The sequence below is a fragment of the Myodes glareolus genome, chromosome 9 (genome assembly GCF_982192425.1).
Source record: "Myodes glareolus chromosome 9, mMyoGla1.1, whole genome shotgun sequence".
Lineage (NCBI taxonomy): Eukaryota > Metazoa > Chordata > Mammalia > Rodentia > Cricetidae > Myodes > Myodes glareolus.
The window spans coordinates 1,823,615-1,964,356 of NC_142034.1; the positions used below are offsets into that span (position 1 = coordinate 1,823,615).

Consider the following 140,742-nt stretch of genomic DNA (forward strand, 5'->3'; position numbering starts at 1 on the left):
TCTGGGTCTGTGGCCTGGGAGCTGAGGACAAATGGAGATGCCTTCTTGTGCCCAGACCTGTGGATGCTGGGGACACAGTGCTGAGCTCCCAGGCAGGAGCTCTGCCACCATGTTAATGACAGTCCCGGGAAGGCAGCAGCCAAATAAACCCGCAATAAATACATAATTGCAGACTGGGGTGAGTGTTCCATGCTGTTGGAAGGCCTGACCCAGCAGAGACATCAAACTATAGGAGATTGTGGCCTCAGGGACTTAAAGGGTCCCTCAGGGCTACAGGGTCTCTTAAAGGGCATCCTGGCAGAACGGGGTTGGGGGTCTTGTGCCAGAGAATTGCAGAGTGGAGTCATGGACAGGGGAAGGGGGAGGGGTTTTGTGACTGGAAAGCCCTGAGATGCAGTGTGTCTATCGTTAGAAAGTCAGGTTCTTGTCTTGTCTGCTGCTCTCAAATGTGGCTTCCTTCTCATATTAAAAAGGATGCTAACATGCGCCTTCCATCTACACTCCAACCAGCAGGAAGAGAGAAAAGGCACAGCTCCGTGTTTAAGGTGCTTGCCATTACATGTTAACCATCTTGGTCAAAACTCAACTTCACACGGGGCATGGTGGTGCATGCCTTTAATCCCAGCACTCAAGAGGCAGAGGCAGGCGGATCTCTGAGATTTCGAGGCCAGCCTGGTCTTCAGAGCGAGTTCCAGGACAGCCAGGGCTCTGTTACAGAGTAACCCTGGCTCAGAAAAACAAAACAAAACAAAACAAAACAAAACAAAAAAACCCACTTGGTTTAACAGCTCCACATAGCTGCAGAGGAAGCTGGGAGATAAAGTTTTTACTCCGGAGGAAAAGGGGAGGGTGGTTTTGGGGCTCTTCCTGGTTAAAACTGCTGACGTTGAAAGCAGGAGATGGACAGCTGTTGCTGACTCTATAGCCACATGCAGGACTCAGCCATGTCTGCGTTGAGGCCGTCTGGCCAATACCAGCCCTATCACAGACAAGAAAGCTAACTCCCAGGGAACTGATCAGTATGCCCAATCCAGTTGGGGACAGCCTGAAGAGAGGCAGGCTAAGAAAGCTCTGGAACTATTGACCACGAGGGGCTCCCTCCCTCTCTCTGTCTAACTGTGGAATGTTTCGCGAATGTGTACATCATCCGTGTGCAGGGTCATGTTCATCTCTGTATCATTCCAGTGTCAGTGTCTGTGCCACCGAGGTGAGCACAGGACCCGTCTCCTTCCTCACATTCTCCTCCTCTTTGGTGCCCTTGAGGAGTCGGTGAGACTTTGGTTGTTGTTGTTTGTGGATTTGAGACAAGGTTCCACTATGTAACTATGGCTGTCCTGGAACTCGCTCTGTAGACCAGGCTGGCCTCAAACTCACAGAGATCCTCCTGCCTCTGCCCCCTGAGTGCTGGGACTAAAGGTGTGAGCCACCATGCCTGTGTTGTCCTCTTTTTAAGTGAGTAGCTAGGAAGTTGCACGCAGGCATCTTTTTTCTCCCTTCCTTTTCCTCTTTCTTTCTTTGTTGCCCTCCTCTCTCTCTTCCCTTCCCCACACCCCTCCTCCTCCTCCTTTATTTATTTATTAGTTAGTTAAAAAGAAAAAAAATTTTTTAAATTCCTACCACCAGGTGTGGTAGTGTACACCTGTGTTGGTGGTGGTGTTGTTTTTCTTTTCTTTTTTTATGTTTATTTATTTATTTATTATGTATACAATATTCTGTCTGTGTATGTCTGCAGGCCAGAAGACGGCACCAGACCTCATTACAGATGGTTGTGAGCCACCATGTGGTTGCCGGGAATTGAACTCAGAACCTTTGGAAGAGCAGGCAGTGCTCTTAACTGCTGAGCCATCTCTCCAGCCCCTAAAAAGAAAAATTTTAAGACAGGGTTTCTTTATGTAGTCCTGGCTGTGCTGGAACTCGCTCTGTAGACCAGGTTAGGTTTGAACTCACAGAGATCCACCTGCCTCCGCCTCCCGAGTGGTGGGATTAAAGGCGTGCGCCACCACTGCCTTGCTATACTTTTTCCCCCCTTTGAGACAGGGTTTTACAGTTGCCTTGGTTTGGAACTTGTTTTGTATCAGACTGGTGTAACTTACTACCTGCCTCTGCTTCTCAAGTGCTGGCAGTATTAATGTTGCATCCCACCATGCCGGCCTGAGCCTTAATCTTGGCCACGGTTATGACTGACAGTTACCATGGCCACCCCTGGTCCAAAGCAAGAAGTGCTCTTCTTTCTTGGTGCTGGGGCCTCACAAGGATGCTCTGTTTAATCTGAAGCTGCTTCAGGATATGAAAGAAAATGCATGTGGCCCCAGCCAAGAAACTACAAGTCAAGGTGCCCTCCTTTCTTGAGATGCCCCCATTCTGAGTTTCCACATTGTTCCTGGGCAGAGCTGCAGATGGGAGGGCCATGCCCTGGCGGAAGGACCAATCCTTTCCCCTGGGGTCAGCTCCTGAACCCTGTCCTGTCAAAGTTGCAGAGGTCTCTCATCACATGGACATCACAGAGGAACAGTTTTGAGGTTCCCTGTCCATAGCAGGCCAGTGTGCTACCCACATCCTATCCTCCATCTCCCTGGGGCCATGGTTGAGGGACCTTGTCCAGGGGCCACCTGGTGTTTTGCTGTAGATGGCAAGGCTCTGACACAGATTGGAGCCTAAGCCCGGGACACTGGTGTGGCCAACTTGCCGCAGGGTTTTTTGTACCACCAGTCCCCAGATCACGACAGGAGGCTTAATATTCGTTATGAATGCCTGACATTAGCCTAGCTCTCATAACTTAACCCATTTCTATTTATCTTTGTGCTATTGTGAAGCTTGTGGTTTTTACCTTTCCTTCTGTGTGTCCTGCTTCCTCTTTGTCTGACTGGAGACTCCGCCTTTCTTCTTCCCCAAGACTTCTCTGTCCCCCTGAAGTCCTGCCTAATCTCCTCTTGCCTAGCTATTGGTCATTCAGTCCTTATTTAAGCCAATCACAGTGACACATTTTCACAAGGTGTAAAGTGTTCCACAACACCAACTCCTGTCCCTAACCCTGCCTCTGGTCAGGTCCCACGCCAGGCCACCAGGGCCCTGGGTACCCAGGTAGTGGTGAGGACGGGCCACGACTAAGCTCCTTGTGGAATTATTCTCACACTCTGTTGCTGTGGGGATAGATGGGGGAGCTCTACAGAGAGCCGTGGTCTGTGCAGTTCAGATAGTGTCCACTAAGGCAAGAACAGATTTATTGTCTGCGGGCCATGATGGAAGGGCCCACAGAAGCCGGGGCACTGCCAAGCAGTGTGGAATTACATTTGGAATCAGAAGTGTGAAGATTTTGTTTTAATTTTTTTTTCTTTTGTAGGCCAAGCTACCCTCACACTCTCTCTGCGGCCAAGCTACTCTTGAATCCCAATCCTCCTGTCTCTACCTCCCAAGTCCTGGGATTACAGGCATATAGCTACCAAGCTGTGTTCTTTTCATGTGCCGGTGGGAATCCAGGGCCACTGTGCACATCGCAGAGACTCGTGATGAGGTAGTCTGTGCCAGGGCCACTGTGCACATCGCAGAGACTCGTGATGAGGTAGTCTGTGTCCACAAGCCTATCAAGCAAGCTTGGGCTGGCTGGGAGGTCACATGCCCTGTTCATGTCCCCATGTGTGCCTTCGGTGATGTGCAGTCAGGCACAGGCCAACAAGTCTTCTGCTTTCTATGCCACAAACCTCCTTGAGCCTCAGACGCAGAGACAGCTGCCCCATGCTTCTTGTCAACCCTTGGAGGTTTGCTTTGTTTCGCTTTTGTGTGTTTTCCTTCAGAGAATGCTATTCGGGCTCAGTTGTCTACTTGAGGCTGGGCTGCCACCCTACAAGGAACTGTTTGCAAAGCTGGCTGCCACACTTTCGGCTAGCAGGCCTTCTCACTTGGGGTGAGGGAGGCCCAGCACAACCCCTTTTGTTTACATCCTTTCTACCCTGTGCTGGACAGCTGGGAGCACCTGTTTATGGCAAAGGGGGGGGGCATACCCAGTTTGAATTGGACAGCTGGATTTCACAGTTGCTAGACTTAACCAACAAAATACAAATTATTAGGTTAAATTCAAACTTCAGACAAAGAGTGAGTCATTTTTAGCATAAGTATATACCAAATATTTCATGCAACATTTATGCTACAAAAAATTTCCTCCTTCTCTAAATTCAAATTAAATCCAAAGTTCTGAAATTTATTCAGCAGCTTATCATACAGTCTGGTTTCTGCTAGAGTGACCACTGAGGGTTTATAAGGTCCCTTGATGACCATTCCCAAGAAGCACTAAGCTTGTTCTCTAGGAGAAAGCTCTGATTGGCTCGTCCTGGGTCAGATGCTCACCCTAAAGCCAATCACCATGATTGTGGGAGGTGGAAGTGCTGAGTCACGTGACTAGAGAGGCACATGTCAGTCTGCAGAACCAACTGAGAACAGGGGAGACTTCCCTGGAGTCTGTAGACACTGAGTAGGCTCCCCATTGTTGCTGGAGAAGTTTGGATCCTGAGCCCTGAGGCTGGGGGGGTTTTAATGGGCTCCAAACTTTGAAGTCCTGTGTGCTAGAAGCTTGATGCCTCCTAGCAGATACCTCAGATCACCATCATCTTTGAGGCACCTTTTCTGCCTCAAAGTGTGTATAGCCTAGCCTCAGGCTGCCCCGTACCCTGGTCCTCGTCCTGTCAGGGTCTCTTCCACACCCACCTCCAGTCCTCTGCATTGGCTCTTTTGTGTGGGTTGTCCAGCTCTAGTCTTGCAGTCACCCCCAAATGGGAGACATTTCAGGCCTTTGGGGTGCCCTAGGCCTAAGTGCTTAGGGTCAGAGAGGGCAGCCGGGGACCTGGAGGGGGAAATGTAATTACCCACAGTGTGGCGTCTCCTCACTTCCCTGTTCACCTCAGCCTGGAGACGGCTTCTCCTAAATGGAGACAGATTTCCTGACAAGGGGCAAGATCATAAACTCCTTTGGAGGCTCCCAAATAAAAATGGCTGTTTTAACTTTCCCTCCTCAGCAAACCAATTGTGAGGAGGATCTCTAGGCCACCCCACAACTGTGGGGGGGGGAGCAGGGGACTGCTTGGAAATTTGGGCAAAGTGAGATCTCATGTGGGCTCCCAATTAACCTAGGGAGGATGGAAAGACAGACAAGACAGCTCAGAAGAAAACAGGCTGTGTTATACAGGTCTGGATCACAGCCCAAGGTAGAGGAGCCTTGTGCTTGGAGCTCCTGTCTGATGGCCCAGGACACCATCACAGGGCTCTTTCTCTCTCTCTCTCTCTCTTCTTTTTTTTTTTTTTTTTTTTTTTTTTTTTTGATTTTCGAAACAGGGTTTCTCTGTAGTTTTTGGAGCCTGTCCTGAAACTAAGTCTTGTAGACCAGGCTGGCCTTGAACTCACAGAGATCTGCTTGCTTCTGCCTCCCGAGTGCTGGGATTAAAGTGTGCACCACCACTACCTCCAGGCCACTTCTGGTTGCCATCGGGGCTGCAAATCCCCTGCTAAGGGACTGAGTTGGAGGAGGGCGGTGGTAAGGTCATCTCTCACATTTACAATCTGGATGTGCGCTGCCCGCCTTGGGGTGCCCCAGTGAGCAGACAGGAAGACAGCGCAGAGGGGACCTGCAGACACTACAGCCGGAATGGCACAATGACACGCGTGGAATATCCCTGCACACTCCCAGGAGGCCACTCACAGTGGGGCACGGAACCCACAGGGCGGCTTCCCACTTCCTGCAAACCCTCCTTGGACTTGGCAGCTGCTCCGCTGCTGGGGTCTGCAGCTTCAGGAGGCCCTCCCGCAAGCCCTCAGGACTCCAGTGGCTGGTATGGAGGTCAAACGTGCCTGGAATGCAAAAATGACACAGTGTCCAGAGGACGATCCTTTAATACTGCCCCAAACACAGCGCTAGGATGGAGGCAAGACCCATTCTCCTGTCTGCACGGGCTGGGTACTCTTAGGATTCCTTTGGGTGGGGCTGGGGGTCAGAGCCCCTGCAGACGGGGTGGGAGTTGCAGAAACCACTGTTCACTCCCAGCGCAAAGCCCCTCCCCCATAGCCCTGTCTGTAGTAGGATGGCTTCCAGCGGCTTGATCCACTTCTCTCTATCTGAATTCCAAGCCGCGAGTCACCAATCTGGCTTTTGTTGTTACCAGAGTTGGTCCCAGGCTCCTGGTGAAGAGGGTGTGGGTTCTCCAGAGCTGTTCAAGGGGCCACAGCACCCCTCCATCCCTTCAGGGGTGTGGCCCTCAGTAAATCTGATGGATACTCTCCTGAGAGTAGGCTTGTGGGGCTAAGGAGATACAGGTTGAATGGCCCGGTTGGGACCCCCTCACTCCTGGACGCCTCTCCTCGCTGTCAACAGCTTCTGCATGCCTCTGCCTCAGCCTGCCCGGCTGTGGGATCCTCTATGCTCCTGCCAAGTTTTTCTATGGGGGCCCCGTACAAGTGCGGAGAGAGGTCTAGCTCAGATCTATCACGGTGGGTAGGGCAGGTGGACACCTTAACATTCAGTACTGCTCTCAGAGATGAGTGAATACGAAGCAACACAGGGTGACACCCCAAGATAACCCACTGCCACCTGGTCCTCAAGGAGCTGCTGGGAAGAGAGAGGCTGGGATCACGTCTCTCGATAGCAGGCAGAAGCCTATTTTGCCTGCATTGTTGTCCAACTGAGGACTTGTTATGTCTCTGTGTCCGAGTCCCACCAGGAGGTGTTGAAACAGTGGACCTGGGAGTGTATTTTTCCTACATGGGAGCTGAGTTCTTGGGGACCCCTGGTTATCCCCGCCCACATGCTGGTTCCAACCCCCCCCCCCTTTTCTTTCTTTTTTGGTTTTTCAAACAGGGTTTCTCTGTAGCTTTGGAGCCTGTTCTGGAACTAGCTATTGTAGTTGGCTGGCCTCGAGTTCAGAGACCCACCTGCCTCTGCCTCCCGAGCGCTGGGATTAAAGGTGTGTGCCACCACCGCCTGGCTCCTGTAACCCTCATCCTATTCTCAGCAGGCTGGGGACAAGGTCTGTGGAAACGGTGCAGATTCTTAGGTGATAGAAGAGTGAAACCAGACAACAGATGCTGCAGGTCCTGGGCTCCCATCTTGCTTGCTGGCCCTTTGCCTTGCCTGTCTCTCCCCAGAGGAGGCTGGAGGGCTGGGTCATGGCCTCTTGGTCCAGCCAGCCGTAGTCTGGTGCTTGGGGGACAGAGGACTGGATGTGTCTGCCTAGAGGGAAGTTCGTCGCTGCTTAGGCTATTTTGAGCAGGTGGCCTGTGGAGACCCAAGGGGTGTGTGACCAGGAGTGGCTCAGAAAGTGTAAGGCTGGGTCTGCAGGAGGTGAGGGGACAGCAAAGAGGAGAGGCTGAGATCCTCCATGGGGTCCTGGTACAGGCGTGGTGGCAGGAGAGTAGTGCTAAGCGCAGGGAACGGCCCAGCCATTCTTCTGGCTGGTTACTTCGGGAGCTTCCTTAGCCCACACGAGAGCCACGGCTGCCCCTCCTTACCTGTCTCTTGCCCCTTGATGCTTCAGACACAGGTCAGGCTGTGACCCCCACAGACCCCGAGCACCTCTCAAAGTTCAGCGCTGGTGAGGGCTCCCCTTTGCCTGGCCTAAGTGGTTTCAATGCCCCACCAGCCCCCGGCAACCTTGCCAGGGCTGAGGCCCAGCAATTAAAGCCCCCTCGTCTCCAATCGGTTCGTAGTATTAAAAACGAATTGCGATCAGCCAGGTTGTCATTTCTACCTGATAAAACATCACTGTTATTGATCTCACCCACCCAGTACCATCATCTATCTTGCTTCAGCATTTCACATAATGGCTCGTTTGTCTTGATCAAAGTGTAGTCTTGCATGTTTAACCCTCGGGGTGCCGCAGCCTGCGTCCTTCCCGTGTCCATCCTGCCCTTGCATTGGGCCCTGTTCTGAGAGCAGCAGGTTCTGGAAGGCCAGGACCACAGTGTCTGAGGCAAGGTTGGAGGAGGGAGGAGGAGGGAGCAGAGGGAACCTTGAGATGTGAAGCCAGACTGGGAGTCTGATCTGGCTCGCCCATGTCCCACCGTGTCGCCCATGTCCTACCGTGTCTCTTAGGGCTCCTAGGGGAGGTCCTGACACTGGGCACTGACTCAGGTATGATGCAGTCAGTAGCAGCCCGCCTGAAGCATGCCCCACGTCGTGGTTTGTGAGCAGCATGCATTAATCCCGCCTTGAGTTCCCCCACACTAGGGCCTTTGTCTTGGTGCAGAATCTCTCTTGGAGCCTGGACCAGCCTGGCCCCTTTAACCCTGACCCAAGGCCACCAAGGGAGACATATCTGTGGACTCCTGGCGCTCTTAGGCTACTTGCTTGCCAGCAGATCATTACAAGTTCCATCCTGCCATCCTCCTGCTCCAGCACCTCACCTTCTGGCCACCATCTTCCTTCCACTTGCTCTGCCCTACTTGGGACCCCCTTCTTCAGGAAGCTGCCTAGATCAACTCAGGGACAACCAGAGGGGCTTGCTTCACGGGCCATGACTATCCACATCGAGAGCCTTGTGCAAGCCCTGGCACTGTTCTGGGCTGGAAAGGAGAGCACCCACCCCGTGGTGCTGTGAGGGAGTTAGCTTGGCCACCTGGCCCCCATACAGTTGCTGGGCAGCTGTTCCCAGTCTCTCCCGCCTGCCTGTCTGGGGTTCTGGAGACACGGTGTCTTGGTGGCTGGCTGCTCAGCTGCTCCCTGCCATGCTTACTGCTTAGCACTGCTGACTGCAGTGGAGCTGGCCAGAGAGAGGCCCAAGGCCTGCTGGCGGGGGCTCTTGCCAGGCTTCATGGCAGATGTCACCGACACCCTCTAGGCTCTGGTCCTACCTATCTTCCTGCATCAGGGCTCCTGAGCAAAGCAAGCCTTTTATGCCCCCGCCCCCCCACTTCTCTGGGGTCTGTGTATGTTACTGGGATTAAACCCAAGGCCTTGCACATACCAGGCAAATATTCTACCACCGAGCTACATTCCCCATAAAACAGGCTTGAATGGGCAGAGGATGACACTGTTAACATTTCTGTCTCAGGGGCTCCGGGAGCCATGCGACACCCAGCCCCCCTGTGCCCAGCAAGAAGCCAAGTTCCTGCAGCTGGACATCTCAAGTCCACAGAGGGTCCCCGAGCCGGGAGCCCAGTGCTCCTGCACCCCCGACTCCAACTTTCCCTTCGTCTCAGACTCCGCGTGGGCGCTAGGCAGTACCCGCTGAGCAGCCGGGAATGACAGGATACCTGTCCCAAAGGTGATGGCCTCGGATAATCTCAGGGCAGTCTACAGCCCCACACACAGCTGACGAGTCTGCCAGCACCCTGGGCACCTAGCTCTATGGCCTGGGTGGGACTTGGAATGGGCTGAAGAATCCAGTGGCAGTCTTTGTAGCAGGTACCTGCTGAAGCACACAGGCAGGAGACCTTATCCTGCTTCCCTGAGAGGAGGGTCTCGAAGCAAAGTAGTTCAGTGGCGGGCAGGGAGGTGATAGCGGAGAGACACGTCAGCCAGGCAGGGCTCTGTGTGTGTGTGTGTGTGTGTGTGTGTGTATGTACAACTAAGCTCTTATACATGGAGGTGCAAAGCTAAGGACCCAGCTCCACTCCCAGAACCAACCTTGCTGTTTCTCATCTGCCTTGCCCTGAAGTCCCATCTCAGAGTACCCATAGTGAGTTACCAACCACGGCCGTGTCGCCTTGCCAGTGTTGGGCTTTCTTTGGGTCTGCAACTCCCTGATTGGGGGTGCCTGGTCCTCGCTTCTCCCACTTAGTCAACTCTCTGCTTAACCACTAGAACTTTTACTCCCTCCCTGCCAAGAGACAGAGTCTTGCTACGTAATCCTGGCTGGCTTGGAACTTGCTATGGAGGACCGAGCGATCTTCAAACTCAGAGGCCCATCTGCCTCTGCCTCTCGAGCACTGAGATTTAAAGGTGTGCACTGTCAGGCCCATCAGAATCACTATTTATTATTCTCTGCACAGCTGTCTGGGAGAGATGTTTTTGTTGAACAAATCCATTCAGACCCTCACTAAGGCAGGGTTCACAGTGTGGAGCTGTGTTTGCGGCCACCCTTCCCCGTTGCCTTGTGTTTGTGGGCTCTAACATGGCTAGCTGATCTGGTTCAAGTTGGACAGGTGACCAACCCATCATTCATACCTGACTAACAAGTCCAGGACTAGGACCGAGGGCCTATGACTTGGGGTGGTGTAGAGCTGTGTCTCTAAGCCTGAGGTCACCTAAACCCATTCTAGGCCCTCAGTCTTCTCCCAGCCCGGACAGGAACGGACCACGTGACACACTTACAGGAGGCAGGCACAGTCACAATCTGGACTATTGAGCACCTGTACAATAGTTCATATATTTATTCTTAAGCAAGTTATCAATAAAAAATTTAATACTAAAATGCCTTTACATAGAGTTTGCTGTTCATAAAACCTTTGTGTTTTTTGTTTGTTTTGTATTTAGTGTTTACATTGAAAAAAAAATCCAACCCGCCTCTTAGTTTACACATTTACAAGAATCGTGCTTCCGCCACGGTTAGCCACGGATGGGGAGGAGGGGGTCACGCCATTAGCGTGTACACACAGAAAGGAAGGGGGGGGTAAAGACAGAGAGGACAGCTCAGCAGAGGGAGAAAGAAACATCCAGAAGGCGGCCCACAGATCAGCCTTTCTGCGTGCTCTGGTGCCCCGGGTATGGGGACTCTGAGCAGCAGCACCTTCCGAGCGCCAGTCCTGGCGCCTGTTTCTTCGCTCACCGTCTTTCTGATTCCTTAACCGTGAGTAGGACCTTGGTGGCCATCTCTTCCGACGACCGCCAGGAATGAAATATTGCACTCATGTGGAGAACAGAAAGCCTCAGGGTGTGGGACAGCCGGGAATGGGGTACCCCGAGAGGGCCCTTGAGCGACGACTGTGAGAAATGAAGTCCCTGGAACTGGGACAGATGCCTGGTAGGCCTGAGCAGAGGAAGGGAGGCTGAAGGGTCCCAGTTAGGGCAGGCGCCTCTCAATACTCCTGGCTTCCTAGGAAACACTGGCCTGGCGGGGCTTTGGGGAGCATGTGTGCCACAAGGCATTTCTGAGGTCTAGCCCGCTCTTCCCATAATGGGATAAGAAGGGCTGCTGGGGCCAGGGTGTGGGCACAAGGGGCCAGAAGGGACTCTTGATATATACTCCATGCATGATCCTGCCATGCCATCTGCCCTGCTGAGTGGCTATAGAAAAAGGTCCAGAAACCATCACGAGGGGTGGGGTGGACAGAGGGGTCGCAGGACCAGGATGTGGGTTAAGAGAAAGGGAACCGGATGGGCCTCTTCCCCTTGGGTGAGCAGCACCTGCCGATCTACTGTTCCTTTTTACGCCAGCACCTCTGGCCCAGCCTCACCATCATCCACACTTGAGGTTAGCCAGAGGTGGGGGGGGGGCAGGGAAAGTCCGATGGGAAAAGGGGAGTCCCGTTGGTGAAGAGGTACTCATGAAAAACTGTGGACCAGTCCCAGGTGGGCCCCAAGTTCGGGCCCAGAAGGGACCTGGCCCAGCTGCACCATTGTGGAAGCCCCTGCTGCTCTTGGGAGGGGGGAGGCAATTGGTGCCCTGAAGGTTAAGGAAGAGGCTGAGAAGTGGTAGGGGTGGAGAGGGGGCGAGGGGCCAACTACACCCTACTTGAGTGAGGCCAGGCTTCTCTCCCTGCAACAAACCGGCTGTGGGAACGGAAACCAGAGATAACTCGGAATATTCAGGAAAGGAAGCCTAAACATCCATGTTTCTTATTGATACTTCAAAATATTTGTTCATTTGTTTTGTTTCAAACAGAGGTAAGATATATATGGCTGCTGCCATACTACTAGGCCGCAGAGTGGGGCAGGCCGATCCTGGCTGTTTCCATCCTGTGGCTGGAACCCCTTTCCTTCCTGGGGACCACTATCACCGCCCCACCCCAATACATCTATGTATGGGATGTATTGAAAGGAAATAACCGGAGTGTAATTTCCTTCACACAGTTGGCCCCCCATGTCGAGAGACTAGAGGATGTGACTGGGTCTCGTGTGACCATCCCATGGCCTTTGGCCTTGCCCCCATTCCAGCAGCCTCTGCAGTCACAGATGCCCCTGTTGGAATTCAACTAGGCTGAGAACAGTGCATTTCCAAAGAAAACCCCAGGACAAAACCCTACACACACACACACACACACACACACACACACACACACACACACACCCTGCACGCACCCTATGCGCACGCACACGCACCCTGCACACACACACACACGTATGTGTGCATGTGCATACATACACACCCTTCTCACGCTCCCCACCCTTGTCACGAAGGTGGGGAAAAAAAGAATCCTTTTCCATTTTTTCCCCAATAAAACTTCCCCACAGAAATACAATATTTACATAGAGAAATAAATAGACAACACACCTGATTTCTGCTTTCCCTGGTGGGAGACAGTCGGAGGTACTAGGGAAATATGGCTTGGATTCTAATCTCTCGAGAACTGCGGTGCAGGGGCAGGGCAGCCAATCCCCGTGGGACCAGCTGGCCCTCCCTCTGGAGCAGCTAGGATGGGACCGGAGTCCAGCCTAGGAACCCTCTCCAGAGAACCGCGAGGAGAAGCCTAACCCCGCCTTGGAGGATTGCATATTTGCTCAGACCAGCTCCTGGCTAGCCGACCTCTTGGCCGCAGCCATGGACGAGGGTGGGCAGAGGCAGAGGCAGCTCAGCACAGGATGGGCACACCGTCGGCTGTCACCAGGCGTCCGGTGGTAGGATCGTAGGTGCCCGCCAAGTAATAGAGGTCCTGCTGGTCCTGGTACTTGCGGCCCCGCATCATCTGCTCATACTGCTCCCGCCCGACCACCTGGCACTTGTGGGAGATGGTCTGAACGTCGTTCTCATCCTCGTGGCAGGACTGGTACAGGGCGTTCTGCCGGGAAAGGGCACAAGGTTGAGAATGGTCCTAGCAGGCATAGCCCCACACCTGGGAAAGACCGTGGGCGTGGGGAGGTCACCAGGACAAGGCGATGCTGGCTGCTGATCTCTCTCCCTGAGGCCCTGTGCAGGGGCTGGGCCCCAGTGCGCCTGCCCGCACCTCACCTTCCCATCACACTGCCGCTTCCCCAGCTTGGTCTCCTCGGGATGGTAGAACCATTTGACCTTCACCACCATGTTGCTGCCCCATGACTCCCACAAGCTCTCGATGCGGCCGATATAGGGCAGGTTGGGTCGTCCGGCCGACAGGAAGACCGCACAGTCCCCGATGCGCAGCGTCTCCTTGCCTCTGACAATGGCCTTGTAGAAGAGTTTCCTGGCCTTCCCCTTCATGCCTCGCCTCTGCAGGGCAGACCAGCAGACACACGGTGGTGAGGAGGGGCCCTTAAGGGAAGGTGGTGGCTGGGGAAACTGAGAGCAAGCAGGAGGGACGGATGGTGGGTCTTTATCTGTGTTGGCAAGGGCAGAAAACGGCCACACAGTGGGTGGAGAAGGGACACTGCCAGAGTCCTTATGAGGTGGGTTACGCTTGGATTCTCTTTGCATATTGGTCATGACAGAAAGACTAACAGACTCCAAAGTCACATGGGATCTGAGGGCAGAGCACATGAGATGCTCACTGTAGTTTGGCTTAGACGGGCAAAACAAACAACAGCAACAGTGACCAAACGACAACAACAAAACAACCCACACACAGCTGAGCAAGATGATGCACGGTATCTTTAACTCTTTAACTCCGGCATTCAGGAGGTAGACGCAGGTGGATCTCTGAGAGTTCAAGGCCAGCCAAGGGGCTACACAGAGAGACTCTGCCACAAACCAACAAAAATAACACAACACAAATAGAAAGCCTACAATCAGCACAGGTCCACCAAAGAAAGCCGTCCGTGTGTCTGGGCAGTGGTGCGTTGCAGCCTTCCAAAGCTGGCTGGCTGAGCAGCAGCAAAGGCTCCTCAGTGGCACAGAGCGCGGGGAGCAAGCATGCGATATGCTCCGGCACCTGTGTCTCTACTGTGCAAATCACGGCACTGGCTAGCAGGTTCATTAGGCTACTGGTGGGTTTTTGTTGTTGCCTGGGGGTTTCCAAATGGTTTGAGATTTTAAAAAATTATGTTTATGTACTGATCCCTCTGTGACTGGAGTTACGGTTACAGTTGTGAGCTGCCCTACGAGGGTGCGGGGAACTGAACCCAGGTCCTCAGCAAGAGCAGTATGTGCTCCCGGCCACTGAGTCATGCCTGGTCCCTGAATGGTTTATCTGAAAGTGAAGGACACCTACAGAAGAAGCGTTTGGGGTCTGAGGGAGCAAGAGGGAGCCACTTTTCTGTTGACATCACACTCTGCCTCAGGGAGACAGCCCACCTACCTGTGTGGGGTTCCCCGACCACTTCCAGAGCTGCCGGGCAGGCAGGAAGGCCGAGATCTTTGGCCGGTTTTCCACGGAGGGCAGCCGTTGCCTCCGAGAAAGCTCTTTGGCTTTGGAGAAGCTCAGGGCCTCCTTGCGCTTAAACTTGGATTTAACACCACTGGGGCCAGCGCCAGCGCCTGCACCAGTCACACCGGCCCTGGACAGGAAGCAGCGCTGGGCGTGGGCATGGGGGCTGCTACCCTTGGAGCGCAGGGCTTCAGGTGGCGCCAGCAGGGCGGGGACAGGGCGGGCGAGACAGGTCTGTAGCAGCAGGGCAGGGTCCTCATCGTCTGAGCTGTAGGAGGAGTCCTCGTTATCCGAGGAGCAGAGGCTGGAGGTGGACACGGAGCCTGAGGAGGAGCACGTGGAGGATCCCGACGAGGAGGAGGACATGGAGAGGCGGGTGAGGAAGCGGGAGGGCACACCAGTGGCCAGCCCCGGCCCATCCTCATCCTCATCCGAGTAGGAGCTGGGGCAGTCACTGTCGCAGGGCAGCGGGTACTTGCGCAGAGCTAGTCCCATCGGTAGTGGGTGCACAGGCGCCCGCCCCTTCTTGTCCTTGCCCATGAGGGCTGGGTGTGCATAACTGGGGCTGGCTAGCGGCCTCCCCAGCTTGGGGCCAAAGTCCTTGTCGCCCATGAGCAGAGCCTTGCAGTTTTTGTTCTTAGGAGAGGTCACACCCTCATGGTCCAGCTTAACCAGGAACTCACTGCCCGTCCGCCGTCTCCCTGCCTTTTCTGCTTCTGACCGCTCAGCCTTCTTGGCCCGAAGCAGCTTGTGGGCTCCCCCTGGCAGGCCTGCCGCAGCCCCTCCGACAAAGGGTGTGTAGGAACTGGCCAGGCTGCTGAAGGAGTCAGCGCGGAAGCTGTTACCAAACACGGGTGTTGCCATACTGTGCACGGGAAACAGCGTCTCCCGGGCACGCAGCTTCTTGGTGCTTCCGTTGAGCTGAAAGAGGTTCTGCAGCACCCCCGGCCCTTTGCCACCTGCCGCTGCAGCGGCCACTGCTTTCCGCTTGGTCTGGGCCACTGCTGACCAGCTCAGCAGAGGGCTGCCCCTGCGGCCCAGGAAGTGGTCTGAGGCCCCCGTGGGGGACTTGGCACCTGAGGTTAGGAGGTCGACTTTGCCTGGGTGGGAAGGGAAAAGTCAGGTAGAGTCAGTGGTACCTCCTGTGCCCACCACCTGCCTCCACTCAGCCCTCCCCGACCCCACATGCCTCCCAGTGAGCAAACCCCCATGATCCCTCCATTCCCAGCTCTACAAATACCGGCTTTGTCTTTGCTGATGGATTTCTTCCCTGGGGTCTTGGAAGTTTCGGGGCCATCCTGCACTTTGGGGGACAGGCTGGGAGAAGGAGCTTCGCTGGGTTGGGGGGCCTCACTTGATGATTTTTTGGTTCTCCGGCAGCTGCTGGACACGAGCAGGGCTGGAGAGGGTTCAGTACCTGTGGAGTGGACAGAGGGGCTCATCACAGGCCTGCTGTGGGTGACTGCCACCCTGGGCAGAACATTGGGAACGTTTCCAACGTTTAGAAGGGGCTTCAGGGAGCTGATGCAGGCGGGGAGAGCCCCGCCCTTGGGCAGATGCTCACACTGGATCTTGAAGTCTGGCGGCAGCAATCTGATGTTAGAGACAGCTATGTGGCCTCTGTCGCCATCGTCAAACTCCACCACCACCGAGTCCAGATCCTCCTCTTCGTCACTAGAAGCACCTGCAATAGCACACACCCTGAGCATGTGGCCAGCCCGTCTAGCCAGAAGGCAGGGGAGGGCAGGGGCCAACAAAGATGTCGGGATGCCTCTGCAACCTGACTACACCGGCCATCTGATAAACCAGCACCATCGCGTTGGCCACCTGGCATCAGAGCCACCGATCCCACCCCTGGGCATACACAGCTTCCCGACACAGACATCTCTCTGTAAGTCCTCCCGGGAGCATCCAGCGGACTCTTACCCATTTGCTCATTTCCCTTTTAGACCATGAGTCTTCCTGCCCTGAGGGCCCTAATGCCCTGTTTTGCCCAGGTGTGATGGGAGATTTGGTGACCCAGGTCCTGGGATCCTGAGCCTGCTGGGCCTGCTCTGATTAGCTGGACGTGGGAGTCCTCCCCCATCCCTTGCCTTCTCACGTTCTCAAGGCTACCGGTAAATTGGTGTCAGTGTGCACTTAGAGCAGACCCACCACTGCCTTGCTCCAACCCCAGGGGAAGCTGGACTGTGGAGGGGGGAGCTCTCAGAGCGGCCCTGGCCCTAGTCCTGGCCTCAACTGTGCTCACCTCGAACCACGTTGCCCGGATACAGGCACCGAGACTTCTGACTCCAGTAGGCACAGACCCGGGTACCAGGCGGAAGGTACCGACTGGACTGTGGCCGGACATCAAGGACCTGCAGGGAGCCGAGGAACAGTAGTCTGTGAACAGTGAGCTCCTGCCACTCACTTTAAGGCCAGGCCAAGGTCCTCCTGGTGGTGGGAAAAGCCACCGGGCTGGATTCCCTAGGCGGGGGCCATCCTTACCGCCTCCTGCAGCAGCTGCTCCAGGGAGTAGATACGCTGCCGGTTGCCTCTCTCACCCTCGATGACAATGCTGTAGCTGCGGGCATCGCAGGGGCACGTGAGACCCCTGCAGGAGTCTCGCTGCCCCAACAGGTCAGACCCAGCATGCATTCCTCCCACCCAGGCCCAGGCCTCACATATCAGGGGGCTGCAGGGTCCTGACGCTGCCCGCGTACAGCAGACTGTCTTCCTTAGGGATCAGTACAGGGAGTCCGTCCTGCAGGTCCTCCTTGTGGATAGTGCAGGACCGTGCTGCATGGGAGGACACCAGTGCTGGAGGTTGGTGTGGGCCCACCCACCACCCCCACCCCTTCCCCAGGCACCCGGCCCCTCGTTAGCCTGCTTACCAAGGGCAGCACTCTGCTCTGCACTTAGCTGGACGCCGGCCTCCTCCTCTTCCTCTTCCTCATCCGAGAAGCTGCTGTCATCATCAAACCCGAAGTCGTCCTCCACAGCGAAGCTCTCCAGCAGTCGGCTCACAGCTCGGCCCTGGCCCTAGGTGGGGCCGCAGGGGTCAGGGGAGGAGGCTAGGAGGGGCTGAGCCCCCACTGCGCCCCCTCCCCCAGGCCTGGGAGGGCTGTTACCTGCTTGCTGACTGTCTCTCTCTTCACCTTCGTCAGCTTCCTGCTCTTTCCCAGGATGGCCTTGGCGTTTCGGGACGACAGGGCAAGGGACAAGGCCCCATTCTTCCGCTGCTCAAGAAGGGCAGGCAGAGGGACGGGGTGAGGACTGGAATGACTTCTCCAGACAGCATGGGCTGGGACTCAGGGTTCAGGGTTGAGTGGGGAAGTGGGGAGGCTACATTCGTGTCCTCTGGATGCCCACTGACCGCCCTGATGCCTACTTGACCCCACAGGCCTACCCTCAGTACTGGCTGCAACATGGCGCTCTTGCGCGTGGCTCTCTTGAGGCGCTCACTGGCAAGTTTGTTGCCTTCCTCACGGCAAGCAAAGGTCCGCGTGGGGCTGAAAAGGGCATCCCTGCCGGTGGCTGCCCCAGGCTCGGCACAAAGGCCACTTTTTGCCTTGCCTTTGGCTTTCTTCTTGCCTGGTGCACCTGGGGGCCGCTCCAGCTTGGGGCCCACCTTGCTTTTCACTGTCCGTCTCTTGATCTTGACCTCACCCTCGGGGCTGGATAGGCGGCAGGCCCCTGTGGGAGGGAGGGAAGTGGTCATTGGGACCCTAGTATACAGGACCCCGTTTCCCATTCTGCTTCCGTTTCTTGGTTACCTAGCAAACCCTGCCTCTCCTTTTTCTTCTTGGCCTTTTGGTTGGCTTCCATCTTGACCACGGAGGAAGGTGAGGGACCCAGCACTGCCACACTGGCCCCTTGGTGCAGCACCAACCCAGGCTCCCTGGAAGCCGCCTCTGTCCCCAGGAGTGCCTGGCAGTCCTCACTGTCATAGCCGCTGCCTGGGGGTCAGCAGAGAGGACTTGGTGACTGGGTGTGGAATTTGGCTATTTGGGGTGGACCTAGGGAATATGGCCAACGAAGACACTATCATCCTCTGGGCTGCTCAGGGGTGGGGACAGGAACCTGGGGTACTGACCCCACCCTGGGAGTGTTTGACAGGGGAAGGGAACAGCCCCACCTTGCAGAACTGGGCTCCCCTCTGGGGAGTCCCTCTCTTTCTGTATCTGCTGGCCCAGCTGGCCCCTTGCTTCCTGCCCCCAAAACGGTAGTACTTCCCTTTGCCCTCCCTCAGTCTCCGACCCTGGAGGAGGAGCTGGGAGGGAGGAAGTGTCTATTTTTCCAGGCTGTTTCTGGACTTGTCTGCTGGGGAAGGAAGAGATACCCCACCAACTCGCCGGATGCTGAGGGCAGAGGTGGGAAGGCTATTTTTAACGTGTTTCCAGGGTGTGTCCAGAGTCTCTTGCTGCCCTGAGCAGAGAACTTCCGAGCCGTGGCCTGGAGACAAAGGCTCCTTCCTTCCCCAGCCTTCCTCAACAAGAAGTGGTCCCTGGACCTAACCATTTCACAGACTTCACTTGGTTCCTGTGGTAGCCATAACCCCTGGGCACCCTGCCTTCAGCCCCGGAGTGACCGTGGCCCAGGCTTCTGTCACTCACAAGCCAACTTGCCTGCCTCCTGCGCCACAGCCACTGATGGCTGGGCTGGGAACTTGGGCATGCCCCTGCCACTGTCCCCATCGGGGTGTGGATGCTGTGCTGCCCCTGACACTTGGACACTCTTGGCTCTAGAGAGCTTCTTCCGGATGCGCCCACCTGGGGCAGCCTCTTTGCGCTGGAAAGCAGCGAGGCCTGCGGGAAGCCCCTTGCTCTTGACTCGTGGCTTCAGCTGGGCCACCCTGTGGGCCACGGAGGACGACAACTCGGCCTGGCCACCACTCCTCTTGCACCGCACCTTCTCCTGTGGAGGGGAGGAGAAAGCTGCACCATCAGGCACGGTCCCAGCCACAGCCCCTGGCCTGTGACTTCCTCTGTTGCTGCAGGGGGGCCCAGAAAATAGCATTCTTGGGGACTTGCCCTGAAAAGGGTCCCGAGGACATCTGGCCTGGGATGTAGGGCCGCCTACTGGTGCAAACACCATACCCATCTACCAACCCTCCCCCATTCAGCTTTGGAGGGTAGAACAGGGGAGGCCGAGAGCTAGAAATTCCTGTCTGTCATGGTATACGCTGTTTGCTTTTGTGAAGAATTCCTTAGGATGTCCTAGGAATGACCAGGCAGCATCCTGCCCGTGCCTACAGCACTTAGGAGGCCAAGATGGGAATATAGTTACAAGTGAGGACAGCCTGATCTACAGAGCAAGTTCTATATAATCAGGTACCGAGACTAAAACCACCATCACCACTACCAAACCAAGCAAGCAAGCAAGCAAACAAAAATAAAACAGCCTTCCAATGTGGGAGGTGACAGACTAGGTAACACTGGGCCTAGGACCTTGGAGAGAGAGAAAAGTAGAAGGACCCAGGATTTCACCTGGTGCTGGAGACATGGTGTTTCGAATCATGGCTGTGGATTTCCATTCTCACTACACTCATATAGAGTTTTCTTCTACTGGAGTTGGGGGTGGTAGCGGTGGTGGTTCAGGGAACCAGTGACAAGCCACACAGGCAAAGTTGTTGCCAGTGTGGTGGGGGCAATAGCTCCTCTGGCCATAGATACGTATCCCTTTAATCAAGGAATCCAAAACTCACCAAAATCTGGCTGGTTCACCTGGGCTCACTGTCTCATGCCCAGTATCTCATGTATGGTGCCCACCGGGGTAAGGGTGGAGGCCGGGACACTCACCGAGGAGGCTGTCTGCAGGCCTGTGTAGGCACTCTTTTCCAGTTTGCTTCGCTTCCTTGTGGGCGCATCGCCTCGTAGCTCAGCACACAGCAGACTCAGGCTAGCACGGACGGCTCTAGGGGGATGGCAGTGGTGGGCACAGGGTGAGCCCAGCAGCAGGACCTGGGCATCAGCATGAGGGGCAGCCCATGTGCAGGACTGGGGTGTCCAGCCAGTACTGATCCTCCTGGCTAGTCCCTTCTGACTGCTGACCACCAACACCAGGAGGTGGGAACAGGACATCTTTCCCATCTCCCACTCATCTCCCTGCTGGGTTGGGATGTCCTTGCTGTGACAATCATAAGCTGGTGACCCAGGGAGAGGGATCTGGGGACTGGCAAAGTCACTGGGTCACTGGGATCTACCCCGGTGCTTGTGAGCCAGGGCTGTGTCACTATCTAACCTCAGTGTTTCAGGTCTGTGGAGTTGGGGCAGGGAATGGCTCAAGTCTGGGTCAGGCCCTTGGGATATGGCTAACTGCTGGTACACACCAATAATCCCGGCACTTAGGAGGATGAAGCGAGATTGTTAGAGGCCAGTCAGGAATACCTTAGGCAGAACTTGTCTTTGAAAAGAGGTGGGGGAGGGAGAAAAGGATGTGGGGACACAAACAGGGTCCACTCCCATCAGGGACAGGGGAAGGACAAGAGTCAGAGGAAGGTGGGCTTCATACTCCTGGACCTCAGCGGACTTTGCTGGGGAGCCAGGTCCCTGATTCAGGACCCTAGGAAGGAAGCTTGCGGTCATCCCATTTTCTAGATGGGACCAGGGGGACCGGCTCGATTTTTGGGGGGGTGTCAGTTAGTGCTAAGCTTTCGAGTCAGTCCCTTCCACCTGCTGAAGTTCCTGGTGGTCCTTGGTGGCCCCCCGACTCATCCAGCTTTAATTTTCCCATGTCCCATGGTGAGCTGTCTCCTCTAGGCTGGTAGGTAGCTCAGGGGCCACTATGGTCACCCAGCTACTGAGGAAAACAGTAAGAGGGATTGATCCCGCCTGCTCCCTCCACACCCCTCTATCCTCATGTCACGTGCGCAGGCTTGTGTCTCCCCCACATCCCAGTGTGCTCAGCATGTGATTTCATTTCCTTCCTAGCACCCCCTTCCTATGAGGAAACCAGCTTGTCTGCCCGTGGCTGGGCAGAGGCTGGGGTCCGGCCTCCCCCACCTGTCAGCCCCTCAGCCCTCACAGGAGAGGGAAACAGAGGGAGAGGGAGGCAGATGGGGACTAAGGGCCTGGCCTGGCCCTGACCTCATATGGCCAGACGCCGCTCTCCACCTTCCTGTCCAGCAAGGAGGTTGGACTTCTGAAGGCAGGGGAGGCCAGGCAGGAAGCCCCTGCAGCTCTGGGAGCCTCCTTGACCCCCAGCTTCCTGCCGCCTTGCTCGGCCTCACACTTCCTCTTCCTGCATGGAGGAGGCCTACCCTGGGGCCCAAGGCCTGCTACCCCACTGGGTTCTGGAACACGGCTTTAGAGTCCAGACAGGAGCTGGAAGTGGGGAGACCACCAGGAAACCCACTCTTTGGAAAGAGAGGGATCTGGCTGCAGATCTTTCTCAGCCTAAGGCTGCTGGATTCTCTGGGTCATAGAACTTGGTTGCAGTGGCCACAGGCTAAACTTACTTGCTGGAACTTGGGACAGAGTCCAGCGCGGGCAATGTAGTCAGAGCGGGTTAGGGCCAGAGAGGACAAGTTTGGGGGTACATCACTGTCCTTTAGCCGTGGACAATGCCCTCCACTGAACCTCAACCTCCAGTGGCCCTATCCTGCCCAACAGTCCCCAGGCTGTAGACTGATTCTCAAAGGAAGGCCCTCCAGGTCCCTGCTGGGTGACACCTGGGTAGGGCAACGGGACATCTCAGCGAGGCCCCCAGCCATATGGTGAAGCCTCTCCAATGCCTGCAGCCCACACAAACTCCCCCGCCCCATAACCTTCTCTGCATTTGCTAATGTTTTGTGACATAAAGCCCTGAGATTAATTTTTTGCCTCTGTCTTAATTGAAGGAACCATTTAGTGCCGATTTAACTATTATTACCAAATCATCAGGATTGATGCAGAGCACACGCGTGCGCGCCAATCGTGTTTGGAGGAGCTCGGAGGATTTATGCAAATGGGCCTGCCGGGAGAGGCAATTTGTAGCCGAGAAGGACAATTATACCCGGCCCGGGAGTACGCCAACGACGGCGCCGGGCGGGTAATGGATAATAACATCGCGCGGCAGCCGTGAGCAGCAGTGCAGCGTGACCAACGACTTCATACAGTGCAGATAAAGAGCCTTTTACGCAACGCCGCCTCGCACGCAAGGGGCCAGGGCTGGCTGGTGGCTTGGTGGGGTGATGCCACAGCCTTAGGTCCCCAAAGTTGGTGCAGCCAAGTCTAGGCTGTGGCTTCCCAGAAGGGGGCGCTGACGCTGGTGGCCATGCCGGGAAGAGGAGGTCTGTGCTGGACGGTGCCAGTGCCCAGCAGAGTTCTCTATCTCTTGGACACTTGTCAAGGCCTCAGGTTTTTGGGGGGACATACTAGGCCTTCAGACATTGAGTACAGGGAACCAGCAATTCCTGAATCGTGACCCTCTTGGTGCCCAGGCTTGCCCCACGTACTCCAGACTCACTTTGCTTTCTTGCCTTCGCTCCTGGCAAGCTGACCCCCAGGACGCAGAGTGGGCAGTGAGCTTGAATGTTTGCGCTTCCTTGGCCGGCCAGGCCCACGTCGTGCAGGACTCCGGGAGTTCTCCTCTCTCCTGGGGTTACAGAGGGTTATGTTAGAGACTTCCAAACACTCTCCCCAGGCCTATTGGAGGGCACTGCCCCGCAGAGGAATGCTGGGGGCGACAGTACTCTCCGAGCGGGTTTACGGCAAGGTTCAACTAGGCCCCTGCTGCTCAGAACCTGCGTAAGTAGACAGCAGGCTCTCCTGCTCTACTCTGGGATCTAACTGCCTGTGCATGTTGGTCAGGAGGTTCTAATTGCCCCTCAGGCAGCTGAGCAAGACTCCAGCTCTGCTCCTGGAGTAGGACCCAGCCTCCCCCCCCCCCCACCCGGGGTTCCTAGTCTTCGGTCACACCCAGTCACTTTACTCCAGCTCTGCTCCTGGAGTAGGACCCAGCCTCCCCCCGCCCGACTCCCCCCCCCCCCCCCGGGGTTCCTAGTCTTCGGTCATACCCAGTCACTTTAGCCACCATGGCCCCTTGCGCTGCCATCTTGTGGTTAGGCCTCTCTATGCTGCCCTCTGCTGAACGACTGGTTCTTCCCCCCACTGCCTGGCTGCTTAGGTCTCACGAGCACCCTGCAGACTACAGTCCCCAGGCTGTCCCAGCTGGGCCGCTGCCCACAAGGTGACCAACGAGGCCAGGACCACCCTGCAGGGACTCGCCACATGCTGCGCTAGGGGTCAAGGGTCCCATCCCCGCCTGAGCGTCTTACTCGTGGTCATGCCTGCGCTGCAGGCGCGCCAGTTCCCGCTGCTTCTCCTTGTAGCGCCGCTGCAGCTCTGCCAGTTGCATGCGCACCTCTACTTCCTGTGTGTCCAGCCGGTCGATGGCAGCCTTCAGGGGGCATACCTGTGTGCAAGCGTTCAGGAACCTGAGCGTGGGAGGCGGCCCAGGCCTGCAGCGGAATTCCCACCTGTCGCGGCACTGGGCAGTGTGTGTCAGCGTGCTCACTTACGGGCTTGGTTTTAGGGGCCCAGGTGTCCTTGCGTTGTAGAATCTGCATTCTAGGGGTGAGCCTGGGGCCTCTGTCTGGGTCAGCAGCTGGGGCCTGCAGTGAAGTGACCGCGCTGTCCAGGCTAGCAGCCTCCACTAGGGACCACACTGTGGCCAGGGTGGCGAGGTGCTGCAGGTTGAAGGCCAGTACATCCTCATCCTCTGCTGAAGGGAGAGGGACGGGTCACACACTGTCCCTCAGAGAGGCTTTGAATGTCCGCTCCCTTCCCGGCACAGTCCAGGCCTGGAGCTGCTCACGTTCCTCAGGATGTGAGGACCAAGCGAGGAGTCAAACCACAGGGAATGGCCTGCCTTCCAGGCAACAGCTGGGGAGATCCACCCTAGGCCACAGCGCAGGGCAAGCAGGTTCACACAGGCCTGGCACAGTGTCTACAAGCCTGCAAGTGTGCCCCATGCCCCATTCTTTGGGACACTAGGCACTGAGCAGACCGAAGATGCAGAGGGTTCTACCATAAACCCAGCACAAAATCAGGCAGACCAAAGGTTCTCGGATCCCATGCAGCTGAGCTGTGTTCTAGAGCCCGAATAGCCGTCACATGCAGCTAAGCTACCCACTACTACAGGTTCACCCTGTAGTGAACCACCCACCTCCCACCAGCATGTACAAAATCTGGGCAGCAGTGGCAGCTAACCACAGAAGGAAAACCTGGGGTGGGACATGAGGGTTGGCTCAGTACTGGGTCAAGGGCTAAGCCAGCAGAGGGTAGCAAGGATTCAGGGTAGACACTTGAGACACAGACACCATGAAGGACTGGGAACGACTGAGCCAATTCTACAAGGACATCTCTGAGGGGTCAGAGAAGCAATCCAGGAGGAGCCCAGCGGGGTCTGAGAAGAAGACGTGGAAACCTAGACACCTCGGAAGAGCAACACCCCAGCCACCTGTTCCGTGGTGGCAGCATCCTGTTACTATGGTGACAACTGAGGCTGGACAACTTCAGGATGACTCTGGAAAGCAGGGAAGTGTTTTGAGAGTGACAGGGGAATGTGGGAAGCACACAGGGCAGGCCCAATGGCTCCACCATCCAAATCAAAGCAATATGGCCGTCAGAATAGTGACTGCAGTTGGCCACTGTAGCTGGGGAGACTTTACACCCGGGAAGGGTACTGAGGTCAGAATATCAATGCAGCGTGGAGGTGTGCAGACAGGAAGAGGCCCTCACGGCTCCACTCCATGGTACTTCTGCACCAAGGTTCCAAACAACTGAGGGGCAGGAGAGAGGGCTGTGAACCATTTACACCAGGGGGAACACGGACGACCAAGGACAATGGGCAGGTGCCCTGAAGAGGTGCACACAGCTTGGTGAGGAGCCCTACCAAAAATACAGTGCTGGAATCTAGTCAGCAGAAAAACTGGTAAAGCCCAGCCGAGGTGCCCCAGAGACTGATGGGTGGGTACCTCTGTCGAGTATGTGAGGTACATGCACCACACAGGGCAGGACCAGAAGACCAAGGAATAGCCTTCCTGAAAGGCTGCTTCTGGCTGGACAGGAGTGGTGCATGCCATTAAGCTCAACACTCAGCCCAAACAACAGAGGCAGGCAGATCTCTGTATGTTCGAGGCTAGCCTGGTCTACAGAGTGAGTTCCAGGACAGCCAGGGCTACATGAACATAAAGGGCGTTTCTGTGGTGCCAGGAGATACCCGGAGGGACATCTGGCAAACGCTCGAATCTTTGGGCATAATTTTCTTTCTGGCCAGGATCTCTACCACAGGATTCCTCCCAGCCTAGAGATGGGCTGCAGGTCCCTAGCAAGAAGAAGGAAAAAGCAGGCCTGGCTTTCTCTTTAGGAAGAGGGCAGATTCCATCACCACCTACACAGCCTAGGTCAGATACGACTCCTATGCTCCTTCCTTTGCTCTGGGTGCCCTTAAGGCCAGGGCTTGGCACAAATGGCTCTGCCAGGCCTGGGCCACCCAAAGGTCTCCCTTTTATCCTGGTGATGGCAGCCTGGCTCAGCACCTGCTTTCCCCATTTGTCTCTTCTCAGACTGTCTGATGGAGGAAGCTGATTTGACTGGTTTCAGCCACAGCAGCTACCACACTCTGTAAGGGCTCCTATCGCAGCGACGACGTAGGATCCGGCCATTATGTGGCCGGGAGAAAGGGAGGGTACGGCGCTCTAGGAGGAGCAGGTGGGCATGGGATCACACCCTGCATGGCATAGCTGGGCAGTTTCTAGGACTCTGTTTCTTGGGATCACACCCCGGGACTACCAGCATGCCTTGGTAGCTACAACACTAGATGTACCCCCCGCCCCCTGCTCTGATGCGTTCTAAAAGTATCTACTCAATGAAAGGGCTCCGGTCTCGTCAGCATTCACAGGCCGTGTGACAAGGCGCCCCATGAGTCCCCCTCATGCTATGGTACAACCTTCATATGGGAGGCCCTGGCAGCTTGGCCCTGACACAGGGCATCATGCATTACTCAAGTGAGGCCTCAGCAGGGGTCGGGTCAGGGTTCCCTCTACACAGTCCAGCAGGAGTTCCTCCAGGGCCTAAACTTCCTGCCACTGCCCATCCCCACTCTTGCTAGGGTAGGTCCAAGTTTAGGCTACCCCGCAGCACCCCTTTCCCACAGTGAGAGCCGGGGCCTTGGGAGGGGATTTATGTATCAGGGAGCCAAGGCTGAACCTGAAGACTATACATTCTGCTGTAAACACCATGTTGCACGATGGCTGGCTAGGGTGCCCCTTAGTGCGGGTTCCCTTGCAGCCCCAAGGCAAGGTGCTGTTTCTCTGGCCCTGAGGAGGGGGTTTCAAGTACAGGGGCGGCTGGGGACTGTGTGATGTCTCTCTGCTGGGGAAAGGCCGTGCAGGCTCCGGGTCTCCTCATCCTATTGGACTTATTTGAGGACCTCTAAGTGATTGGTTGGATAAGCTTAGGAGCCCCTCGTCCCAGCCTAAAGCAGGAAACCCTGCAGCCTCAGTCCTGGGAAGTGCTGAGGTTTAGAAATCCAGCAATCCTAGCCACCTGACAAAGCAGCAGCCCGAGCATCCTGGTTCCGCTCCTGCTCCCAGGCCCCCATCTAAACCTCTGCCTTAGGTCGCAACATCTTCTGCTTGAGCCTGCCAAAGGGGTGGTCCTGGTCCCAGGGGTCCTGCCCAGAGCCAGTTGGCTCCTCCAGGCTAGAATGGATCCTGTGGCGGCCAGGACAGCTACATCTGACTTCCATGAAAGGGGACCCATGGGGGCAGGAAGATCCCCTCTCCCTGGGGTCTTCCTTTCTTCAGGGACGACTGCACCAGGCCAAAGCTCCCAGGGTGTCAGGGAAGGATGCTGTAGCTGGGGCTCACCTTGTATGGCCAGCTCACTCTTCTGTCGCTGGATCTCCAGGTCAGCTAGCTCACTGAGCAGGGCAATCCCATGAATCCCTGAGGTATGGGGCAGAGGGGCCGTGCTAAGGGGCACCGAGGCTGCTGGGGTCTGAGGATCTGGCAGGCTGATGTCAGGCAGGTCCCCTAAGTCCACAGTGGCAGCCACCAAGGCATCCAAGCCTGGTAGTGCTTTGGGTGGGTGGCTGTGGCGGGGAGTCCCCAAGTCCACCTCTGAGTCTCCCCCATTCTCCTCCAGCTGGGTTTCCTCCTCCTGCAGCTGGGTCGCATCAGGGACCATCTGTGAACCTTCTTCCTTGTCCAGGGCAACTGGGCTCCCAGTCATCTGTTCCAGTGCTTGAGGGGGAGCCCCCAAAGGGGGCCGTGGCACCCCCCGATCCACAGTCCCCTCATTTTGCAACCCTCCCTGAGAAGAATTAGTCTGGCCAGTAGCCTCAGTGCCCCCTCCCTCAAGGAGGTCTCCAAATCTCAGTGCTTGCAACCCCTCAAGAGGACTGGGGTCCTCTGCCTTTCCTGGTGGGAGTCCCTGCTCGACAGGGTGGGGTGTGATGACAAGGTCCTGGGTGGCCTCCCTGGCCCTTGAGAGCAGCCCAGGCTCCTCCAGGCTCCTGGGGCTGCAGGGGGGTGGCTCCCCAGGCAGGAACGTCCTTGTGGGCTCAGGCCGAGTTCCTGGGGTAGTGGTTTGCATAGTTTTGGGGTCTGGGAGGTCGGAGGAGTGCATGTCTGCAGGGAGGGAGAAGTCCACAGCAGCTGTGGGGTTCAGTCCCGGAGGCAGGTCTGTAAGAGAAGACTCACGTGAGGGGCCCGTGGGAACGGCAGGAACAGCACGGCCCCATTCCAGGAGGGGCAGGAAGGCTTCCTGGTCTGAAGGACAGGAGACCAACGAACGGGACCGTGCTATTCTGAGAGAGGAACAAGAGATGAGGCTTCAGCACTAACACTAACCAGGGACCCACAGGGACCCACAGGGACCCACAGGGACCCACAGGGACCCACAGGAACCCTCAGGAGCATCTCTGGTTTGGCTGTCCGGAAAAGAGGGCTTTGTTTTGTTTTTGGTTTTTTGAGACAGGGTCTCTCTGTGTAGCCCTGGCTGTCCTGGAACTTGCTCTATAGTACAGGCTGGCCTCAAATTCAGAGATCCACCTGCCTCTGCCTCCCAAGTACTGGGATTAGAGGCGTGCGCCATCACCGCCCAGCTGGAAAAGAGGATTTTTAAGCCATGGTATTTGAACTGGGGTTTTCTCTGAACTAGAACAAGCTGGCGGTATGTGAGAGGCATTATGCCCTATTAATTTAATACAAAACAAAATACTCAAACGCAAAATCCCTGGTGGTTTGGTCTCCCTACTGTAGAATCGGGACAGGCTTTATGTTCATCAGATGGAGTTCTCAGTGCTCAGCCTGATCCAGAGAAAATCACAGGCTACTAGAAAGCTGGGGGGTGGCAGGCACAACACCTCAGTAAAGTCACTTCTCCATGCCTCCGGCAGGGCAGGTTGTATCTCTGGCCCCAGATGGTGACACTGTCCCTTTGCTCAGCTTTAAAAAAAAAACCTGGGTACACTGGCTGGGGACAGGTCCCAAGTCTGATGCCACTACCTGTGGCAAGCCAGACAGGTCACCACTCACAGGCTCCCGGCACTGGCCAGCGAAGGAGTGGATCTCGTCCTTATTTTGCCCCCATCTACCCAGAGTAAGGGGACCTAGATCTGGGCCATGAGACTAAGCCACAGCTCACAGGAGGACCGTCAAGAGGGAAGAGAAAGGAGATGAAGGACTTCATGGTCTCAGTATAGGAATACCTGGGTAGAGAGGGGCAGGTGGGGCAGCCCCACCCACCCAGCAGGGGTAGGACTTGTCAGGCCACAGCGGCTCCTGCCCTCACCTGGTTCCAGTGTGGTGAGGTTGGCTCCAGCCCGCTGGCCCTCCCCACTCTTGTCCTTGGTGCCAGGCACCTTGGAGCCAGGCCCTGGGCTGCCAGTAGGGCAGACAGATAAAGTGCAGGGGGCGCTGGGCCGAGGTGGCGGTGAGGTGGCGCAACCAGCAGGAGTCTTCAGAGTGGGTGAGTGGCAGCAGGGCGAGAGCTTGACCGGGCCTGTAGTGGCAGATGAGGGGGTGCCCTTGGCCATGGGGGTTAAGGCAACTGGCTTGTGGGTGGACTTTGGGGCCTTCTCCTGGGCAGGTTCCTCCAGCTCCATGTGGCGATCCTCAGGCTTGCGCTGTTGAGTGTGGGGGTAAGAGGCTCAGACGGCCACACCCTCAGTAGCCCCGTGGCCCACTGCTTGGTGGGAAACATGCAAGCATGCAAGAGTGTCTGTCCTGGGGCCATCTGCATGGGACCTGGAGGGGTAGAACTGTCTTGGGTCTCAGGCTGGGTGGCTGTTGGGAGCACTGTACCTGGAACTGGGCAGCTCGCTGTAGCTCCAGAGCCTGGGTGGCCCTCTGCTGCTGCTGCTGCTGCTGCTGCTGCTGTTGCTGCTGTTGTTGCTGCTGCTGCTGCTGCTGTTGCTGCTGCTGCTGTTGCTGCTGCTGCAGCGCATACAGCTCTTGCTGCCGAAGCAGCTGGGACCGAGAGTACACGGGGAGCTGGCCAGGGTGTTGCATGTGTGAGGCAGGTCCCCGGGCCCCATACATGGGGGGCCACAGTGAGGCCTGATCCATGACTTCCGCTGCGGCAGAGGACCAGAGAGAGGACTATCAGTAAGCTCCAGCCAGAGGTGAAGGGCCCACCTGGGCAAGTTTCCCCTTTATCCGCCAGCTCATCTCCCTTCAGCCCTTCTCAGTCCATCCCTCCCCTGTCCCTGAGGTGATAAATCAGGTACCTCCTAGTTCTCTCAGATCCACTGCCCACAGCCCCCATGCCGACAGTCGGACTGGAGAAGAGTCCTTACCAAGTGTGTGAGGGGTAGTGTGGGCTGTGGGTTCCGAGGGCAAGATGACCAGCTGAGTGGGAGCATCTTGGGGAAGAGGGAACACTGAGGGCATGGATCCGGGCACCGAAGCTGGGAAGCCAGGGGGTAGGTTCTGGTGCAGGGCAGGGTGTCCGAGGCCTGAGGAACAATAGTATAGCAGTGTTCAGGCCCGAGAGTCCACATGGAACTAACGCTCAGGCTTCCCATTCCCCAATGGCCAGGAGGGATGACCTCGAACCCCAAGGCAGCCTCCCAGTGCTCTCAGAACACTGACCATAAGAATGTCCCCCCATCCACAAGGAGGGACTTCGGGTACGGGGCAGCCAGTGGGGGTGGGTGGGGTGGGGGTGGGGTGCCGGGTCCCCGCCCAGCTGGCCGCCTTGCATCATGAGGTGGGGGGGCAGGTCTCCAGGGCAGCTGCTTGACGGGTGGATCCGGGCAAATTCCACGAGGTCTTTGTTGTCTCTGTAAGATCATTAGAGTCAGCTTGGCGCCCCCCCCCTTGCCCCATCCAATCCCAACCCCTCAACAGACTGTCAACCTGCCAAGGGGAAATGGAGGTGGAGAGCTCCTAGGAGACCCCAGACTCTGGGCCTCGGTTCCCAGCAGTGTTGCGGCTGGCAGAGGGTAAGTGAGCAGAGCCCTCCGGGAATGCTGGAATGCTGTGCATGCCCGGCACATGACAGGCGAGTGCCTGGTGTCGTGGTTGTGACACTTCCCTTCCTCCCACGAGGACTCTGAGAGGGCAAACCCACCAAGGGCCTCCACTCGGCTCTTACTGTAAGAGCAGTTCACGGCCAGGCAGCCCCAGGCGGTCGTCACACATCCTGGTCCTTTCCTCCTCACTCTCCAGGTCCAGCGCGTGGTTAGCACGGGATCCTGCAGCAGCTTGACAGAGAGAAGACGGCAGAAAGATCAGGCTGGGATATCCAGAGAGTCTGAAGCGTGCCTACAGCCAGGGGCTCATGCACTGAGGCGGGGTCCCCTGGCCCTGGGAGCTTTGAAGATCTTCTAGGGGCAGATGTAGGGGGTCCACGGGGTTCACAGGCAGGAAAGGAACACTGTGGATGCTATCCGCCTTGCTTCCCTGACCAAGAACATCCTACCTTTGAAGGTGGGGGCGGCCCTGCCCTGCCGCCCACTGTTGGAACTGTAGGCTGTGTCAGGTCTGCTGACTGTGTCCTTCTGCCGGGCCAAGGCCACCGCAATGCCCACGGGTGGCTGTCGCACTTCCCCATCTCCGTGTGGAGCCTCGTGTTCCCGGCTGCGGGCACAGTCGGGTCTCTCCACTGGGCCTGGGCCCTTAGTGGCTGGGAACTTGGCTTCCTGCTGGACACAGCTGGCTTTGAGGCCACCCAGACCCACAAAGGGAGCCTTCTGGCCCACAACCAAGGCTTGATTGCTGTACTTGAGCAGATTCTTCATGGCCGAGACCTCATCTGGTGGAGTGGGGAGCTCCTGGGACAGGAGGGTTGCCTGCTGCAGGCCACTGCCAAAGGGGTCAAGGTAGGCAGTGCCCTTTCGTTCCTCGCTGACGGCCATGGAGGTGCTGTGGCCTGCCTGAACCCCCCACGGAGGCATATGGGGCCCGCCATAACCCAGAGATGCCAGCTCCATGGACTTGCGTTTGGCCTCAGCTCCACTGCCTCCTGATTCTACCTCAGGAGCCACCAAGTGTTGCTGATGCCGGATCCGGGCCACCTTCTGGGTCCCCGGAGCACCAGTAGGGACCTCTTTGCTGGTCATTTTGTCTAAAGTGCAGCAGGCCTGGGCAGCCTTCCCACTCAGCGAGTCTTGGTGATTGGGCCGGGCACAGTCCTGTGAAGGGGCGGGCAACTCGAAGTAGCCACCTTTGTCCAGACCACCTTTGGGAAGTCCAGGGAAAGGGGCCTCGGGACCTGCACTGAGATACTCCAGGCCCTTTAGCCGGGGGTGGAGGGCTGCCTCAAAACCCCCAGGTCGCCGTTCGCCCTTGCCCTCGGCCTTCAGGTGGGCATAGGAGACTCCGTAGGATGCACCATGGTCGGGGGCCATGGTCCCCTCCAGGTGGCGGTCCTTCCCATCGCCGGCCACGGCACAGGCCTCTGCTACTTGGAAAGGGCGGCTCTTATCAGCCAGGTGTCCCACAGAAGGCACAAAGGTGGGCCCGCTGGCCTTTAGGTCCCGGGAGACTTTGTCCTGCAGGGGGCAGAGCCCATCTGAACCTGCGTGCAGTTGCAGACAGGGGAAAGAGCCTGCAGGGCCCGTGCTGAGGGGAGGGGGCGGCCCAGAAGGCAGGCCAGAGGGCACGGTGTAGGACACGGCGTGGTGCAGCATCTGCCTCCGCTCCAGGCACTCGCTGAAGGCTGGCCCAGGCTCCACAGGGCCCGCCACCTCCTTGGCACAGCGTCCGGGCGCCGCAACGCCAGTGCCCGACCGGCCTAGCATGCCCCCTGCACAACTGGCCAGCGAGGCCTTGCCCATGTCACCGTTGAGTACCTTGGTGTTGAGCAGGCAGGAGGTGAGATGTTTAGGGCGGCCCTCACAGGGCCCTCGGGGTGCCGGACCCCCCTCCTTGCATGGCCCCTCGGTGGGCATGGGTGGCACCAGCTTTTGTCGGTCTTTGCTGCTATCTTCCTCGGCCACCGGGCGTTCTCTGCCCTCTGCTACCTTGCTGGCTTTCTCTTTGCCCAGTTCTTTACCCATGAGGAAGCGGTCAAACTCCTTAGGACCCTTCTGCAGCGGGGCAGCCTCAATGCGGTCCCGGCTGCAGGATCCAATGGGATGGGCAGGAGTGGCTCGGGGCACCCCGGGGAAATTGTGGTTGGCAGGTAGGATTGTGGGCTGCGGGGGCAGGTTTCGCAGGTAGAAGTTATCTGTGAGCCAAAGAAAGCCAAGATCAGCAGGAAGTGGAGAGCAGCCAGCCACGAACCTGGACTAGTGTCCCCAACTCTAGCAAGGCTGTTGTTTTGTCTTGTTTGTATTTTTGTTTGTTTGTTTTAAAATCAAAGAGGGGGCCGGCGAGATGGCTCAGCAGTTAAGAGTGCTCCGTGGTTAAGCGGTCAGCAGCACTTGCTGTTCTTGCAGAGGACCCAGGTTCAGCTCCCAGCACCCACAAGATGACTCACAGTCATCTCTCCAGCTTCAGGAGCACCAACACCCTCTTCTGACCTGTGTGGGAACCAGGTACACACCCGGTGCATGCACATACACGCAGGCAAAACACTCAGGCACGTAACATGAAATTTTAAAAAAAAATTCTAAAAAGTATTTTTGAAATCATAGACACATACAACGCCACATAAAACAACCATATTCCGCTGTTCAGTTCGGGGCACCGAGCACATCAACAGTGTGGTTTGAGCATCACCGACATCCACCGCCAGGATTTGATCAACTTTCCAAACAAGCTTCCCTTTCTAAATACTGGCCAACTCCTTCTCCCCTCCTCGGTTTCAGCCGTAGGAATCTAGCCTGGCAGAGCCCTGACCCTATCTTTTCCTATAGCCAGTTCGGCGTCTCAGATTTTCAGTGTGGAGGTGGAGAGAGACAGCTCTACAAACTCTGGCGATGTGCAGCCTAGACCGGGTGCTGTGGGCAGCCAATTGCCTAGCGGTGCAGGGGGCAGGGATGCCTGCAGCTCCTACCCCTCTCCTACACCAAGCGCTGTGGCTGCCATGAAGGTGGGCCAGTGTGGGAGACCTACCTCTGGGACACTCTGAGGAGCCCCTCCCCTACTGAAACATCTTATCTAACGATCTCTGATTAACAGAATTGGGCGGGGGGGGGGGGGGACCAAAGTAGGGAGGAGGAGAAGCTATCTCTCTCTCTCTCTCTCTCTCTCTCACACACACACACACACACACACACACACACACCCGCAGTTCTGGGTCACCCAGCTTGTGGATAGTAGCTCCTCCCCCTGTAGTCCAGCCATGATCTGGGGCAAACCCTTCCTGCCCAGGTTGGGTCAGCTCCAGGTTGTCATCAGTAAGCCCTGGGATACCCACTCTTGGCCCGCCAAGCTAGAGCCACATCCAGTCTCCGGAAGACCCAAGGAGCAGCCCTGCCTTTCCCTGGTCGGGAGGGTGGGCAGCAGGGCCAGGGCCCTAGCTAAGGGAGAGCATGAAGCAGGGGAAACAAAAGAAAAAGCGTTTGCAACTTGTAAAACTGTCTTCAGTCATGTAAATTCCTTGTCAATTTCCTCTAATTAGAAACAAGGGGGAAGGGGAGAAGGGAAGGGGTAGCCCAGGAGAAACCTAATTAGCTCAATTTCCAAAACCAAATAATGTTCTTGGATGAAGCTCCACCACAATATTGTGAAAGCGGAGAGGCCTGGCCGGCAGCCGCCAAGACACCAGTCGGCCCCACCGCCCAGAGGGAGTCCCTGGGCCCAGGTTCACCAGTCTGGTTTCTAGGGCTTAGCCTAGCCACCTGCCCACCCTTGACAGATGCTGTCAAAACAGCTGCAGGCATGGGGGTGGTGTGTGTGACTAAGGGCTTGGTGGATCCAGCCCACAAGCCTGGTTCCCGGGAGCATGTGACAGGGCTGTCTAGGATGAAATCAGACCCCCAAGTGGGGCTTGGGGTAGGCTTCCTGGCCACACCCCAGGCAGGGCAGCCTGTGCCGCCATTCACAGCTAAGCACGGTCTCAGCAAGACCAAGGCTATTCTGAGCTTCAGAGACTCTTAAGACTCCTCCGTGTTCAAATGTGCAAAACCACCCAAGGATCCAGATATGCCAGACGCTCTGAGGTCATTAGTTCACCTTCCTGGTCCAGGAGGGCCGCCCAAAGGCACCCTGCACTCTGCTGGTATCTCAGTTCCTAATGGCTACTGGCAAAGAGAGGGCACTGTCTTCCACCCCAAGTGGGGTTCCCTAGGGATGTGTGGAAACCGCCCGGCCTCTCTCTCTCCACCTTCTGCACTCCAGCGCCTTGTTACATGGGGACTACCTACATGCAGCACCCCCGGAAGGACCCTAGCCCCCATTCTAAGCTGGGCTTACCTACCCAAGCTGTACTTACTCAAGGGGTCCCCCCCTAGCCTGGGCAGCAAACTAAGCTCATCAGGAATATACGCCTCGTCTCCTAGCATCACTAACTCTAGCCTTACAGGACTCTATGTCTGGGTTTGCGTCTTCTCTCACCTTGGGGCCACCTGAAACGGAAGTGTGGCCACTAACCCAATGCCAGCCCTGGGTTTAGCCACATCGTAGAAAAATGTCCCAAAATACAAACATCCCCTCAAAACCAAAACACCTCCATTTAGGGACAGGGACTGAAAGCTCTGGTGTTCCCCACCCCCACACAGCACCTCTAGCCAGGTGGGCGTTAAATCACTGCTCCAACAATGTCTGCCTGAGGAATCATGGGACAGGGCTAGAGCAGGGGCTCCTGGCAGTCTAGAACTGGCTCAGGCCTGAGAGTAAAGTCAGGACTCCCCCCAAGAACACTCCTGCCCTGATCCTCGGTCCTAAGTGCAAGTGATGTGAGCTTGTCCCCCACTGAGCGCCTCACCTGGCAGTGGTGCCAGGCCATCCTCCTCTGGGCCCCACTGAGCCCGGGGAGGAGGGCTCACCCAGTCTGCTGCTTTCGCTGGTACCCCTTAAGCTCACCCTCAGCATGCACTGCACCCCACAGCACTTGCCTTTTTGGGTTCCATAGAAACGATGTTGCCCATAGAGAACATTGCTGTTTCCATGGTGATCCAAGTGGCTCACGGGTAGGAAGGTAGATGCCAGACTCCCCGAAAATCTGGGGTACGCAGGAGCTAGGGAAGCAAAGCAGTGGTTGCAGGGACAACTCTCAGCTCCCTGGCCCTCGCCACCCTGACCCTAAGGAGGCAAGAGGCAGGCAGGCAGCCCAGGAGCAACACCCCACAGAGTCTGCTCACAGCCCGCCGGTGGGAAATCAACCCATCAATACAGCATATTAACTCTGACTCGACTAATACCATCCCTCCGGTGCAGCACAAATTGAATTGCTGATGGGCTAGGGGCTGGAGAAAGGGGAGGCTGCCTTTGATTCCCTCCCAGCAGTACTTGGTGTGGCAGGAGCTTGCAGGCCAGGCAACAAAGGGGCAATATGGACTCTCCGTGAGTTCTCAGACAAGGAAGAGCCAAACCAGACAGGGCCTCCAGCCTGCACCCTCCGCAGGCACCCAGGGAAGCAGATGGTCTCGGAAGAGCTGCGCTCTGCCACAGCTGGTCTGGGTGACTCACACTCTTAGGTAGCTGAAGCTAGGATGTGGCTAGTTCCCACTTGTTGGAAGCCACGGATTTCTCCCCCCAACTGGCCTCTCTATGGGAACCCAGCATCTTATGCTCCCGTCTGCAAAGCCCCTGGCATGCTACATGGTGTACAAGGCCTTAGCCCCAACTCCTACCTGGCAAGTACTAAGTACAAGTACTAAGTACGCCCCTTGTCTGTACCTCAGAGGCAGCCTAAGTTCTGAAGGGCTGTACCTACCTGGCATAGTCAAGCTAACCACAGCCTAGAGCCAATCCCAGCCTGCTGACCTTGGGCCTACAGAAGCCCTTGTCACCTGGAACAGTGTTCCTTTTCCCTGACCCATGAGGTCCTAGCTTGCAAGAAAGATGTCTGGGCCCTGACAGCAAGCCTTGGGAAGGACCTCAAAAGCTACATCACTGGGAGCTGGAGAGATGTCTCAGTGTTAAGGACACTGGTTCTTCTTGCAGAGGACCTGGGTTCAAGTCCCAGAATCCACAGAGTGGTTCACAACCTCCCATAACTCCATGACCAGGGAACCGGATATCTGATCTCAGTGGGTACCAGTCAAACATATGGCACAGATATACATGCAAGCAAAATACTCACACATGTAAAATAAGGTAAATCAGCACATCTAAAACATTTTTAAAAAGGAAAAGAGCTGCTGCATTGCACAGGCTCCTCTTAGGGGTTCAGAACTGGAGACTCAGTGCCACCAAGCCCCGAGGATTACAGCTTCTTGGCTGATCCCTCCCATCAAGCCTGGCAGGAGCCTGGGGACCTGGACCGCCATCAAACCCACCAAAAGAGTCTTGGCTGCTAGCAGCTACTGACCCTACCCACTGCTGTCACCAAGACAGCTGCTAAGATGTGGGGAGGGGAACTTACCGTCTCCCCCAGCCTGGCTGCTGGCTCAGGCAGCTGGCCTTCTCTGTTAAACGGGGTGACTGGATCAGACTGAAGCTATCCCTACAAGGGACTGCACGAACTCAGCGCCAAGGCCGCTGGTCGACTCGGGATGAATCTAAAGGCCAGCTGTGGGTACACGGGGTTGGGGCGCCCTGGGGTCTGTTGTGAGCATTAGGCAGAGGCCACCCAGGGTGAACTGGGAGACTTGGAGGGTCAACTCAGAGATGCTTTGCCGGGTAGGCAGGCATTTCTCCAAACTACAGAAGAAACTGCAACAGAAGCAGCCAGGTGTGTGCTGCTCTGGAGGTGTCCGTGTGGCCAGGCACCAGGACTCTCAGAATCACAGCGAGGTCACAGCAAGAGTCGCAGCCCAACTTCCCTCAGCCTGGCTACACTTGGCCACCCCGGCTCCTTCACCACAGAAATCCCAGGCTGCTGAGGCTGAACCCGCATGGCTGAGGGGTTGGGAGAATGAGGTGAAACCCGTGAGAAGCAGAGCCGGCCGGAACTATGTGAGTGCTACCTGGCCAAGTCTGTCCTGTCCTGCGTCTCCAAAAGCTGATCTGCTTGAATGCTCTCCAAAAGCTGATCTGCTTGAATGCTGAAGTAGAGGTCTCTGTGTCATGGGGCCAGGCATCTCTGGAGCATCCTTGACACCCAGCTCAGACCAAGGACTCAGAGGGGGTCAACAATTACACACATAAGTCCCGGGCAGAGGCCACACACTGTACACCCTACTCCCATGGGGTCACCACTCAGAAGCCTGACCAACGACACTGTGGGAGTCTCCAGTTCGGCGGCTCTTGGGTGCCCCACGTAGGAAGAGCCCTGTCTGGCCCGCCTGACCCTGCAGTCGTCCATCTGAGTCACAAGGCGGGGGAATGTGTGAAGACTCGGATTTCTGTGATGTGGAAACCTGCCCTCAGGTGTAGCGCCATCTCTCAGATGAGAGCATCCCCTCAGACCACACCGAAGTTACTTGGAGACTTGGAGACGGTGCCCACGGCCAGGCCTGCTCCCCTCTTGCTGAAGAGCAAGCTGGAACTGCAAGACCTGCCCCGCTGGCCTGGTGTGTGTGGACACATCTGCAGCAGATGTTAGCCAGATTACACCCAGCTCCTGGAAGACTTGACAAAAGCTAAGAGGCCTGGGTGGGAGCAGCTGGGCAGGGGGGCTGGGGCCTGGGGGGGTAAACCACTGCAGCTGTCCCCTGTAATTGGCTGCTGTTAAATGTTTTACGGGCCTCGGGTTTTTTTTTTTTTTTTTTTTTTTGGTAAACAGAAGTCTGTAAAATTCCTCCTTCCCAGACAATGTTTCCAGGCTCAGACACCCCCCTACCCCCCGCCCCCGCCCCCGTACTCCCTGAGGAGGCCTGGGCCTCTTCCTGCTCTCTGGGGGCAATGGACACTTGGCTAACTGAGTAAGAGTACTCCCTTCCCACCCACGGCACTTTGGGTGCTGCGAAAAGGGCTGCCTGCCGTCCAGGGAGCGGGGCTGAAGTCTACCAGCCATTCCAAGGCACGGAGGTTCTTCGTCTCCCAGGCCTCAAACGGGGAACTGAGAAGAGAAAGAATAGCGGGGGCAAGAGAGGGGCAAAGGGGGGTCCTCGTAGGCAGCAATCAAAAGGCCTCTTTATTCTCCCTGGCACAGTACTCCCGAGAGGAGAAGAGAAAATGACTTCCGAATCACGGCTACTGAGACCCGAAGCCAAGGCTGGGAGATAGGCATCCCCAAAGACCAAGGAGACCAGGCCTGGGAAGGAAAGATCTAGGGGGTATCCTGGTAGGAGTGGCCTGCAGCATCAGGGAGAAGACTCCGGGGCGGAGAGAACTCACTCTTCTGACCACTAGGTCCAGACCCCAGGGCCTCCCTTTTCCCAGGACTCTGCCCATCTGAAGGTGGATTGCTCCAGTGATCGTGAGATCTGACCACATGGCACATCTGAGGCCACCTGCTTCCTGGGAACTCCTAGTTGACTTGGGGAAGGGGAAGCCCTGCCACGACCACAGCTACCAAAGGCCCTGATGATGGTGAAGGGGAGGGGGAATAACTGATCAACAGGCAGAAAAAGAAAAGATGGGCGCCAGTAAGGTCATCCAGAAACGGCATTCAAAAGATGGCAGGACAGGCAGGTAAAAGGGCAGCTAGGCGGTGGGGGCTCAGAAGGTCCTCAGCTGGCTGCAAGCCTCCACCAACATGGGACCTGGCAGCGTCTGCCGTTCCTTAGGATGCTGTCATACTCAACAGGAACCTGGAGTCCTTTCCCGTCTACTTACAGCCAGTAATTTCCACTGCCGTCTATTCAGACAAACCAGAGTGCTGGGCTAAGAATCCTACAGCTAGATTCTCATGCCGCTTAATTGACTAGTAATGTCTGCCCTGGGAACAGGCAGGATGTGGCAGCCAGTCCACAGGATGCTTGCCATCTCCGCTTTAGTGGCTGAAGGGAGTAACCTAGCAACAACCCAGGTTCTCCCTGCCAAATGCCCCTGCTTCAGGGTCTCTTCACGCTAGCTGGTCGGACTCCATCGAGGCCAGAAATTCAAAGTGAAGCTCCCAGGACTGACCACCCAAGTGGTTGGAGGTTAGAACGGCAGCCTTCAGCAAAGCCTTCTCCCTACGGCCTGCAGAGTGTTGACCCATAACTGCAGGGAACAAGGCCCTGCAGTCTCCATGTTCCCGGGGCTGAGAGGAATAACTATGAGCCCAAGGAACCAGGCTCCCATGGGCAGTCTGCCCTGGATCCAGAGGACAGTCCTCCACATCACAAGGAGGAGCTTGGCACTGGCCAGCGGGCAGAATTATAGGGCTGGTTTTGGAAATCAACCGATGATGGGAAAAGCCTAAAGCCGGAGTTTCCTGGATGTGGCCCCAACACCTTTCTGGCATGTAGAATGACAGTTCTGTCCCCCACACCTTCTGAAGCACTCCCAGGGGGTCCACTGTGCCTGGGATTCCAGTGAGCAGGTGCACCTGGATGGCAACAGCTTTTGCCCAGGTCAGACCCAAAGACCACAGCCACTGCCCACCCTGCTGCCCCCAGTATGTCTCTGAGAAAGGGTGCAGGGAGTAGGAGCTACTCTCTGAAGTACTGATCCTGAGTCGTTCTGTGTCCAAGCAGCTGTGTTACTCAGCATGGTTTATAGATGAAGAAAACAGACTCGGAGTCTCTAAGCCAAGTGTCCAAACCTAAGGCTAACGCGGCTCTCAAGGCTGTGACACCCTGAGGTGAAACCCTGAGACCCTGTAGCTGCTTCCGTCTCTGCAATGAGGCGGCTGGAGGTAGCCTAACCCATGGGACACTCTGATCCCCACGGCAGGGTCCATGATGTCCCCCAAATCTTAGGGTGGCCAGATTTTCCCAACTAGCTCAGCAGCTCCTGTGGACAGGGTAGGGACACTGTGAGATTTGGGGAACAGAGACTGAGGCAGAGGACCAGAGAGGAAGGGCCGAGGTGCAGGGGTATTTCATTTATAGAGGCAGCAGGTGCAGAGAGGGTTTATAGTTGGCAGCGGCTAAGCGTGTGGATGGCTCCTGGGGAGGAACCAAGTTCTGATTCCAGCACCCACCTCTGGCGGTTCACAAGGACCCACAACCTAGCTCCAGGAGACCCAATGCCCTCTTCTGGACTCACGAGTAGCTACACGCACATGTGTGCATGCCCACACACAGAAACACGTTTACACACGTCATTAAAAATTCAAAATAGTCTTAAAACTTTTTCAAGGGGAGGAAGTGGAGGTTGAGGGTGCGGTGGTTCACGCCGACAGAGCAGCAATGGGGAGGACACAAAGGGGTCACTACACTTTCTAGGCCAGACGAATGGGCTTCACAGACAGTTCTAGGCCAGCCAGAGCTACTCGGTGAGTCCATTTCATGAAGATGAAAAAGGGAGAGAGAGCACCCAGGGTCTGAAGAAAAAGGGTTAGGGTAGCCACCAGGGGGCAGTTCCAGGGGATGGAGTCTGATTGCCACGGAAGCCTTTGGCCCACCCATGTGCCTGGGGGCCGGATAGGACCTGTCTTCCTGTTGGACATGTTCCAGCCCCTGCTCACCTCTGTGCTAAGTCTTGAGGCCTCAAAAGGTACTGAGGGAGACAGAGGCAGCTGGAGAAATGTGGGTGTGTGTGGTCTGGGCAGCAGGATACGCTTGGTGGTGGCTCCTGTGTGTGGAATCCAGCCAGGCGTGGATGGAGAAGTGGCCACCAGGGTGGGTGTGGCTTTGACAGAAGTTGGCTAGGCAGTCAGCCAGCCAGGGCTGGCACGTGTGCCCATGGCTCCCCCTCCAGGTGGCATAAGAGACCACGACTAACGGGGCCGAGTGAGTTTGGAGCTCCTGTACCCCTCGCCAACCCCCTAGCAACAGCATCCCCTTTCATTGCCCTGTGGGTGGTCCTAAGCAGGCAGCTGGTGGGGGTGGGTGCAGGCTCACTGACAATAGGGCCAGCTGTGCCGCACCACACCCAGCCCCATGCACCCAGGCCAGGTTGGCAGTTAGCCACTCACCTCTGCCCCAGGCTAGTTCTATTGTCCACCCTACCCCAAGGCTCTGATGGTCTACTTCTGGCAAGGCCCATCATCTTGGGTGAGCCAAGGGGCCCAGAAGGCCTGGGGCGCAGCAAGAAAGCCCTGCTCCGGGCCAGATGTTCCTAGGCGGCTCCTCCAACACCAGGGTGCATCCCTTGAACCCCCAGCTGTTCCAGGGACACAGGAAGCCCGGGCTCCCACTCTAGCAGCTGCCTTGCAGATGGCGAGGGGGGTGGTGTTCTAGCTGTCTGAGAGTCCCTGTCAAGAGTAGGAGGGCACCTATGGCTAACTCCCACGGGAAGAGCTACTTGTCAGCCCTATCCTGGCCTACCTGCCCTAGACATGAGAAGGCGCAGGGCAGGGAGGGGGCAGGGAGCAGGCCAGGCAGCAGGCCAGGCAGAGTCCCTGGATCTCCACATCCAGGAGGTGGTTGAAGGAAGCAGGACAAGGGTAAGCTGGGCCTCCTGGCCTACTGCCCAGGAAGCCCCCATTGTGGATGGCCCCCATTCTTCGGCCGTGTCGCGTGGCCCCTGCCCGCCTTGCCCCCCGCCCTCCTGTACACACATGGCCGAGAAACAGGCCCTAGCACGTGGAGCCAGCTGGCACCCCGTCAGACTAGCAGCCAGGCACCCTGCCAGGGCAGCCAGCCAGCCTGCCACTCGCTCCCGCCCCGCCCGCCCTGGCCTCTACCGCACAGAGCAGGCTGCACCATGTGACCTGTCTGTCAGGGAGCGAGGCTGGAGACGTAGAAGACAGGGGATCCCCCGTGGGGGGAGGGGGGCGGGGAGGGGGTAACCTGAGGCACGGGCCTGAGAAGAACGGGTTGTCACAGGACTCCCAAACAGATGTGGACTCGCTGCCACTCAGGGGGAACTCGGAAGGTCGCAAGCATGCACAGCTCACTTCAGGACGGCTGCCTCCCCGCACACCTGTCTCCAGCCCCCAGTGAGCCCTGGGCTGTGCTGTGTGGAGCCCTGAACACCCTGCTTCTTGTACTGCGTGCGCCCGTGCTCGACCTCCCCTACCTGACTCTGGGAACTTCAATTCACACCTGCCACAGTGGGTGCCCCGCAGTGGGCACAGACTCCCACTGTCCTTGGAGCTGGTCTCAGAGACAAAAGCTTTCTCCTTGGGACACAGCCAGGCGCCTATTCCTGCCCTGAATGCAGGATGTAGGGCAGAGGGTGGGCGAATGGTAGGGACGCCCAGAAGCCAAGGCTCTGTTTCCACAGCACACTGCCCGAGCACCGGCTTTCACCAGACCAGGGGGCATCCTTGGGGCTAGGACATGAAAGCGGAACCTACAGAGGCTGGGTCCCATTGGGGCTCTGAGGTTTGAGGGTACCTAGGGAGGGTTATAAGCAACTCTACCAGACAACCATTGATCTTCGGGGAAGTAGATGGCTGTGGGTGCCCTCAGCATCCTCCACCCACCCTCTTGGGTGAGTGGCCCAATAAGGAACAGGACTGGGCTCTAGGGCAGGTGGTGCCACCCACAAACCACCCTTCTTGCTGGTGGTATCTCCTGGCGAGGGATGAAGAGGAAGCAGGCACATGTGTCTCTACTGAGTAGGAGGTGGACCGAAATTCCTGGGCGCTGATGGGGCAATGGTGGTCACAAGGACAGAAATCAAGGCAGGTGGCCCAGATCGAGGGGTGCACCTGTCTGTGGTCAGTCCAGGGCTACAGCCCTGTCTTGAGTGGCCTCCATTGCTTGCTCCTCCTGCTCGGCCACCCTCATCCTTCCTCCTGGGAGCCAGATGCTGTGGCCAGCTGGGAGATGCCAGCAGACACAAAGGCCAGTTGGAGAACAGGGAGCGAGTGTTTCCTGCAGGGCCCGGGGCCACCCACAGCTGGCCAGGGAGTCTCTTACCAGGGTCCAGCTCTGTCAACCCAGGACTCTGCTAGGAGGGCAGGGGTAGGTCTGAGCTGAAGACCCCACTCTGCCTATTTGGTCCTCAGGACCTGGTCCACCCAGGAGATCACGGCTTCTTATCGCCTGGCCATCCATGTGTGCTCTGGGCAGAGCCCAAAGCCCAGATTACTCTGACAACTGTCCCTCCCTTGTCACCTGTCCCGTTTGGAAAACAGCCCCTTCTTGTTGCACAAAGAGAGGTTTCTCAGGCTTCCAGCAGTGCCGGGCGCTAATCTCTCTGCCTAGACCGCGGGGCGGGCGGGCTGTGCGCCGTGTGTGGGTCCACTGCGCTCTGTAAACAGGACGCCTGAGCGCAGCCGTCATTGAGTTACGGCAGTGCCTGGTGCCAGGAGCGAGAGCTCTGTGTGCCCGCTGCCAACTGCAATTACCTCCCGCGTGCCAGCCAGGGAGGGGGGGTTAACCCTTCCTGCGCCACGGGGGACGGACAATCAAAGTGAGCGTGAGCAATGACCAGGCCAGGGATGCGGGGGACCCAGGGCCACCTCCCAAGTTACAGAACCAAAGTGGAAAGCAAACCTCAGACACCTGGGCAGGGTACAGCCTAGACTGGAAGAGGCCAGGAGAGGTTCTAGAAGCCATCCTGTTCCATGATGCTTGAGAGTAACCTTCTCAAGTACTTCTTTGGTACTTCTGCGGCACCAAAGCGTGCCAAGTGCAAGGGTGGTGGCCTGGGAGGAGCTCTGCCATGGGCAGGACTGGCATGGGGGGTGGGAGCAACGATGGTCTCTGCCTGCTGACAGCTCTCCCTGCCTCCCCCTCCCGGCTGACACATCTGGAACCCATGCCTGCTTGAGTCTGGGGAGGTGGGGGGCAGCCCACGGTGGAGGGCACAGCCCCGTCCGGCTGGCCCAGCTGCACTCCATATTTCCTTAGTTCCCCGGAATCCTCCCTGCCCAACATCTGGAGCACACATCTGGCCAGAACCAGTGCCTACTGGGGCCACCCGATTTCCAACCAATTACCACCTCCCTTGAGAGACTTCCTCAGTAGGGAGGCAGCCCTCCTGCCCCTAGCACTCCAGGCAGAACCTGCCAGCAAGGCCTTCACCAGTTGGTCCACAAGCCCTGGGGTATTGTCAGCAACCCGGGACCTGACTTACCTTCGTGGGAGTGGGAGAACCAGATCTGGGAGGTGGCGGGGTGGGATCCTCGGTAGGCTGGCTCAGAGGGAGAGGACGCAGGGCCACTGGGGTGTGCAGAAGCTGTGGATCCCAGGCTGCTGGTGAGGAAGCTGCCCATAAAAGAGGAGGCTGGGGGATTTCCCATCAGACGGCTGCTGGCTGTGGACACAGGACAAGGGTGAGTCTGCGGTACCCCCATGGCTCCGCATAAGCAGCGCCCATGCCCCAAAGCCCTCCTTCAGGGTGCCTCGCAGGTACCTCGCTCCCACAGAACCCCACGGCAGGTGAAGCTGCCCTGCCCACAAGTGCCTGAAATCACACCCAGTGTGTGGAGCCTCTGGTGTCTTAGGAATAAACCCTCCTACTTCAAAACCACATTAGCACCTCATCTGCACCACCACCATCCACACCATCAACACCACCACCAACACCACCAACACCACCCACGCCATCATCAACCACACTATCACCACTGACCACACTACCACCAACCGCACCACCACCCCTACTACCACCATCCACACCACCGACCACACAGCTACCCCTACCATCCACACCACCACTGACCACACCACCCACCACCACCACCGACCACACCGCCCACCACCACCACTGACCACACCACCCACCACCACCACCACCGACCACAGCATCACCACCACCATCACCACCAACCACACCACCCACCACCACCACTGACCACACCACCCACCACCACCACCACCGACCACAGCATCACCACCACCATCACCACCAACCACACCACCCACCACCACCACTGACCACACCACCCACCACCACCACTGACCACAGTATCACCACCACCATCACCACCGACCACACCACCATCACCGACCACACCATCACCATTGGTAACCAACACTACTACCCCACATTACCACCACCACCACTCATATCACCCCACATTAACACCACCAAAATTCACACCGCCATCAACCACCACCACCTGCATCACCTCCGTACCACTACCGCCACCCCGTCCCCACCACCATTACTGTCCATGTAATTTGGTGACCACCATGTCCTTAGCATCAGCACCACCCGCATCACCGAAACAGATCACGACCGCGATCACCATCCCTATCACCACTAACAACCGTATCACCAACCAGGAACAGCTGCATTACCACCACCACTGCCACCAACAACTGTATCACCTAGTCACCGCCACCGTGACAACCACATCACCACCAGTTAATTACATTACTGCCACCGCCACCGTGACAATCATCCCACCCTCTACAAACACCATCACCACCTACTAGGTCCTCAGTACAATGCCAAAAGCACATTTAGGACCCACGGTGGACAAGTTCCCCACGGGCCTTCTCATTAGCACAGCTCCAGGCCACAGCAATGCCACCTGAAGGCCTCTCTGATGCCAATGGACTTGTCAGCAAGCTGTGCCCATGCCTCACCAAGGGGGCGCTCAGGTGATGCACCCAGAACCAGCATGGCCTCAGTCAGAGGCTGTAGGCTGCTGCTGTAGGAGTAGAGGTCCCTGACCTTTCTGGGTGGTGTGGAAGAAATGGGCCTTTCTCCTTTACCCCAGGCCACTTAGCTACCAGTCAGACCAGGTCGGGGGAATGAGGGGCAGTGCCAGATGAGGAAGGAAGACAGACATGCCAGGCAGGAAAGAGACGCAGAACTACACGGAGTAGCTCTGTAGATCCTCTGGGTTGCTGGGGAGCAGGCCCTGATGGAGCTGCCATTGAGCAGAAGATAGTCAGTCATTTGAGGCTCACACACTGAGAGTCCCAGGTTTCGTGGGCTGGGCCAGCATATCCGTCAGTGGCCTGTGTGCCCTCTTCTCCTGCCCACTAGCCTGCGACATCCTCCACTGGTGGCTGTCATGGTCTCTGCACCCTCTTTGCCAGAGTACAGCAGTCAGGGCCAGGCCAAGTAAGTCTCCCTGGTTGTCATGGCTACCAGCTCTTGTCCGCACACAACATACGTGCACTGAAAGTCTCTGCACACAGGGCTCTCAGTGGGTGGTCTGGGCTGCACTGCTGGCCCTTTACCCCAGCATGGTGCCCTGGTACCTCGCCATCTCTGTCCCTGGGCAGGAAGCCTAGGCCATGGTCATACCAGGGTGGAGAGGAGAGCGGTTAGGCGGAGCCTGGCCGGCCCAAGGTTAGTCACAGAAGTAGCTTCCCGCCCAGGAGGCAAGGGAATTTGGTGAATTGGTGATGCCTCATCTCGCCTGGGTTGGCCCTGGGAACTTCCCAAACACAGGGTGACTCAGCAGAGAAGCAGTCAGGCTAGAGGAGGGGACTGCCCCCGTGGGACCCTGGCATCTAGACTGCTTTCTACTAGCTTCCAGCCCTAGTGGTTGGAAAGAGGCTTCTTCGCTTCCTGACGGGAAGGGACGGTGCACGGTGGCCAGGACGCGGCCAGAGGAAGGGTCTGTGACCTAAAAGGGGTCCTCTGCTTTGGCCAGGCCCGCGAAAAACATGTCAAAGGTGCCCAAGAGCTAGGGACTTCCCGGACAAGACCACATGGCTGGGATTGCCAGGGGACCCAGTCCAGACCACAGGCGTGTCCACGCCAGGGGAGGAGACTCCAGGCTGGGAAGGGAAGTGCTGGCCTCCTTGCCCTGCTCCAGGGACTGTGGGGGGCCATGCTTGTGGACTGAGTGTGGCTGCTGCAGCTGCAACTCTCTGCCCCGCCTAGCCTGGCCCCAGGTCCCCCAGGCCTTTCTACTCCTCCCACCCCACTCCCTCCTGGGGAAGCACCGCCCACCCTTTCCTCCCATGGACGTGGGAAGCGGTGGCGTCCAAAAGCTGGGTCTGCAAAAGCAATTTCTCTGGGATCTTGGGAATGGTGTACCTTGAGTTCTCTCCTACCACACTGGACAAGGTGGCACTGACCCTCAGCTCAGTGTCTCTCAGGGCCCATGGCAACAGCTCCCTCGGGTCTCCTGGCAGAGAGAGGGACCAGTCCTGGGTCTGGATACCTAGGTAAATGGCTCACAGCCTTGCGGGGGTGTCTGAGCACTGGGCACCCAAGTCAGGCCAGCATGCTTCAACCTAGGAGATCGACCCTGACCCTGAGAGGGTCTGCAGTTGACTCTCGGCTCCAATACTGTCCCAGCAGAGAGTCCTTCTGACTGGAGACTGAGGGACAGTCCCCTACCCTAGCGACATAAGGGCAGGGGCTGTCTCAGTGAGAGGTTGGCAGTCCTGTGTCAAAGCTCTTTCAGACCGGGGCCCTCGTCACCCTACACTGGCCTGTTTTCTGACTTGGGGGTCTTTTAGGGGTGCTCCTTTATAGCCACTTCCACTAAGCCCATTAGAGCAGGATCTGCTGCCTGCAGGGCCTGTGAGATTGGGGGGTTGGGGCAGGTCATGGCCCTTCCTCTCTGGACCCTCTGACAGGTCACCTCCTGTGGGTTTCTAACTGTTCTTGGAGCTGGGGGCTCTTCACTCCCTTCCTCCCTTTCCTGCTGAGAAGTAAAGGGCCGAGCAAGCACAGACAGCATCCTCCCCACACAGGCCACATCTCCTGCCCAAACAGTAAAGGCAGCAGAGATTCCTGGCTCTGAGGTCAGTGCCGTGAGTGTTTCTATGGGGTGGCCAACTTCCCGGAACACTGACGGGCTCAGGGGACTTCATTCCCTTCCACAGTTCGGGATGGCCCAGGCAGACGCAACATGGGCCACGCGCGATAGTGACGGTGACTCTGACTTTGAAAGAGTGGGTTTCTCTCGCCATGCTGGCCCTGGTGGGGAGCCTGAGAGAGATCCCGTAGGCCATGCCAGGTGGACGGCCTCGTGGCGGGCAGCAACTGTCGGCGGGTAGATAGGCACCTGGCTTCTAGGGGATCCGAAAGAAAAAAAAAACAAAAAAACCCCTCAGGACCAGGGATCTGTGTCCCTATTGTCCCCTACACCTTTGAGAACCGGGGGTGGTGGCACTGGGCCAGGCAAGCAGAGCCCTGGGCAGACCTGGCAGTCACCTTCCAAGCTCTGCCTGCTGACCAGGAGCCAACCCCAGACAGGGCTGGTGCAATGGCAGCCTGGGAGCCCAGTTCAGCTTGGGCCCAGGCCAGGGCTGCTGCCTCAGGCCAAGTCCAGCCGGGAACTAGGCTGAAGGCCCTTTCCTCTTGGCAAAGTTCCTTGTCTATGAGTGCTGTGGTTACCAGCCTAGGGAGGACATGGGGGAGAGCCTGGTACAATGGGGAGACCCAGAGGGGCTCCTGACAGCCAGTGTGGGGCTTCTTCAACCAGGCTTAGGTCTTCACGCCAACCACGCTGGTCCCAGGTCTTAAGGAACAGAACACGCTCTACCCCCCATTGTCAGTCCCAGATCACAGCCCGAACAGGTCTGCAGAACAATGCCACGGACCATCCACTCCCCCATCTGAGGTACAAGACAGGGACGTGTGAGGTGGCGGGTGGCACCTCCACGCTGTGTGCTCCAGACCCTACCAGCTGCTCGACTGGCCTGCAGTTCTGGACGTGAGGCAGGTCGTGGTCTCAGCTCCAGGGACACCTCAGCTCTGCCCAGGACACCACGAAGGCCTGGCTTGGATGCCTGGCTGGCTGGCTGAGAAAAACATTCCGGAAGCCAGCGTGCCAGAGGGCCGACTTGACACACCTCAGGCAATGAACAAGAAGGCCCGGCCCCATCCGTGGGAGGCTAGTCTGTCCCCGTGCCAAAACTAGTGACCTGCATGGGAACATGGGCCACACCTGGATCGTGGCTACTCTGGAGCTAGCAGCAGGAGGGCTGGGGAAGCGGCTAGGCAGAGCAGAGAGCCCCCCTGGCACAGCACAGCTTTCAGACCCCTTTCTGGGAAGACGCTCTACCCTCTGTGATGAGCAAGAGAGAGTGGGAATCGCTGGGCTTGTCAGGGCTCCTTGGAGGGCTGACCATCAACAGCAGCACAGCCCCTTCAACCTGGCCCTTGGGGCTGCAGAAGCTGCAGTCCAGGGACACTCTGGTCAGCCTTAGCTGTCAACCATGTGAGAGAAGCCCTCAGTTGTGGAACGACTAGATCAGGTTGGCCTGTGGGTATGTCTATGGAGATTTAGCTTATCGATTGATGTAGGAGGGTCCAGCAGTCCAGGCAGCATCATTCATTGGGCACATGGTCGTGTGTGTGTGTGTGTGTGTGTGTGTGTGTGTCTAACCATGAGCCACTATGAGAGTCAGAGAATGAACTAGTAAACAGCCTCCTTCTGTAGGATCTTCACCAAGCTGTTGCCTGAGTTCCTAGTCTAATTCTCCTCAAATCTGGACCATGATCTGGAAGGATAAGACAAATAAGCCAAACGGTAAGGTTGTTTTGGCTCAGATTGCTTAATTACAGCAACAGAATAAAACCAGAGTACCTGGAGATCTCTGTGACCACGGAGGCCACTATGTGGTCCACAGGGGTAGGTAGCAATAAGCTGCACTGCCTGGGAGGCGAATGTGGCCTACATGACTGGACACAACTCATGGCAGGCGAGTTGCGCACCTACGTACGCACTGTGGCCAAGACAGTCCACAGACGTGATGTCATCGGACAGCCCGGAGTGCGGACAGCCTGAATACAGCCTGGAAAAGGTGTCAGCTAAGAGGCCTGGGGAACAAACCCTTGTGGGTCTGACTGGCTGCCTGACACCGTGCCAAAGATCCCCCGAGGGTGTGGCCCACCAGAGCCCAGTCCTGGGTGGCTGGAGGGCCAGGTGCTGGCTAATCATGCTTCTGCACCCAGCTCTCTGGCCAATCCCATCTCGGCACTGTGATACCATCCTGAGCCAGGGGGACAGGCGGAAGCAGAGCTTTGGGGAATGCGCGTTTGTTTTGAGTTAAGCATGCCACTGAGACAGCGTCCCCTGCTTCTGGAAACTGTGAAATGGGTTGTAAAAAACAAAACCACAGCTCACTGGGACGGCGGCAGCTCCAGAGAAGCAAGTCCCTTCCCAGGCTCTGGGCGCTCCTGTTGCTTCCGGAAGCCCAGCTGACTGGTTGCTGGCATGGGCCTCCCTGGCTCTGTGTCTGGCGGCTGCACCCGCTGCCCGTGCCAAGATCCCACCCTCCTGCTCACACCCATTCAGACTCCCCTCTCCCCTCAGCTTCTTGTTCTGCCTCCCTGGGTCCCCTATAGAGCTAACCAGGCAATGGAGACATCGGGTCCACCAACTAGTCTTTGGTCTCCCTGGGAGACACCGAAAGTGACAGAGACTGGAAAACTGAGCATCCTGGGGCAGCTGATGGGAAGGGAGGCTCTCCTCTCACACTGAGCCCGTCCCAGAGGGAGCTGCAGAGGAAGAGGCAGCCCTCCTGCCCCACCCCACATTCCTCTCATTCCAGAAACCCTAGGGAGAACAGACCTTCCACACAGGGTTTTCCGCAGAGACAGATCAGAAGAAAGAGCTCCGGTCTAGCCTGCCTGGAAGCTGAATGATATCTATCATCATCATCATCATCTACCCTCTACTGCCCCGTGGAAGGGGGGGAGGAGCTAGGAGTGGGGATGCCAGGCCCTGGTAGAGAAGGAATTCTGAGACTCCTCTCCAAACCAAGGTGTGGAGGCGTCCTTGGTGTGCACTGGTCTGTGGGTATGGAGACCCGTGGCATTTCCATCCACTCCATCACCTGAAGATGTGGGGAGTGTGAGCCACACACATGACGGAGGTGGGATGGGACCTTATGCAAGCTCTCGTAGGGCGTGTCTCGTGTCTCCTGGTGTGTGACAAGCACCAGCTGTGCTCGCACCTCTACAGCGTGTGGCTGTGAGCATGCACTCGTGGCTGCATACGAGCCTTTAGGGCACACAGACTGTGCACATTCTCCAAAACGCTATTTCCCAAGTGTCAGGTCTTTACCAGACTCATGCTGACTGTCCTGGGTGGACCCTGCTGGGTCTGCCCACTGCCTCCCCTGGTGTAGAGCCAGTACAAGCTGACTGTAGGAGGAAGTCAGCCCCAGACAACCACTCTAAGACCCCCAGACCTCTGACACAGGAACGCAGTTGTGTCTCTTCAGGTAGAAAAATCCCAGACCTGAAAGTGGCTCGGGAGTTAGGAGCACTCTGGTAGGCCATCCCCACAGCACCTGGGGGAGCAAGATCCAGCTTTTCTCAGATCCCAATCTCAGACCTCCTTGCTAGCAGGCACTGTCTTAAGCTCAGGCAAAAGTTTCCTAAATCTTCAGGGCTGCTGCTAACAGGTGTCAACCTTTGACTCAGCATCCTCCCCTTCTGCCCCCAAAGTCCTGGTAGGGGCTGAGGACACCTGGTCTTCACAGAGCCCCGACACCACAAAAGCCAGCTCCATGAAGGTGGTTGGCAGAAGAGAAGCTAAGATGGGCCCAGAGAGGGGAACAAAAGAAAAGAGGAGGAGGGAGGCAGGGTGGAAGGTCCTGGAACCACAGCCTAGGGCGGGGGCTAACGGGGAGGCCAAGAATGCTGAGCAGTGGGCGTTGGGCTTGGCCCATCCTGGGGACATGGGGGTGGCCTGGGAATAATCACCTCACCCGGGAAGCCCCTCAGTCAGTTCGAGAGAACCTTCCGGAAGTCCCAAAGGAAGCCACTCTCAGGCCATAATAGGAAAGCGCTGTGGTTGCTGAGCCACTCAACTGGGCAACCATGGAAAAGGCCGGGAGGCAATGATGACAAGGGACAGGCCCAGCCGACAGCCCAGAACTAATAAAAGAAAAGGAAAATCGGATATAAGTCTGGTTCTTATTAAAAGAGTAAATTTAGCCCTTTGGCTAGGACAGGAGGCGGGGTGGCCAAGGCTTCCCACTGGGGGTGGGGGGGCTGGACTTCTTCCCAGAGTGATTCAGTGTCCCAGGACAGGCAGGGGGGGGGGGGTGGGGCTGCAGGAGGGGGAAGGGGCACACCTTCCCTGGTGTCTCCCCTCCCTCCCTGGGTAGCGAGGTATCCAGGACCTCTCCCAGATGCCCAGGGTCCTCCTAAGGGTGCCGAGAGGAGTCGTAAGGGTGTGAGAAGGTGACCAGGACCTGATCACTACCACTCTTGTGAGCCACACACCCCAGCTTGGACAGCTTCAGCCACCAAATCAGGCACTTCCCTTCCCACTGCCTTGAAATAAGCTGGCCACAGAAAGGAAGGCCACCCCAGAGTAGTTTACCAGAGCCTCACGCCCATGCATGCTCACAAATAAAGCTATACATACATACGCAGCCATGTTCACCGCGTCCATTCACACAAACACATTTACACAGAGACTCTTACGGACCTACAAACGCATATGCACGCTTGGGTCTCTTCTCACTGAAGCAGTGGGAAGCTCTGATCCAGCTGTGGGCATCCACCCTGTTCCCCTGTACCTAGCCTTTCACCCATGTCTGTGACCCTTGAGGATGAAGACGTGGAACACAGTCTGTTTCAACCGTGGTCAGGCAGAGGACAAAGGACACCTGACCAGGGACACAGACTCTCCCCGGTCATGCTACCGGCAGGGTGAACTTCCACAAGGAGAATGCTCATGTTTTCTAGGTGACCGACTTCACCGGGCTGTCTGGGTTTCCCCTCCTGACGAGTGGACCAGTGCTCTGTATGCGACCCCTCTGTCCCATCCAAGACCCACAGGGATGACGTGGACTGCACAGTGTTGATATTCCAGGGACAGGATAGCCTGAGAGGCTAAGGATGTGGGGGAAGGTGGAGGTTACAGCTGCTAGTGACAGCTTCCTGTCCTTCCATGTGACCCCACGCTTGTGGCTCCATCCGTGCTCACCGAGGTGCCAGCCCTCAGTCCTTGTGGTCAGGGCCTAGCACTCTGGTCCACAACCCCAGATCCACAGCACTGCAGGGACAAAGGGTCACTGGATGTTCCCGGGGCCAGTGTATTTCCTAGTACCTCTCCCGCCCCTGGTCTCCCGTACCCAGAGGCTACCTCCATTAGACTTCTACCCAGGCCCGGCCCTGGAGCAGCAGGCATTCATGCTGAGGCTCTCTTAGCCTGGGCCTCTTTGCTGCATAGGGAGCTCAGAATTGGACAGACTGACTTCTTGCTTGAGCTCAAACGCCCACGCCTCCTTCACACAGAAATGAATTGCAGGATTCCTTGCCTGGCCGACACTGGTGGTCTGAGAACTGGGAAGTACCACATCTGCTAGAGGGGAGGAAGGGCCAGCCATGTCCCTCAGACAGTTTCCCATGGTGCCCCGAGGCAAGCTGTAAGGTTGAGAGCTTGGGCTAGCTTGTACTTCCTAGAGGACCCGAGGACCTATGCTGTAACACCTAGCAAGACTCAGGCACATGGGGTGAGCACCTCTGGGTACCTCACACGTAGGCAGGGCAGACACTAGTCTGTATCAGAGGGCTTAAGTAGGCAGAACAGCAGACATATACATGGTGACCATCGTCTCTGGCCCTGGGTCAGCTGCCACACTGGGCTGGGAAAATTCCAGCTGGCCATAGGAACCAGCTGTCCTGATATTTGGGAGGGAAGGCACCCAGGGCATGGATCCCAGCAAGGCTTGGCATAGCTGTAGTAACCTGGAGGCCCAAGGGACACTGTATTCTCTGCAAGGATGCTGCGGGGGCCATTGGCATCCTTGGTCCCTGATGCCAGTGACAGAAGATTGTCATTTCTCAGACAACCGTCTCAGCTATGACGGACTCCAGCCACTCTGAGACTCACCCCGTGTTCTCTTTCAGAGGGAACTGATGGTGGCCCTCCCAAACTCAAATTCTCAAGGTTTCCACTGAAGATCCCCAGGGACCACTTTCCAGAGAAGGCTCCTCCCTGGAATTCCTCCGCACAGCATGGCATGGGACCCTCTGCTGCATGTCCAAGGGGCTGAGTTGGCACCTGTCTCTTGTGACACTTGATCCGGTGTCACATCTGGGCTAACCCGGGGCAGAGCTCTCCAGGCTTAGACTAAGAAAGGAAGAAGCAGCTTGGCGGTGGTGGCATGTGCCTTTAATTCTAGCATTCGGGAAGCAGAGGCAGGGGGCTCTCTGTGAGTTCGAGGCCAATCTGGTTTATAGAGCGAGTTCCAGGACAGGCTCCAAAACTACACAGAGAAACCCTGGTCTGGAAAAACAAAAAATAAAACAAACAAAAAAGAGAAAAGAAAGGAAGAGGAAAGGTCTGGGAAAGACGCACACAACACAGCTAGCTGCCTTATGCTCTGGAGAGCAGGAATTCTGGGCAGGGAAAACAGAGAAGTAACTGCCCGACTCAACCCTAGTGCTCTCCTCCTAGAGGTAGGTCCTGGCTGCCAGGAGGGCCTCCCAGCCTGACAGGGTAGGAGAGGAGAGCCCAGAAGGCATGGAGCAGCAGGAGGGAGACCCGGCTGTGCAGCTGAAAGCCCTGAAGGCTTCTGGGTCTCGACAGACTCAGAGTGCGACAGAGGGGTCTGGAAGCCCAATCTGAGAGCAATGAGGGCCATTTTTTAAAAAAGATTTATTTATTACATATACAGTGTTCTGCTTGCATGTATACTTGCAGGCCAGAAGAGGGAACCAGATCTCATTACAGATGTTTGTGAGCCACTATGTGGTTGCTGGGAATTGAACTCAGGACCTCTGGAAGAGCAGTCAGTGCTCTTAACCTCTGAGTCATCTCTCCAGCCCCAATGAGGGCAACTTTTCAGCAAGACTGCATCACTGGCCAGCTGCTGAGCAGAGGTGGGGACTACTCTGCCCCCAGGGCACTGAGTCTCGCCTGCAAGTCCATACCCCTTTCGGAGGCTTCCACGTGGAAACCCAGAGATCAGGACGTCCAAGGCCACACGGTGTAGCTAAGGACCACAGGGCTCAGGCTGTGCCCTGTTTCCACCTTTCCAACCGCAGGAAAAGGGCATATTCTCACCATTCTCCCTCTCTGCTGGCTGTTTCCCCAGCAGTGCCGCGGTGGCAGCCCATGCCCACTCCTTGCAGCATGGAAAGGAGACACGGCTTTAGTCCTAAGGGCTCTCATTGTGAGCAAAAAGCAAACTTCAACCCCCAGGCAGGAATATGGGAACTTCTTAGGATTCTGGAGAGCCGAGTGCGGGAGTTCCTGGGACAGAAAACGTCATACCCACTGCACACAGAGTGGTGCAGAATGGAGCCAGTTACCCGAGGAGGCCAGCCCAAGGGGGACTCTATGGACCCCAATAGGAGAAGATCCAGTAGAAAGGTTGGTCATTTACCTACACTCCCATCCTTGGACGCCAGGTCCCACCCTTAACTCACTAAAGCGGACTGGGCCACAGGTCACACAAGTCATGGGGTCAGGGGGTCACAGCAGGAGGAACTCCCTCCTTGGTGCATATGTGACGGGAAAGGGGATGACCTCACTGAAGTCCTCACTATGCTGGGCAGGTCCTGATCTCAGGGCAGGGGTAGTAAGGCACCAGCTGATTTTTACCCGGTCTGCTGGGAGTCTGAAGGCACAGAGGACCCTTGGCAAGGTTCTCGAAGGTGTTCCCCAACAGCCTTGGAGGACAAGCTTGGCCATGATTGAAATGGAGATGCACAGTGATGCTCAGATTAGCTTGTTCTGGCACCAGACACAGAATCAGCTGCCTGCTATAGGGAGGTGAGGGCCTAGACTAAGGTAGGGTCAGTTTAGGGCCTTCGCTGGAGCCTGGATGGGCTCAAGGTGGGCTGGGTAAGCACCAAGGTGGTCCCAGCACACTGACCCCACCTGGGTGCCAGCCGGCCCACGGAAGGCTGGGGGAAACACCGTCCAGGTCAGAGGACACAAACTGCTGCTATCCAGGCCACAGAAGGAGACCTGTGTGCCGTGCAGAGAAATTCTACCCTGGCTCATTCATTAGAGTTGGCATTCTCGTTCATGAGAGTCTATGTGGCTCCAGGGTCATCTCCCCTCACCTTAGCCCAGCCTGCAATCTGAGGAAGCCATGAACAGCCCCAGCGCCCTGACCTGCAGCTACTGCCCTCTGTCTCACACAAACCCACAGGAACCCCGAGGTAGTGGCACAGACAGCGAACAGGCTTCCCTCAGGGCTCAGGCTGCTGGGGCTGTGGTAGACAGCAATGTTCTGACTGGAAAAGGTATGGTTTACACATTCCAGGGGGCTCTGCAGAGCGGGTACAGCTCACAATGGAGTCTATAGCCATGATGGGGGGATCTGAAGGAGAAGCCGGGAGAGAGAAGCAGGGCAAGGGATGGTGGAGTCAGCTTTCGAACACTGAGGGGCTGAGCTGGACACAGACAGGAACAAGAATGAGAGGCAGAAAGACTCCAGTGGGGATGAGGCTTGGATCTGAAGGAATCAAGCCCTAGCCAGCATCCAGAGACCAGGAAGGGCCTGTTATAACTGTGGGGGTTACCCAGGAGAGACTCCAGCGCTCTGGCACGTACCCTTTGGTGTCCCCTCCCGGCACACACGCATGCGGTTAGGACCTCAGGTGGACTAGGCCTGAAACGCCAAAGAAGCCAGAGCGCTCCGAGGGAGCGCGTAGAGACTGTGGGTTCCACTCCACTTGCCCTTTCCTCTCCTTTGCTCTGAGTGAAGCTGCTGCCAGGCTAAACGAGGCCTGGTGGCCCCAGGGACAAGAACTGGTGAGATGCCTGCAGTTCGGTCCACCCCGTGCCCCAGATTCCTGACCCACGGAACTCAAAGTAATAAACATTAGCTGTTCGAAGCTGTGGACGCTGAGGATAATTTGATGCCGTTTGTTAACTATACTGCAAGAACTAATGGATATACAGAGGCGTGTTCATGGCAAGGTGGGATCGCACAGGCAATCTCCAAGAAGGCAGAGGGGGGCACTGCAGGGTGGGCCAGCACAGGGGTCAGACCCACTCTGCAGAAGACAGACTCTGGCCAGGGAGGGTCCCGTGAACCCCACCACCATCCTAGCAGCCCCTGCCTTTGCGCTGAAGGATGCGGGTCAAAGAATCCCAGGCTAACTCCAAGATAGATCCAATATATGTGTGTGTGTGTGTGTGTGTGTGTGTGTGTGTGTGTGTGTGTGTGTGTGTATATAGGCAAACTCACAAAACAGGAGCGAGAAGTTCAACCTCAGCTGTATCTGTGTAGCACGGGAAGCACAGGGAGAGCAGGAAAGAACCCTGGGTGGACCAGCGGTTTTCTAGGTTTTCTCTGGGTACCCAAAAGGTCACACCTAACCTGGTCCAACCTCTTAAAGATCATTGGCTGACAGAGATTCCCCATCACCTCCCCATTTTGTCTAAATAAGAGAGTTTCAAACCCAATACAAACTATATACACTAGGAACAGATATCAAGTATAAAATTAGGATTACAACCTGCATAAACAATATTAAGCAAGGAACACATGCTAAATGATTTAATAAACATTCTAACCTAAGGAGTCTAAATCTTGCATTGGCAATGGCTTGGCTAAATCATAAGAGAAAGGACGCCCTACTCTATATCTGAAGGTGCATTCCCTGACCATCTTCTATTGAAGGGCTCTCTGGACTTGACCATTCTGGGTTTTTACTATTTACCACAAATCTGCAATGTGTTACAAAGGTCAAACCATACTGTGTACAGTTTTTTTTTATGTTTATGTTCAGAAACGATAGAGACATTTTAGGATTAGCCTAAGATATATTGTAATTTAATTTAGTTTTAATTTTAGTGTTACTTTAAAGAAATTAAAAGTTTATTTTTAGGATACCCGAAGGCTTGTAAAAAGGCTCAAAAAGGGGACTGATTTCCAGGCAAGTTTCCCACAAGTGACCTGATGGTCTAGGGTGATACAGTGGATAGTAACAATGGTTGGTCAGAGCAGCTAGCCCCTACACAGAACAGGCAGGGCCTGGGAGGCAGTGGCACAGGGCAAGAAGGACGAGTCCTCTAGGGGCCAGCTCACCAGCTAGGGACAGAGCAGTCTGCATAGAGAGGGATGGGGCAAGGAGCTGAGTCAGGGCGGACTGGGTGTGAGCCCTTCCTGTACCAGGTACAACCAAGCACAGAGACAATGAGAGTTAACAGGGAAGAGGAGAGAAACCAGGGCCTGGAGGGGCATGGAGCAGGGAAGACTTGTTGGGAAGGACTTTGCTGAGATTGTCTGTTTGGGTAGAGGCATCACCAGAGAGAGGGAGAGCAGAGCTAAGCCTGGGGGGCTTCAAACATGGGGTAGGTAGGCGGCTACGCTGGGGAACTGGCCAGGAGTCTGACGCAGGGAAACAGGCTCACTCAACACGGGAACACCTCTCTGAGAGGAGTTAAGAAGGTGAGGTCAGGTTCAGGGAGAACCCACAGAGGGTTCCACGGCACAGGGTACACGGGGCCCACAGCACTTGCTCACTTAGACGAGGTCTTGGGTGGTGCCACAGAGGGTCATGGTGCCTGGAGCTCCGCTCCCTCAGTAAGTGGCAGAGATCAAAGGATGGAGCAGGAGATACAGGACATCCTGGAGGCAGAGGACACACTGTCACCAGATGACAGGCTCTGCCACGGCCAATGGGGATCCAGGCTGGGAGACCTGCACCCAAGTGTGAGAACGGTGAGCAGGTGTGAACCATCACACGTACACATGGTGGGTTACGTGTACACCCACTGGCTGCTGGCTGGGCCAAGGGCAGTGGCAGCTAGAAAGTTATGCCCAGGTGTGTAGTTCGGGCTTCTGCTTCAGGAAGAGGGCACACCTGCCAGGTGCAAAGGGGCACCTACCCTAAAGAGTAGCTCCTTCACCATGGTGTCCATCCCCCAGTTTAGACTCTTTAGGTTTCCTACCCTGGTATCTGCGGTGTTCACCTCAGCCCACCCTTTTCCCACACAGGGCAATCCTTCTCACCCTGCCCTGCTCTGCTTCCAGAGGGACCCAGCCTGGCTCTAGGAATGGGTGTCCATGGCTCCTCCTCTGGCACTCCTTGCGGAAGACAGGGAAAGCTGGGGTGGGGTGGGGGGGAACACGTTCTACCACAGGACCAACAGGCGTGGAGAAAAGTCCAGCGGGAGTCCAGTTCCTACATGGCCTAGCTAGCTGGTTCATTTCTCACTCAGCAGAGCTGATTCCTCTCCTTGGGCAGGGCAACCCAGAAAGCACAGGTCCCCTGAGGCTACCCTTTGCCTTGCAGACCCCCCATCTGCTGTTCGGATGCCTTGACAGGAGGCAAACCCATCCTCCTCTCCAGCCCTCCAGTCCCTGCCCTGGGGTAGGAGGAGTGGGCTGCTCTGCTTGCTTCTCCTTTCCAGTTCCAGGTCGGCCTACCGATAACCCAGAAGGAGCAGTGCCCTAAGTCAGCCGAAAAGCCTTCCCAACCAGACACTGGACCCTTTGTTGGCGGTGTGGGGGGGGGGGGGGGCAGGAGCCGACCCACCTGTTCGCTCCCCCAGGTCAGAATCAAAGACCTGCTTCCTGGCCCACGGAATCTGGAACCTAATCATGAAGACAGCTGCAGCTGCCACCTACAAACACCAGTTTGATGACTCGAAGCATGGACATTAGACACCCCTCCACCAGCCTGAGGTCTGCTGTGAACCCAGTGCCTCCTCATTCAGCACCCACCCACCCCTCCCCTGAGCCCACGCCCCACGCCTGTGGTGGCAGCTGCTCACAGGGCCACAGGAGGCAGTGATATTATATATTACGACAAACAGGGGCAGCCCACTGACAAATAGGCCTGCGTGATCTAAACGGTATATTATCCCATAAAAACGTCAGCGGGCAGAGCGTCGGAGCCAAGGCAGAGTGTCGTCCCATGCCGGAGGCCCTTCGAGGCCTTGCTCCTGCCCAGCACAGCAGGGTGGCGAGGTGATTTTCTAGGCGCTGCACAGTGCTTGAGATTCTGTTTCTTGCTTGTTACACTATGTCTGTTGGGGAGGGGAATGAGGTCCCAGAGGTTAATGGGGACCAGGAACCCCAGGGGAGATGTTCCCTGGCAGGCAAAGGGGTTGGACATGGGGCAGAGCGAGTCCCCTAATTTGCCAAAGAGGCAGAGCACATGCTTTGACTTCTGAAGCTGATTCACGGCGGCTTGTCTGCAGACCAAGGAGATACACACACCCAGTCCGGCCCTGGCGGCCTCCTGGGCAGGCCACCTCCCCTGCAGGAGTAGGGACTTGAGAACCTCTGGACAGAGCTCCAGGGGTCTACCTGCCAAAGCGCCCGAGGCAGCTGTGTCCCGGTTTTCTTTTGGGAAAGCTCCAGAATCATTCTGGTCCATAATGCAGAAAGACACTTCCTCAAGGACTGCCTAGGCAGAGACCTCCCAGCCATGCCAGGACCTGGTCAGGGCCACCAGGCCCCTCCGATGTAATTCTGGAGGAGGACGCAGGCTGAGCTGGGGCAGGGGTGAGGAGATAGGGAAGAACACCCTTGGGACTTTGACCTCTACAATCAAGGCGGCAGCACGGAATCCAGGGGATAGGGCAGCATACCCCACTGTGGGACTTATATTCAGAGCACAGCAGGATTCCAGGGGCCCCAGAGGAAGAAGGACAAGGAAGCACTGGGGTGACCACCATTATTCCCTTCCGCTGCCCTGCCGGAAAGTTGTGATTCCCAGTGATGCTGCTCGAACTTGGGAATTCCCAGTAGAGGAACCCTGAGGGTCCCAAATTCTGAGTTGGAAGCGAGACCAAGGCATTCTGGGAAATGTAGTCCTTAGGGAGTTAGGAGGGTCAGCAGGATGGGGAGTTAGGGAAGAAAAGAGAGCCAAGCTGCCACCCTAACCCTAACTTCAGACTGGAAGTTTAAAATGCCAGGGAAACAGATTCCCTAAAATTCCGCGCCTAACTCCACACATGTTTTTTTCTTGAACAAGAAGCCCTGGTCCTTTTATTTTGGCAGGGGAGACCTCCTCAGAGAGGAGGATCCCAACTGAATCTCACAAGTAGGAAGAAGCCTTCATTTCCCACATCCCTTTCCTTCTCTGGCTAGGGCCTCCAGACCCAGGGCGGGGGGCGGGGTTTGAGGGGTTGGGGTGCGACCTGCTGCCTCCCCTCCCAGAGCTGTGAGCATCCTGAAGCTCCCACGTTATTTATGTTCACAGCCTGCCCTGATGACATATGTAAGTTGACAGCGAACATCCTATCAACTTGCTGGAGTGTATCTCGATTGTTAAAACACACTCTTAAAGGTGTACAATCATTTATCAAATTAAAATAGCCAAGCTTTGCTTGTTCCTTCTCTGCCTTCCTGGAAGAAACAACCCCAAGCAGCCCCCGCCTCCTCGGGCCTCCCATATTAGCACTGGGTTCTGCTCTTCAGAGCCCCTGATGCCTGGGACCCTGGCCTCAGCACACCCTCCCCCTGCCCCAGGCCAGGGCAAGCCCACTAATCGCCAAGAAGTGACAAACGCCAGAAGCCCCACCAATTAAATTTAAACTCACGCAAAGCTCAGTGGCTAGTAAATTATTATTTTTATTAGCTTGAACCAAGTTCCCGTAAGAGAGAAAGTCAACTTGCTCCCATGAATGGCTCTTGTATAATTTATTTAACTCTGTGCTCTTTGCCAAAGCCTGGAATATTTTTAGCTCGCTCTGTTGTTGGATTTGGCTTTTTTATGTGTGTTTCTGAGGGGTATTTTTAGCTTCATCCATGTTATTCTAACAACCTCCTATGCGTTTTTGTCCTGTCTGTGCAGGCTGTTGAACCCTGTCTCACAGGGAGCTGAGGGAGATTTCTAAGAATAACTGGGGAGTGTTTGGGGGTGCGGTGTTTTCCGGGGGAGATGTGCTATTTGCACTGTGCCACTCCTGCCTCGGCCACCAATTCGCCTTACTGCTCACGTGACCTGGATATTCCAATGGAGCACTCAGCGTCTCCCTATAGGAATAATCAGACTTGGTGGCAGCATGGGCCCCACTGAGAAAAAAACCCACTTTCCAAAAACAGCTTTGGTGGAGCGGGCGCGGCTGCCACAGCCACCCCAGTCTATGCAACCGCCAGATTCCCGGATCCCTGTGGCTCCGTTGGGCACCGCGGCAGCTTTGATGTCTAGCCCTGTCACTATGGAACGGGATGGGTAGAAGCTCGGAAAGTAACTCTTTCACACCTACTTAATGTTGGTAACTGCTGCAGAGACACTCTCGCACGGTGCAGTTAATGAGGTATTTACGAAAATGTATTTTTTTTCTTACACACACACACACACACACACACACACAAACCCACGTGATGGGAGGGACACTCTCGATGGGGTCTTTTCTCACCAGAATATGTATATATTTTTAAATCTACAGGGCTAGGTGGAGTTTGGGTGATTATTTCATTATTTTACATTAGAGACGACTGGTCATCCAAAGTGCCTTTAACAGGAAGTAGGTTGGCATCTTACTCCAGAAACGGCCTGCCCTGATCCCCCTCCCAACCCCCAAAGCCGCAGTCAAGACACATGGCTGCACAGGCCAAGTTAAATCACGTCCCAAAGCCAAAAGGGGTGGAGAGGAGTCCAAAAGGAGATTCACACCAAGAAGTGAACCAGCCCCTTGGTGGAGCCCCAACCTTAGGGGGGGGACTCTAGGAGCACAGGACAGGAGCTGACACAGCCGGAAGGGGGGAGGGGCAGGCGAGCACACAGCTCCCAAGTTTCTCCCCGGGGCAGCTGCCTCCTGATTAAACCGGTTCCCGGAGAGAGGAGAGATCCCCCCCCCCCACCCAAGCAACTCCAGGCAGTAAGACCTGGAGGAGAAAACCTAGGTTAGTTCGTGTTGATTTTCCTTTTCTGTGTGTTCCCCCATTCCGAGATTTCACAGTTTTGCCTCCGGACCATCTGTATTAAAATCTAACACGGCGCTGAAAATAATGGTTCCAAACATTTTAATTGTGCCTTTCCGTGACAAGGTTAAGGGAACAGCACTTTACCATAAACCCTACCGCTCGGAGGATAGAAAGCTACCGGCACTTTCATTTTGGGGAAACAATGGGAGACGCCTGGGAGCCCAGCACCCCCGCTTTAGGGTCCTGCAAGCAGACACCGTGAAAGCACCAGGTGGGAACGAAGCAGGGCAGCAGTGGAGGGACCCTCAGCACAGCCTGAGCGGTGGTGTCTGACCAGGCAGGTGGGGCGAGCACGCCACACAAGGACGCTCCCGGGGAGCCGGGGGCGCAGCCTGGATGTCTGCATCCTACGCAGACACGGGGAAGAATCTTCCCCAGCAATTTTGCTTTCAGCTCGGCAGTTGGGGCAGGGAGGGGCAGGCTGGACTACCGCAGCTTCGGCCTCTGGGCCAAGGCCATCCATTCACAGAGAGGGAGAGACTACGAGAAGGTGGCCATTTGGGAATCTGCACACAGGATCCACACACAAGATCCAAAGACAAATTCTTTAACTTCTTCACCCCATCTTTTTCTTTCTAAATGAGGACCCACAAACTCAAGTACAGGGATCTCAAGAATAACTCCCGTCTTAAAAATACATGCAGTGAGATTCTAAAAACGAATCCGAAATCCTGGCTATCCTGGCTCTTAGCAATTCCAAAGGCCTCCAGCACTTACACAGCCCAGCCAGGCTTCGAATCACAACCAAGTCCAGGATCTCCAAACACAATAGGTTCCTCTGGTCCCCCAAGGGGATGAAAACTGGGCCTTCAGAAGCAGAAGACACAGGGCCCTCCAGCAGGAAAAGAGGGAGCCCTCTAGGGCCCCCAGTGTATAAGGAAGCAGCAGGAAGGGTGCAGGGTCACAGAATGGGACCTGGTGCAGTTTCTCAAAGCTCTCTCTGGCCTGCGGTCCAAGAACCACGTGGTCCAAGTTAGCATGAGCAAGACAAAGGTCCAGGCCACTTCGCCACATTCCCACCTGACTGGGTACTACCTAGATCTGGAAACAGAGGCAAGAAGGAAATGGCCGCTGACCAAGAGCTGGCTGGGCGAGCAGGGTCAGGAGGCAGCAGTGACCTGAACTGATGGGAACTGGGCTTGGCCTGGCTGCCCCAGGGGGCACAGTCCCCGCCAGCCTGGGCACTACTGTGGAAACCTACTCTCTGCAGCACTGTGACCCACCAACCTGGAGGGCAGTGCACACTGGGGGAAGAAGACAGAGGCATCCCCTCTCTTCTCCAATCCTGCTGACTGGCCTGCCTAGTCAGGAGCTGAGACTGGAAAGGAAGCTGGGCACTTGTCCCTGCTGCAGCTACCACCACATCAAATCCCTCCCTCCGCTCCCCAGCGGCCATGAGAAGAGTGGGCAGCGTCTCAGGGCAGTGGCAGGAACAGACAATGAGCCAGGGCTATCGGCAGCAAAAGATATTTTAAAAATCACCAATTGCTCAGTCAAATACTCTCCTTTCTCTTCCCAGTTATAAATCTAGAAGAGTAAAAAAAATTCGGAGATAGGGGGAAAAAGAAAGCGGTCTACAGAGAGGGAGCACAACCTCCCAAAGCTCCCGCAGTAAAGGCGAGCAGGCGGTGTGCGGCTTACGCCGCAGGAGGCTGGCCACTCTAGCCCAGGGCTGCTCACTCAGAACAACCGCGTGCAGTAAAAGCTGGAGGCCCTCTAGTAATTAAGCAATTTCAAGTTTGTTTCAGTTTTTTTTTTTGAGGAAACGCATTTTTTCTTTTTGACTGCCTTTCCTTCCAACACTTTCCCTTCTAGCCCCGTTCTTGCCATCCGTTTTAATCCACACACTAATTGTAATCCCATTAAAGCAGATATAATTTTATTAGTATTCATGGTTCATCAAGCTAATAATAATAACCGCTACTGCCAAACTGAAAAATAAAAGCAGCAAATAATATTTCTGATGTTTAGAATAAACTGTAAACAAAAGCAAGCCGATCTGCCAGGGTGACCAAGCAGGTCCATGCGCAGTTCCTCCGGCTCCCCCAACTCCACCCACGCTGGTCAGTGACTACCCCTCCAGCTACGGCTTCGCTCCAAGATTCTGGGACAGCGCTACCAAGAACAGACCCTGGGGAGGGGAACACAAGGGGACTGCAACGCGGGCGCGTGCCGGGGCTGGTCGGGACAACTCAAGGTTTCTCCTCTTGAAGCCAAAGCGCGCGGACTCGCCTGCACCGAAATCCCGAGCAAGGCACCTCTCTGAGTTCCGCGGTGCGGGATGCGCGGTCCGCACTCAGGCCACGCTTAGTCCGGCGTTAGCAGGATACCAGAGACACTTGTTAAAGCGCATGCATCCCCTGCAAACCCATTCTCGCCCTGACACTTCAAGGCTTTATATAGAAACAGGATTTTCTCGTCTTACACTAGCAGTTCCCATTAGCGCTCCCGGGGCGCACACCACTCTAATCCGCGGGCCGGGCGCGCCCTGGCCCCCTCCCCCAGCCACACAGTCGTTCTGTCCCCCGCAGAAAGCGCCACGGTGTCTCAGACGCAGAACGTCTTAACGAGGTGAATGCAGAATGCAGAAAAGAGGCTTCCGCAAGAATTTACTTCTGCAGGAAGGGGTGGGGGAGGGTGGCTAGGAGTAGAAGGCTTGTGCTTGCTGCCTGCTCTCGGGCTGCCCTGCGAGATCCAGGGTAGACGGGGAAGGCTGCTGGAAACTGCGCAAGCCCGTGGGCTGGCAGGCTGCACGGCCCGCCAGGCGCTGCGCAGAGAAATGAAACCAAAGCTCCGAGAACTGCTCCGAGGAGCGGAGGGGCCGGCGCTCCTTGCACTCGCCACGGTTGCCAGCTGCGGCGGGGCCTGTGCACTGCACCCGCCCGGGCTGGGCACTGACCTGTGTGCGAAGCCATCGGCAGCGGCGACGGGAAGTACTTTCCGGGCTGGAAATGCGCGGCCGGTTGCGCGGCGGGGCCGGCGGGGGCAAGGCGCGCGGCAGCAGCGGCGCTGCGGTGGCCCAGGCTCCCGCGCTCCGACAGCAGATGCGGCGGCGGCGCGAAGTCTCGGCCATCCATGCCGGGCCCCGGCCCCGGCCCGCCGCCGCCTCCAGCAAGCAGCGCGGCCGGGGCCTGGGGGCGGCTCGGAGTGCAGGCGGAGCGCGGGCGGCGCGCAGGAGGCGGCGTCTGGGGTCACCGGCGGCACAGGCAGCGGAGCCGGTCAGCACACCGGCGGACTCGGCTTCTCGGCGGGCGGCCGCGCTCCGAGCCGGCGGCCGCCGTGCAGGTCCATGGTCTGCGGAGGCAAGCAGAAGAGATTGGTGACTCGGGGGTTCCTCTCTCCCGGGGGTCCCCGCCCCTCCCGCCACCAGCCCACTTCTTGCGCGCCAACCGGAGAGGCATCCAGACCGGACAGCGGGGCCGGGAGCGCTCGGAGGACTCCCTACTGCACACGCTTACGCTCCGGGTCACTGGAGCCGCCCTGCACGCGAGTCCGCGAGCACACACGCACCGTCCGAGCCACGCTTGGCCTGCAAGAGCCAGAGGCAACCCGACCGCGCTGCGCGCAGCTTCCCTTTCTGGTCCCTGAGAGTCCCTGCGGCGAAGGCGCCGTTGCGAAGAGGCTGCTGGCTCCGCTGGGTGATAAAAACCCAAATCTGCGAAGCCATCACGCACACTCGCACGCGCGCGCACACACACACATTCACACACACCCTCTCCCCTCCCCCGCTGCCCAAAGGTGTCTCGGAGGAAAAAGCCCGGGGTCCACGCTCCCCCCCACACACACCCTGGTCTTTCTGAGGTCCAGCTTTTACTGCATTCCGCTTAACCGAATAACCATGCTAATTAAGCGAGTAATTTTATTGATTGTAACTCAAGAGTTTTTTTTTTTTTAAATAACCTTCCTTTTCTCCTCTCTCCCATCCCCCCCATGCGTCTTTCAGTCCATTCTTTTGAATGTCGTCCCGCACTCAGCCCCAGCGGGACCGGCCCCCACCCTTCAGCATTGTGCCACAACCCCAGACTGGCGTCCCGGAGCCCCGGGCGCCCCTCGACCGCCACTGGCATCACCTGGGCCGCTACGCCGCAGTGCCTGGCCTGCTGTCCCCGAGCCCGGAGCTTCCTGGTGAGGCTGGAACAATCACCCCGCCCCCCAATCAAATTCGCCCAGGATCTTCCTCTGCGGATTGGGGCTTTTGGGGGAGGGGGCTCAGAGAGTCAGAAATTGTTTTCTCTCGTCCTCCCAAATCGGCCACGACGTTTCTCCATTCAGCGCCTGCCCTGGATCACCTAACCAAGGCTGGTCTCCGCGTGGCACCCTGATCGACCCTGCGGGGAAGGAGCAGACCAAGCAAGGCGCAGCCTTCTCCTGGGTCTGGGTCCCAGCAGACCCTGGTCCTCCGTCTTCCCTCCCCACCTCTGGCAAGGCCGACTTAAAATGATCCTCTTCTCCCTTTTCTTCTACCCCTCCCATTGTGAAATGTCTACTCCCGGGCGAAATCGCAGGCAATTTCAAACTCTTGAGAGGAGCAACCGAGCAAGCGGTATAAACAGTACACCACCATACACGTGCGACCAAAGTCCCTCGGCCCTCCTCCATTTCGAAGACTTCTTTCCTTATTTCCAAAATACGCATTGTTTTAATGCTTGACCTCAGCTCCAGCAGAAGGGAGGTATTCGTAAATGTGAACTTTACAGAAAATCAAAATCTTTTTTTAGGCCATCCCACCGTGACAACAAAGCGATTAAGATGTTTTGTATTTCGTAAATACCATTTAAATTGCTATATTTTATGCTCTGGGTTCTACACTGTCTTATTTGCACACTATTTTGTGTCTGATTTAATCTATAACCGAAAACATAATGTATTAAGTGAATACATATTTGCTCAGGTGATAAGCTTTTTTTTAATATTTATTCGGAGAATTTTGCATTGTAAATAAACGAGACTACACAAAGACTTCCCTTTGTGTTCAAACTGCATACAAAGGGGTTTGGGGCTCCCTTCCCTCTGGGGAGTTTCACTCTCCCCGGGTCTAACAAATAAACTCGTCTCTCCACCGCGCCACCGGCCTGCTCAGCGACCGCCAGAGCGCGGAAAGCGCAGGCCAGGCCGAGGCTCTAAGCAGGCGCCGGGGTCAGGGGAGGGGCTGCCCAGGGCCGGTGAGGGACTTGCGCGCCCCTACCCAGGCCGGCGCCTCTCGAACCCGGGAGGGCGCTAAGGAAGACAAAGGGAAAGAAGGAAGGGGAGGGAGGTCAGGAACCTGCCGCTTCAAAGGCGCCGAGGGCCGGAGTGGGGTCGGAGGCTGTGCGCGCGGTACAAGGCTTCGCGACGGCCTCCGGGGAGTTGTGTGCGCTGGGCTTTTGTTCTGGGCCCCCACCCCCAGTAAGACATTTCAAAGTGGGAGCGAAAAGTGGGGACTGCAAGCGATTCTTGGGACGCGGGCTTTGAGCTCACGCTGGAGCGGCTTTACTTTCCACCCCCTGCGGGCCGATCTCTGGCTCGTTTGTGCCTTTCCCACCAGCCCGCTAGACTTTCTGCGCCAACAAGGGCTGGATTAAGTCGCCAGGACGCGCCGCTGCGCTTCTGGCCGGACTGGAGGGGACTTTTCTTTGTGTTCTGTCCTGCTCCAGAACTGCCGCGCCGCCCTGGGCTGCTTGCGCCCTGGGCCTGGGAAGGCCGGCTCGGTAACGGAACGAGGAGGGAGAGCCACCGGGGCCACGGTGCCGAGGCCCGGAGCTGCGATGCAGCAGTCCGCGAGTCCCGAGGCGCCGAGGCCTCCACGCGCCCAGTCTCAGGACGGGACACCGCAATGGACCCCGGGCAGGGTTGGACCAGAGGAAACAGAAAGTGGCAGAGAGCCCCGCGCGTCCGGAGAGTCGCCGAGAAGAACACGTCTAAAGAACCCGAACCCCAGAAATTCTCCCCCGGGTGGCTGGGCGTGACCCCCCAGAGCTGCGGTTCCTCCAGAGGCTTAGCCAGCACTGGTACCCTCCGGCTTCTCGAGGTTTGCTTTGTTTTCAAATTTTGCATCTAAAAGCCGAGTCTGAGACGCCTTTGTCCTCCCGTGGAGGCCAAGCTCTGGGGTCCGTGGGCTACCTCCTGCCGAGTCTCCCGCGCGGGTGGGCTCAAAGGGGCCTGCGAGGCCAGGCCGCAGCCAGGAGCGCACCGGACGCGAGTGGCTCCAGCGTCGCTGCACAACCCGCTCCCTGCGAAAGCCGCCCCCCCCCCATCCCGGAGAGGAAGGAGAATTGGGTGGTGCGAGACCCCGGCTCTGAGAGATGGACCCGTCCCCGGACCACGCCACTCGGGTCGTGGCCTTGAGCCCGCGTGCTGCCCAGGACTCACCGCATGAAACCGCCCCACTATCGGCCCCCCTCCTCCACCCTCCGCTCCAGAAAAAAAAAAAAAGAAAAGAAAAGAATTAAGTCTGTGGGGAGTGAAACCTGAAAATCTGCTAGTACCCCTTCCAATCCCCTGTCCCTTAACGAGGCCCAGAAGAAGCGGCCGTGGCCAGCCAGAACCGAACGTTCCCCGCGCCGGGGAGCGACCGGGCGGGGCCCATTCAAGACTGCTGGGGGAGGGGAATAGGATGGGGGAGCAAATAATTGGGGTTCGCTTATGGTTTCTCCAGAGCTGGGCTCTGACTGCCCACTCGGGGCTACCCGCGGGGCTTTTGCTGAACGAAGCGTGGCGGTCTCTGTCCTGTCTCGATAATTTATTTTTAATGCAGGGTGTCGATCGAGACAACAAGCGCTCAGAGCAAAGCAAGGACGCATTACGGGGGGAATTTTAAGCCGATCGATAAAATTTTTCAGAGAAAAAAAAAATCGTACTCACATATATAGTACATCTTTTTTTTTAAAAGCCTTTCAACATCATAACGGATTTTAAAAGGGAAGATCTATTATTTCTTAACGCCACAATCCTGAATTTCTTTTGCTTAAAAAAATGTAAATCCCCAAAAGCCAAAATAAAATAATAAAATAACAAAAATACAAAAAAAATTAAAAAATGAAAGCAATTTCAGTTACTTACTGGAGGCTGTTTCCTGGATACAATTGAATGCAATACAATTAAATCAGTAAATGTGACTTTGGTTTGTATTCCTATTGGTATTTTCAATGTGCTGACTGTTGCACTGTGAATGCACGGCTTCCACAACAACGACTCTAGCGAGCCCATCCAGAGCGGCTCTCAAACCTGCAGCCCGGCGCGGCGAGCCACGGGCCCTGCATACTAATAAGCTCGTGCCACTCAACCCGGAGCAGGCCGCGCGCTGATTGGCCGAGCGGCCCTCCACGGCCCTGAGCTCGTGCCACTCATTCGGCGTAAACAGGCCTCCCAATAGGCTGGCGCCGGGCCAGGGAGCTGCCAATCAGGGAGCAGCAGGGCTACTACCAAGCCTGATGGCGCCTAATTCAAGCCTAGCGACTGCGCAGCTCCTCTGCGCAGATCATTGCTGCTGAATGAGAACGTGGTGGCGCAGGGCGGGAGAGGAGCACCAGCGAGAGAGAGCGTGTGTCCACGTCAGGGGGAGACTTGGGGATTTGTTTTTCCTTAATTTGTCAGGTCTAAAGAGTGGGGTTTTGTTTGTTTGTCTGTCTTCGCGCAGAATAAGAAGAAACAGCCCCGCGCCGTCAACCAGATGCCCTGTCCACTCCTGGCGTCCGTCTGGCAGGTGGCGGAACCTGGGTGCTAGAAGGGCCAATTTACAAGCGCAGAGGCCGGATTGTCTTACTGTCTCTCCACCCCCAGGCCGCCACCCACTCGGACCCGAGCCGGAGAAAGCATTTGGGTCTGAGGCTTGGCCACACTGACTCCATAAATGCTCGCCTGGCCCTTCCTCCCTCTGCCTGAGAGGCAGCGAGATGAACCTTTCTTTCTGTCCGCTCTCGGTTTTATCTCCCTCTGTCACACTCTGCTCTGCAGCGCAGCAACAATCGAAATGAAAATCGAGGCTCCGTTGCTAAGATAAGGATTTACTTTTTTCATCAGCTCCTAGATTTTAAAAATATCTTCACTTGGTAATTTTAGGGGTGGTTGTCATGGTGTGAAAACCGTGCTTAGCATTTCTTACCGCCTGTCCTTGCATTTTCGCACTACAAAGGAAAACAGCCTCCAAACAATTGTCTTTATCATAATCTAAACCAAACCACCTTTTTAAATATTCTGCAAGCAAATGTTCCGGTTAGAATTTGGTTGCCTACCCAAATGTTATTTATTTTCAAGAAGCAGAGGTGATGTCTTAGTGGCGATGAATACATAATTCTGCTCCTCTTTTTCCGTGTTTGTTGGGGGGTTAGGGCATTTAAGTAGATGCCAAACGACTCAGTCAGACTCCTTTGAATTTCCCCAGTCTCTTTCCGGCGCGGGCACAAAGGGGTTAAACTTGAGTGCTGTGGTCGCCACTCTTTCCCCGCCTCCCTCGCTTCTGCGAAACTGTCACGATTGGTTGGCACTCCGCCAGCGGGCTGTCCATCACCAAGTGTAAACAAGGCGCTGATTGGCTGTTATCCAGTCCGCACAGGGCCTCCTGAAAAAAGCAATTACTGGCTCCGCGGTTTCAAGGCTGCCCAAGGCCGCTTGATGAAAGGAGATAAACCGAGGACCGTTTCCAGGATCCCCGCGGGCCGACCCAGGCGGCTCCTGAGCCGAGGTGCGACGGAGGGCCCGGGGATCAAAGGCATCAGAAGAGAAAGGGGAAGCGGACGCACCGCCGGGCCGGTCTGGCCCCCTGCGGGCCGCGCTGACCTGGGGTGGGGGCGGCGGGCGGGGACTCCGGGATTTCCCGCCCGTTCGGGACGGGGGCTCGGCCAGCGCCCGCCCGCTCCAGGTAAGCCCGGGTCTCCGCAAGCTGCGCCGGGGCGCCGGACGGGGCGCGCGAGCCTGGCTGCGGGATTGGCTAGCGCGGTGGCCTGTGCGGCGCGCCGGGGAGGCGCAGCTCCTGGAGATCCGATTAGCGCGCGGCTATGCGCGGTGCGATTGAATCAGGCCGGCCTGTGCGGGATGGGTGCGGACGCCAGCTCGCGGTGGTGACCCGACGGCGAGCACAGGTCTGGCCTGGCTTGAGGTGAGCTTCGTTGCTCCAGTCCCGCTCGGCGGCGTCGGCGAGCAGCGGTTTCCCGCTTTGTACGCAGGCGGAGGAGCTTCCCGGCTCGGGAGAAACGGCTGCGGCCATCCCTGCTCCCTCCCGGTCGGTGCGGGCCTCCCTTATCCAAGCCCTAGATTATCTGCGAGGTTTGGAATTCCGAGTTCCTCATTTTCCTTACCTCATCTTGTTTTCTGATCCAGGAGTCTTTATATCTATCTAACTCTATTCCCCTATTGAAAGTAGTCTCTCTCACCCCATCCCCCCCCCAAGAAGAAAAGTCTAAGAAAAAAAATTGGATCCTACAGCGATAACCGCGTGGCGAGCCTCCGGGCCGCTGCCAGCGGGGGGGTGGGGGAATGGACCCGGAAGGCCGGCGTGGGGGAGGGGCGCGCCCAGCTAGCTCCGCACCCCACCCTCCCACTACGCATAGCCGGGGTCGCCCGGGCCGGGCCGGAAAGATCCCTGAGCCTCGGATCTACCCCCCTTCCTCGGCGGGTGGAGACTGGCAGATGGGCACACCGGTAATCCAGCCGTATTCCAGAAACGCTAGACATGGAAACGTGTGGCTTCTTTTCCTCCGCAAGCCGCTTTAGAATCTTGGGGATCCCTAATCTCCGGATCCCTAAAAGTCGAGCATGAGGATTTGTCTCCAGCACCCTCACGTGCTGCCCCCCCTCTTCTGTGCGGCTTCCTTGAGAGGCTCCCCGGGTGTGAAAGGCCTAGGCTCCTAGCTGTCTCGCTCCCACCTCTGTGTCCTTTCTAACCCCAGCGTTCACTTAAGTGTAGTGGCCCTTTTTCCTCCTCCTCTCAACACTGTTTCAAAATAATTGTTACAGCGAATAGCTGCCGATGCGCCTCTGGATGCCGCCAGCAGCTGGCAGCTGCCCAGCGCGGGCGCACAGCCCCCGGCAGTTCCACAAGACCAAAATAAGCTCCCGTGTTCCTCTCGCAGGGCTCGGCCTCCCGGGCGGGCCCGGGCATGTTTGGCTGGGTTCGCTATCTGCTCAGAGCAAACCATCCTGGTTTTCCTACTTGACTTCCTGCTGTCCGAAACTAACAAGTGTTTTTAATTTTAGAAGAACATGGCGTGAGGATCGGGGTCCATCTAGGGCAGTGGTTCTCAACCTTCCTAATGCTGCCGCCCTATAATACACAACTCATGTATAACGATGAAATGATTATCGTTGCTACTTCGTCACTGTAGTTTTGCTATTTTTATGAATCATAATGTAAATGTTTTTGGAGTTAGAGGTTTACCGAAGGGGTTGAGGACTCTATTCTAGAGGTTAGGAATAGGGAGGGTTAGAAAGACAGACAGGATTATAACCCAGAGATCTCTGCACTGAGGGCTATGAATCTGTGCAGTCACCTGAAGTTTTTAAAAAAATGTGGGTTATTAACGCTGCAGCCACAGATGCCCGGTTGCTAGCCCAGGTTGCGTTAGCCTCTGAATGCCTGGGCCACCTCCAGAGCCTGGCCGATACCCGCCATGGTTTCCTCTAGGCTAGGGTGCCCTACATAGCCAGCCACGTCCTGGTACTGAGCACAGCCACTCACACATCAAGCAACAGTGCAGTTTTGAGTGTGTGCTCCGTCTACATGCACATTCTGTGGGCTCACATCCATGTCTACACATACCACAGAATGGGCACTGGCACCCATGCGAGTCTCACGCCACGCTAACCGCATTTGTGTGCACACAGAAAAGCAAGCCGGCAGGGTGGCTCAGCCAGCTAAGGCACTAGCCAGACCTGACCACCTGAGTTAAATCCGTGGCTTGCCTGATACCCCCGTGGTAGAAGAAGAGAGCTGACTCCTGCAGGGTTTTTTTTTTCTGACCTCATGCTCACACCGTGGGTACAAGCAGGCCAGCAGCATGCAGACACACACACAAATAAATATATGTAATGTAAAAGGACAGTGTGATTCTCACACACAACACGCTGACACGCATCACACATGTGCATGTTCTCTGTGTTACAACTGACCTGCAGACACACACACACACAAATATATGTAAGGTAAAAGGACTGTGATTCTCACACACAGCACGCTGACACGCATCACACATATGCTTGCTCTCCGTGTTACAACTGACGTGCAGACACACACACAAATAAATACATGTAATGTAAATGGACAGTGTGATTCTCATCACACATGTGCATGCACTCTGTGTACCAACCCTAACTGTCACAACCCTGGTACCTACTCCAGCCAGTGCTTCCCACTGCCCCTACAAGGCTGGAGCCTGGAAGCAGGCCTAGGCCTCCCAGCTCCCAAATGACCCAGAGCCTACTGTGTGAACTCATTGAATAAATAATCACTTTTTAATACAAGGGGGTGGGGGTTTATCTCAAGTTACATAAAATTGTGAATTAGTCGCTGCTACAAATAAATGCGTCCTTGGGCCAGAGAGCAGCAGAGCTGCACTGCAGGGTAATTGTGTGTTGGGTGTCTCTCCATTGTTCCCTGGGCCATTAGTCAAAGGGCAAATTAGAAACAATTTCTTGACGACAAAAAAATTGACTCTTAATTCTTCCCACAGAAGTGGAAGGGACAGGTCCCCAGGCCTAAGGCTGAAGCCTGGTCTGGAGGGTCAGGGGCCCCAGAGGGAAAGGGAACCAGGAGCTGGGTTTGGGACCTGGGCAGTACAGTACCATGCAGGTTGGACCAGGCTGGGGAAGGATGGAACGGGAGGGGGGGGGTGTTCTAGCATCGGTTTCTCCCTCCGTGAGATGACAGTCAAACTCCATCCTCCATCTAGAATCAGGGCTAGAAAGGACAGCTGGGAACATTGGGGTTTTACACTCTTCTTCTCAAAAGGGGTCAAATTCAAAAGCTTCCTGAGGTACTGGCCTGGTTGGATGAAGTCCTGGATCTATGAAGATCCTCTACCGTGGCAGGGTCTGGCTAGAAAGGATTACGGTGGAGGAAGGTCTGAGTGTGGTCAAGTACGTTCCTAACCACGTACCTGGGTCACCCAAAGGTACCCGCTTGGTGCTCTGTGCCTGGGAGTATGGTGGTCTCTTGTTTGCTAGGTCTTCTGTCTTTGACGCATAAGGTTCGTGCCCAGACTTGACTGGAAGGAGAGAGGCGAGTTAGGGTGTCCTGATCCCAAGATGAATGTTCTTCTCCCCCAAAGAACACTTCTAACAGCCCATTTATTTATCTGGGCACAGAGGTGAGGGAGCAAGAGGTGCCGCCCTGCTCTGGGGGGTATTCCAGCCCACCCCCACCCCCACCCCGCAGCTCCTGTCCCCTCCCAGCTGGAGAAGGAGCGAAACAGAGAAGCTCCCGAAAAGGAAGAATTGCAGGATCCTATCTCTGAGTGTCCCTATTCTCTGCACACCTCTGGAGGCCTGGCTGCGCCCCCAGATAACATCGTCCCCGTCCCCCAGGCTTTTCCCTGACACCGCTCCAAGCCCAGCCAAGAACTTTGCTAAATTGAAGCTGGCTCAAGCTGGAAGGACCCCTGTGGGAGGCACAGGTTTTTCACTTCAAGGCCATAGATAGATCTTAAGACCTGCTTCTAAGTTTTAAAAAGCCGGGAGAGGAGCCCCAGACCACGCTGAAGTCGGATAAATGGCTTCTCTAGCCTCTGCAGCTTCCTCCCAGGGAGGTTTAAATTCTGTTGTGGCTGATTTCCTCCAACCGGGTCAGGAGGCTGCCCAGCCCCCTCCCTGCGCAGGAAAGGTGCTTGTTAAACACAGTCGTAATTTGTGGCTAAATATAACCCAGTGTGTTCACACGGAAAGCATAATTCAGAGGGTGAGGTTATCAGTGAGGAGACCCATCTGGGTTAAATTAAAGTGATTTCCATAAAGAGCAGAAGCATCTATTGCTTCTCTGGGTCCTTTCACTAGTGATAGTGTGATATCTGCACTAAAGGGACCGGAGGAAGGTGGGCAGATGCCCCACACCCCAGGACTGAAGAGTCAGTTTCCTGGGCCTGAACCCTGGGCCTCCCATTAGAGGTTGCTTCATCTAAGGCCGTCTGTGGCTTCTGCTAAGCCCGGGAAGGTTCTGGAGGAACAGGGCAGGCTTTGGGGCATGGGAGAAGATCTTTGGGGGTCTGGTAAATAAGAAGTGATTGATTTTCCTTTTGGTCTGACCCAAGTAGCCCTCAGTCTTGGCAGTGAGGGTCACTCCCCCCATTATAGGAGCCCAGGAGGGAAAGCCTGGATAATCGGAGAGATTCTCAGTAATAGGTCAGGATGGCTGAGTGACTGAAACAGCCTTGCTTAGGGACAAGTGCCTGATCAGTCAGTCTTTGTGTTCCTTCCAGGTATATCCGGCACCTGCTTCCTCTGCTGGCTGCACCAGGCCTGGCTTTGAAGGAGGTACAGTGGCTACAGGATTACAGGCATCAGCTGTTTGCAAGTGTGTTCACGCAGGTCAAACGGCAGGGTCTGCCTGGAGTAACTCTCCGGAGCTAGATTTCTGCTGCCTGGTCTCACAGGGAAACCAGAGGAGGCTCTGGCCTCTTCTAGGCCCTAGAAAGCATGTGCAGGCTGTGTCGGGGACTCCTCCGACCCAGGGTTTGCAGGAGTCACACCCCCAGGCCCTCTTAGCACCTCAGTTCTTCAGGCTCCTCACTACCCCCGTCCCTTCCCTTCAACAGGCCATCTGCTCGCTTCCTTTCCAGCTCCCATACTGTGAAAGGCCCAGCTTTAACGGGACTTCCCCCATGGCCATTTCTGCCCCACAGAGGGGACCCAATGGGAGAACCCACAGCCATGAGGCTCTCCCGTGTTCTAGCGCTCTTGCCTCTCTCTCTACCTCCAGTTGTCTGGTGGTGATTCCCCCTTTGGGCCTGGGACTTGACACCTGGCAGAAGACCCCCTTCCTGGGGGGTTCCAACCAGTACTATGTATGAGATATGCACCTTCTCCCCAATTTCTGGGGGAGATTTGAGCCCTTGGCCTGGTTACCTGAAATATCTATAAGTCAAATAAAATTTCCCTTCATGTTACCTCTGAGCAACAGGACCTGTCTCAAGCCTGGAAGCAACTGGACCTCCTCACTGCTGGCTCCTGGCTGGAGTGTGGCATGGCCACTGCCTCTTTTGTTAACAGGACAGTTGATCCATTAAATTAAAAATCAGTCAATAGATCCATTTTTTCCTAATGTGTGTGAACACACTCCACCCTAATTCTGAGACATTAATGCCAGTGGAGGCAGGAGACTACCAAGGGACGTTACCGCTAGTGGCCCCAAAAGGAAACTACAGGGATAACCTCTTCACCAGAATCCAGGTTGACCTGAGAGACCCGCCTCGGACTGTCGCTGAGGCTCCGGTTCCCCCATGCACTTTCTAGCGTATTCTACTTGGGCAGACGCTGAAATGTGGGTTTCAGAGCTCTGTGTCCCCCCTCCCCCAGTGTGATTGGTACTTGGAATCCAACATGAGGCCCCTTCTTCCCTGCACACTAGAAACACAGACACAATTTGGGGGTGCCGGGGCAGGGTAGTTGTCTTCCCACCGGGTATTTAGAGGCAAACAAAAAGCCTCCTGAGGGGGTTGGTAAAAATTCAAAGCCTCTACATCCGAGGCCGAAACAAAAGCTCTTTGAAAGTGCCGCCGCGGAGATGGAGCGCATCTCGGATCTCGTGGAGCTATCCGCCCGGGACCCGCATCCGAAGAAGGCGCGTGCAGGCGCGGGTGTCCCCACCTGCTCACCGCTCAGTCCTGTCCCCGAGAGGAGGAAAGCGGCCAGAGGCACCATAACCACAAATTTATGGCCTGGGTGACGTGCTTCCCTCTCCCACAATGGGGCCTGGTGACATTAAACAGAAAATTGATGGGAGGGAAGCGGAATCTAATCTTTCTCTTCCATGTCGGCTCTTCGCGCTTTTCGGCGAGGGGGTTGGGGCGGGAGGAAGACAGTGGTTGCCTGGAGTTTAGAGCTCTGGGCCAGAGGCTTCTTTCTATCTGGTTTCTCAACACGGGTAGGCTGGGGGGCCGCGACACTTCACGGCTTGCCCACTCGCAGCTGCGTTTTGAGTGGGATGCCCTCGGAGGTCCCGGACCCATGGAACATCTCCGGTGCTCTCCCAAGCCCTGGCTCCCAGGAACACCCCCTCCAGAGCAGAGCACCCCGCCCCCACCTTGGCCACTAGCGCCCACTCCCCTTCACTGACTGCTGCACTGTTCCCCTGGGCGCACCGGGTGACTCCTGGCACTGAACTGCACTGAGTTCTTAAAGGAGCCGCTCTTCAATCAGCCTTTGTCAGAGCGTCTAGGGGAAGGTCACTCCTAGTGGATGCCAGGACAATGTCCTAGGGGCCCAGCGGGGAAACCTGGACCCAGCTGTCCCGGGCACACATTACCTAGCCGCTCCAGGCTAGTGTTGCACCTGGGTTGTACTGGCACAGCTGGCTGAGGTTTGAGCTTTCAGTGGGAGTGTCCCTGGGCTCCATGGGATGAGGCTCAGGCCTTGCTTGCCTCTGTCTCTGCCACCTCTCTGAACACTTTGAGACTTCTCAGGACCCACCCAGGGAGGGGATGATTCCCATTTTTACAGTCACTAAATTAAGGCAGTTTGGCAAGTAACTTGTCCTCACACCAGGATCTGGATATGTGGACCCTGGGTTCTGACACTCGTGGAGTGGAAGCCAGGAACAGAAATATGTGGACCTAGAGACCAGCATTGGGTGTTTTGGACCACCATACCCAAGAAGAATGTTCCAGAAGTCCATTTCCCAGGTCAGCCCTTCTGAAGATTACACTCAGCACTCTGTCTGAGTGCCTGGGATGAAGCCCAGCAGGGCAGATCTCCCTCTCGGAGCCTGGAAGAGTAGCTAATGTATAGTGCGAATCTGGAAGCCAGACTCCAAAGGGTCAGGCTGGCCTGGAACCCACAAGGTTACGTGTAACAGGCTGGAAGTGAACCTCTACTCTTAGGTTCAAAAATCGGTTGTAAAAATGCAGGCAGCTTCCTGCTGTGGACAGGAGGAGTCAACCGCAGCTGCTGTGCCATTCAGACTGGGGACGGGACACACACACATGCACGCCCATTCCAAGCTAGCCCCCTTGTGAATCTCCGTGAGTGCCTGCAGCTAAGGGTGGGGGCTCCCAGGATGTCAGGCCCTCTGGGGGAGGAGACGCAGCTGGGGACAGCAGAGAAAGAGGGCCTTGTGCCTCTGTCATCAGGCCCAGGGCTTCGATGAACACGGCTTTGTTCGAACCCACACCCCGTGGTGACCACGGGACCAGAGGATCAGTGGGCCTCAGAACAAGAACTGCCTGCTTTTTGGCTTTTTGGCCTTGGTTAACTCTTAAACAGATATTGGCTGCACAGTCTCCCCGACCATGTGCCTGGGAGCAGGCAGGAGAGATGAAAATTCAGTTCGAAGTCCAAAGTCTGAAACAACTTTGTCAAAAGTCAAGTTTTCTGTTAAAATGACTGTCGCCAATGACAGAGGTAAAAAGTAACCAGGTGGAGAAGTCATCTGACTTACTCAGCCTCCCTTCAGAGTTCAAGGGCGGCTGGCAGCAGAAGCCCACCTACAATTCCCAGTCTGGCCTGGCCCTGGTGTGGAGCGCACCTCCTGAGAATCCTTGGCTATCCTGAGGAAGGGCGGAGGGCCTCAAGGTGACTCCCGAGCAGGTGGGTTGTAGATCAGTCCCCGAGGGCTTCCTGGAGGGTGAGTGGCCTGGTGATGAATGTGGGGTCTTCCCTGGATTGCCTGTGAAGGGTTAGGGCAGTGATGACCCTGGGACCCCACCGCAGAGAATGGCCCCTCCTGGGTGGGTCAACAGCCCAAGGACCCCAGAACCAGGGCAATGGAAAGATAGGGGGGTTTTATTCTAGTTATAATTTTCCATATTTCTCAAATTTCTCTTGAAACGGATTTAGTTTGCAATCAGAAGCAACCAGGCAACACTGCCCCAGAAAATAAAGTCAGTGACTTGCTGAAGGTGAACCCTGTGCCTGGGCTGCAGGACCCTGTGCCCCCATCCTCGTCTCTGCCCCAAAAGAGAAGGTTTGCAGGGACATCGCAAAGCACCCCTTCTGTGACCCCCCATGGTGTAGCTAGTGACAGAGTTGTTTTAGGAACATACACAGAGAGGCACCTCAGCCAGGTTAGGTTGAGGTTCCTGACTGTGAGAAGCCCCTTGGCCCTGGAGAGGCAAACCCATAACATACAAATGTGCATGTTGAGACCAAAGAGGTCCCAGGTCTCCAGTACATCAGGGTCTTGTAGGTCCTGGTCTTCAGGCTGGGGCTGGCCTCCATTAGAACTCCGGAGATGAGGAGCAGTCCTGGCAATCCAGAACCTTGTCCTTGAAGTTGGGGCTAGTGAGCAGTGCCGTGCTCGGAACTGTAGAGGTGAGCAGCTGCTAGGTGTGGGACTTGGCAAGGCTGGGGTCTCTTCCACAGCCCTTTGCAGGCCCCTGCATACTGGTGGTCATGTCCGTGTCTGCCCCCCCGCCTCATGTCTGTCTCATCAAGGCTGCCCTGTGACTGGTAATACGTTTGTCAGGAAGTGGGTGGGAGGTGAGCTCCAGGGATCACCAACTTTTGTCCAGGACCGAGATGTGGCTTGACATGTAAGCAGAATAGTCCCAGGTCTCTCATTAGTCAGGAAGGGTTGGGAAGTTAGGGATCTAAGGAGCCAGCAAGGGGAGGGGGTAAGACACAACAGGGCCCACTGCCACCCTTCACTGGCAAAGAGGAAGTGTCAGACACGGCAAGGTCCCAACCCTCTTGGTAACTGCTTCTAAGGGACCATGGGAGGTCTAGCGCCTAAGGAGGGAGTCAGTGCTCAATCCCACAAATCTTCCTAGGGAGGACACAGAGACCTGGATGGACATGAAGTCAGGTCGTACAAGCCAGGCCCTAAGAGCCCCGTGCCTGGGGTTCAGGCCGTAGCTGTGGAGTCCAGAAGGACCTAGTGACTGCTGGCTCAGGATACTAATGCAGACTCAGGGAGCCCCAAGTAGCCCAGAGGCTATGCCCCTTCACAGCCCCAAAGTAGACCCCAAAATGCAAGGAAGGGCCTACCTACACGGGTTCTTCATGCCATCCACTGTTAACCACCTCCCTGACAGGCTAAGTGGGGTGCTGGGAAGGAGTCAAGGCCTAGGAGCCTAGGGGAAATTGTCAGAGTTGGGTGGGGCTGTCCCCCAGAGGAGGAGGAGGAGGAAGATAAGTGTCTTGCCCTGGCGATTCGGGCATTTCCCTCCTATCAGGAATTTCACATTATTAATAAATCACAGGTCCAAAGTTCAAAGGTTGGGGTGGGAAATGGAAGCAGGAAAGTGAATGTCTTGTAGTAAAGGAGGTGGCCTTGTCCCACACGGAGGGATGGGGACAGAGAGACCCGAATGTAGTGGAGAGATCTGCCCCGCCACATCTTGAACTACCTTGAGGACCACCCACACCTGTGACCTTATCTCTCAGACAACCCCCAAGGCCACAACAGAGATCGCAGATTCATGGGCCACCCTGTCCCAAAAGCAAGGGTTCTACAGAGGACACCCCCCCCCCTTCCCTATTCCACACGACACTCCCATTTCTCAAACCCCTCGGTTATCTGGCTGTCCTGGAAGAGACCCTTCACTGTCTCCTGTCACACAGAGTGACTAGGCTGTGACTTGCATGTGCACCCAACAGGCGGAGATGAAAAACCCAAGTCTGCAAGGAATTGCCTGGGAGAACAGGGTCTCTCCCTCACCCTCCCTGTCCAGGTCAGTAGAGAGAAGAACTCCATAGGGATTAAAAGAACTTGGTAGATGGGCAGCCTTCACGAGCAGTGGGAATCCCTGCTGCCTGACCAGATCAGATGCTCTTTCTTGCCATTTTTTTTTTTCTCTTGGTAAAAGCAACTGTCTTGGCACACACTTTTAATCCCAGCACTCAAGAAGCAGAGGTAGGCAGATCTCTGAGTTCAAGGCCATCCCGGTCTCTGTAGCAAGTTCCAGGACAGCCAGGGCTACATAAAGACATAAAGAGACCCTGTGTCAAAGAACAAAACAGAGCATATCCTCTTTCTGTCTGGGCACGCCTCCCGCATGGTCAGGTCCTCGCCTTCTGTCCTGGTTCTCAGCTGCTGTTCAGGCTTGTCCCTCTGACTGCTGGTGACTTGGCGACCCCTCTCAAGTCCACCTCTTAGTGGTGATCCTGCCGCAGTAGAAACACTCAGGTCTGCTCTTCTCTCTAGTAGGTGTGTGAAGGGGGGTACACATGTCAAGGACTCCTGCCCAGAGACAAGAAAAAGGTGGTGTTGAGTATAGCTAATCTGAGGCAGAATCTCACACCATAACCCAGACAGCCTTGAATCTAGGCAACTCTCCTGCCTCTGCCAAATGCTTATGAAGCTAGTCCCGTGCTAGATATGTCTATATATGACCTTGGTCAAGATCAGCTGGACATCTCAAGTTGGAAGGGTTTCAGGTAGGTTGGGAAACCCTGGAGGTTGGGGCAAGAGCTGATGCACAAACTAACCAGCGGAGCGTGTACCCACGTGCTGGAATCACAGGAGATGGGGCGTGTACCCGCGTGCTGGAATCACAGGAGATGCTTTGGGAGTCCCGCTGTACTGAGTTAGGCAGTGCTGCTCCTCCCTGGAAAGGAAGACAAAGTCTACTTGGACCTGTGCCTGACTCTAACTGCGAAGATGGTCTTTGCATACATATTGAGATTAATAAGGATCTGGTGATGAGGTCGTTGTGGACTTGGGAAGATGTAAGAGCGAAACAGAGGGAGATTTAATATCTTGAAGGCCTGCTGTGGGGACTTGGAGAGATAGACAGAGAGAGAGAGAAGAGATGTGGCTTCAGGTTAAGGAGTCTCTGGGGCCACCAGCAGCTGGAAACAGCAGGGTCTTCCTGGAGGAGGTGGTGTGGGAGGTTGTTTGTGTTCACTCATCTGCTTAGGGTTGTGGCCCCCTAGGACTGGGAGAGCATACACCTTGGATTAAGATGCCTGGTTTCTGCTTAGGGTTGTGACCCCCTAGGACTGGGAGAGCATACACCTTGGGTTAAGATGCTCGGTTTGTAGCCCTTGGTTACACACCAGGACTCTGGCCCGGGAGGCAGTTTGTCTGTCCTTGCACAAAAGGTGTGGATGTATTTCCTTGAAAAGATCCAGAGAGATGGGCCTGTGACCAGGGTGTGGGGAGTCACCCTGTGCGGGGCCTGACCAGCAACTGGTTAGGAACTGATGGAGGTCTCCAGACCTGCTCCAACAGGTAGGGAGGGTGGGATTCAGCCGGGCAAGGTCTGGAAAATGTGTAGGTTTCTCAATTGGAATGTGAGCAGTTCAAACTGGCCTCTCTCCCTAGAGAGGGTAGCAGAAGGGGCACCTGGGTACAGGGAGCTGCCTTCTTCCACCCATTCCTACAAATCAGCCTTTGGTTCCTTGGGTGACTGTTTCCTGTTCCATGAAAACCATCTTGGGGACACTTGGGGACGCTTGGGTGTTCAGTGGCTCCCCCAGGTACCCCTATCTCCAGGCACCCGTTAGGCAGGGGATTGTTTCTCTAGGGTGCAAAGAAGGCAGCTGAGGCTCAGCTCTAGAAGGCAAAGGGGACTGGCCAGATTTGACTCGGCTTGGGCCTGTGTGGCCCCTGCTCTTGAGTTACCCGACCAGACAGGCATGGGGGCATACCCTCATGATCCCAGCACTTGGGGGGCTGAGACAGGAGAGCCTAGATCCGAGGCCAGCCTGGGCCACAGTGTGAGACGCGCCTCCAACAAAATGAAACCCTCACCTTTCTCTTGCCTGGCTGCTTCTGTGTAAGACTGGAGCGGGCGACTTTGCTTTTCCTTCTGGAGAGACGGCTAGATGCCTGGAGCGCTTCCAGTGGCTGGCGGTAGGGACAACCTTCTATGGTCCTGGCTGGGAAGGCCTGAGCCCCTTCCTTCACCAGGAGAAAAGTCCTCCCGGTGTCCTGACTGTAAGCCAGACCCCAGAGACAACAAAAGGTCTCCTTCTGATCCGTCACCTGGCATAGTCTCAGGGTGTAGGAAAACTGTCTTCTGTGAACATGTGGAAGACAATGGGGTCCAGAGAGGAAGAGTGACTTGCTCCAAGTCACACAGCCTGTGGGGGACAGCCAGACTTCGGTCTTGTCTCTTTTATCTAGTCAGAACTGTCCCTTGGGCTGGAGGCCCAGCCAAGGGGTGCACTGTCTGGCCTCAAGCCCCAGCTTTGAAAACCTGGGTGACTCTGGGATAAGGCTAACACTGCATTTTTTTTAACTAATTGATATTTACTCATTTAAATTTATGTTGATTGATTTTGTACTTTGACAATTTTATATATATAAATATATGTATATTATGTATATATAATATATATAAATATATATTCTGATACACTATCCCTCTTTTATATCCCTATCTATCCTTCCCTCATCCCTGCCAACCCAGAGTAATGACTTTTGGTTTTGTTTTCTGTTTAGTTAATTAACTTATTTTTTGGAAATAGGGCTTCATGATATAGGGCAGGCTGACCTTAAACTTGCAGAGCTCCTCCTGTCTTTCCCTCTGCCTTTGGGTTGCTGAGGTTAAAGGCATGTACCACCAAACCTGCCCTATTTAATTTTTTTTTTTTTTTGGTTTGTTTTTCACAACAGGGTTTCCTCTGTGTAACGGTCCTAGCTGTCCTGGAACTCGCTCTGTAGACCTTGTTGGCCTTGAACTCACAGAGATTCATCTGCCTCTGCCTCCCGAGTGCTGGTATTAAAAGTGTGCGCCACCACTGCCCGGCCCTATTTCATTTTTGAAGAAAGTTTTCACGTACTACACACTGGCCTCAAACTCACGGCGTAATTGAGAATGACCTTGAACGTCTGATCCTCCTGCTTCCTCGTCCCTGTGCCAAGCTTACTGCCACAGACACTGTTTCTGCGGTGCTGGGGGCTAAACCTAGGGATTCAGGTACGTGTAGGCCACCACTCTGCCATTTCATCAGTTCCTTTAAATAATTAAAAACAATCTTCTTACTTTTTTGTTTTGTTTTGCTTTGGTTTTTGTTTGTTTGTTTTTTGTTTTTTTTTTAGACAGGGTTTCTCTGTGTAGCCCTGGTTGTCCAGGAACTCACTCTGTAGACCAGGCTGGCCTTGAACTTACAGAAGTCTGCCTGTCTCTGCCTCCTGAGTGCTAGGGTTAAAGGTGTGTGCCACCACCGCCACCCGGCCTTTTTTACTTTTTATACTTTGGGTCTCTCTACATAGTTCAGGCTGACCTGAAGCTCACCATAGAGCCCAGGCTGGTGTAGAATTAGCTGTGATCCTCCTGCCTCAGTCTCCCTCATGCTGAGATTGCAAGTGTGATTCACCGTATCCAGTTACTAGCACTTTATGGTGTCTCCGGTGCTGTTGTCTTTGTGGCCAGGATCTGGCAGGAGCATGACTCCCCGCCACACTTCTCCTGGTCTCTGGAGGGGTCTTGAGGGGTTGTCAGCCTCTGATAGGGGAAGGAGGTATGCTGTGGACAGAGAAATAGGGCCCAGAGGCCTGGCAAAGCAAACGTGAGCAAGAAGCAGCCCTGCTCTGCAGGGAGAAGATGGAAAGGAGGAAGAAAGGCCCCTGGATATGAGGCAGGGGTGGGAGTAGCCTCCTAACACCAGAGACAGGAGACAACCTGAAAGAATCTCCCGCAGGGCTTCCAGGAGGACCCAACCCTCCCCACAAATGGGCTTCAGGCTTGCAGCCTCCAGAACCCCGAGGCAGTAAATGTGTGCTGTGGGACCGAGGCTGGTAAGCACACTCCTATTTGGCCATCTAAGCTCTTGTTTGTCTTATGGATTATCTTGGGTTCTCTGGACAGACACGGCCTACATGAAATCTGCTGACACCTATGTCGATGTCCACGTAAAGAGGCCTCTTAGCCGTTAACATGCGATCATGGAGCTGATAAGTCCAGCAGCGCAGGGCGACAGATGGTGTCGTTTGTCCTCCGCTCACTCAGACTGGAAGGAAGCCCTTCTTGCTCTAGGAGGGATCAGCATTTTTGTTCCATTTGGTTCTTCCTTCAGCTGATTGGATGAGGTCCACCCCCATCAGGAAGGGCAGACCTCTGTGCCCAGTCTCCATGCACCCTATCAAAGGGTGACCTCCTTTGGACGTACCCTCAAGGACACACCCAGAGTCAATGTCTGGGCATCTCCCGGCCCACTCAAGTTGACGCAGAAAATGAACAATTATTGCCTGTTCACTACAGCTAGGTGTGGGACACCATCAGGCATCGGAATGTGCAAAAGTGACCTATAGCTGGGTCTTAATAATAAAAACCCAGAGTCAGATATTAGGGGGTGAAAGCTGAAAGATCGGAGAAGCAGAACAGCCAGCCCCTAGTTCTTACCTCTCCAAATACTCAGACCAAAGTGGGCAAGATCCTGTCTCTAGGAAACCTCAAACAATCCCGAGCTCCTGTCTCCTCCAGCCCTTTATTCCCCTCTCCACCCAACCATATCACTTCCTGTCTCCACCTCCCTAGTGCTAGGATTAAAGGTGTGAGCTATGTTTCTCTTTTAGACTGATTCAATCTTGTGTAGCCCAGGGAGGCCTTGAACTCACAGAGATCCGTTTGCCTCTGTTTTCCAAGTGCTGGGATTAAAGATGCCTGCCTGGCCTCTATGGCTAACAAGTGTGGCTAGCTCCACTCTGATCTTCAGGCAAGCTTTTTTGTTAAAGCACAAACAAAATATCAGCACGGTGACAAAATGATTCTTGGAAGCGGTCACCCTGCTGTGCACTCTGCTGTGCCCCCTCTCTCTGGACCTGAGGGAGTACCGAGCTGTTTCCCAGCCTTGGGACTCAGCATTGTCTCTCGTCTTAGCTGTTGTAGGGACTATGAAGTCACATCCTCCGGGCTTAAGTCTCCCTTTCCCTAAGGATTGATAAGGCTGGCCATTTGTTTCCCTGCCGATGAACCATTCTGATGCCTTTTGGGTCTACAAAGTGACTGTCTGATTGTTTTACAAACTGTTTGCTTTCTTCCTGGTTTGTGGGAGTTCTTGGTATAGCATGGATGCTGGTGTGGGAAGTCCTTCTGTGTGTGTGTGTGTTGCGGTTTCCCCCAACAGGATGCAAAATCTTGATCAAACATCTCTCTGTCCACCTATCGAGATACACAGAGGTAGGAAGGGATGTGTGACTCACGTTTCCACTCTCCTAATGGCACACCACCAAGTTCAAGTTACTTCTTTTTGTTTGTTTGGTTTTGGTTTTCAAGAGAGATTTGAAGCCTGTCTTAGAACTCACTCTGTAGACCAGGCTGGCCTCAAACTCCCCTTCCCAAGTGCTGGGATTAAAGGCATGCACCACCACCACCACCACCACCACCGCCCAGCCACCTCCAAGTTCTTAATGTTTTTCCCTGCTCTGTGGTGCCAGGTATCAAGCCTACGGTCTTGTGTAATGTTGGGTGAGCACTCTACTACTTAGCTGCTCTACAAAAAAAAAAAAAAAAAAAAATCATTACTGATGGTGGAACAGCCGTTAAGCCGTTAAGAGCACCAGCTGCTCTTCCAGAGGACCCGGGTTCAACTCCAGCACCCACAGGGCGGCTCACAACTGTGCATAACTTCAGTTTCCAGAGGACCTGACTCCCTCACGGAGGCAAAGCACCAATGCACATAAAATAAATCGTTAAACATTTCATCACATGTCTTTACTTGTGAGCCTGTATGTGTATGCACGCCCAAGGTGCACGTATGGAGGCCCGAGCACAAGGACAGCTGGCAGGAGTTGGTTCTCTTCTCCCGCCACGCGCAGGTCCTGGGGACTGGCGGCAGGCACTTTGGCCCACAGAACCAGCTCAGTCAGCCCCATTTTCACATTCTTGTCTCGTTTTCATGGCTGCTGCCACTGCAGCAATCTCTGCTGAACGCAGTGCCTGGAAAAGCCCCTGTATTTTATCCTAGAAGATTTGGGGTCTATTTCTCGCCCTCTGTTACACGATCCACTTTTAATTATTTTTTATATATATATGATGTGGTGCTGCACCGGGGGCAGTTTGTCCTGTCACTGTCCAGCTGACGTGGCACCCTAGGATGAAGAGCTGCCCTGCCTGCAGCCCTGCAGTGGTCTTTGTTGGAAACCAGCCGGTGGGGGAGGGGTGGCTTCCTGGACCCGCCCTCCTGTCCACTGGCCTATTTGACTGCGCTAGTGCCAATCATCTGGGCCTTTACTGGCTACTCAGAGCCCACCCACAGACTTAGGCAGAAGGGCCTCAGGATGAGGCTACAGGCAGGCCACAAAGCTTACCAGCGGTCTGGCCCCGTGTGTCTACTCAGCTCCCTCTCCCTGCAGAATGGCTGCATTCCCTCCTCTGTGTGACCCTCAGGAAGTGAACTGGACCGCCCAACGGCCTGCTAAAGGCCTGACCAAGATCCTGCTGCAGTTGCCAGGTAGGGCCTTCTCAGGCCTGATCCAAGCTGGACGCCCTCCCAGCCTGACCCCGTCCACCCTACTCCAGAACTATCCCAATTAGGGCCACCTGAAGTCTGTCCTGAAGAGATGAGGCATTAGAGGGGGCAGCAGTAGCCCTCCTGACCCCTCTGCACAGCGAGCTCTACGGTTCAGCCCCCACTCATGCACCTCGGGCCTTGTAGGCCTCGCACGTGTACAGGAAGGAGGAATCCCACATGGGGTCAGACGCTGGTGCTTCTGGGGAAGTAAGGGCCAGATTGAGAAGGGAGCACACATGTCGGGGCTGCCTGGGGTCTGCCAGCCATAAAGTGCTGCCGTCTGAGGGCATCTGTGAGAAGAGAGAAGCAGGTCCTGGAGATATGGGGTGCAAAGACCATGAGGCTTCCGGAAGGGGAAGGAGGCCAGGAGCCTTCCTGTGGGATAGGAAGGGGAGAGGAGGGAGGATGGAGGATCTGGAGGTGGGGACAGAGTGGCTGGGTTCCAGAGGTGCTTACAGGCCACCTGCAGCTCTGGGACTGAAACACAGGGAGCCAGGTCAGGGCCTTGTGCACGAGAGGACAAAAATGGCCGCCTCTGGAACTAGATAGGAAGGGTCATGCTAAACAACAGGCCAGCAAAGAGGACCTCTGACAGGGAGAGAAGAGGCGCTGGGCCTGGGAAGGACGGGGCTCGGACTGAATTCTGCATGATTCCTAGGGGCCCCGAGAGTACAGGGGTTGGAAGGGCCTGCAGCCCTGGGCCTGATCCTCTGAGGGCTGCTTCTCTAAGCTGTGGGTCAAGGCTGGAGAGCCCCTAAGAAACCTGGGCACTCTCCCGTGGCCGTCCACCAGACTGACAGTCAGGAGCTGAGTTGTGTGAAGCGTGTCCTCCCTGCTGGGCACATGAACTTTTGGGTGTAACGGGGATTGGAAAACAGCAATGCAGATAGGGTCATGGCAAGGGCAGAAAGGGACAGGATGGAGCCTCAGGCAGAAGGAGGTCAGCTAGAGGACACCAGGGCAGGTCAGGGAGGCGTCAGAAAGCCTGGAGAGGGGGACTTCTCTAGGAAAGGGTCACCCTGGGACCCCCCCAAAGAAGGCTTAGTGGTGGCCCTGACCCTCCCTGACTCTCGTGTCTCATATCCACGCCTCAAGCTAAATCCCATCACACGGAGCCAACAGCTGTGTGGCCCCTGAGCACCAGGTGAAGCTCTGGCCTTCCTTCCCTGCCAGGTTTTCTGGCCTCAACTTCCTGACACATGAACACATATGTACAGGCAAAACACTCATACACACTAAACAAACAAGCAATAAATGAATACTTTCCAGTGACCATGGGCTCTGCAGAGTGGCCGACAAGAAATAATGTCCTCATAGTTGCCTAGGCTGCAAACCTGAAACCAAGGTGGGGAGGGTGGTGCCTCTAGTGCTGAGGGCTGGGTCTGTGTCCCCTGCTGAGCCCCAACTTTTCCCGGCCAGCCTGCAAGTCAGGAGGCAGCCCGGCCAGCCGGCCCTGCTCCAAATTCATACAGCTCCTTGGTCTCAGATGTTGCTCTGCCTCACCCAGGTTCTCATATATATATGTGAATATATAAATATGGGATTATATATATATATGAATATATAAAATACATACATTGTTTTTATTTGTTTGTTTGTTTGTTTGATACAGGGTTTCTTTGTGTAACCCTGGCTGTCCTGGAACTCACTCTGTAGATCAGGCTGGCCTCGAATTCACAGAGATCTGCCTGCTTCTGCCTCTCAACTACTGGGATTAAAGGCGTGCGCCAACAGTGCCCATCCCTCCCATACATATTTCAAAAATTATATTAGTTTATGTGTATGGGTGTCTGTCTGTCTGTGCACCACATACGGGCTTGGTGCCTGTAGAAGCCAGAGAGAATGTCAGATCCCCTGGACCTGGAGTTACAGGAGTCCGTGAGCCACCGTATGGGTTTTGGAAATCAAACCTGACCTGAGTCCTCTGAAAAAGCGGCCAGTACTCACCTGCTGAGCCATCTCTTCGGCCCCATTTCCCCATATTCTTGAAAATTTATGTTGCAAGATTAGGAGACAAAAATCAAGTAATGAAGTAACTAACCATCCTGGTTGCAAAGGCCCGTGCTGGATTCCAGTCAGCTTGTGTCCTTAGACACTGTGCTAACGAACTGGATTTACCTCTAAGCCAACACAAAACTTTTCTTCAATTTTGTGTGTAACTCAGAACTGTTGGGGTGTCATACAACCCAAGGGAAGGATGTTTTTCTGTGTATACATTCCTGGAATGCCATTGTACTGGCTAGGTGTGTGTCAACTTGACACAATCTAGAGTCATTTGAAAGGAAGGAAACTCAATTGAGAAAATGCCTCCAGAAGATCGAGCTGTAGGGCTTTTTCTTAATGAGTGATTGACGGGAAGGCCAAGCCCATTGAGGAAGGCTGGCTATCCTGGGCTCTATAAGAAAGTAGACTCAGCAAGCCATGGAGGGCAAGTCAGTGAGCAGCACCCCTTCATGGCTTCTGCATCAGTTTCTGCCTCCTGGTTTCCACCCTGACTTCCTCCATTAACCTGGAGGTATACGTGAAACAAACCCACTCCTCCTGAGGTTGCTCTCTGGTCATGGTGTTTGTCACAGCAATGATAACCTAAGACAGCTATGTCCTGGTTGGTATTAGTTGTGTGTATAAGCATGTATGCACATATGTGTGGGATGCATATGTATGGGTGCATATGCAGTCAGAGGTCAACACCAAGTGTTGCTCCTCAGGAGCCAATCAATATTTCTTCAGACAGTGTCTTGCCATGTAACTCTGCCTGGTCTGACATTCATTATATATACCAAACTGACCTTAAATTCATGGTTGTCCTCCTGCCTCAGGGCTCCTAAGTGTCAAGACTATAAGTGTGTGCCACCATGTCTGACTCTTTTTACTCGCACTTATAAACGGTGTAGAACAGGCAAGATGGCTCAGAAGACAAAGTGCACATTACACGCTCTGAAGTCAGATGACCTGATGTTTTTTCTGCAAGGTTTCGCTGTGTAGCTGTGTCTGCCCAGAAAATGGGACTCACTTACTCTGTAAACCAGGCTGGCCTTGAACTCATGGAGATCCACTTGCCTCTGCCTTCTGAGTGCTGGGGTTAAAGTGTGTGCCACCACACCTGGCTGATGATCTACATTTGAGCCCCAGGGCCCACAGGGTGGAAGGAGAGAACTGACCACAGCAGGGAGTTATCTGACTTCTACACGCTCAATTGCACATGCCCCCGTCAATGAATAAATAAATAAATGAAATAAAAACTGTGACTCTATGTATATATGTAAATAAATATACACCTTAACATTGTTTTATAATTATTTGGGGTGGATCATGGCTAGCGAGACGGCTCAGCAATTAAGAGCACTTGTTCTTGTCGATAATCCAGGTTCTATTCCCAGCACCTACATGGTGGCTCACAACATCCTATAACTCCAGTTCCAGGGGCTTCTACACCCTCTTCTGGCCTCCCAGGCACCACATGCATGTGGGGCACAGCCATACATTCACACAAAATACCCCCACAAAAAATAATAGGTATGGGGGCTGGAGAGATGGCTCAGAGGTTAAGATCACTGGCTGCTCTTCCAGAGGTCCTGAGTTCAATTCCCAGCAACCATATGGTGGCTCACAACCATCTATAACGAGATCTGGCGCCCTCCTCTGGCATGCAGGCAGACATGAAAGGAATGTTGCATACATAATAAAGAAATAAAATCTTTTTTAAAAAGTAATAGGTATGTATTTTTTGTTTTTATTTTATGTGAATAGGTGTTTTTCCTATATGTATGTGTGTGTGCACCATGTGCGTGCACTGCCTGCATCGGACAGAAGGGGGCGCTAGAATTGGATCTCCTGGAATTGGAGTTACAGATGGTTGTGCATGCCATATAGATGCTGGACACTGAACCTGGGTCCTCCGCAAGAGCAACAAGTGCTCTTGACCACTGAGTCATCTCTATAGACCCTATTCTTCTTTACAGCCCGCACCTGAGTTGAGGTTCCATTTCTTCAGATGTCTGCAGTAAGGAGCAAGAGGCAGCTTCCCCAGGCACCCCATTGTCACCATGGTACCCTGAGAGTGGAGGCACTGACCACCACAGCTGGTCAAGCTCAGGGTTATCTCATTGTCTGCTCATCGTTGCTGAGGGATCTCTCATGGAGATATGAACTGCCCGTCAACTAGCTGGCCCATGACCATTCCATTCCCAGTATCCACACAAAGTAGCTCACAGCCCCCAGGACTCCAGCGCCCATCTGATGTAGATAAAGCTAGCCGTTTGCAGGAGCCAAGCCTCGTGACCCTATACCCCTCCCAGAGGAGACGTGGTAAACAGAAGGAGCCCAGCAGCCAGCAGTGCTGTGGCCTGAAGCCAGGAGCCTCCGGATAGCATGCTCTACCTAAGCTTGCCTTAGGCCAGTCTGGTAGAGGTGAAACTCTTCAGTGGCTTCTAAGCCACCCCACCATGTCTGGGCTTCTCACAACGCTGTGGGCGAGACCCTGTCTTCACTGTGGTAGAACACCAGCAGCCTTGCTCTGCACAGTACCCTGGACCATTCCTTCCACAAACCACTGCAGTCTCCAATCTATGTGTGTAGGGACCAGCATGAACCCAGAAACCTCTGGCGTAGCCACACAATGGCAGGACAGATAGCCTACCTATTCTGACCGTTCTTCCCCGGAGCAGGGCAAAGCAGAATCAGTCCAGATATCTTGGAAGCCATCAGGTTTGTCTGTTGAAATGTGGGCCCATGGCTCATCCTCCTCCCTCTTGTCAGTGTGGAGGTGGCTTCTGTCACCCCTCTGCTCTGTATCTATGAGATACAAAGTCTTTGTCTGTGGTTCAAGGCTCTGGCAGAGCCAATAGCAACCTGACGGCAAACACTTTCCTCTTGGCTCTGTGGTTTTTGTCTTTCAAGACTAGATTTCTCGGGGCTGGAGAGACGGCTCAGAGGTTAAGAGCACTGCCTGCTCTTCCAAAGGTCCTGAGTTCAATTCCCAGCAACCACATGGTGGCTCACAACCATCTGTAATGAGATCTGGTGCCCTCTTCTGGCCTGCAGGCATACATGCAGACAGAGTACTGAGAATACTGTATACATAATAAATAAATAAATCTTTTTTTTAAAAAAAGACTAGATTTCTCTGTGTAGTCCTGGCTGTCCTAGAACTCACTTTGCAGACCAGGCTGGCCTCAAACTCACAGAGATCTGTCTGCTTCTGCCTCCTGCGTGCTGGAATTAAAGCCGTGCATCACCACACCCAGCCCTTTCTTTTCTTAAAAAAATATATATTTTCGGGGTTGGACAGATGGCTCAGAGGTTAAGAGCATTGCCTGCTCTTCCAAAGGTCCTGAGTTCAATTCCCAGCAACCACATGGTGGCTCACAACCACCTGTAATGGGGTCTGGTGCCCTCTTCTGGTCTGCAGGCATACACACAGACAGAATATTTATTATACATTATATATATATATATATATATATATATATATATATATATATATATATCTTTTTTTTCTAAAGTGCCAGGACAACAGGCATGCACACCGTTCCTGGCTGCTTCCAACACGCCGAGGTGCTTCCTGTGTGACTTCTGGTGTCCTTCTTGCCGCACCCTCACTTCACGCTCGCTGTGCCCCTCCACCAGCTCACCAAGGGTTCAGGTATCCGTCCACCAAGTTCTCAGACATCCAGGTACCCAGGATGCAGGCATTAACCTGAGCCAGTCACAGCCCTGTTGATAGGACAAATCAGGCTGTCAGGCTTGCAAAGCAAGAGCTTTTACCTGGTGAGCCTTCTGACCAGGCCCCCTTTTTAATCTTTATCTTTCCTTCCTTTCTTTTTTTTTTATTTATTTTGCCCCTCCCCACCTCAGTCCTAGGGATCGAATGGAATTGGGGTGTGAATTCATTCCTGTAAGCTCTCTGCCCTGAGCTATATCCCAGATCTACAGAATTTTTTTTTCTTAAAAAATTGAAGGACATAAAAGATTCTAAAGATCAAGAATCATGCAGGTGTGCACAAAAAAAAATTGAAAATGAGATTTATTTATGCCCTAGCAATGCTGAAGCATGCATGAGCAACCCGTATATGGGTTTCATGGTCTAAGTTGATGAGGACAACTGACCAGGTCTCTTCCTCAAGAGGACACCAGATCTCATTACAGATGGTTGTGAGCCACTGTGTGGTTGCTGGGAATGGACCTCAGGACCTTTGGAAGAGCAGGCTGTGCTCTTAACTGCTGAGCCATCTCTCCACAGGTGTGCACAACTTCCCCTGGAATGTCTGTCACAAACACAGACAGCACACTTGGTTTTGGCCGTGAGAACACACGTGGCTCAGTGTTTTGAAGATCTTTCCCCGGCTTCCGTTTCTTGTGTTCCACGCAGTTCCCTAGCGGTCCATCCTTGATGTCAACCCACCTCGCTCTAGGCTCTGCGCTGGAGTCCAGGCTAGCTGCGGTGAACGGTCCCCGTGTGCCTTCCGTCACAGCTTCTCGTATGACGGAATGAGACTGGAAGAGAGATCCCTAGCGGTGGAGCTACTGGATGGGGACTCTCCATGTCTGGGGTGAATGTTACCCGATAGAGGACCCTGATAAGTCTTGTCAGGAGAGAACTGAGAAGGGGGTGACAAGGAAGGGCAGGCCGCTGTCTGCACATGAGCACAGCCTTGGCTTCTGCTTGTGGGCTTCTCGCAGAAACCCACGCCCAGCCTTGCTTGCCCACGGAGAAGCAATGGAGCAGGGTGCCTAGGCTTCAGGACTGCTTGCCTACGGTGGTGGGAGAGCTCCGTGTACCCCCCGAGCTCTCTGATGGACATGCAATTAACTTGCCTGTGGTTATGGGGACAACTGAACTGGAACGGAAAGTTAGTGTGTGGAAACGGGCGCCTTTCAAGTTATGACAAATTCATCAAAACACATGAACCCAGAAGCAGGGAGACTGTCATGGCTGCCGTTGGGAGCGGTGTCTGCTTCAGCCCAGTGGACAAAGCCCTTTCTAGCCCTTTCTCTGAGGCCAGGACCCAAGCTGACCAATTCCCTGCGGAGGATGTTCTGGTCTAGTGCTGAACCGTCTAGTGTGTCTTCCTGTGTCGGCGTGTCTCTCTGAGCCGCCTCTGAGATCAACTCAGTATTGTCTGGTGTCCTTGGATTCCCGGATGCCAGAAGAGGCTCGAAGTGACTGAAACCCACTCAGGAGCCTGATGAGAGAGCAAGTTCAGGAATTCACGCTTTTCAGGAGCACAGGTCCCTAGCCTCCCGCCTACAAGGGAAAAATGAGCCTGAGACAGCCAGGGAGGACCTGTGCTCCCTACGCCTGGGGTGTCTTAAGTTTTATGGGAAGGATAGGTCTTGCTTTGTTTGTTTGTTTGTTTATTTTTGCTTTTCAAGACAGGGTTTCTCAGTATAGCTCTAGCTGTCCTAGAACCTGCCCTGTAGACTAGGCTGGCCTCGAACTCAGAGATCTACCACTGTCTTCCTGGGATTAAAACCATGCACTACCATTGCCCAGCAAGGACATGTTTTTATATGGTCTGAGAGCCAGACGTGGCGGCAGCAATAGTATCTCAAGTTTAAGTACAGTCTGGGCTACACGACGAGGTCCTATCTCAAAGTAAATAAATAACAAGATGGGTTGATGTCTGATAAAGTTGGAACCACAACCTCCCGGTGTGTGATCTGCACAGGAGGGTGACTAAGGTAGGGCCTCTGGCCAGACTTTTATCTCATAGGTAGGAATCTGAGCATAAAAAAATCCTGCTCTTGGTTGGGCTATGGTGGTGCACACCTTTAAACCCAGCACCCGAGAAGCAGAGGCAGGAGGATCTCTGTGAGTTCGAGGCCAGCCTGGTTGACGGAGGTAGTTCCAGGACAGCCAGGGTTACACACACACACACACACACACGTGTTGCTCTTACTTCAGCCGCTAACCTCTCAGGGACTAGCACAGCCTTGGAGGCGCACTCAGTGAACCCCTCAGGGACCTACGTGGGTATGAGAAGGTTGTTCTAACTCTGGTGCTGTTGGCCGACTGAAGTTGTCCCTCCGCAGCTGAGCAGCTCTCCAAAAGGCCTAGAAAAGAATGCGATGCCTAGAGCATGCTGCGGTCGCAGGGAGGCAGACACGTCCTCAAGGAATGCTCCCCACTCTGCGGCTGGAGTGGGAAGTAGTCCTACCCTTTGGAAGACCCCTGTCCACAGCTGTTCCTATGGCCCTTTAGGTAAGGGTCTCTGTCATCGGATGGAACTTGGGTCTAAACCAAAATGTCCTAGAAGATCACAGTTGCAAGCCCTGAGGGGCTCATCACAGATGAGGGGTCCTGGCCACTTTGGTTTGCATCTCCCTGGGCCACGTAGCAAGTTCTAGATCAAGAAATTGAGTGAGAGGTCTCACCAAAACCAGAGAGACAGAGACAGAGAGATAGAGACAGAGATTGTTTTGAGATTGAAGTGCTGACCCCCAATACCTGTGACTGTGGAAACAGGGTCCTTGGATATGACCCAAGGTCAAGATCGTTGTTAAGACTGTTGGCAACTGAACTGAGCAACGTGACTGGTGTTAGAACCAGGGTCCAGACTCAGTGACTGGCACCCTGATAAGCTACAGAGATGAGTTACCTCGGGAAAGCAGACAGAGCTGCACACCTGCAAGCCAAGGGCACCAGGACGCATCGCTAGCACCCCAGAAGCCGGACAGAGCACAGGGTGAAGCCTGCCCTTAGACACCTCATTCTCAACTTCAAGATCCCAGTGAAAACAAACATCTGTGTTTTAACCCCCCAGTTTGTGGTCGTTTGGGGCCACAAGAAGGTCACATCGTTCCTCCTCCTTCTCTTCTATTCCCAAGAACCAGGGAATGGGTGCTTGGTGACTTGGGACAGGAGGCCGTGGAGAGGTCCTCTCCTGGGCCCCTGAGCACTGGTAAGTGACTTAGGCTAACAGCGCCCGGAGCCCCTTGGGGAGGGAGTGTGGACTCTGAAAGGAGGGTAGTGCCAGGTGCAGCTGTGGCGCTGGTGTGAACCCAGCTTTCTTATTATAGACGGATCTACAAATAGACAAGGCAGAGCATGTGTCTAGGTATGGCCAGAAGGCAGCAGGTCCCGGCAGCAGTGAACAAACCCAGCTCAGAGCCGCCTCCTCGATCCTGAGCTAACAGAAGTCAGGGGCTCTGGGAGGGGCCAGGCCCAGGACTGGACATAAAAGATGCAAGATGAGCATAGATGCCTCCACATGCCAGAAAGCCAGGAAGTGCTCAAGGGACAATGGAACCACAGGGAAAGGCAGGCACTGGCCGGAAGGGCTTCCCTTTGACTAGACCTGGACAAACTGAGCCACACAATATAGTAATGGACTGCTATCTTTATTTACCATGTAAATAATTCATGATAAAAATAAATGATTGAATATGTGAATGGGGGAGAAAGCTGACTCCCAAATGTAGGAGGAATAATGGGACTAGAGAGCTTCCATTTGGCAACCAGCTTATTAATAATTGATTCAGGGAAGAATCAACAGCGGATGCTCCAACTCCTGGTGAAAGGTCAAAGGAAGCGGGCTATTTACTTAGCCTTGACTATCTGCTCTCAAAGCACTTGCTAATTATTACTTAGTAATTAGTAAGTTCAAAATACTAATTAATTAACTGCACCATGGAGGAACCTGGCAGACATCACCTTCAGCCAAGTGGCAAATATTAGTTTCACCAGAGAGGGTTGAACAGACACCCTGGGCCTCCCCACATGCTGTGGCAGAGGCTTGCAACATCACTTCTGAGAGAGGAAAGGGGCCTGACACGACAAAGAGACAGACAGTCTGAACTCAGGGGTATTTTACATCATCCGCCTGTGCGCCTCAGAAATGAAGCACAGAGAAGAAAAACACAAAAGTAAATTTACCAAGCTGCACGTGGTGGTACAGACCTGCCATTCCAGCCCTCAGAGTCCAGAAGATCAGGTTTAGTCTCAGTCACATAGTGAGGTTGAGGTCAGGCAGGGCTACTGAAACCCAACTTCAAGAAGGAAGAGGGTTGCCCTGCTGTTTTCTAGGGTTGAGGAGCAAGCTCCTATGGGGGTTCAGGTATTCTTGGGAATTGCTCACCCACTGAGCTACAGTAGCCATAGCTTAAAACTAACTTAACCACGTTTCAGTTGAGATGCTTAGAAGTGACCCTCTTGGCCAGGCGGTGGTGGCACGTGCCTTTAATCCCAGCACTTGGGAGGCAGAGGCAAGCGGATCTCTGTGAGTTCAAGACCAGCCTGCCAGTCTGGTTGACAAGAGCTAGTTCCAGGATATCTAGGACTGTTACACAGAGAAATCCTGTCTTGAAAAGGCAGTGACCCTCAGCTGCCTTATGAAAGGACAGCCACCTCCAGAGGTCCAGTTCTAGGCAGCTGCTAGACCTTGAGTAAGCTCCCTGGCTTCCGACCTTCACGTACACATCTGCTCAACATCTTCGCCAAGGCGGCCTTCCTCCCTGAATCCCAGGCAGCTGACCCAGCTCTCAGACCAAACCGTGGAACACCATCTTCACAGGCCCACGCCTCAAAGGAAGACTGGGTTCTAAGTTGAAGGGCACTGCAGAAATACAACAAAAGCCCTGAAAGACTGGGCTGTGCTCTTGACTTACAGGAGACTAGCGGTGTGGCTGGTGGAGCAGGAGCCGCTCTGGCATTCCCAGCTGCATTGCGGTCCTGATGCTGACCGCTCTGCTGCCTGGGTGTGGGGGCTGGCCAGGAGACGGCAACTGTGTGCAACAAACTATCAAACGGTTCAAAAATAGAATAAGAAAGTGTGGGAAACGGCTGACACTTCAGGAGTCAGGTGGATGGGATATAGGTGCTTGTTTGCACTACTCTAACAACTTTTCTATAAGTTGGAAATTATTCAGAAGTAAACGCTTAAAAAAAAAAAAGTGTTGAATCCGGGGGCATGGGCCTGTAATCCCAGCTACTCCAGGAGGCTGAGGCAGGAACTTCATCAGTTTCAGGCCTTGTGGGCCTCTTAGTGAGGCCCTGTCTCAAGACACAAAGTAGAAAGAGGCCTGCTGGGAGAATGCTCTTGTACACTGTAAAGATTTGTCACTCGTATTGGTTTAATGATACACTGATTGGCCAGTTGCTAGGCAGGAAGTATAGGTGGGGCGACCAGACTAGGAGAATTCTAGGTATAGGAAAGGCAGAGATGCAACTGCAAGCCAGATGCAGAGGAAGCAAGATGAGAATGCCTGACTGAGAAAAGGTACCAAACTATGCAGTTAAACATAAATAATAATTATGGGTTAATTTAAGCTGTAAGAACTAGTTAATAATAAGCCTGAACTATAGGCCAAACAGCTTGTAATTAATATTAAGCCTCTGAGTGTTTATTTGGGAACTGGCAGGTGGAAGAGAAACCTCCCTCTACAGAGGCCTTGTGTGGTGGTGTGGTGGTTAGAGTCATCAATGTCACAGGTTCTAGAGTCAATGGGAAGAAAGCCACCAGCCACACCCAAGAAGGCTGTTCTGTGCAGCCTGAATAATAAAAACACAGAGACAGATATTGCGGTTCAACCTGAAGATCAGGAAAGCAAAGCAGCCAAGTCACTAGAGAGATCTCACCTCTCAATCTTCAGACTGAAAGCGAAGTGAGTTCCTGTCTCATCCTGCCTTATATTTCTCTCCAGCGCTGGGATTAAAGGCCTACACCGCCACCGCCCTACGGCTAACTAGTGTGGCTGCTGGGATTAAAGGTGTGCCACCACTGCCTGATCTGTATGACGGATGAGTGGGGCTGTTTTGCGTTCTGATCTTCAGGCAAGCTTTATTTATTAAGACACAAATGAAATATCACTGCAGTCATGGCTAGGTTAGCGGAGGTAGAGGCAGTAGCACACACCGTAGAGGAGGCAGCGCCGTTCCCTGGGCTTGTGCATTGGGCTACTTCCTTACTGCTGGTCCTTTCCCGCCATGGTGGACTGTGTCCCTAAACTGTAAGCCACAATCAGCTGGTTCTGCTTAAGTTTCTCTGTCAGTGAACAAGTGAGATGGGTGGGGATATAATACAGTGACGGAATGCGAAGCCCTGGGTTCAGTATCCAGAACTATAATTATATATTTATTATTTACTCATAAATAATAAACAAATGATTGTATTTATTTATAATTATAAAATATAAATAAATCTATTTTTTATTTATTTAAAAAGTGGGACTGGGGAGATGGCTCAGCACTTTGGAGCACTTGCTGCTCTTCCGTGAAGATGTGGGTCCAGTCCCCAGCGTCCTTGTCTGGTGGCTCAGGACTGGCTCTAACTACAGTTCCAGGGAGATCCGTTGTATTCTCCTGGACTCCGTGGGCACTGCACGCGTGTGGCACACAGTGAGACATGCACGGATACACATAAGTCAGATAAAAATAAATCACAGAAACAATGGTTATAAAAAGGAAACGGTACAGAAGGTGAGCCCAAGGGTATGAGTGGCTACTTTGTTAGGGGCAACACAGATGGCAGAAATGTACACACAGAGACTTCGCTTCTCCCTTTGTCAGGGAAATGCAAATTAAAACCACCAGAAGATATCAGTATATTCCCATCAGAATGGCTAAAGTGAAAGAAATGGTCACAAAAGCATATGCTGACGAGGATGAGGAGAGACAGAGTCAGTCACTCATGGCTGTGGGGACACGAAATGACACAGCGTTGGAAAACAGTGTAGCAGTTTCCTTGGAAACAAACATACCACAGAATAACCACACAACCGCATTCATGGGAATTTATCCCAGAGAAATAAAGATTAACGTTCACACAGCATCCTGAAGGGAGATTCACACAGCAGGGGGTGGAGCGATGTCTCAGTGGTCAAGAGCCCTCACACGCTTCCAGAGGACGGAGTCCCAGCACACACACCAGGCAGCTCACAACTGCCAGTAACTCCAGATCCAGATGCCTTCCCAGGCCTGGCATGTACTCCACTATATGTGCACATATGCAACAACAATTTTACCATTTGGTTTTGTGGTTTTGAGAAAGGGTATCTCTTTGTAGACCAGGCTGGCTCAGACTCACAGGGCTCAGCCTGACTGCCTCCTGACTGCAGGTATTAAAGACAAATGCCACCACCATGCCGTGCTGATCATTTTAGAAACAATCTTTACCAGGAGCGGTGGTGCACACCTTTAATGCCAGCATTTTGGAAGCAGAGGCAGGAGGATCTTTATGAATTTGAGGCCAGTCTGTTGAGGCACTATATAGCTAGATCTGGGCAAACTAGGGCTATGTCTCAAATAATTCAATATAAATAAATAAACCTTTAAAAAATAAAATGCACACAGCAGTTCTGCTCCTGCTTTAGTTATTTGGCTGTGAAAGAGAAAACACACGTCCAAAGCGACTTAGAGAAGAAAGGGTTTATCTGGGCCTGCAGTTCCAGCATAAGAGCCCATTACCGTCAGAGATGCTGTGTGAACATGGACCTTTATGTCTCTGGGATAAAGTCCCAGGAATGAAATTGTGTGTTACTTCACAGATATTTCTGAGGAAACTGCCGGACCGTTTCCCGAAGCTGTGCCATTTTATGCCTTTAAGCCCAGCACTCGGGAGGCAGAGGCAGGCGGATCTCTGTGAGTTTGAGACCAGCCTGGTCTACATAGCGAGGTCCAAGGCAACCATGGCTATGGCAGAGAAACCCTGATTTAAGGGGCAGAAAAAGTTTCATGTTGTATAAGGCTATTGATACAACAGCCTTAAAATGACAAGATTAAGCCAGGCAGTGGTGGCACACACCTTTTATCCCAGCACTCAGAAGGCAGAGGCAGGCAGATCTCTGAGAGTCCGAGGCCAGCCTGATCTACAAAGTGAGTTCTGGGACAGCCAGGGCTACACAGAGAAACCCTGTCTCTAAGCCCCTGCCAAACAAACAAACAAACAAACAAAAAATACTTTGGAGTCCCCCAGAACCTTTCAATAGGTTACCAAGATTCTGAAGTCCACCCATTTCCAGGTTGATTCGCTAGTGCACACCAGTCTGAGGTCCAGGAAGACTCCTACCAGGCCATGGGCTACTGTGGTCTCTGTCTCTGTCATAGTGAAATAGCCAAGGGAGACACTGGGCCGTGGTAGGGCCTCTGCCTTTGTGCTACTCACAGTCAAGAAAAGAGACATGATGCTTCTCAAATGAGGTGCCCCGGGAGCCACATCCAGGTCACTCAGAATAGTACACGCTCTGAGCCCCCTGGGTCCCACCTGAACCTCCTAGCCATGGATCTGAATGCTAAACCCACCTGTTGGTAGCTGCACGGAATCTTTGTCCCTGGGATCAAGGCAGAGGGATGGGAAAACCATTTCCTGCCAGTAGCAGGAAATGAATGTTGGTCGCCCGCTTTTTGGCACTCCCCATCCCAGCCTCTTACAGTGCAAGCCTGTGTCCCTTCCCCTTGAATGAAGCTGGCCTCAGTGGCTTGCAGAACGGGTTTAGAAAAGTCCTGCAGCTTTGGCCCAGCTGCTGGATTCAGAGGTGTTCAACCAGAACCCAGTGAAGGCATCCTGCTGTGAGGCAGGCTATGCCCCGGTCCACACCGATTTAGTGTCAAGGGAAGAGGTTTCTAGATGGTTCCAGCCCTGAGGCCCCTGCAGTGGCTGGATCACACACTGTGAGCTTAGGATTGGCTGTTATTCAGAAGACATGAAGAGCAGGGCAACCCAAACAGGATGCCCTACGCCCCTGATCTCGGGCACTCGCTGCTTTTCCTCTGACCTACAAGCCAGTCCAGTTCCCTCCCTGTGAACCACAGGAATCCTGACCACAGGGCTTGGCCACAAGGCGCTGTGGATTTCCCGTGGAAGTAACCAGAGGGACAGGACAGAAAGGAAAGCGGCTGTGGTTGGAATCGGCAAGTTCTCACATTGTAGGTATGACTGAGAATTCAAACCCCAAAGAACAACCATCCAGGAAGAGCATTCAGAGAAGGAACAGAATGGAGTAGACAGCCATTTCAGAGGTTTGCAGAGAAGGAAGTCACTAAACTCGGAGAGAACGAGAAACAAACGTGCGCTGTTAAACGTGTACCCAAAACTCAAAGTTGCAAATTTAATTCCCAAAGTCATCTGACGATAACATTCTGGAGGTCAGTAGGGTTAGACGAGGTCACGGAGGTGGGGTTCCGTGCCAACGCGGCATTCCTGTTCTGTCTTGCCACGCTAGGATGCCAGACTGGGCTCACAGACGTCCCAGTTCCTGCCCCAGGTGCTAAGGACACTTTATAATTACCCAGCCTGAGATGTTTTCCTACAGCAACAGAAATCAGATTGATGGAAACAATGCCAGTTTCACAAGAAGTTGCTTGGGGCGGGGGAGGAGCTGAGCAGCCATGGGTCAACTCTGGGGACTTTTCTCAGAGCTTATGTGGGGATAGAAGGGGATGTCAGCGTGTGGAGTGGGGCTGGGGTGCAGCTCAGTCAGAGAGGACGGACTTGCCTAGCATGCTTGAAGCTGCATTCCCGGCACACACGTGGGTGGCACAGAACAGCTCTGGTGGCCCTGCGTGGCCTCAGACACACGCCCACCCAGGCCGCTGCTTCCTTGTCCGTGTCAAGATAAGTGCGGGAACTGAAAGCCAGCATTTAGCATTTTTATAGCAGTCTGACAGGACGCGCTATGCTTGTTGGACCTAATAATAAAAAATTAGGGCCTGCATTTTAGATGTCTTTGGGGATTTTTTTCCCATTTTTTTCTAGTAATACTTTTTATTTTATTTTACAAGAGTATTTGCCTGCAATGGGGGGAAAACAAAACAAAACAAAACAGAAGCCAAGCGCGGTCTATTCTTTCCAGATGCTTTCATGAGAGAGGAGCTGGAAGACTGGGGCGTTGACCGGAGGGGTGTTTGGTATGGAGGGAGGGGCAATGGTTTACTGCTGCTTATAGTGATGATATTTATCCTAAGGAATGGAGAAATTTAAACATGTTTATAAGATGGGAGAGAAATAGTTGGGAGAAAGAGGACGGGCAGCAGTGAGAGCCGTCACTGATGGGATAAAATCACCTCCTGAGCTGGGGACAGAAAACAAAACAAAACAAAACAACAACAAAAAAGCACAGACGTGTCTGTGTGCATGCAGTCACCCGTGCATACCTGTGCGTCCATCCTGTATGCGCTAGGAATAACAACAGGAGATCAAAACTACAGGGCAGACTTACGAGCTTTGGGAGGGTTTGTTTTGTATTTCAGGGCTGGGGATTGAAGCCAGTATCTTCTATGTGCTAGGCAAGCGTTCTACCAGTGAGCTACACAGCCCTAACCTCAGACAGATGATTTGTTGCTGGTGTTATTGTTGTTTGTTTGTTTCAAGACGCGGTCCCACCACACAGCTCTCGCTGTCCTGGAACTCGCTATGCAGACGAGGCTAGCCTTAAACACACAGAGATCTTTCTGTCTCCCAAGAGCTGGGATTGAAAGCGTGTGCCGCTACACCGTGCTTCATACTTACGGTTTTTAAGATAGAAGAATGAGAGACAGCCGGGCATTCTGGCGCACACCTTTTATCCCAGGTGCACCTACCCCACACAAAGAATTGTATAAAGTCTGTGTTCTAGCTCCCTGTGAACACAGATACCCAATCTCCGAAAGTATGCTGGGCTTCGCTCTGGCTTTTGACCCGGTGTCTGCAATTACAGCTTGATTTGTCCCTTTCTGCCTTGTCTGCTTTCCAAAACGCACCTGAAACGTTGTATTTTTAACTTTCCCCTCCAGGCTCCGACACGGGTTTTGAGATTTGAAACTCTTGATGACACTTCATTTTTTTTTCTTTTAAGACTTGTTTATTTTGTGTGTGTGTGTTATCTAAATGTACATCCATGTGCAAGCCTGGTGCCCGTGAAGTCCGGAAGTGGTTTGGTCCCTCGGAACTGGGATTACAGATGGTTATGGACCACCATGTAGGTTCTGAGAATGGAACACGAGTCTTGCTATGGAACCACTAAGCCGCCTCTCCAGCCCCTGCATTATTATTCGTTTATTTATTTATTCATAAATAACTATTACTGAGTTTTTTTTACAGTTTTCTTTGTTTTGTATGTATACACGTTCATGTGTGTGTGAGCTAGTGCATGCATACTCACGTGTGTGTGCACACACATATACACACACTAAGGGGAGCACGTGTGGAGGTCAGAGGGTAACTTGCAACGCTCAGGTCTCCATTCCCACCTGTGGATTCTGAGTATTGCGCTCATACCGACAGGCTCGGCAGCAAGAACCTTAACCCACTGAGCAATCCCCTGGCCCTGTTTTGCTTTATGAAATGAGGGTCTAATGCTGGCATTGAACTCCGTTCCTCCTGCCTCCACATCCTGAGTACTGGGATTGCGGGCATGCTCCACCACACCTGATTGGCTTTAGGTTGCATTTGCCATGGTATCTTGTTGTCTCTGTGACCCAGCTTGTCTTCTATTTCCTGTTTCTGTTAGATATGTCAAGTTTCTGCTCCATTTATTTAGAAGATTTACATCAAATTCTATTCACCTAGTAGTTAATTCTTCTAAACTAATTGATCATTTTTACAGTGCTGAGGATGGAACTCAGGCATGGTACGTGATAAGCAAGTGCTCCACGCTGCACCAGCCAACCCTAGTCGTTCTGTGTGTGTGTGTGTGTGTGTGTGTGTGTGTGTGTGTGTGTAGTGTGTTCACGTGTATGCACCCAGGCAGATACACATGACTACCCAGAGGTTGACATCAGGTGTCTTTCTCAATCTTTCTCTACCTTAAATATTTTTAAGTTCTCACTCCTCTTTTTTCTTTTTTTTTTTTTAGATTTTATTTTTTTATTATTAGTACATGTGGAAGTCAGAGCCATTCTTGGGAATCAGTCCTGTCTTTCTACCCTCATCTGAATTCCAGGAATCGGCCTCGGATTGCCAGGTTCACACAGCAAGTACTCTTTCCTGTTAAGGTGTCTCATGCCCCCCACCCTCCTCTCTCTTTCCCTCTCCTGATCTCTCCCTCTTTTAAAACAGTGTAGCCTTGCTGTCCTAGAATTTGCTATGTAGACACCAGACTGGCCTCTACTCACAGATATCCACCTGCCTCTCGAGCGCTGGATTTAAAGGTGTGTGCTGATTTGTTTGTTTCCGAAGCGGTATGTCACTGAGCCTGAATCTCAACTGACTGCTCATGAGAGCCCAGGGATCTTCCCATCTCCACGTCCCCAGCACTGAGGTCTCAGATGCACACCCCTGAGAACAAACACATCTGGTTTTCACGGGTGCTTAGGAGCAAACTCAAATCTGTCGCTTAGGAAGCATGCACACAACCACTACGCCTGCACACAACTGCTACGCCTGCGCACAACCGCTACGCCTGCACACAACCGCTACGCCTGCACACAACCACTACACCTGCACACAACCACTATGCCTGCACACAACCACTATGCCTGCACACAACCACTACGCTATCTTCCCTAACTTTCTAGCGCTTGCATTTTGAGCAGGGACTTGGCCTTCCCTCTTTCCATCACTTAGAGTAATTAACCTCCATCTTCTTCTTCCTCCTCCTCTTCTTCTTCTCCTTCTTTTGAAACAGGGTTTCTCTGTAGCTTTGTAGCCTGTCCTGGAACTCGCTTTGTGGGCCAGCCTGGCCTCGAACTCACAGAGATCCACCTGCCTCTGCGCTCTGAGTGCTGGGATTAAAGGTGTGTGTCACCACCCAGTGTAACTGGCCTTCTTCCAGAGTCAGTTCCCTTCCATCCCAGGGCACTGTCCGTTCTGAGTTCTCTGAGATCCTCCCCACAAGCCACCAAGAGCATTTCCTAACACAGTCCCTGATGAAAGGGGACTCAGCTCCTGTGTCCCTGCTTGCCTATCTCTTGGATTTGTTATTTGCTTATTTAGATTGAGTACACCATCTAGCAATTATTTCCGATAAGTTCTCTGAACACTCGGCACAACCAAAAATGGTGTTTGTTTTTCCCTGGCACTGAATGGCTGTCAGGCCAGGCATGGAACTTTAGGCTCCAGCTAATTTTCCCTATGGACGGTGAACGTGCCCTCCGTGTCTTTGGATCCTGAGTTCCCAACATCAGATGTCAGCTCCTTTCTCTTTTCTGGAGGTAGCATGCTTTCCCATGGGAATCTGCCTCTCTTCCCTGTGTTCTGAAATGTTTTCCTAGTGTCTCCATTGGCCCTGGACGGTTTTACTATTTCCCTAACTATCCCCTCTCCTTCTTTTCATCCCTGGAATTTCATTTAAACAGCCTGTTTCCCGTGTTGCTAAGACTTCTCTTCACACTTTTTGTGTGTGTGTGTGGGGGGGGGGATCCTTTTACCCCGTGTTCTAGAAAATTCTTCAGCTTGACCTCCCGCCTCACTGATGACCCATGGACCGGCCCATCCTCTCTTTGGCTGGCTAAGAACATTTTTTTATTTCAATAGGGACATATTTTATTTCCCAAGACATCTAGCTTTTGGAAAGTATCTTTTTAGGTTTATTTTTATTTTTCACATAAACATGATTTTGTTTTCTCCTGAATACATAAATAATATATTCTCGTAAATTTCTGAATAATACATAAAATCGTAAAGAAGAAAGCAAAATACCACCAGAATATTCAATTCCCCAGATTATCTTATTATTTTGGTTTTTTTTTCCTTATTTTCAGATTCTTTTTGAATCCAGGGTGGGGCCTCTCCAATATTGGCCACACTCTGTCATGGAGTTTCATCCCAAAACCCTAGCTTGATGATTGTTCAACTCATATAGTCATACCACATATCCCAGGCTAGCCTGACATTCACTGAGTAGCCCAGGCTGGCCTTGAATCCATGACACTACAGCCTCAGCCTCTTGGGTGCTGGGTTCATAACTATGTGCCTCTTTACTTGGCCACATTCTTGTTACAATTTTTCTCTCTAAAAATATTACCAGTCCTGTCTTAAAATATCCTATGTGGGGCTGGAGAGATGCCTCAGGAGTTAAGAGCACTGGCTGCTCTTCCAGAGGACCTGAGTTCAATTCCCAGCTACACATGGTGGCTCACAACCCTCTGTAATGAGATCTGGTGCCCCCTTCTGGCCTGCAGGGATACATGCAGGCAGATAGAACGCTGTATAGATAATAAATACATCTTTAAAAATAAAGTATCCTCTGTGCTTTGGAAATTCACTTTTTCTGGTGTTAGTGCAGACTAAACCCCTGTATCCAGTAGACCCCAAACTTGGCTGCCCATCACCTTGGCAACAGTTTGCTCTTTCTGGCCTACCCAAAGCAAGAGCTCTGGTGGGAAGCTGGCATTCCAAGGAGCCAAATGGAGTTTGAGAACTGATGACCGCCCTGTCATCCCCCATGTGGCTTCTGCACTATAGTGTAGAAAAGGGACATCAGAGAGGTTAGCGTGACACAGATACACTGTGTTTCTGCCACACTGTGTGTGCCCACACCTGTTACAACAAAACCAGAAACTGAGTCCAGCCAGAGGATCCATGAGAAGTACACCTTTGAGTGGGAAGATACACATTTAGTAGTCTTCCCTCTGGCCTCCAGATATCTGTGAGTGCCCACATCCTCTCCTGCCTTAGTGAGATGACTGAGCCGCTAGCCTGGCTTCACTAGAATACACAGAGTCTGTCCAACAAGCAGGGAACACGTTTAGTGAGCTGATACCCTCTCCCCCTGTAATCTAACAGTTACTCCAGGGTTATTGCAGGCTTAAGTTTTGTGTGTGTGTGTGTGTGTGTGTGTGTGTGTGTGTGTGATTTGTGTGCGCGCCTGCATGCCCCTGTGCACACACAAGTGCCATGGCATCCATAGGGAGGCAAAAGGACAACTTGTGGGAGTCAGTTCTCTCCCTCTCTATGTGGGTCCTGGGATCAAACTCAGGTCATCAAGCCCAGCAGCAGGAATTTGTCTCTGTAGCCACCTTGCCCAGCAAGCCTGTGTCTTTCCACTAGACCAAGCTGTCTTCATCACTGGCCTCAGAACAAAAATGACCGTTTCTACAGGACTGGAGGTTAAACGGTGGCCCTTCCCACCTGTGACTCCACAGTACCGAGGTGCATTTGGTTGCACCTGACCTGACTTTCTGCAAGGGGCAGGTGACAGGTTAACATCCTGACCCTTGCCTCCCTCTGTAGCGCAAACGCCTGCTCTACGCGGCATGCACTAAGGTACGGTTCGTGAGCCGGGCAAGGGGCTGGAGATTGAAACACATACACACAGAGACACACAGACACACAGACACACAGACACACACACACACACACACACACACACACACACACACACGGGTCTCCTTGAATCAAGAATGCCCACTTTACTGTGTTCCAGGGCAGCTTATATAGGGTCTCCTTGATTAAATGGCCACGCCCCAACTCTCGGGGTTTTTCAGCTCCAAGCCCAACAGAAACCATTCCCCTGTCTCATGCTCAGAGCAGCTGCAAGCATAGGAAAGCAAGTTGCTTGCTCAGAGCAGCTGCAAGTATAACAAGTTGTTTACAGGAAGTTCAGGGTCTGGGGGTCCACAGCCCCCAACATCCCCTCTCTCCATCTTACCGGTGGTTTGCTGCAGGGTAACAAGGACAAGGTTTCTGCCTCCTCACTTTGCCTGCCATCCACAGCACAACCTCTAAGCTGAAACTACCCGCTCTAGGATCCTCCTAGTGTCCCCATCTGTGCTAGTCAGGACAGGGATCCTGGTCACCGGTTACCTCAACAGTGCTGCTTGGACAGCCACAGAAAATGACTTCTGTACAGTGACAAATTCACACTCCCAGGCCCAGGGGCTGAGGTCTCCGGCTCCTCCTGAGACCACCCCATACCGTCCTCCACCAGACTCTTTCCTCACGGTGGCTTCCTGGCGTTCAACAGAACAAGGCTGACCTTGCTGGCACATCTCAAACTTTACCCGCTTCACATCTGGTAACAATCCCACGTGCCAGAGGGAGCTAGATTGCCAAACCCAAAGTTGGGAGGAGGGGCGGTGTTCCTCATCGCGGTGTTAAAGAAGGAGACACAGAATAAGGACTAGGCTCAGATAGTTAACCTAAGATAAATTTTAACTGAATTAATTGTGAGGTCAGTTGTCTCGGTGCACAGACTCTGGGGGCAAACAGCCCAAGCAAATGCCAAGATTCCTTTTAGACGGACGGCCAAGGCCCTTTCTTTAGCCTCAACTCCTAAGGTCACCAGTGCTCCCAGATTGACGCTGGTTCTCCCTCCCACCTGAAACTTCTTGGGTCACTCTGGCAATGGCCCCTGGGTAAGCAGAGCAAGAAGCACATTCTATTCCTCGCCTAGGGGAGGTGCTCGCATGACCACACTCTTTGTAAGGGAACTTGGGAAGTGTAGTCTAGCCACCCACCCCTGCAGGAGGAAGGAGACAGGATGGGGTGAGTCTTCAGGCTCAGCAGGTCTGAGGTGTTAGTGTCTCAGGTTGAACTGCCTGGAGCTTCTCTTAGATTAGTGACTTTTTCCTTCCTTTTTTCCTTCCTTCCTTCCTTCTTTTTTTTTTTTTTTTTTTTTTTTTTTTTTTTTTTTTATTAGACAGGATTTCTCTGTAGCTCTGGAGCCTGTCCTGGAACTCACTTTGTAGATCAGGCTGGTTTTGAACTCACAGAGATCCGCCTGCCTCTGCCTCCAGAGTGCTGGGATTAAAGACGTGCACCATCACTGCCCGGCTAGTGATTCTTTTTAAAAAAATTTTGGGATCTATTTATTTTATGGTATGAGTGTTCTGCCTACATGTCTGTGTTTGTATCACTCACACGCAATGCGTGTGTCTGGCTTCTGCAGAAGCAGACAAGGCCACCAGATTCCCCTGGGACTGGAGGTACAGACAGCTGTGAACCTGGGTCCTTGGCAAGTGCAGCAAGTGATCTTAACCCCTGAGCCGACTCTCCGGCCCAGGGTCAGTGGTTCTAACCTCTTTGGGTGTCAGCTTCAGGGTGCCCATCTGCAAGTGGTCAGTGTCTAGAGGATGCATAGGGTCTTGTGTGCTGCTGAGAGCCCCTGGCGTCTGTTTACTTTCAGCCCACTGCCGCTGAGCACAGCGAGGGAGAGAACGTCCCCACAGGCTTCCCACCCATCACCCTGACTGCTATCCCAGGATCCCACAACTTCCCCACAGCCACTCTCCATGGAGCTCTCCTACTGACCAGCAGTTTCCCGTCTGAGCCCCAAGGCTTCCTCCAGCGCTAGCACTACCCTTGCCTGTCCCTCCAGGCACCGTTCTTATTCTCTGGTTGTAATGGATTTTTAAATTTTTTCTATAATTTCTAGGGTGGGAAGGGAGGCTGTTAGGAATTATCTAGATCACTATCTTGATTCAATCCTTCTTGGCCTCAAAATCCAGTTTGTGTCCAGCCTGGGATGTTTAAGCCCTGGGAGATTGGAGCCCATATTGATCAGGTCTGTGGCTTGCATCTCTAGCTGGAGGAGACCCAGCTCCTGAGTGCTACGACCTGCCCTTTAGTTAGCCACAGGCCATCTCGGGATCCCTGGACTTTTGAAATGAGGACTTTCAAAACAGAGCCGTAAAGGTGGCTGAGTACTGCCTTTAGCAACGAGGAATTAGATGTTGGCTTCGGTGACAACAGCGTGGGAGATGTGGGGATTGATAGTTCTCAGGCAGAGCCCTGCGGGTCCAGGGATGTAATGCACCTCATTTACCTCCAGAGTTCAGCTTTCCATTGGTGGCAGCAGATTGCAGCCCCCACGCGAGAGGGCTGTTTCCTTTTCTGCTTGGTTTGTGATTTCACTTTGAGCCAAGGTGTAGGAAATGAGAAAAGGTTGGGAAACACCTCCAGGTCTGAGACCAGGACTAAGCAGTGGCTCCTGTTTATTACTCAAAGCCTTCCGGAGGAGACCTGTACTTGCTTGTCGAGGAGATATCGGTTTGGCGCTGCCTTTTTTCTGCACCTGCTGCCTCACAGGGCTTGGTGAAGAGGACGCCTGAGATCGCTGTCTCTGTCTGGGGGCAAGCCAGTAACATAGCTCTGGCTGTGGTCACTTTGGTCTGAGTCTCCTTCGTGACCCGGTATTTCTCAGCTCTGGCGGCAAGCTCTGCCCATTAAGGTGAACCTGGGGCAGTGACCCCAATCCTCTAGTCTCCTGGGGAGGACCTAAGCACCTCTGCACCAACTCTGGGATGCCTTTGAATCAGAACACCACACTATGGACCATTCGCTCTCAGGGCACATTCCTGACTTCCGGGGATGCTGCACCGCCTGAATTTCAAAGTGCAAGGCGAGGCATGACCAGGGTGCAAAGGGCAGTTTTAAATCAAGTTCCCTGGGGCTTCGGGACTGAATCCGTCTAAAACACCTTCCTGCTCTCCACAGGTCGGACATCATCCCCTCACACTTCCTTCCCGACTTTGGGGCATCTTTCCGCATAGCGGAAAGCGAGTCTAAACTCAAATTCCACGGCTGAGCCAGCTCGACTCAGCAGACACACTCGGGCCCCAGACCCCGGGTCCTGCAGCTTGCGGGTTTGCAGCTTCTTCTCCCGGTAGAGCCTCTCCTTCGGCCACACCTCCTAGATCACCTATTGGCCAAGCCGCGCACCGCCCACGCGATGCCATTGGTTTGCACCGGCTGCCCAGACAAAGGGAGCGGCCGCTGCGGGAGGCGATTGGGCGGAGCTAGGCGGGAGCGCAGGGACGGGAGGGGATGCTGCCCTCGCGGAGGCGGGGCGGGGGCCTCCACGTGGGTGGGGCTGGGCGCCCCCCGAGGGCCGTGGCCGCGGGGCGCTGGTAGCTCGCCCGCCCCTCCGCCCTGTACCCCTCCCGCCCCGGGGCTTCTGCCTGGACCGCGGCCGCAGCCTCCTCTTCCCGGAGGCCTTAGAGTTCGTCCCGGTCTCGCGGTTGGAAACGTGGACACGCAGGAGCCTGAATGCAGAAGGGCGCGCGGGAGCCTGGAGCTGCAGCGCGAACCGCAGCCCTGCGTCTAGGCCGCGCCACTCTCTCCTGATCCGTAGGAAGGACCACGGGGAACCCTGGGCGCGGACGGCATCCCGAGAGTTGGCGCGGGCCTTGGCGCTAGAAAATGGATCCTGCTCCCGGAAAGGCGGGCTGAGTGTCCCGCTCCTGCTTCCAGGAGAATTAGCTCGGCGCTGTGCGTGGCCGGGGAGGGAGGGACAGGCCTTGGGGCGACCATCCGGGCGGGGAGTGGCTTCTAGAGGGCTCCCTCGCCTACGGAGGGGCCCGCGAGGTCGCCCCCGGAGCACCGCCAGGTACGTGCGTTTTCCTTCTTTCCCGAGCGCCCAGAGCCTTCTCTGGGGAGGGGCGAATAAAAAACTAGCTGGTGTGTATTAGATTTTCGCAGCAAACGTGTCTTTCTGAGGGGGTCCTAAGACGGCATCGGAACTTGAGGTAGCCCCTGTGCGGTGTTCTGGAACCCCTACCGGGCTCTCCACCGTCCACACCGCAGGGCTTGGAGGCAGCTCCGGTGGAAACGCGCTTCGCTTTCCTCTGAGTCCCACGGAATTCACACAAGACACCGTGGGTAGCACAACACGATGGCTGTTTCCTGGTCGTCTTACGGTTATCCCCCTTCGCACCCGGCCAGGATTTTTGTTTTCAGACCCGGGGTGCTTTACTTTGGAGCTTTAGGGGCCTCATTTGGAGGGAACTCGCAGTAGGGAGACCCAGCCTTGGCTGCTGCTGAGCGGGTATCCAGAAACGAACCCCTCCTGGACCCGGGAACCTCAGAATTGCGCGGTTAGGAAACACCCGCGCAAACTGGGTTGTTTGTTTGTTTGTTTTGAGGAGGTTGGGTATTTTTGGGGGGGTTCCCCTTGAGTCAGAAGAGCCTGGTAGCGGGCCTGGAGCGACCCCGACCCCTCCCCCATACCCACTTCAAACAAAAGAGCTCCTCGGAGAATAGTTTTTTAGGGGGCGAGCGCTTCTCGCTGTGGACGCGCGGTTCTCCCCGCCCCCGCTCCTTGGAAGGACAAGGGTTTTGTAATGTGTGTTTAAAACAAAGGGCGCGCGTATCAAGGAAAGGGGCGATTTTATTCCGGAGTTCCTGAAGAATTCACTTTCTTTTCTCCCCAAATTAGCCGCCGCTGAGTCAAAAGTGTCCCCAGTGTCTTACCTGATAATGGGATTTTACACGGTCTGCTAAGGGTGGCTTCAGAAGCAGACCTTCCAGAGGAGGAAATGGGCCTCCGGCCGGCGGGGAGAAACCCCTATGGAATGAAAAGGACTCCCAGCCGCTTTGCAGAAGATTGCAAAGTAAGGTGGGTTTTTGTCTTTGTGTTGTGTGCTTTTTGTTTTGTTTTGTTTTGTTCTATCCCCCCTCCTCCCTGTAAATTAGAACAAAAGGTCAAGCGTGCAGGCCCGAGTGGACGTTTGGAACCCGCGAGTGGAATGAATCTCGTTATAAAATCTCCGGGACCCCAGGCACACTAGTGTCTGGCCCCGTCGCGGTTTGGGTGGCTCCCCTGCCCAGAGGCGGGTTGGGCACCGATTCCGCCGTGGAGAGAAGGGTCCCGGAGTTGGGAGAGGCCCCTCTTTCTGGGACAAAGCGAGCCCTAACTGTGGCCACCTTCCAAAGCCGAGCGTTTTCACTGCGCGCGCAGCGCTCGGCGGGTAGTCCCGCTTCCACCAAAACTCTGGCTTCGTTTCTCTCAAAATAAAACTCAACAAGCCATAAAGCCTCCCGACGCCGATGGAGAAGGCGCCGCGGATTTATGGCCCCCCGAATTCCCCACTCTCTAATTATCCCTGTTTTTTGTTGACTTATGGGTAGTGACCAATAAAATCATTTTCCATTTCGGATTTTTTTTTTCCTCGCCAACATGAAAAATTCAAGTTTCGCCCTTCCTTCATCCGCCTGTGCGAATCTTTTTTCTAGGCGGGGGCGGGGGGAAATAAAAAAAATCCTTCCTCCCTGTGCGGCCTCTACCAAGGGCTGACATTCCCCGCCCCCAACTCCCCGATTAATTGCAATTTAGGGGAAAGCTGCCCCCACCGCTTCTCGCGCCACTAGGGCATTTCTGCGGATCCTTCCTTAGAAACCCGGCTGGGCTCGGGCTCCCTGCCCGCCCAGGCCCTGCGACGAGTCTCCCTCGGTCTCAGCTCCTGTCCAGTCACCCTTCTTCCCTCCGCCTCCCCAAACGCTCGCAGAAGCACGAACCATGGGCGTTCTGGGGGTTCCAACCTGATGGGAGGGATCCCCCAACCACCGCTGCCTGCCTTCCCATCCCCCATCCTCATCCCTTTGTTCGCCTCTCCGGACACTGAGTTGAAGGTGGCAGGAAAAAAAAATAATTAGATGGAAATCAAAGATTAGACGGGGTGCGCTGTCCGCCGGGGCGAAGCCGGCCCAACACTCCGCCGGCGCCTCATAAATCTTTTTCGCAGGCCTGACAAAAGCCACGTCCGCCAGTTCCCTGGGAATCCAGAAACTTATCGATCTCTTCGACGTCCCCCAAACATCCCTCTTTGAGATCGAGGACGGAGAGTCCTTGGTGATTCCCCCCCTACTTCTGGCCAGCCCAGGACGCCCCAGCCCAAGCCCGGAGTTAATTAATTTTCAGAAATGGAAGATGTCGGGGGGAGGGGGCAGCCTGGGCCCAACCCCCTCCCAGGAAGGGCAGCAAATACCCCCACCCGGTTTGTAAAAGGAATTTTAGGGTGCTACATTTCCTTGCTCCAGCTTCTGGAAGTGTGTTCTGAGAAGGGTGAGGGTCGGCTTAACCCCTCGTTGGCGACTCCTTTGTCTGGTCCAGCCGTTCCTTTAACCAGCGGGGTGCCTGGGCTTGGGTTGGGGCTTGGAAGCCGGTCTCCGAGGCTCCGGTCCCAGTCCCGCAGGTGTGCAGTGCCAGCAGCTCCCCGCGCTGCTGATGCTGGTCGGAGCCGCGGGTGTGTGCGGTCCACCCGGGATTACACCCCAGAGCCCTCCGCCGGAGCAGGAGAGAATTTAAGGAGTCTTCGTGCGTTTAGAGTTTTTAAAAACTTGAGATAATTGGGGAAGTAGGGTGCCTCCCAACGCGAACAGAGGTGTCTTAAAAATTATATCTCATTGTTGAACCGGTAGTTTCCGACCTTAGGTATTAAAGAAATGTTGCCACATTTAATTTTGGTTGCCATGAGATAGAGGGGGGGAGCCCAACATTTCCAAGTAATTTGATAAGCCTTCAAGTAGCAAATCCGAAAGGGAGGCTGGCGGCCCAGGTATAGTTTCTTTATAACCTGAATTTACAATGAAAGCATTCTCCTTTATGGATATAATAGATTAGATTTCACAACTTAATTCTCCGCAATGGCTCCGTTTAAGGGAGCTCCGGCTGATTTTATTACGCCGAGCCAAATTGGATGTTTGTGGTCTTAACGAAAAGTGATTGTGACATAAAATATATAATTTTAAAGTAAAAAACCAACGGGTTCGACCCTGTCCCCTCCCCCTCCGTCTTCCTCCTAACCCCTGCTTTTATTCCACAGTTTGGGAAATAAGGGAATCTTTGGTGTTGGTTGGTTTCTGCCTGGGAGATAGGCGACCCCGGCGGTGCCTGGGCGGCCTGGAGAGCCAGGCACATGCGGTGTTGTCGAGAATATGGACACAGGCCCGGGAATCTCCGGGTACTCAGGACCTGAAGCCTCGGCCCACCTTGGTGACTTCACGGCTTCCCCAGGCTGGCGCAGAGCGCGGAAAAAGCGCGCTCTTTAGCCGCACCGCGCTCACTGTCGTGGGGAGTCTCCTATCGAATGTTGCGGGGGGAGGGGGTGGAACGTCCGTCCTCCACACCCAAGGCCACCACCAAGGCTCTCTCTGCAGGCTGCCTGCCCAGAGCTGGCCCCAGCTACTCTGTGTACCCCCACCTGAGCTCTCTCCACCTACAGCCAAGTGTGACCGGTAGGGACTGGGCGGCGGCTCGAGGAGCTCTCCAGCCCCCCTCCTCTGTGCGCCCGGAGCCAGCCCTGCCAGCGCAGCCCACAAGGACAAGGGTCTTTGGGCTCCAGCCGACCTGGCCTGCCAGCGCCCGCGGCCCTCTCCGCCGTCACTTCTGATTAAGGTCGGGCTATGTTCTCCTGACAGAGCCCCGCATTTCAGTGTGCTTTGTTGGCGACTGATTTAGCCCCCCAGAAGCTCGGGGCAGCAAGCAGCCGAAGTGAGGTCCGCTCACGGCCCCAGGCGACTGTGGGCCGGCCCCAGACTCCCTGCTGAGACGTCTGGAGCTTGGTCTGGTGTGCTCTGCACTCGGTGGCTGCAGAGACAGCCGGGTGCCCCCGGGTTCCCACAGGCTTCGACCCCCCGCGCTCGAAGGATGCGTGCGTGCTGGTGCGTGGCCCGCGGGCCGCGGGGGCGCACCTTAAATTAAATCTTTGCAGCGCCTGACCTTGTTTTTTCCTGGGGCGATAACGGCAGCAGCTGTTTTTTTCCAGAATTCCTGCTGCTGGGGGAGGGGCGTTATTATTATTATTTGGGCTTGTCACTGCCTCCTGGAAATCTTCCATGGTTTGGGAAAGTGCAACAATAGCCCAGCGGATTTCTAGAGGAAGCCCCCTCCCCTGCATACTCCAGGGACCACAATATCCTCTGACTGAAGTTGGAGCCTCCCCTACTAGGGCCAGTCTTCTTGGTTTTCAGACTCCAGTCAGGGTCCTAAGTCCATCTTGTCCCACTTATGCCTGCTGGCCACTGGTCACTCTTGGATAACGCTCTCAACGGAGAAAATGGGGTAAAGTTAGCTGTGCCCTCCAGCACCTGTGGGGGCATCCTATCCTGTGCCGGCTCCACGTGGTACCCCCCCTCCAGCCCTCTCTGAGAGGTCTCTTTCCAGCCCTCTTCCCGAGGGAGGTGCCTAGAACTGGGAAAAGCCGGCCCTGTTTGTTTCAGGGGTCAGGGTTAGCCCTGAAGCAGTTAAAGATTAAGAGGCCTGGGGGAGGGGAAGAGGGCCTTCCAGAGTGGCTCAGTTTTTGACCCTCCTAGGCCCCTCCCTAAGAAACCTGGCCTCTGTCTACAGTCCCCCAGTTCGCCAGTGTCACTGCCCCCAGCCCCGACTGAAGAACTGAGCAGTGTGGATCCAAGGGGACAGTTGCTGGCCCCTTGTCTGTGGAGGGGAGCTGACCACCGGTGGTAACCTCAGCTTCTGGTTCAGTGTACTTCTGGTAACTCCAGCGTGCCCATCGTGTGGAAAGATGCCTTGGCCCTCCTGGCTACTCCCCCACACCTGATCCTGCCTGGGAACTTATTTACAATTTGTGGCCGCCCTGGAGGACAGGGAAGCCAACTTTCACTAGAGATGCTGATGGCTTGGGCAGGCACTATGCGTCATTGATGGTTGTGTGGTAACAAAAAAAAGATAAAATGGCCCCAATTTGCAACTTAAAAACACAGTTCCATCTCTGAGTACAAGGGAGCCTTTGGAGCTTGGTGACAGGGACCAGAGGTGGAGTGACCAGAGTGGCAGGATGTGTTGAGGATGCTGGGGCATCCCTGCCCTGAGGCAGCTCGGGAAGGGGCTATTATGGAGTGCCTTTTAGAAAGCAGAGAAAGGCTCTTCTGTGGCCTTGTCCTGTGGGTTGCTCTACAGGCCTGGGGTAACATTCCTGAGCCTACATCCAGAAGACAGCAGCCTAACAGATACTCAGGCCTTGGGCAAGGTAGCTTGCCTTTCTTCATGCCATAGGCCGCTGGGCAGGTTCCTCGGTCCAGAAGTAGCTGAAGAGATCTCCCTCTCTCCCATCATCAGAGACCTCTCTTGGATCTGAGCGGGTGAGGAGAAGGGGATAGCTCTCAGTTGGTGCCTTGCTTTGCAATTCCATCTTGTGCAGTTGGATTGGATTGTTGGTTCCTCTAGTCTCTCAGAAGTCAGTGTCTCCTTCAGGGGCTTTTGCCTGGCCAGGATGCAGCATGCATTTCTTGGGCTTAAGAGCCTCTGCAGGTGTCACATTGGTTTCCTTGACACCCTGGGCTACTCCCTGGATCCTGTTGGGAAGGGAGCATTGCCCTCTGAATCCACCCCAACCACTCACGGACCCTGATGATCCCTGATGGTGGCAGCAACATTTAAACTCTGGCCATAGCACCAAAGTAAGCTGTCCCCCAGCAGACCAGAGAGGTGGGGGTCACCCGGAGAGCCTGGCCCAGTACTGGAGATGCTAAATAGTACATGAAGACTGGAGGAAGTGGAGCTGGGGATGAGCACTTGCAGGATCTGGATTCTAATCCCAGCACCAAAAAAGAAAAGAAAAGAAAAAAGAAAGGAAAGGGATAGAAGTGTATGAATCTCAGACCTGACCTGGGGGTTGTTGGGTAGGCCAGCCTTAAGTGCCTAGAGTACCCTGGCCATGGAGGTCATAGCATCTCAACCACGGTTGGTTCCAGTTTTACAGACCAGCCGTAGGCCTGCCTTCAGCAATATCCACAGAACCCTGAAAGCCTAGGGCCCCAGTCCCCCTCCTTTTCATTTGCAGACTATCACAGAGCCCTGGAGGATCTGGACTGGGGCAGCCTTACCCTTCCTTATCTGCTGTGGACTGGGACAACCTCCTCACCAGTGGCCTTGGCCTTGTCTGACCTTCCCTGGTCCTTAGAGTGGGTCCTTCACCTGCTGCCCCTCCCCCCGGGGCTGGTCTGGGCCTCTGCCTCCTTTTCCCTCTTACTCTGGGAGTCTTGGTGTGCTGAGTTAATTGGCAAACTTTCCCAGAAGTAAACTTGAGGGATGAGAATTAATAATTTTCCTGGTGTTGTACTCACTGCTAATCAGGGCAGCTGGGGGAGGGGCCCCGAGCCTGGGAGAGGACCCTGGAAAAGCCATTAACATGAACAAGATCTTCCAGGGTTCAGGAGTCCCCCGTGCAATTTAGCTGTTCTGCAGCTCCAGTGCTGGGCACTGCAACATTGGGGCTTGGAGTGCTTTGGAATGAGTCCAGCCATCCCTGCCCCGGGGCCAGACTGCCTGTTTTCCCAGCCACATGATCTGGGTCAGCAGGTCACCTCAGGTACTTCCAGTTGGCTCTCTCACTGACCCCAGAGAACCCAGTGCCAGCAGACAGGAAGGAGGGAGGGGCCCTGACAAGCCGCAGGCTGGGTACGGCTGGGCCCCAGAAAAAGGACTAAGGAGACCCAGAAAGACGCCCCCCGCCATACACTCAACCCTTGCCCTTCCTTCCTGAGGCAGACCTCTTCCCTGCCCCCCAAGGCAGATGCGTGAGGTGTGGCAGAACTGGCCTCCAGACATCCATTCTGCAGGACACGCAGCCCCAGCGACTTGCATCGAATCCCTGATGCGTCAGTGCCCACTGGGCCTCTTAGCGCAGCCAGCAGGAATGGAGTTGTGTATGAGGCTCAGGTGGCCACTTCTCTGTGCCCTTAGGAGCCACAGCTGAGTTCCCAACAGACATTTGCTGTCGGCTGCTTCACCCTCTCGCAGCTGCACCTTTATATCTGCAGTGACAGTTTCTGGGGGACACATCTGGGCAATCTGGCCTACAAGACACAGGTGTGGACCCCAAAGAACCTGGACAGTTCTGACCCAGGCGGTTCAGAAGCCACCCCATAAGACCTGGACTGGACTGGACACCCACATAGGGAGGGGAAAATCACACATACACGTTGGTCAGAGTGAAGGGTGGATTCATGGGTGAATGTATTAATGGTGGAGGTCTCGGAGGCCTGCAGATGACCTCCTCCCCAGTTGACAGGCTGCTCTGCTTGTTACCAACCAAGCTGACCTCCAGGCCCCAGCTGGAATTCTAACAGATACAGAGTCAACCTTTGGGGGACTATTCTATGTGTTTACAGGGACAGAGCGTAGGCATGTGGGTCGCCTGGCTGCAGCTCCACCTGGGTAAATGTGGCCCTGCAGGAACTGGGACAAGCTCGTGGAGGCGGGAGGGAAGATCACGTCAGGTGTGGTTAGAGGCTTGACCTCAAGTTTCAGGCTCCAAGTGAGACCACAGCAGGGTAGGGCAAGCGCTCAGACGTGCCGGTCTACCCCAGGCAGTCCCAACCCTTCCTGGGATCTGCTGGGTGTGTGGCAGCCCAGAGTACCAGCTTTCTGGAGACTGACAAGCTTGTGTCCATCAGCCACGGGGATATAAGTATGAAGAACGAGAAAGCTCTCAGTGACCACTGCCTGGCTATATCTATAGCAACAGAACTCCAGGGCCCCATGGCCGTCCTGCAGCAGAGACTTATCACTGCACACAAGTATGGAAAAGGTCAGTTCCTTGGCCAAGGCCACGCAGTAGAATTTGAAGCAAGTCTGTGTGGCTGAGAAATGCACCCTTTTTTCATGACACCATCTTAAAGATTAATTAGGATCACCATTGCACCTGACAGATCCCTCTTTTTAAACGATGTATTCGTATGTGTCTGTGCACTTGCATGCATATACACGCGTGCACACGCACATGTGTAGTCTGTGGAGGCCAGAAGAGGGTATCAGGTACCCTGGAGCTGGAGTTGGCGGCAGTTGGGAACCACCCAACATAGATGCTGGGATGCAAACCCCCATTTCTCAGCAAGGGCAGGAGTCACTTCCAACTGTCGAACCTCTTCAGCCCCCCAGCGAATCCTGTCTCCTGCCCAGCACTGCGTGTGGCCTTGGGGCCTCCAGCTTTCCCAGCTTCTCAGGCTAGACGGTCAGGAACGGCTCTGGGGCCTGAGACCCCCAGGGTAACACAGGCGCGTTCTGACTTCTTCCCATGCTATGCCACCAGATCTGGAGGAGATCCCCTGACCAGTGGTTCCTGTACAGCGTTGGCTCCAGACCACAGAAACTTCAGTCTGCACCTCTCTCATCCACCCCGGGTGGCTGACGGCCTCCGTGTCTCCAGCCTCAGCACTGGCAGATGCTGTAGCTCAGTCACCATTCCTGGAGGCCATTAGAGCCCAGTCAGGCCAGGACCCTAAGACCAGCCCAGCCCTCTTCCCCACGGGGGCCTCCCGGTCCTCACCAAGCCTCTGGCTTTGCCCCTGCTGTCTCATTTATGCTCAAGGTCACTTCCCAGCCTGGTCTCTTGCGCCTCCTGGAGTCAGTGCCCCACTTGGCCCTGACTTCCCTCACACCGCTCTATGGCACTGGTCTTCAGTCCTGTCTGACTTTACTGACCCACCCTAGGCACAGGGCAGCAGTGCTGGCCTGGCTTGTGGAGGAGTCTCAAGAACTGAGCAGAAGACAGGCTCAGGTCATCCCCTCCCACCTTGTCAATGCTAGCGGGCTTGAGCCGGCCAGTGTGGCTGGAGCCCTGGGTGCTCCGGAGGCAGCAGTGGATCCTAGGGCTTGGGAAACAGGAGTTATAGTTGTGAGCTACTGTGTGGGTGCTGGAAACTGAACCGGGGTCCTTGGCAAGTCTCCCCTCTAGTCCCCAGAATTAGACCTCTTAGTGAAAGTCAAAAAAAAGATCAAAATTCAAAGTACAGCTTTTGAATGTACCCCATTTTCACACCATCAAGAAGACAAAAATCCATCCATCCTTCCTTCCTTCCTTCCTTCCTTCCTTCCTTCCTTCCTTCCTTCCTTCCTTTCTTCCTTCTTTCCTTTCTTTCTTTCATTTATCAAAGACAGGGTTTCTCTGTGAAACAGTCCTAGCTGTCCTGGAACTAGCTCTGTAGACCAGGCAGGCCTCAAACTAACAGATCTGCCTGCCCCTGCCTCCTGAGTTAAAGGGGCCAGAAGAGGGCGTTAGATTCCCTGTACCCAGAGTTACCCATGGTTGTGAATCACCTTATGGGTTCCGGGACTAGAACCTGGATTCTCTGAAAGATCAGTCAGTGCTCCTGACCACTGAGCCCCAAGATGAAAAATTTTAAGTCAAACCATCATTAGTCTGGCACCATATGTTTGTTACAGTTATTCCCAATTCAAAGACTAGGAAGTTCTCCAGGAACTGGTGGCACATGCCATTAATCCCAGCACTCAGGAGGCTGTGAGTTCAAGGCCAACCTGGTCTACAGAGCAATTCCAGGATGACAGAGATAAACCCTTTCTGGGGGAAAACAAAATAAAACAAAAAAACCCAAAACGAAGATCAGAAAGTTCAAGTGTCAAGATTCACGATGCAGTGCCCAAGGATCCCAGCAAGAAGATAGGGGCTGAGTCCTGTGTGGTCAGCACCCCCAAAGCCTGCCTGCTTCTTCTAAGGAGGATCAGCCTCTGGGGTGTGCTCTCCCCCACAGTGATGGGCCCTCGACCACCTCTCTTCAGTCACTCCAGGTTTAGGCTGGGGCCTTCAGTTCCTTCAGCTCACATTGAGCCTGGAGAAGCCCCTCCCCCTTCGCGGGGCCTGGCTATCCCAGGATTGCCTTTGGTATTTGTCTGATCCATGATGAGGCAGAAAGGCGTGTATGGTAGGTCCAGGTCCAGCCTCCAAGTCTGACACCTTCAGTGTTCTCTGCAGCCTTCCCTGAGGCCAGCAGTTTGGGGCAGGTGCATGACACCCTTTCTCTGGGTTAGTGCTGTGGCATGTGGGGTGTCCTTCTTCAGGACCACTCTGCTTGCTAAGGCCACACCAGCAGCTGACCACCTGGTCTCATCCCTCCCAGTCTCTTTCTAGTCCACTTCTGGTAATACTACCCAGGATCTCAAGCCCTGGACAGTGCCCTAAACAAGTAGGTATTGTTCCATGTGTGTGTCCCCTGGCAGCACCTAGCAGGCTCAGGAGAAAGCTTACATTCCTATTATTGTGTGTGCATGCAAGGTGTATGGTGTGTGCATGCAAGGGTACACGGTGTGTGATAGCAAGTGTACATGGTGTGTGCATGGAAGGGTACATGGTGTGTACATGAGGGGGCATGGTGTGTGCATGGAAGGGTACATGGAAGGGTTCATGGTGTGTGCATGGAAGGGTACATGCATGAGATGAACAAACGTTAATTCCAGAGATCTTCCCTTATCCCTCTCCACCTTATTTATAGTGTGTGTGTGTGTGTGTGTGTGAGAGAGAGAGAGAGAGAGAGAGAAGAGAGAGAGAGAGAGCAAAAGAGAGAAAGAGAGAGAGAGAGAGAGATTAATTCCCTGGAGTTGTGAGCTGCCTGATGTAGGTGCTGAGACCTGAATTTAAGTCCTCAGGAAAAGCAGCAAGTGCTTTTAGCTGCTGAGTCATCTCTCCAGCCCCCACTCCATCCTTTCTTTTTCTTCTTAAACATTTATTAATATCAAAATCCCTTTCTCCCGTTTTATATAATGATTAACCTTTGTTTTACCTATTTTTTTTGAGGCAGGATCTCTCACTGAATCTGTACTGGGGCTCACCATTTCACCTGAACTGGCTGGCCAGGGAGCTCCTGAGAACACACAATCATCCTCAGGCCTCGGTCTCACTCCCCACAGGTCACTGTACTGGATGCTCTCTGTGCTGGTGACAGCAGGGAGGTGGGGACAGAACGCAAACCTAAACCCATCTTGCAGTCTGAGTCCTGTCTCTCTCTTCACCAGGACTTAGGACACCCTATCACTGATGCCCTAAAAAATATGAGATTAAACCTGAGAGAGGGAGATGCTGGGCATGGACCAAGCCAGCCAGTAGGCACTGAGCACTGTTGGTCCCCAACTTGATCCCTGCAGCAGGCGGTATCTGGGCTGGGAGGAACCTGTGCCTCTCCTCTGTCCTGCTCTCCTTTTGAAGGCTCCAGCTCCCTGGAACCTGGTGGCCCTAATACTGCAGGGTCTCGGGGTGCAGTATCCTGGGGTGCTCTGTCACTTGTCACCACAATTTGGATACTGTTCCTGACCCCTCCACCTGGCACTGGCTTGGTTTCCTGACCCAGAACACCTGCCCTCATGATCCGGGTAAGGAAGGTGCCTGATTTCTGGGTTTGGGGATAGGAGGAAGGAGCTCTGGGTCTTAGGGGCCCACAGGTGATCATGGAACCAATGAACCACCCAGAGGTAAGACACTGAGGCCCAGAGAAGGGGCACAACCTGTCCAAGACCACAGGGCTCACAGGTAGAAGGCTGTTCTAGTCCCAGGTCATGGCCAGAAGCCAAGACAGGTGGTCCCAGGAGATGTAGAGCCCGCGATGGGTGCCCGAGGCCCACCCAGACTTCTCTTCCAGGCCTGGGGAGAGGCAGCTGGCTTCGGAGTTTGGGAGACAGTCAAGCTGGCCCCAGACACTGGCCCGAGGCCTGTGTGGGTGTGGGAGGGAGGCTGCAGCCAGCCACACCTGTCCTGCTGCAGGCTCATCTGCTTCTCACTTCACCTGGGGCAGGGGTGCAGGGAAGGGGGCACCCAGCTAGCCGTGAGTCATCCATCTGCTAGCCTGACAAACAGGCAAAACCAGTGGGAAGGGTCTGCAACCTTTCTGGGGGCTGGGCGGCTGAGCGGGAAGCTCCCTTGGGGCAGGTACCCTCCTCCCACCTCAGCCAGGCACCTGCATCGTGGGAAAGGTGCCGAGCTGGAGGGAAGCCTCCCACATCTATGTTTACCCAAGTCTCATGGCCTGCAGGCACAGGCAAGGCCTAGTGGCACATGCCTGTAATCCCAGTCTGGTCTACACACAGAGGTGGTTTACATTTTCCTTTTTTTTTTTTTTTAAGATTTATTTATTTTATTTTATGTGTGTAAGTATGTCGCTTACATGTATATAGGGCACCATGCAGGTCCTGGGAACTGAACCCTGATCTCCTGCAAGAGCAGCAAGTGCTCTTAACTGCTGAGCCGATCTGTAGCCCTACGTAGAGAATTGGGACTACACAGTAAGTCTGAGGCTACGTAGTGAGACCCTAATTCAAATAACCAAGATATAAAATGGAACAAAAAATGAGGCAGCATCCCCGTGGTCCAATTTCCCTGCCCTGAGCTGTCACTCACAAGGGTTTTACTAACTCTGTGCCAGTGCTGGCCTTATCTGCCCCATGCTGTTCTGTCGAGGAAACTGAGGCACAGTGGTGGGGCTACCAGCTCTGGCCCTGCAACTCCGGAGGAGACACCCATAGTCTGCCCTACAGACCTGCCCATACTCCCTGAGCGTCCCTGCTATCAGTCCTGAGCCTGAGGCCTGTGTGGGTGTGGGAGGGAGGCTGCACACCTTCAGAGACTGGGCTGGACCCGGAGAAGGAAAAGGGAAGAAGGAGTTCACACACAGCTTACTGTGAGCGTTAGACATAGCTCCAGCGCATGTCCCGTGAGTACAGGGTCCCGGGTTCCACCCCAGCGCTGCAAAGGATGGAACCTAATAATAAAGAAAAAAACCCAAAATCTGGGTTGACAAAAGGAGAGAGGTTTGGTGTCGCCTAAGAAAGTCAACGTAGAATGATCACAACTTAACAAATGCCGCCTGTGTGTGACCACCCAGACCACAGTGTCCTCTGCAGAGCTCCTCATTCACGGGGGCTGAAAGACAGAAGCAGCCTGCATGCCCACCCACAGAAGAGTAGATACCACATGTGGTGGTCCAGACAAGGCAGACAGGACTGGAGACATGACTCAGGGTAAGAAGTGCAGACCGCTTTTGCAGAGGACCTGAGTTTGGCACCCAGCACTCTCATGTGAGGCTCGCCTAGTTTAAAGTTGATGTGCCGGTGCCTGCTTGTGATCCCAGATTTTGGGAGGTAGAAGCAAGAAGGTTAAAAGTTCGAAGTCGGGGCTGGAAAGATGGCTCAGTGGTTAAGAGCATTGCCTGCTCTTCCAAAGGTCCTGAGTTCAATTCCCGGCAACCACATGGTGGCTCACAGCCATCTGTAATGAGGTCTGGCCTGCAGGCATACACACAGAATATTGTATACATAATAAATAAACTGTTTTTAAAAAAAGTTCGAGGTCATCCTCAGCTATATTGGGAGTTTGAGGCTAGCCATGACTAGGAGAGCCAGTCTCAGAAAGGAAAGCAGGGAAGTGCTGCCTGAGGCCTTTGCCTGGGTTCCCTCTAAGGGCTGGGAGTCCAGAGCCTCCTCCTAGCCCACCCTGGCATTTATCTGTGCTTCAACAGGAGATCAAAGCAGTCTCCTGCAGAGACTGGATGCAAAGGGGAGTTTGCCAGTAACACAAATGGGTTATGGGTCCTCTGTGATTTCTCTTGCATTTCCACTGCTGTGGCTCTATGGCTTTGCTGCCACCCCAAGCAGCTTCCAGGACCAGGTCATGGACCAGGTTGGCCTCGAACTCACAGAGATCCCCCTGCCTCTGCCTCCCGAGTGCTGCGATTAAAGGCGTGAGCCACCACCGCCCGAGTGCATCTCTTCTCTGTACGACCCACATCTCACTGTTACCCATTGCAAGGAAACCTCTTTGAGGAGGCGCACAGCTCCATCCGCGTGAGAGTTGCCTGTGGTGATCCCGAAGGCTTGTCCTGGCCCGTGACTTTGGGAGGCAGTCTCCAGAGTGTGAGCTGCATCCGTGCCTCCTCTGTCTCTGCCCACTGTGTGATGCCGAGTCGTGTTACAGCCCTTCTGGGCTGCCTAGTCTGCACAGAGCTGTTCGGAAGAATAACTACCTCCACATATACACCCAAGACACAGACTCATGGTGGCACTCCTCTCTGCCAAGCACCCATGCCCATATTTCCGGCACCTGGAGGCACCAAGCTTCTATTGGTACTTTTCAGACTTTATCCTGCAGCAAAGCACAGACCTCAAAATCAGCTGCTTCATGGCAGTGATGGTTCCAGGTGGATCGCTTAGCATCTCTGAGTCTCACGTAAATATTAAAACCAAAACCAAGCAAAACAAACAAGCAAAAAAACACCAACATTATCCTATTTTACACACGTGTATGCGCATCCATGCACACACAGGTGTGACAGACCTCCTGGAGCTGGAGTGTTTGTGAGGTATCTGACATGGGTTCTGGGAACTGCACTCTGGTTCTCTGTAAGAGCAGCAAGCACTCTGAACTGCAGAGCCGTCTTTCTAGTCTCTCGCTTAGGGATCTTGAGGTCTTGCTGGGTCAGAGTGGTCCTTAAATCCAGCAGGACATGTTCTAATAAGGCGAGAGATGGAGAGAAGGGCCACAGCAGGAAAGAAGGCTGCGTGAAGTCTGGGGCCAGGGCCGGAGTGGCGGTGACAGAACCCAGGGTACTGGCGACTCAGTGAGATGCTCCAGATGCTGGGGTAGACAAGAACAGGTCTTCCTGGAGCTCCCCAGGGGCCGGCGCTGTCATAGCACCCGGATGCAGGACTTCTACTCCATACTTGCTAGAGAACAAATCTGTATAAGCCCCTGGGTTCCACATCCAGCCCTCCTCAGCAGGGTCCCCCAGCTCCCCTCCACAGCTGTGGCCGTCGCTGCTCACTCAGCAGTACCCTTATCTGGAAGGTCCCAAGTCCCTGTGAGGCGCTGGGTTGTCCCTCACCACCTACCAGTGTCTGTGACCTTCTTTGGGTCATTGTTTTCCTGTTTCTCACCTCCTATGACACCATTAGTGCTTAAGGTCTTGCTCTCGGGCTCCAGGAGGACATCAGAGGTGCTGGCCACTCTAGCATTTGCTGGTCGTAACCTGTTCCCCTGGAAGTCTAGCTTCCAGGCCCCCCTGTGTCTTGGGAGCACAAGGTACCAGGCAGGGTCCTGGTGTTTATCACCCCAGACCTCTGTCATTGGGCCTTCCGTGGGCCTCAGTTTCCTTCTTAGCTAAGTAGAGCTGTCCTTAGCTTACTCCAGCCATGAAGAAGATCATTCCAGGTCACTCCAGTCTTAAGTATGGATCGAGAGCCCTGACTTGGGGACCTTAGCAACCTGACTCGCTGCTACTGCCAAGGACATTCAGGTATTTCCCCCCGGGGGTGAAGATCCTAACACAACCCCACTAGGGTGAGAAAAAACAGTGCCACTCCTGGGCCACAAACCTGGACGTACCTTTGCCGACCAAGTTTGAGTTGTACTGCGGTCCCTGGCTCCCTCTTAGACCCTCTGAGGCCCAGAGTGCTGAATTTCTACCCCACCACAGGGCTAAAGGACCACAGGGAGAGTAAGAGCCCAGCTCCTTGTCCTGACCAGCCCTGCCCCGGCAGAAAGTAGGCCAGACACAGAGCCCAGCCAGGGTGTGCAGCCCGTTTATCCGGTAGCTTTGCAACTGATCAGTTGCAGGTGAATGGATGGCACGTGGTTTGTGTTGTAACAATATTTTGGGACAATTAGATTGAAACCACATTGTCGGCGGCCCTGCTGGCGGCTGGCCGCCACACTGCACTCTCTCTGCCCTTTGCGGCTCCCGGGCTGTGGAGCCACCCCCAGCTCTCTGGGGCCCAGGGCCAGCCAGGCCAGGGGGGCAGTAGGGGGGGGGTCTTCTGCTGGAGGGGTCGGGCCTCTCCCACCCTGGTGGCCTCTTGGTGACCTCAGCCTCCAGTTGTTCCAGAAAACAGCTGCTGGAGCCTATGCATGGCAGTGCAAACCTATAGTGCCAGCACTCAGAAGGCTGAGGCAGGAGGATTGCTACAAGTTCCAGGCCAGGCATCGCTGGGAGTTGCTTGGGACGTGTTGGGACAGGCAGCCAGGGGTCTTGAGTAGGATTTGGATGTGGAGAAATGCCTAGCTCTCAACGGTTACACCATGACTCCATCCCCTGCCCCCAGGAAGATAAACCTAAACTCCTTCCTGCCCTGCCCAGAGTTCCTATCCCATCACGCCTTCCCAGGAAAGTGGATCGGAATCCTGCAGTGGAGACAGACCAGATGCCTGGTGCGGTTTTCTCCTGCACACTCTCTTTACCCCTAGCACTGGGCAGAGGGACTGGAAACCGTAGGGGAGCCTCCTTTTCGGCAGTCTCTTCAAAGGCTCTGTTGTCCTTTGAGGAGGGAGGTCCTTGAAATTATAGCCAACAAGGACTAACCATAGGAGTCTGAGTGGGAACCAGACCTGTCCCAGGCAGCAGGACCAGTAGTAATACCTGGACAGGGCTGCCGCAGCTGGGATTCCAAACCCAGGGACCACAAAGCCCACTTGGATCTGTGAACCCATCTTAGGCAGGTGAGGGATCAAGGGATAGAGGGGCACTGTGGAGCAGAGGGATGGGGGCGGGGGGACTGACTGTGAAGGGGTCTAAGGTGTCAGGACACACTGTAGGGAACCAGCCCAACCAGGAGCACTCTGGGATAGACCCAAGTTTGACTGCTTGCCAGAGAGGTCTCAGCATCCCCAGCACCCAGGCAGCTTTAACATGGCATCTTTGGCTTCCAATGAGACTCAGGCTTCCCCTTAAGGTCTGGTGAGCTCACTGGGGTCACTACAGTGTCCCGAACAGTAGCGACGCTGTGGAATGGGATTTTCCTGAAGTCCTTCATGTCCCCACCTCAGCCTTGGTCTCCTCTCCTCAAGAGTTTGCAGCTCTCTCTGCCCTGCCTACCCAGAGAGCCTTGCTGTGTGACACAGACTCACCCTGACCTAAAGGGAAAGTATGGGGAAGAGCTGAAGGTCAGATGTGGGACAATGGTGGGCTGAGCCTGTGTTACCATGGGGTTCCAGAGCCCTCTCTCCTTGCTCCGCTATTCCCTCCTGCCTGGGGGTGACACACTGGCTCCATCTTGAGGGGCCCCTGGCTTTGGGGCACAGGGCTTGGGCTATGGAGCCTGCTAGCCTCTAGCTATGCTAACTTGAGGAGACACAGTGGGATCGGTTTGGACATCGATATGGTCCCACTCAGTCACTCTTCGGGCCCAGGAAAAGCCTCCCTCTGTGACACAGCCTTTCCCTTCCCCAGTCTGAGCCTGAGCCTTTTCAGGCCTCTTCCAGGTGAGGGCCAGAAGCTAAGCCATTAGAGCTGGGACTCCATCCTGGGCCTGAACTCCTCTGTGAAGCTTCCTTGAGGGCTGGTGAGTAGGGCCGATGTGCCTGTATCCAGTCCATCTTGTCCCTGAGTGCCACAGGGCCTGGTCAAGTCTGACTTGTTATTTTGAGGGTCCAGATCTGGAGACCCACTCGGGATCTCACGGCTGCTTATGAGACACTGATAAACTCTATGAGACAGCCCGAGTCCCACTCGCCCTGCTGGGGTTCCATGAACTGAGTGCCATAATCTAGGGTCACGAGCTAGCCTTGACTGGGCCACCCCATTTCTGGGCCTGAGTTTAGGATGTGGGGTCTCTACAATCCTTGCCAGTCCCAGATCTGGGTTGGGTCTCTGCCTTCCTGAACTCCACCCTGACCACTGTCTGAAGCGTTGTTGAACATGAAGGCCTATTTGACAGGTTCCCTTTTTGCTATGTGTAGGAGCTGGGACAGATAGGTGGAAGGGGGGACAGGGGGTAGAGACTTAGGGTCATTCACTTAGGGTCAGGTTCCTAGAAATGGGTATGACTTGGTGAGGCAGGTACTTCTGTGCCTCCTCTGCCCTGGGGACCAGAACACAGAAAGCTAGTTGATGTTTGTCCCTCTTAACAGGGAGTTCAGCCTGGAGGAGCCTTGGTTGTATAGGATGACCAGCGCTGCAGACCTGGCAAAGAGCCCTTCCATTCAGATCTCGCAGGAGGTGACATGAACAAACATATTTGGATTCCCAGTGGCATAGGCGAAGCCACCCTACATCCCCAGTGTCTTTAGGACTCACCATGAATGAAAATAACCCCACCTGCACCCACACCCTGGTCCAGGAAGTAGATAGCCATCCCCGGGGACAGAACTGCCCATTCTCTATCCCACAAAGTGGAGGAGTGTTTGTCACACAGCCTGCTAGCGTTCAGACACGCTGGGTGTCCCAGGCACCCCACACTGCGCAGGAGAACGAGGAATCAGAAGTGGTAACCTAGGTCCGCTTTTGCATGTGGTAATCTGCAATGCTTTCTCCTCTGGACAGATCCATTGCCCTGAGACTCTGGACGGACAACCAAACAGCTCTCTTGGGGTGGCTGTGGCCCTCCTGACCCTCTACCATAGACGGAGCATGCTTAGAGGCTTCTGGATCAGAAGCACCTCCAGCTCTGACTGGCCAGGGCTGGCGCTGCACAGGCGGGAAGGAGAAAGGCTTTCGCGTCCGTCCGCAGGAAGAGCTTGATCCAAACAAGATAGCTTTTCTTACTGACTGCTTCCTGGCTGTCAGTCCCGGTATCCTAGCCCACCAGCCTAGTGTGACCAATCAGAGCCAACTATACTTGAGTCCTGCGCCAATTAGCCTTCCCGTCAGAGATTGGGGTGGCCAGCAGAGGGCACCATTTGCGGGTGGGTCCAGTAGTTTTGGGGGCTGCAGAGATAAGGCCTGTGGTGCCTTGAATTCCATCTTCCTTTCCTGCATAGCGGAGTGTTGGATTTCTGGGGGTTCTAAGGATGCACCCTCCCTGACCACCCCATCCCTGCTATTGCAGGCTCCAGTCTGCTCCCCAGCTCTACAGAGTGGGAACGGGCTGGCTGGGTCTGTATGTGACTTTTGGTGGTGTTAAGTCTGAACTGTGTTTGGGTGACAGGTGGGGCCCCTTAAAGTCCAGAAAGACTTCCAAGGAGCTGAGACTGGCAAGGCTGCACGGAACAGGCAGGTATTTTTGTAAAAAACCAAACACAGGGCCAGGAAATTAAGAAAAAAACATGTCTGAGAAATGCTGTGTTTGGCCAGTGTCTGGGGCCAGGCGAAGTTTGATTGGTTACCACAGAATGGACTGACCATAGGAATTCCTTCTTCTTCTTTTTTTTTTTAAATATTTATTTTATATACAATATTCTGTCTGTGTGTATGCCCGAAGGCCAGAAGAGGGCACCAGACCCCATTACAGATGGTTGTGAGTCACCATGTGGTTGCTGGGAATTGAACTCAGGACCTTTGGAAGAGCAGGCAATGCTCTTAACCGCTGAGCCATCTCTCCAGCCCAGGAATTCCTTCTTTAAGTTGGTTTTGTAAGTACTTTGTCTGTCTGTTGTTCTTATCATTGTTTTTGAGACAGGGTCTCACTACATAGCCCTGGCTGTCCCAGAACTCGCTGTTCAGAGAACCAGTTGCTGTATGGATGCTGGCCAACTGACAGTGGGTATGCTTGGAATCGGTGTTTGCAGGCCTCTCGGGAGAATGGAGCAGAAGCGTGGAAAGTTCAAGGCCTGCCAGCTGCAGAGAGTTCAAGCTCAGCCTGGGCTCCTTAACAAGGCACCTACTTAGAAGGTAAACAGAGAGGAGGGATGGAACTCAGTTGTAAAGCGCTTACCCAGAACCTGAGAGGCTCTGGCTTGATCCCTATGACCAGAAGGAGAAGAAAGTAAGTTAAACAAAATCAAACACCAGGTTGTCAGTGTCGGGCGAGTAAGTGGGGTCAGGCACATTTAAGGGTGCTTGCTTCCCTGTCCCCCATTTACAGAGAGAACGTGTGGGTGCTGGAACAACCCACTCTCTGCAGAGCTCAGTGCCCGTTTTCTGTCTCATTGTGCTATCAGATTCACTTTGTGTGTATATGGATTTTATAATTTAAAAAATATATATATTTTCTAGGAAGTGTGACCTTGATCTGCAGAGGCAGGTGGGTGGGGCCTCTGATTGACAGCCTCAGTGGCAGGCTGCAGGGCGGAGAGTCCAAGGCTGAAGCCTTCAGCAGGAGAGGAAGGCGGGAGGAGAGGAAGGATGTGTTAAGTTCAAGGTTGGGCAGTTGGAGGCAGGAGATTTCTGTTCTCCTTTCTTTCCTGGGAGGTGGATCAGGGTCCTGGACCCACCTTCCAGAGCTTGGCCCCTCCTGCTGCCGGCAGCCTTGGGATTGTTAAGCAAATTGCTTGGTGGGGCCCTGGGCCCGGCTAATTCCAGCGTCTTAATGAGCGGGAAGATGAGGTTTTATTCATCACTGGGGCCTTAAAAATTGCAGTAAAGTGGCCCACTTTATAAAGAAAAAAATCAATCGCGAAAAGAAAACAGGAGTATGTAAATGGACGGGGTGACAAAAAGCGGGCCAATTACCCCCAAAATGAGCCGCAGTTATGGCTCCATTAACTCAATTATATTTTCTAAAGGATTTCTTACGAGGCCCCCACCCCACCCCAGCCGTGTGCCTGTAATTTTTACATCAACTTCAAGCCATTAAGTTGCATTAAACTATTTGTGGGAGAGAGCTGTGTATCTGGGAAGAAAGAGCTCCAGGCAGCCTTGTCCAGCCCCATTGAGGAACAGGAGTCAGGTGTAGGCAAGGAGGGGCCTGGTGGCTCAGCGAGACCCTCAGGCTCAGACCTTCAGTCCTGAGAGAAGACGGGAAAGAGCCGCTAGGTCTCCCTTCCTAGTGACTGCAGCAGAGGCCACAACCCACTCTGGTTCAGATCTTTGGTCTCAGCCTTACCCACCACCTGCACTGAAGCCCCTCAAACCTGAAACACCAGCTCACATGAGCTCCAACCTTGCAGGCTTCCTGAGTTTTCCTTTCTTCCATCATCAGTTAGAAAACTTACAATTTTTGAGACGTAGAAAAAAAATTAAATTTAAGAAGAAAGAAAACAAAACAACAACAAAATTTGGAACCAGCTGGGACTGTGCCCTAGAGCCCTGGGTGGGCCAAGGACACTCTGGTACACGGAAGGTCCCAAGTGACCTTGGCATGACTGTTTGTTCAAGCCCAGTCACCCTTAGGTTTTCTCAGACAGGCTGGGCCGGCCCCACATCCCAGCGGCTGTTCCAGGCTATTCATTGTCTCTTAGGACATGCTGGCTGGCTTCAGGCATGGTGGCTGAAGACTGCTTTTCATGTGGGGGGCCCCATGAGCCAAAGCTGCCCTACATAAGTCTATTCCTGGGCTGTGGGATCCGGTGCTTAATATCCTGGAGTTCAGATGGAGCTGAGGAAGAAGAGGAGAAAATGCAGGCTGAGGTGGTATGGCGGAGAAAAGGGGGCAGTTGAACTGACAGAAGGACAGTGACCAACCACTATGGGCATACAGTCTAGTCCTACGAGGTTCCCTCCGGCATTCTATTGGCCAGAGGCTAGACAAGAGTGGAAATGGAGGAGGAGGGAGGAAGATAAGCAAAGGAATCTCTTCTGCCCTGCACCCCAAGAAACCATCTTGTGGGATAAATGCATAGGCTTCATAACCTCATTGCCTCCATAAATATCCTGTTCTTGCTGAACACATATACCTGCAGAGCAAGTCCCCACAAACCTGAGGACACCCTCAACCTATGTGTGAGAGCCTAAGAACAGGGAGCAATGGGTGTGCATGCATGTATGTGCATAAGTGTGTACTTGTATATATGCATTTTCTTTGAGAGAAGGATGCACACCCACGCGGGTATAGGGACAACCATGTGGTCATGTGGCACTGTGGGAAAGAGTTGAGGATGGAGCGTGGGTACCACAGGAGAGGCTAGGTCAAGAGAGAGAGGATGAAAGGCCAGCTTCCAGGAAGATGGAGAAGCTGAAGCTGGGAAGCCAGGAGATTAGGGCTGTTTCAGGGTCCCAGAGACCTCAGCCAGGGAATCTGGGAATACCTGGACCTCTGGGGACCTTGGAGGTCAGTAATTATGGGACAACATTGGAAAGCCTGGGAGCCTATGGCTATGCTAAGATTCCCTAGGCAGGTGCTAAGCACTAGACCAGTCAGATCTTAGAGTGTCTGTGGAGAGAGCCTGTGTTTGGAGGTGCCTCCTTATTCTTGGCTGAGGGATGTAGGATTGAGCACCTGCAGAGGGTCTAGGCTCAAATCTGGGGGACTCTGGTCCCGCTGAGCCCTGAGAGGGACGTACCTCAGCTCCCTGGGTGGAAGCTGTGTCATCTTGGATACTGCTCTCCCGGGAGACTGGACTGTACCTTCAATGTCCTATACCCAAGTCCCAGGCTGGTTCCAGAGCCCTCCATATCCAGACATGCAGGGTGTAGGAGACAGGATAAAGAGGAAGTCTGGGCGGCTGTCTCCTGGAGTCTTGGAGATTCACCGAACACATGCAAGGCTTGGGAGGACCGGGTTTGTGTGTTGAATTCTGTACCTGGGAGGGTACCTGGGCTTACTCCTGGCTCTGCCCAGTCCTTGCCTCTTGATTTCTCCTCTGTCTGTGTCTCTTGGTAGATCTTCGACTCTGCCTAGCCCTTTCCTAGTCACGTGGTCTCCGTGGTCCGTTGCTTTGGTTACCCAGCCCTGTCTGGAAGATCGTGGGGTCCATGGTCCCGCCCCCCCCCCAAAGTCTGGGAGCTCTAGTCTGGCCCCTTTTTTAGACTAGTCCCATACAACACTTCCTCCCTGATCTCTGGTCCCGAGGGAAGCCTTGTGCGCTAGGCGAAGGTTCTTCTCTCCCATCCTTTTGGGTTTTTATCTCCTGGCTCCCTAGAGGGTGAGAGGTGTGTGAATATGGCCTCCTCAGGCCTTGGGGGCGTTGTGACTGCGACCTAGTAGCTAGAGGGATCAGCTAGGCACTCACAGCAGGAGAGTGCTGAGACCCTGGGCATTCGTGAGGGACCCAAGTAGATACTAACAAGATCCCAGCCCGGCTGTCCACCACTAGCCATGGGCAACCTCCAGAGCTGCATTTTCTCGACCTGAAATGGGCCAACAGCAAACAGCTGGGTTGCATTGGCAGCAATTTGCAAGAGGCCGGGCCCAGCCCTGCCGAGCTCCTGGAGTCCAGAGGTGTCAGCCTCCATTGTCCAGAGGAGTATGTTGCAGAAGGGCGCTGCCCTTCGCCACAAGCCTCAAGGGTTCCATCTGAGGTTTCCAGATCCCTGTTCTGGGCAGCGGCAGGTGGTGGGTCACCTTGGAAGGGGCAGTTTCTTGCCACACCCCAGACTGCCACCTTCTGCTCCCACAGTGTGAGCAGGCTCCCAACACAGATATCCAAGGTGAGAAGGGCGTCCTTGCTGGCTGTAGCTGCCGCGCGCACACACACCGAGGTCTGGGCACCAAGGTCACCTCCAGCGGCACAGGAAACAAGGAGTTGACTGCAGGTTATGGTCTGGAAGAAGGGAGGGAGGGCAGAGTGGGGGAAATAGAAAGAGATTACATTTTTTAAAAGGCACTCTAGCTGTCTCCTGACACTGTGCCTGGTCTCCATCCAGTTTACAGCTCTCAGGCTCAGCAGCTGGGCCTGTCTGCCAGGGGCGGGTGGAGGGGCGAGGGTAGGGAGCCAGGCGCCCCAGGCTGCCTGGGCCGTGCCACTTCTCCCTAGCGCCGCTGGGCAGTGTGGGGGCACCTCGGGGTGACTGGGAGCCTGCTGTGGAGGCAGTGCCGGTACTGCCCATCTATCCCCCTGACAGGTCAATTTTCTCCCGTGTTTTACAGGGGCTCCCAGGGCAGGAAGTGTGATAGGGCGGCTGATTTATGTCCTCACCTGGTCTTTGTTCACAAACCCTCACTCCTGCCCCACCCTGTCAAAGTCTGAGGGCTCTTCTCCCGAGGGAATTCCTGCCCTGGCTCCTTCCAGGGACAAGCCCTGATGGCAAGGTGCAGAGGTCATTTCTGACACGGAACATGATAAAGCATCTTCGGTGGCCCTTGCGGCATGTTTTCTTTTTCTTTTCTTTAAAAGAAAAAAATCTTCAACTTTATTCTTATTTTCTGTACATTGGTGCCTTACCTTCTTGTATGTCTGTGTGAGGGTGTCGGGGCCTCTTAGAATTGAAGTTACAGACAGTTGTGACCTGCCATGTGGGTGCTGAGGATTTAAACCCCGGACCCCTGGAAGAGCAGCCAGGGCTCTTAACTGCTGAACCATCTCTCTAGCATCCTAAAAAATTTGTTTTCAGTCAGGATTTTGCTCTATACCCCAGGCTGGCTTTGAACATTTGTGGATCCTCCCGTCTCTGCTCCCGAGTGCGGGGTTACAGACATATCCTACCACATTTTGCTTTGCAACTGTGTATTTGTCCAGGGGGTGGCTTTTTCTCGATAGCGCCTGGCTTTATGTCACAGTCGGATTCCCCTTTAGTCTGGCCTGTGGGGAGTACTGAAGAAATGGCACGGGGGAAGTTTCTGTTCCTTGAACTCAGAGCTCTCTGTTCCCCTGCAATACCTGGCCCCTGCCCATCAGGAGTGATAGACGGATCCTTCCACTCTTCTCTGAAGTGGGCAACTCCCAACTACTCCCGAGAAAAAGGCAGTCCTTGGTTGGAGGCTCTGATTTTATTTATTTATTTATCTTTAATTTTTCAGAACAGGATTTCTCTGTGTAGCCTGGCTGTCTGGAACTTGCTCTGTAGACCAGGCTGACCTCAAACACAGAGATCTGCCTGCCTCTACCTTCTGAGTGCTGGGATGAAAGGTGTGTGCCACTACTGCCCAGCTTCTTTTAATTTTTTAATATTTATTTTTTGTGTCTGTGTGTGTACCTGAGTGTATGTATACCACATGCATGCAGTGCCCCGTGGAGGCCAGAAGAGGGCATCAGATTCAGAAGGAGTATTAAAGGTAGCTGTGAATGGCCTGACACAGGTTCTGGGGATGAAACCCAGGTCCTGATGCAGGATTTCCCTCTGTGTGCTGTGATTACCATTGATTAATAAAGAAACTGCTTTGGACCTATAGCAAGGCAGAACTTAGGTAGGCAGGGAAAACTAAACTGAATGCTAGGAGGAAGAAGGCAGAGTCAGGGAGAAGCCATGTAGTCCCGCTGGAGACAGACACCTGAACTTTAGCTGGTAAGCCACAGCCTGCCACGTGGTGATACACTGATTAATAGAAATGGGTTAAATTAATATGTAAGAGCCAATAAGAAGCTAGAGTTAATGGGCCAGTAGTGTTTTAAATAATATAGTTTCTGTGTGATTATTTCAGGGCTGAGCAGCCAGGAACCAAAAAGCAGCCTCCTCCAACACAGGTCTTCTACAAAAGAGCAACTGTGTTTAACCACTTTCTACTCTGGGTCTAATTTCTTTTCTTTTCTTTTCTTTTTTCAAGACGGGGTTTCTCTATGTAAGTCCTGGCTGTCCTGGAACTTGCTTTGTAGACCAGGCTGGCCTCGAACTCACTGAGATCCGCTTGCCTCTGCCTCCCAAGTGGTAGGATTAAAGGCATGCGACACCACCGCCTAGCCCTGGTTCTGATTTCTTATGGAGTGGCACAGACCATACTTAGAAAGTTATTAAGTAGATACCGGGAGGGAAAACAGCTTGGCTCTGGGCAGACCCTTGCTCAATGCTCTTCTGCTAGTGGATGCCCTAATTTTTCTCGAGGAGAATTCTAGAACATGGGATGAAGATCTTATTTCTTCTGTAGTGGCTGCCTCTCTGTGACTTGTCACATCCTGGGGTGCCGAATGGGATTGTACTATTTAAGAAAAAACAAAAAAACTAGACCAGGCATAGTATGGTTTTGAGGTTAGCCTGGTACACATAGTGAATACCAGGACAGCCAGAAATACATAGTGAGACCCTGTCTTGAAAATCAAAACAAAGAAAAAAAAAAGAGAAGGAGGAGGAGGAAGGAGGAGGAGGAGGAGGAGAGAAGGAAGGAAAAGAAAGACAAAAACCAAAATAGGATCCCATGAAGTCAAGGCTGGCCTTGAACTTTTGATCCTCCCACCCCCACCTTAGTAATGCTGCCAGGATTATAGACTTGAACACAATGCCCACTTGACTGTCATCCCCAGGTATGGGAGGTGCCACACTCAGCACATTTCCCTAGGGCCTGAGGTTCTCCTGGAAGGAGCTGTTTGTGTGCTCAGGAGTCCATGACCCACCAATTCCCATTCTCTACCTAGTCATCTGATGTCTGCTAACACTGGGGCTTTGTGGGCATATCCAAAAGGAAGGTTCGTTCCCTGCCCTGCAGGGCTCCCTCTGAGACATAACATACTGTCTGTCTGGAGACCCCCACTGTGGGGACTGAAGGGGAATTCCTGACTATGAGAGGACCCTTGTAGCTGTGAGGTGTCTAGTGGGAAACAAGCAAGTGAGATACCGGGCTCACTTCCCTGCCGCTAGGACCCGTATGTGACCCAGGCCTTTGCTGGTGGCAGACGTTCCATGG

The 140,742-nt window shown here is 54.3% G+C and overlaps 1 protein-coding gene, 2 long non-coding RNA genes and 1 other non-coding gene across 7 annotated transcripts; 2 read left to right on the plus strand and 2 right to left on the minus strand.

The window, feature by feature from the left end:
* Positions 1-1,112: 1,112 nt before the first annotated feature.
* On the minus strand, positions 1,113-1,215 carry LOC125397187 (U6 spliceosomal RNA). The gene has a single exon (XR_007231020.1). It is a non-coding gene; the product is annotated as a U6 spliceosomal RNA (small nuclear RNA).
* Positions 1,216-10,326: 9,111 nt separating this feature from the next.
* Positions 10,327-72,275, minus strand: Bahcc1 (BAH domain and coiled-coil containing 1). 4 transcript variants are annotated; one of them, XM_087909650.1, is made up of 28 exons: positions 70,588-72,275; positions 66,449-66,843; positions 44,888-45,067; positions 35,833-35,955; positions 31,311-33,059; positions 30,984-31,092; positions 30,479-30,669; positions 30,184-30,342; positions 29,690-29,961; positions 29,178-29,511; positions 27,251-28,066; positions 23,897-24,099; positions 23,654-23,790; positions 22,843-22,971; positions 20,196-20,310; positions 19,019-19,311; positions 18,171-18,349; positions 17,804-18,090; positions 17,526-17,633; positions 17,289-17,436; positions 17,079-17,193; positions 16,903-16,978; positions 16,664-16,772; positions 15,980-16,099; positions 15,656-15,832; positions 14,347-15,515; positions 13,086-13,322; positions 10,327-12,915 (listed from the first exon to the last, which is right to left on the minus strand). In XM_087909650.1, the coding sequence occupies exons 2-28, from the start codon at positions 66,624-66,626 to the stop codon at positions 12,709-12,711; spliced, it is 7,920 nt and encodes a 2,639-aa protein (XP_087765776.1). In that variant the 5' UTR covers positions 66,627-66,843; positions 70,588-72,275; the 3' UTR covers positions 10,327-12,708. The 4 variants fall into 4 exon arrangements, with proteins under 4 accessions (XP_087765776.1, XP_087765778.1, XP_087765779.1 ...); XM_087909652.1 differs by lacking the exon at positions 70,588-72,275 and having other exon boundaries at positions 23,897-24,096; positions 66,449-67,202; XM_087909653.1 differs by lacking the exon at positions 70,588-72,275 and having other exon boundaries at positions 18,171-18,353; positions 19,167-19,311; positions 66,449-67,202.
* Positions 72,276-78,625: 6,350 nt separating this feature from the next.
* Positions 78,626-88,259, plus strand: LOC148120730 (uncharacterized). Its single transcript, XR_015738697.1, has 2 exons — positions 78,626-80,256; positions 85,232-88,259. It is a non-coding gene; the product is annotated as an uncharacterized LOC148120730 (long non-coding RNA).
* A 25,398-nt stretch (positions 88,260-113,657) lies between these two features.
* Positions 113,658-115,799, plus strand: LOC146893720 (uncharacterized). Its single transcript, XR_015738698.1, has 2 exons — positions 113,658-114,252; positions 115,081-115,799. It is a non-coding gene; the product is annotated as an uncharacterized LOC146893720 (long non-coding RNA).
* The last annotated feature ends 24,943 nt before the right edge of the window (positions 115,800-140,742 follow it).

Excerpts from the sequence above, each read along its gene's own strand:
- Bahcc1 (XM_087909650.1), bottom strand. The coding sequence starts at position 66,626 with ATGGATGGCCGAGACTTCGCGCCGCCGCCGCATCTGCTGTCGGAGCGC. Across the intron at positions 30,670-30,983 it reads GGCCGTGAACTGCTCTTACA|AGACAACAAAGACCTCGTGG; the intron begins GTAAGAGCCGAG and ends ATGATCTTACAG. Across the intron at positions 22,972-23,653 it reads CAGCGCAGGCATGACCACGA|GAGAGAGGAGAACTCCCGGA; the intron begins GTAAGACGCTCA and ends CTGTAACCCCAG.